The following is a 144,179-nucleotide window of genomic DNA, read 5'->3' on the forward strand; positions in this document are numbered from 1 at the left end:
GCAGAACCAGTGCCAACCTAAATACTTTGGCATCCTTCACAGAGAGAAAACGGGTACACTTTTGACTAAAAAACCCCAAACCACTTCTTGTAATCTTCTTCCTTTTGTTAATTTCCTGTCACCATCATCTTCTTGTGTCTGCTTTTCCAATCTTTTAAATCAAAACTTCATTTAGTTCAGTGCAATTCATTTAACTAAAATTACTAAAATCTGAGGAGTGGACTGGAAGGAAATATACCGCAAAGTTTTATACAGTGGTTGTTGCTATATTGGAACTGCAGGTATTTCTAATTTTCTGTGTGTCCAGAAGATTATTGATGGGAAGGCCGGAAACTGGGGTTCCAGCTCTGGCAGCACCGCTCAGGTCTGTGTGACCTTGGACAAATCAGCCTCTGGTGGGGTTGGGAGGGGGGCTCAGTTTCCTTGTGGAGAAAGTAAAGGAGGCCACCGAGGTGACCCCTGTCTACTTTCAATTGTAACATTCTGTGGTTCTAGCTGGAAAGAAAGTTTAGCTGGATACAACCCTCATGGAGGGCAATTTGACTGTGTGTCTCCAAATTACAAATGCATTTAACTGCCGACCCAGTGATCTCTTTTCTGGAAATTCCTCCTGTGTATATACTTTCACAGATGCAAAATGAGTTATGTAAGGTTATTCATTACTGAATAGCTCCTACAAGCTAAAGATTGGAAACAAGCCAAATGTTCACCAGCACCCTAAGGTTCAGTAAATTGACGCATACAATGGTACTGTAGGCAGCTAGAAACACCTTTTATCATACCTTCAGTTTTTGGGAACTATGTGTCTGGGACATTGGCGCTATAAGTATTCTGTGCCTGTTTCAAGTCAAATTTTTTATTTTTATTTTTAAAATATTATTTATTTTGAGAGTGAGAAAGAAGGAGAGGGGCAGAGAGAGAGAGAGAGAGAGAGAGAGAATGCCAAGCAGGCTCCAGACTAGTTAGCGCAGAGCACGACATGGAACTCCATCCCACGAACCTCGAGATGGTGACCTGAGCTGAAATCAAGAGTCCCACGCTCAACGGATTGAGCCACCCAGGCGCCCCTCAACTCAACTTTTTTTTTTTTAAAAAGACCAAAAAAAAAAAAAACAAAAAAACAAAAAAAAAACAAACCACCACTGTAACATCCAAACGAGGCAGGATAGTCCAGATTTCAAGGACCTGAGGAAAGTCTGTAAGAAAACTGCCTTAACCAAATACTCTCCTCCGACTGAAGCCATGAAAAACCGGAATTGAAAGGAAGGCAAGGCCAAATTTGCAGCTGGTTTCCTTTGCCAAGAATGATGCACTAGGGCACCGCCTATTTGTAGGGTGCGGCCATCCGAATGGGGGCTGCCTCTGCAGAGCTTACTTGAGGCTATCAACAGTTCTGCATTAGCGCCTTCCTTTGAGCTCGTCGTCCGGGTTACTGAGGTCCCCTAGCGGCTGGTAGAGGAAGCCTGAACCATCTAAATTTGATAGTAAATGCAGAGACCACAAGAGGAGGAGGGTGGGAACCACCTCTATCCTTAATCCATCAGGCTCACGACCTTCCTCTTCCCTGCCCCTCTCCCCCATTTATCAGTAGGAAGCTGTGATAAGTGGATTGTGAAGAAACAGGGGCCTGAACTAGGGAGATGATAGCGAGAACGTAAAGAAGAAGTAAATCTAAGTTCTTTCAAACTTTCGTAAATGAGGCCTAATTTTCTTTAGATGCCACTTTTCAATTGAAGAGTTACCTGTAAGAGAAAGGGGATTGTAAAAATAATTGGGAGCTGTCATTTTGGACAAGATATTTAAAACCCTACTGTCAATCTTCCATCCTAAGTGATCCCATCCCTCTGAAAGGAAATGCCTTCCTTATGCCTCCTGAATAGGCAAAACAAAACAAAAAACTGTTTCTTGAAAACTGTTTCTTTTGCTCCCCGAGACACAAGGGCCATTGTCTTCCTGCCTTTGGCCCCAATGATCTCGACAGGACGTCCAGGACCTGGAGCCCAGATGGGGAAAGGTGGGGTGGGGGGGAAGTTGACTGGCACTCGAGGCAATTTAAAGGAACCTGGGGGTGGGCAGGGCTCACCCAGGCTTTGGTTTTACCCCTCTTGCGCTGTTACTTGCAATCTCACTACTTCTATCCTAAATAGCAAAGAAATGACAAGCAAGCCGTTGAACTTAATTAGGGGTACATAATAAAGTGACAAGGTTCTCTCTAAGTGCTCTTCTCTGACCCCTTCCCCGCCGCCCCTGGACCATTAGAGTCTGAGGTTCCCGCGCAGGGGAAGATGATCCCACAGAGGGCACTGAAGTCTAGGATGCTTTTGGGTCTGTGTGTGCGTGTGAAATAGGACTGTCTTCGGCCCGGCTGAGTCCCTTTACCTCATTTCTAGCCTTTTAGGTCAAGTGTGGCGTCAACCCAGCTGGGCTGCCGCTGGGCTGGACGCCTGGCCCCCGACTAGACCGAACCTGCAGAGGCTCAGCTCTAGGGTACGAACAGGTGGGCTCGAGGCGCGGAGGCGGCGGGGACGGCGCCCGCCGCGCGGACTGGACCGCCGGGACCCAGGTGGGGGAGGGGCTTGTGCAGCCCGCGCGGGGGCTGGAGGACTTGACAGATCGCAGGAAAATAAAACAAAAAACAAAAACAAAACCCACCGACTTCCCCACGTTCCTCTGCAAAAAATCGTGGGTGGAGTCGAGAAGGGGGCGATAGAGTAGAATTCCGCAAGGCCGCCTCCGCCCGCCCACCCAGTGCCCGCGAAGCGAGGAGCGTCCCCCTGGGCCCCGCCCCGCCCCACTTCGGGCCCCGAGCGGAGGTCGAGGCGAAGAAGCGAGCGACTTGTTCCACTCGAGCTTCTCGAGTACTCGGCTTTGCTCTTCAGTAGTAAACAAAGTGTCGCCGCCGCCTCCACGCTGGTTTGCCTCCTAGCAATCAAAACACTGAGAGGGCGAGAGACTCACAGAAATACTTGAGAATTACCAGAAAATAATAACAGAGATCCAAAAAAAAAAAAAAAAGAGAGAGAGAGAGAGAGAGAGAAAGAGAGAGAGTGTGTGAAAGAGAAAAACATCCCACTACCCCCCACCAAACCACTGCCGCCTCCCGGGTGGAAAAGCGGCCCCCGCCCAGGCGGGCGACCACTGGCTGCCTGGGCGGCGGCGCCGCGCGCTCATTGGTCGCGTGCGCTGTCAGTCAGGGGCGGGCCAGCGCGCGCGCCGCCGCGGGCGGGGGGCGGCGGCAGATCCCGTAAGTCGGGCGGCAGCGTAGTCGCTGCAGCAGCAGCCGCCGCCGCCACATTCAACAGGCAGCAGCGCCGCGGTCGCGCCGCCGGGAGAGCGAGCGGCCCGCGGCGTCCGTCCTCCTTCGGTCCGCAGGCCCTGTCAGCAGGAGTTCGGCGCCGACTGCTGCCCGACCCGGCGACTCTGGCCTGCAGTCCTGCCGGTGCAGCGAATCTGGAAGAGCCTAGATGTTGATGGACCCGCGAAGTTAAGTTCTGGGCTCGCGCTACTACTCCGCCGCGCCTTCCTCCCGGTTTTCGTCGGCTCGAGGCGCCGACCTCGCCCCCCCAAATCTCGGACCGGCTCTTCGCGCCCTCTCCCCCTTGGCTCCCTGTGCTGCTCCCGACCCTTTGGCTCTCCCGCGGTTGGGGGAGGGGTGGGGGTCACCATGGCCGAAGCGCCCCAGGTGGTGGAGATCGACCCGGACTTCGAGCCGCTGCCCCGGCCGCGCTCGTGCACCTGGCCGCTGCCCAGGCCGGAGTTTAGCCAGTCCAACTCGGCTACCTCCAGCCCGGCGCCGTCGGGAGGCGCGGCAGCGAACCCCGACGCCGCCGCGGGCCTGCCCTCGGCCTCGGCGGCCGCTGTCAACGCCGACTTCATGAGCAACCTGAGCCTGCTGGAGGAGAGCGGGGACTTCCAGCAGGCGCCCGGGTCCGTGGCGGCGGCCGCAGCGGCGGCGGCAGCGGTGGCGGCGGCGGCGGCCGCAGCTGCCGCCACCGGGGGGCTGTGCGGGGACTTCCAGGGCCCGGAGGCGGGCTGCTTGCACCCGGCGCCGCCGCAGCCCCCGCCGCCCGGGCCGCTGTCTCAGCACCCGCCGGTGCCCCCAGCCGCCGCCGGCCCCCTTGCAGGGCAGCCGAGAAAGAGCAGCTCGTCCCGCCGCAACGCGTGGGGCAACCTGTCCTATGCCGACCTCATCACCAAGGCCATCGAGAGCTCAGCCGAGAAGCGGCTCACGCTGTCGCAGATCTACGAGTGGATGGTCAAGAGCGTGCCCTATTTCAAGGATAAGGGTGACAGCAACAGCTCCGCGGGCTGGAAGGTGAGTGGCCTCGGGACGCACAGCCGGACTGGGAGGGGGCGCGGGGACTCTGCCTCCACCTGAGGTCGTGGTGAGGCAGATGAGAGGGCGGCTGTGGAAGTTTGCTTGGGCTGAAAGTGCAGGGCACGCGGGCAGCGCGTGCAGGGAAAGCTCGAGAAGCGGCAGATGTGAGTGGTGGGCTTGCCCAGGACCTGTCGGGGGACAGGAATAAGTGTGTGTGCGCGCGCTCAAGTGAGAGTTGGAGCGGGACGGGGAAAAGGGGCTCATTTGGGAATTAGGGAGTGAAAAAAAGTAACGGCAAGAAGTGGACATAAGAGCGAGCCGAAAAGTTCACCGCCAGTGGAAGGAGGAAGGGGTTTACTGGGAGCTGCTCCCCCACGGCCGGCGAGGACTCTTGTCACCGCTTCTTTTACTCCAGGACCTTTAGGGGGTGAGGGCGGCTCCTCTCCGTCGCCGCGACGCGCGTTCCCCCAGCCTTGGGCTGCGCCGAAGAGCCGTTTCCGCCGCACTGGGCGGAGGAGGGCGCCGGGAGGCTCATCGGGGGCCCCGTCGCCGGGGGACCGATCTGTAGGTGGAAGGGACAGGTCGCGAGTCGGCCCTTGGCAGCGCAGTTTTTGGAGGCCGGTGTGCATTTTGCTTTGTTTTGATTTTACCCGAAGTGGCCTCGAGTGCAGGGGGTCGGGCGCGACGAGCCCGAGGTAGTGCATCCGACACGTGCGAAGAGACGGCCACCGCCTGCGGAGCGCGGGCGCCGGGCCGCGCCGGGCGAGCTAAAGTTCAAGTGTGACCCTCGGCGGGGGCGGAGGCGGGAGCGGGAGCTGCGACGGCGAGGGAGGGGCCGCAGGCGTAGGAAGAGAGCGTCTTTAAAGGGCCAGCGCGCTGGGGCGGTGCGCGGTTCCCGGCCCGGCCGCGGGGCTGCGAGGCCAGTACTTCTCTACGCAGGGAAGTGTCCCCAAACTTGGCCTCGCCCATGGTCTGAGGCTTTTACATAGGCACGGGGAGGCTGCCTTGGGTGACCAGAGCTGGGGATGTGTGTACCTTCTTTCTCACTTTGCCGCCTCATTGTTACCGAGCGTGGAGGTACAGATCCCAGAGGCAGGCAGGGGGCTTTGTGACAAGTGTTTTCGGGGAGTCGGAGTGGAGGTGCGCATCAAAGCAGTTTGTAGGGCCGTCCTGCCACAAGAGAGGACCGTAGATGAGGGGCCTCTGGTCCTTTTTGTCTTTCAGAGAGGGAGACCCGGAGAGACGCAGGATGGGGGCAGGTACTTCCCTACTAGGAGACTGAGAAGACCCCGGGGCTCTCAGGAGGAGAGGCTGTGGGGAGGCCTCCCGGGGGTGCATTCTCCTTTGGCCTTCTGAAGCTGACAGTTTCTCGCTGTCCCAGGTGGAGGGATCGATGTGAAAGTTTAGTGGAGAACTTCCTCACTCCTCGGAACTTCTTCCTCACCCCTAATCCTGACTGTACAGCCTAATAAAGATTGATCTTTGCTGCGCAATTGGTTACTCCACGGTTGTTTTACATACACTGTCATGCCTGTGGTTAATGTGTGTCAAAAAGGTTAAGATACTCCTAACGTATTGAGGTTCCTGGAGAAGGAGCTAGGATATTATTTTTTCCAAAGTGTGTTTTAGAGTAAACGTACCACTTAATAATGTCATTACTAGGCGTTAACATGTTATTTTACCAAGTGTTTCAGAAAGGTACAGTGCTTTCTTTTAAGCTTGATATGTATTCTTTTAAGTCACAAAATCAAGATTGTCTGCCAAATCCAATTTTACTTAACATTTGAATTTAAGACCTGACTTGCTCATCTATCAACCCTACTTGAGCTATTTATTTATAAAGCGTTTGCCATTTAAAAAAAAAAAAAACACAAGTTTTTCAAAGTACGGTGTGTACTTACACCATTCTTTTAGGTCCTTGGAAATGGATACAGTCTACTTCAGCTTGCTGGAGTGCCTTTCTTCAAAGATGGAGAAGGGCGATGTTTGGGATTATTTTTAGTTTTGCCTCTCATATGGCCTTAAATCAGATTATTCTTCTTAAACTAGGAATACAACCCAAACTTTCAAGTTAAAAACAAAACAAAGATTCTAAGGCCAAAGCAAACCCCCAACCATTTTTATTAGGTTTTTGTTCTGATTTTTTTTTGCCAAAATGCAATTATAATTTTATTTTTAAAAATACACTTTTCAGAGCTAGAAGAGCAATTAGAATCGTTGGTATCTGTTCACAATTGGAGGCCCAGTGACTGCTCCCAGTGGCAACCAAGTGGGGCTTTGGGAGGAGCGGGCTGCCGTTCTCAAGTGAGTAAATGTTTCAGGTGTAATGAGAGTCCGTTGGTGGAAGTCAGATTACAGCAAGTGCATTTTCACTTTGAGTAAAGGGATATTTTAAGAAGAAAAGAAACAGCCTTAAGTATTCTAAGTCATAACTAGTCTTTTGGTTCGAGTTTTCATAAAAATGAGTTACTTGTTAAAACCAAGTTTTTCAGATTTGAAAGACTCCCTTGATTTAAAGGTTCGTAAAAGGGAGAAATTTTACTATGACTTTTAGCTTTAAAAATCGAGTCCTAAAATGCGAATCAACCAAAACCTAACTATTTTAAAACTTAGGAGAGGCTGCTTTGGAACTAAATATTTCCTGTGATTTACTGGTGGGAATTAGATTGACCCTTTAATTAAATATAGTTGCTCGTGCTTTACTTTCTGGGGCCTGCCTGAGGATTTGAAAGTGGTTTTCATGGACGGAATAGTTGAGAAGGTGTTAAAGAGTTCATAAACTTGTAGTTCCTTAGACACTGGTTATATTTGTGAGATACGCATTTTGTATTTATAGAGATGGTACCTTACGTGTGCTTTACAGTTGTTTTAATATCGGCTATAATTATCATAAGGTTACACTCAAAGTGGAAGCTAAGACTTTTGGAAAACCCAGGATCTTTTAAACCATGTACACTATTTATAAATAGTGAAACTTCATTTCCATGACCTTTTTTTTTTTTTTTTTTTTTTTCTTCCCCTCCCACATAGAAAGCTTTCTAGAGCTTGGGAACTAGTATTGTGAGCTCTGGTTCTGTCCACCACCCCCCCCCTCTTTTTTTTTTAATGGCAGTTTTAAATTGACTCTTGTTTTTTGTTTTGACACTATTTGGAGCACTTCGGTTAAAAGAATGCTTTGACAAGTGAGATATCTCAGATGTTCCTTATTTTGCAATGACATTTCTTTAATTTGGCTTATGAACTGACAGTACTACTCTTTGTGTTTAAAAACTCGTATTTTGTAATTAGGGTTTGTAATCTGCAGGTGAGTTATTTAAATAGCCACAAAGTCCCTAGCACAGGGATGATAGATGCTTTCTTGCTGCAGTCACATTTGATTTAGAGAATGACCTCTTTAAAGGTGAGGCCAGCTTCTAGATTGTTACTGAAATTACCTTAAAAGAAAACCTTTTTTTTACAGTGGGGTGAAAATGTCAATATCTGTATTTGGGGAAGGGAGCATGTGGTAAGAGAATTAAAAATGAGTAAGGGAATTATGCAGCCAAGTGTGATATCATATTTACTAAAGGCTGAAAAAGGTATGTGGGACTGACGTAACAGGTCTTATGGCTGGCATGTTTGTTTTTTTTTTTCCAGAAATTCCAAAATTGATGTCAAGTGTGAATACCTTAATTGATAATTATAAGAATTTTATTTTTATTTTACCTGTGGATTTGTGGCAGATCCTTGGAAGAGAGTGGTGACTTCTATTTTTGACTTTTTTCAGCTTTTATTTTCTTGGGGTGGCAAACATTTGAATACTGGAAAGAAGGCATTTTTAACTCATGTAAATTTTAAAGAAGGTTAAAGTTCATTGAGACAACCTCCCCCCCCCCCCCCCCCCCATTATTGAGAGTCTGTCACATTGGCAGTGGACACAAATGTGGCTAGGATACCATGCACTGCACAGGGAATCTTTTAAGGGGACATATAAACTGGGGAGGAGGGAAAGAATACTCAGTGGTGAGTTAGAATCCCTGACAGGCTGGACATGTTCTCTCTGTCCTTGTGCCTTTTCATCCAGCCTCCTAAACTACAATTCTGTATGATTTTTCTAAGACAGCAGCTGTCTGTATTTGCCTGGAATTTCTTTGGAGAGCCTGAATTATTTGCATTTTTCTAGAACACTCTGCCCTTGGAAACTACCCAGTACCTTGGCATCATGGGAATTTAATCGGCTGGGTTTTTTTTTTTTTTTTTTTCCCCTGCGTGTGCCGTAACTTTGGGGCTTCCTGGAATCCTCTTGGAGAGGCAGGATAAACCCCATGGTGATTAGAGCAGTTTGTAGTTGTACTGAGCCTTGGAGCATTGAGTGAGCAAAGTGGATTTAGCCCTGCGTCTCCGCAGTTCAGCATTTGCCTCGGCCTTCTTAGTAACAGCTTGCAGAGACTTGCCTTTGCCCCATCCCCTGGGACCTTCCTTGGGTTAGATAACCACCTTTTCTTGGTGTGTACAAAATTCTGAAGTTGGTATGGGCTGCTCCTCAGTTGTCAAACAGGATTGGATGAACTTGAGAAAGTGTTTCTTTTGGTGTCTGAGGGGGTGACGGTTTGTGTCCCAGTGGATATGCTGTATATAAGTGTACCGAAGCCTGGAAGAATTGTCCCTTTTTGCTAATTCTTGATTAAGACTAACAGAACTCAGTGGCACATAAATTCTTTGCAGAAAATTACTGCTTGTTATTTGTGGTCTTCTAAGGAACATATGAAACAAGAAAATGGATTTTTGTACATTAGTGATTTCATATGGTTCAGTTTTTAACATCCACCCTCCTATTGGCATCCCACTCCACTGTCTACCTATGGTTTATAAATTTGTGGGTTAAGCACTGCAAATATTGAGGCTTGGTTTGAATTATTCTTGCCACTTGGAAAGCTTTGGGGCTGCTTTCCCTTTTTTTTTTTTTTTCCTCTTTTTCATTCATCCTCATGTAGCTTTGACATAAGCTGTTAAAAAAAAAAAAAGCAAACTATTTTTGATATTGTGCCAAATAAGATTAGAAAGCTAAATCTGCAATCCCTTTCCAGTTTATTATTTGGTGAATTTTCACCTTGATGCATTATTAATATTAAATAAGGACATACATTCAATATGTGTCCTTTATTTCAGGCCATATTTATTACAAAAAAAAAAAAAAAACGAGATGGGACTGTGTGATGAGCTTCTATACCCCCGATTTTTGGTTTCTCATGATTGCTTGAGCTTGTAGTCTTTACGGTCAGAGTTCACCAAGGCTGGCAGGGGAGTGTCTAAGCCTTCCATTTTCTCAGTTTTCCGTTGACCACCCCCTCTGTAGAAATCCCTTTATTGGAGACTGGGTTACATTGGACTGTCTTCATCCCTCCCCTGCTTTCATACTGCTTTCTCCTCCAGTTGGTTCATTCATTTTTTTCTTCTGTGCTCAATCCTAAAGATAACCTCAGGACTAGTTGTGGACTTTTTCTCTGGCTCTTTCCTAGGTAACTGACTCCATCTATTGTCCTGTGTCTCCAGTTACTTTAAAGGCCATAAGTGTCCCACTTTCACCTCAAATTGAACATGTCTAAACCCAAGCACGCCATATTTCCTCTTACTCTCAGATAAGGTTCCCATCTTGAGTTCCCTGATTCGGTTAATAGTCTGGTTAACCTTTTCCTAGTTTTCAGACTTGGATGCCCTTTTCAGCATATTCTTCTCATGCTTTTTGGTGTCCCCAAGTCTGTCAGCTCTTCTGTCTCAGTCTCTTGAGACATTCTTTTCACGACTTCCACTCATTCCCCTAGGTTAGGCCTCTTATTTCAGGTCCAGACCATCCTGTCCCCAGCACTTGGATCATCTTGTGCCTCTACTGCAAGTTCTGAAAATTTTGCTTAGTCTGCAAAGCTCATGTCCTTTCCACCAACTTCCAGTCTTGGTTCCTGCCTGAAGGCATTTTTGCCTTCTCTTAGTGAATGTCTGGTGATTTCTTAATTCATGTTGCTGTATATTGTAATTTGACTTTAATGTCTGCATGTTATATCATGTCCGTTATATAGTAAATATGTGGTTGGGAAGAAATTTTTTCTTGAACCATGGGTCTTTTATATTTCAGCTTTCTGTGTGTTCAAAATGTGATAATGTTTTTATTAGTATTACTAAAGAACAATTATTATTTTCCACAGATGGTCACGGTATTTTTATTATTTTTTTCTATTTGTTGAATAATTATTGTATACAAGATGTCGTATTAGATGCATCTGAACGATAGAAAAATGATTCGAATGTGATCCTGTAGGCAGGTTAGGTATGGCACATAAATCAGTGTAGTTAGTCCACAGTAGGGAGGGTTAAGTGTCTTTGAGAAAAATGGAGTTCTGTGTTGGCTATTGAGGTGGACCTTGCAAATGGGATGTTAGTCTCCCAAGATTTCATTATAAAATTTTCAAATGTTCAGCAAAGTTGAAAGAATTCTACATTGAACATCTGTATACCTGCCATCTAGTTTCTACTTACTATCATTTTATTATACTTGGTTTTATCAAGTAACTATCCATTGGCATATCCACTTTTCTATATATCAGATAATTCTTTAAATTGATTTTCAAAATGATGAACTGGCATTTATAAAGGCGTGAAAATAAGGGAAGCATCAGTTTCTCTGAGTAATGGCTATATGACACACAGGAAGTTTAAAAAGTATAGGGTAGAATATCGTCAGATGGAAATTGAACTTTATATGTATTAGAACAAATTTTTCTATGAAATTATATGTTTTTATAATATAAGAAGTTATGAAAATAGGGTCACATTTTCAGTTTTAAAAATTCAATTTTGTAGAAATGTTCCTGTGAATATAGAAACCCATGGAATGCAAGTAAAGCCAGTGTACTGCATTGGGTTTATTTTTTTTTTTTTAAATTTTTTTTTCAACGTTTTTTATTTATTTTTGGGACAGAGAGAGACAGAGCATGAACAGGGGAGGGGCAGAGAGAGAGGGAGACACAGAATCGGAAACAGGCTCCAGGCTCCGAGCCATCAGCCCAGAGCCTGACGCGGGGCTCGAACTCACAGACCGCGAGATCGTGACCTGGCTGAAGTCGGACGCTTAACCGACTGCGCCACCCAGGCGCCCCGTGGGTTTAAAATTTACATGCAGAATTTGATAATGGAACATGGCACATATTACATAATTGACTTAACATGCAGAGTAGGTATTTCCAAAATATTTAGCTTTTTGCTTGGTCTGTTCCTTAAAACTAACCTTCAGGGGCGCCAGGATGGGCCGTGGATGGAGCATGCAACTCTTGATCTCTGATCTTTGGGTGGTGAATTTAGTTGAATTTGAGCCTCACCTTGGGGGTAGAGTTTACTTAAAAAGACAAATAAACAACAAAACCTAACCTTCATACTGTCCTGTCCTGGGAGCAGAGTGATTTAAATAAAGAAGGGTCATTGTTGAGCATAATTCTTGTGTTTTTGAAAAAACAGAAATTCCTTTTTTTTTTAGATCATTATTTGAAATATTGTGAAGAACCTTTATACCATTTTCCATAATGGCTGCACCATTTTACATTTGCACCAAAAGTGCATTAGGTTTCCCTGAAAAAAGAGAAATTCTAAAGTTGGAGTCAGCAATCTCAAAATATACTTAGGGCAATCATGAAGAAAATTTATATTGGCTTAAAAAGATGCTTTCAGATTTAAATGTCAGTTCTAATATTGCATTAGCTAAATCCTAGAAATCCTCGATAGCTTTCTCATTGTAGTTTGTCTTTACTCACTAACCTTGTATAGGAATGAATGTTATAATGAGATTGTTCAGTGGATCCAGAGGAAGTTAAATCTGGATAGGCTAAACCCAAAACTGATGTCAGGCCGATATATAACTGAATGCATTCCAAATACTTGTGAGTGAGCCTGGCTAGCTCATGGAGAACCAAAAGATTTATGTAATAGAAACTGTACTGTGGCATAGCAAAAAGGCACAGATACAGATCTTTAAGCTTATTGGCCATGTTAGAAATAACAAGTGTTGGAGAAATGTAGAAAGCTATTTTGCTAGTATGTACATATTTGTGGTAGCAGACAGTATCATTTAGAAGGTGTCTTACTTTGGGGACAGGGAAACAAAAACAGATGAAGAAAGAGCTCACTTGGAGGAATTATTAAATTTGTAAGTTACCTAACACATGGACAAAGTAGCTTTCACAGCACACCAGGATATCATGCTTGTGTGATTGCTAGTGATCAGAAACACTAGGAAACAGTATGTAATTGGCCAGTCTGATTTTTTCCCACTGTTAATGTTTGTGGATCCAGTGAGGTTCAGAATTGCCACTCATCTTTGAGAGATATGTAAAACATCTTCATCCGATAACTTATGTCTTATCTTAGTTCTGATTTTGAAGGGGAGAAGTGTAGGCTTATTCCTAGGCTTCTCTCCTGGGAGGAGAGGCAGAGTCAATTTGTAGATCTGTGGGAGGACCGGTCATTTTTTCTAAGGTAGCCTGTCCCCTGTGGACACTACGTCACATGGGTTCTTCAGTTCTTAGGGCTGGTGGGTGGCACATCTGTCTTAGAAGAGACACCTCTAAAGCCTGTGCTGCATTGGTCTGCACCGCAGCACCTGTGACCTGGGATGTGCTGTTACCACTGACAACCCACGCTCCTCTTACACACTGCTGCTGGGCAAAGACACGAAGTCTCAAGACTGCCACCTTTTTGAGTGTGACCTGGTTCCAACATCTCTAATGTGGATCCTTGAGACCTAACAAAATCTTACTCTGCCTTAACTTTTCGCCTTAGATGATATTGGTCTTAAGTTACAGAAGTGACCCTCATGCTAAATCCTGTGACCTTGAAGGGTGTGGAGCTGCTGCTTAACTCCCCTGAGTAAAGCAGTGCTGTTATGTGAAAGAGGGTGGGAAGAGAGTGTGGCCCGTTTTCTTTTTGTGTGATTAAACACATTTCTTGGATAAATAGATTTTTCTCAATCGCCATTCCTCGCAGATCTGGAAAATGGGTCATGGTTTTGTGAATGTCTTATATTAGAGATTCGATATGCAGCAGAGTTGGAAAAAAATGTTTTTCTCTTTACAACCCTGATCCTGAAGTTGTTCTAGAACTGCTTTCGCGTGGCTGGTGAGAGGCCTCCTGTTACTGGTTTGCTGAGCTAACAGTTTGAAAGGAGCTAAGCAAACCTGACATCAGGAAGGGAGGGGAGGGGACCTCCGTGGCTGCATTTATTTTATAACTGCAGTAGGAAAGTCTCGAAGAGCATGATTAACCCTCTGAGTCTTGTTTGGGTTCTAGCCAAGAGAGAAGGTCTAATGGAGGAAGGAGGAAGATGAGAACCAGCTTGGATTATGTGGGAAGATAAAGATCTTTTCGGTATCTCTCAAATAGTTATTTGAGGCCCAGAGGCATTTAACTTTGCCTCCTCAGTTCCTCCCCAGCCCCCATAGTAGTTTTTCTTTTGCTTTTAGTAGACTCTGTGCCCACCGTGGGGCTTGGACTCCCAAACCCTAGATCACGAGTGACATACTATATTGACTGACTCAGTCAGGTGCCCCCAGCTTTCCTTTTTTAACTTAGAAAATTAGTGCTTTTCCTCTACCAGTTCCATACCCCAGGAGCTTGCCATGCAGGTGTCTTGAGGGAAGACCCATCTTGTCTAGGTGAGAAATCCCTGCATACAGAATGGGAGGGTCTTTATCTTTTCAGTGGTGGTGAGGGTAACTGGGAAAAGAAAAGGGCTTACTCTACATTCCGTATTTGAAAAGAAATGTATTTGGATTTCAAATGTAATTTGGAGAGTGAAATTATAATGAATTACATAATTCCTAGGCTTGTAAATATTACATGTCCTTCAAAGCTTGAAAACAAAATAACCACATAAATATTTGGGAATGGTCTATACAAGTAAATATCAAATACTTCAGATAGTTCGTTTGCTTGGAAGCAAGGTCAAAGGAAATGGTTTGCATATGGTTTAGCTAGAGGCTCTTATTTTGGCAGATTCTTGAGGTAGTGACAGTCAAATGTGGATTTTATTGTACTATTTTGACATAAGAGGAATTTTTTTCCTGTTGTTCTCCTATAACCTTAAGTGTAGGTTGCATCAGGATAAATGCATCAAGATAGTACCTTCAGTCATCCTAATTTTGTATCAGAGATGACGTAGTTTCTTGAGTTTGTGATATGTAATTTGGAGAATCATCAATTTGTCCCACCAGTGAGGGTTCAGCGTCAGTTTCAGCCCACCATACTGTGACTGAATGTAGGAGAACCCTCCTACTTTAAGGCAAGCGTTATATCACCTGTCTGCATCTGGAGACCTCTTTCCCTGTCTCTCACCCTGCAGGGCCAGCTCTGAAGGGGGGAGGGGGAGAGGCTGAGAGGAACTTGCCGAACTTGTAAATATCACTAAGGTTGTTTGTGTACTGGGTACCAAGCTGGTTGCATTTCTCTAAACTTGAATGTAAACCTTTTCTCTCTGGATGGGTAGATATGCATGCCGTCATGAAATTTACATGCAATGAATGTGAAAGCTTCCTGTGGGCCATCCTGCTGAGAGAATTTTATGTAACCTGTGCAACTTGAATTGGTCTCTCCTTCAACCTTTTAGAATTTAACTTTCTATTTTTAGTGTCCCATTATTACATTTGCATACATTGAATGTGAAAGATTCCTATACTTTCTTCTGTTACCTGTGTGCCCCAACTGGTTTCTTGAACCTCTTAGAATTCATGAAATAGAATTAATTATATAGGGTCTAGATTTATATTTATTTTGTATTTGTATTAAGACACGGGCTTTCAGATTATTTTTTTGTTGCTGTTGTTAACACTGATCTTAAACACAGTATTTGATGGGTTTACATTTTAGAAGAGCTCACCAAATGGTTTTTATTGCTTTTTTTGTTCTCTTCTGAAGTACTTAGGACAATTAAAAAATTAATGCTAAGGAAATTTTTTAGGGTTAAAAATTCCTGTAATGAGGTGTGTTTTGATGTGATTTGCATCATCTTTTTTGCCTCTATAATGGATACTTCGCCAGCTGTGATCACTCTGCTTTGTAGTAGCACTGTAATATATCCCTGTATTCCCGGGATGTTTTCTGTAAGGTGCTTTATATTTCTAGAAATGCCATTTTGATATCTTTGCTAGTTACATGGAACATAACTAAAAACCAAACAAAACACCAAGATTTGGGGTTACTGAAATAGAAATTTAGAAGCATGGTTGTCACAGCTTTAAGAATTACCGTGCCCACACTTTGGTGTCTAGATGGTTCCCTGTATTTCAAGGCTAGTCCCCACGCTGTCTGTATCCATCTTTTCAGAGTTTATAGCCTGAGTTTCTCAGTGTGGTGTCTAACTCAGAAGTAAATATTCTTTGTAAAAAAATTTTTTTTAAGTTTATTTATTCTGAAGGAGAGCGTGTGCATGAGGGGCAGAGAGAGAGGGGGAGAGAGAAAATCCCAAGCAGACTCTGCACTGTCAGTGCGAGGAGGCCGATGCGGGGCTCAAACCCGTGAACCCGTGAGATCATGACCTGAGTGAAAACTAAGACCAGGCGCCCCCAGAAGTAAATACTCTTGAGTCATCTTTCCAGGTTATTGAGTCTCAATAACTCAATTGAGTTTCATTTAATAAGTAGTTTGGATATTAAAGTTTGTACCATTTCATTCCTTAGTGTGATTGCTTTATTTTTGCTTTATTTTGAGCTAAAGATGGAGAATATGGGGGAGAGACAGAATAAAATGTAGAGAATATTATATTGATACATGCGTAGCTCACATTTATGCTGATCATTTCTGCTCCACCAACTATGGGAGGTTGCATGTTTGAAAGTCAATTTCAGAATTCATTACCATTCCATTGCATGCCTTATAAATTCTATTTCTAAGAAAAAAAAATTAAAATAATGACTTACACCATGTGATCCTGTCGAACAGCGTAAATGATTTTGGGTTATATCAAGTGCTGAATGTATTCATAGAAAGGCCCTGCTTAATTTCTTTTGTGATGAAATTATGTAGACCTTTTAATCAAAGACAGACTGTTGATGGCCATGGTTCTTAGACTAACCATGACTTCCGCCTGTGTTTATATAAAAGGCAAGAAGAGAAAAAGGAAAACACATTCAATCACGGAAGTCAAGAGCTGAGATCATTCTACTGGGATTGACAGCTCAGGGCTTCCAATTAAGCCTCATTCACACTTTCCACCCCCATTTGTGTTTCAAATAACTTTTAAAGAGGACTGGGAGGAAGAAGTAAAGAAGTCCAAGCATAAAATGAAAACTAAACATCTCAGATTCTAAAGTAATGCATCAGAGGGATTCCTTTCCTGTCTAAATTCTTTGTGATCCTTAACTGTGAATATACCCCTGGGATTTGAAATGGCGAGCCCTCCCTTTAGTCACATGCCCTGTTAAGCATGTTTCTGAGGAGGCTTGCCTAGACTGTTTCAGGGACTCACTTAAAACAAAATGACATTGAATTTTATTAAGCAAACTTTTCAGTCCGGGTCTTGCCTTTTGCACAAAATCTCATCTCTCCTGGTGAGGTCTCCCTGCTCCCTGGGGCTGCTGTTGCGTTACTCTGGCCTGAAACAAGTTGGCGGCCGCTTTGCTGCAGACCCGCACGGGGCCCACAGGTAAGAGTCATAAGAGCGTCGACTTGTTAGACCACACCAGTTTTGCAGATGGACTGAAATGTCATCAGGACAGCCTTCCTGTGTGGGCATAAAAACTTTTGAATTTAATGCCTTTTCCGACTTTCATCAGGTCATAGCTTTTGGATTTATAGTTACTCTTTCTGGCTATAAATATATTAATAGTATTTTTCTTTGGCCAAATATGGGGCATGACCTTTGACATCCTGCCTGGCCATGCCTGGGAATTTGACATCCTTCAATTTGGATAGAATTCCCTTGCTTTGTTTCCTGTGATAGTGTAGGGAGTACACATTTTGGCTCTTTCAACCAGAGGTAGAGGAAGACAGGAAAAAAATAAAATAAAATTGGAACACACAAAGAGGGTATTAATTATCTCTGTTGGGTGTGGTTCAACACTGGCATGCTTCTGTAGGAGCCTGAACCTACAAAATAATTTAGCTAGTGCAGAATATTAAGAAAATACTATAATGATACTTAGTTTTGTTTTCTGTGATCTGGGTCTAATTTTTGAATAGTTTGACATGTTAGGGTCTTTGAACTCTTGCATTTAAGTACACATGGTAGAAAGAAAATGTGACTTTTTGTGATGCTTTTATGTCCTAAGTATGCCACTGACAGCACAGAAAGCTGCGAAAAAGAACATACATGAACTTCTCCTGAGTCAGGGAATGTTTTGCTCTTACTAAGTTTACAAATGTGTGATTGTGTACTGAATCACCAGGAGTCAGAACCACCATCAGAAATGATCCCCAGTGAATTGTCATCAGATTCAAATGTCTTAAAAGTTTGATGAGGTGGAGAGAAATGTGGAAGCCAGAGTTTTGCAGTGTTTACCTTTTGAGAGTGACAAAAGTTAGCTTTTGCCTTAACTGCTTTAAACAGAAAATCACCATCTATTAATGACCACCCCCCTCATTTTAATAGGTTTATTTTTTGTTCATTAATTTTCTCATTTCTCATCTGACGCTGATAGCTGGGGTAGATTAGTTAAAAACGTGGCTTGGAGGGAGTCTCTCTGATCTGTTCTCAGTTATTCCCTAAGTGAAGAATGCCACATAGTCTGCTGAGCTTCTGAGGGTACAGATCTAAATGACTTATGTTAAAAGTGTCTTTTTGATCATCCCCTACTCCCCCTCCATACTTTGTCATTTCTTCGGTTTCTTTCTCATTTTCAGCCCCCTGGTTTATTCAATTTGAATAAATTTCTCCAACCTATTAATGTAAATCAGGTGAAAAGTTTCTTCAGAGGTTATTGCTGGTTACCGGTGCAGTTTTACTTTATCACCACAACCCTATTGTATTAACTACTGCCATTGGCAATGGTCTCTAAATTATTAATAGATACAATCCCATTCACAGGGATTTACAAGTAGATTTAATGTCTCACATTGTGTAGAAGTTACCTTAAACTGTTTGTATTCCCATTTATTTCCTTGTTGTTGAGTTTGGGTTTGGGCCTTCAAGTTTATTAAACTTTGTGTACCAGAAGGCATGATGAATCATGGAGTATCATTTATTTATTTAACTGTATTTTTAAGCATAATCTCAAGATTTAAAACTACCACCTGATATGGAAGCCTCTGCTTGGCCATTGTGAGATACTTGAGAATCTGTTGCTTCCCACATTGCTGTAAAGTTTATTTCTATATTGACCCCGTGTGTTCGCCTGTAATTCCCCCTTCTCCTGCCCCCTGGCTTGCTTCTGGTTCTGGTTTTGGGAGTCACCTGGAATTGGCTCAGTTTGTTTCCTCTTCAGGTATGCGAAGCCAGTTTCTACAGCTAACCAGTATTCTTTTCCCGGCTAACCGGTTTTAACTCTTTAATCAACCTTTCAGAGGACTTAGATTTCTATGTGTTGACAAAACACAGAATCCCAAACCTGGTTTTTCTTTTTTTTTTAACAATTTTTTTTTTTTTTTAACATTTATTCATTTTTGAGAGACAGAGCACAAGTGGGGAGGGGCAGAGAGAGAGGGAGACACAGACTCTGAAGCAGGCTGCAGGCTCTGAGCTGTCAGCACAGAGCCCGACGTGGGCTGGAACTCAGGAACCTCCAGATCGTGACCTGAGCCTAAGTTGGATGCTTAACCGACTGAGCCACCCAGGCGCCCCAAACCAAACCTGGTTTTTCTGTTATGGGTGGGGAGTGACCAGTGGAGTACACAGTGGGGTCGGGTCGGTCGTGCCCTTGTCCAGGGACACTGTGCTTCTTGAAAGGTGGCCTGAGAAAACCTGTCCTAGTTTCTGGATGCTGTGTCACCCTTTGACACAGAAGAGCTGTGAAAGAGCGTAGGGCCATAGGGGCCTGTGCTGATTCTAAGCACTGTCTGGAGGATGGTAGTATTGTGCTTTACGGGAGCAAGTTCCACATTAAGCAACACCCATAGAGAAGAGAGTAACTGAGGGGAGTAAGCTAAATGGAAACAACTTTGTGTATTTTCGTCTTTAAGCTAAAAAAACCTGTGAGTATGTGTTTGTCTTAAAAGATATTTTTACTAACCTTAGTTTGTGCTGGTAAATAGACAAGGGGGGAAGGAAACAGCTTCTCCCTGCATAAGATAGTCTGGATGTATAGACGTAAATTTCCACTGAATCTGCACCATCAGATCCATCCCATTATGTGATGTATAGTTAACCTATATTTGACTTTTGGGAAGAGAGAACCGTACCAAGGGATAAGATGAGGAATTATAGCCATATCAGTGTTAATTCTAGGTGCCTTTTATTTTCAAGTAATCTCTGTAACCCAGTGTGGGGCCTAAACTCCTCACCTCCAGATCAAGACTTGCATGCTCTTTTGACTAAGCCAGCCAGGCGCCCCTCTAGGTGCATGTTGTCATCACTTGTTTTCACTGAACTAAAAGTGTATCTTCATGCTGTTCAGTGGCGAATCTCGAACTCTGTAGGCATAATCAGGCTTAGCAGATTTTGTAGTCTTTCCGCTCCATCTGTGTTAAACGTGGAAATTATTGACTTGGTGATGGGTGGTGTTGGCTGACTTCACATTCTGACATGTCTCTACATTACCATAGTCTCTACGTTAGTAAAAGGAGTTAAAAATCTCCGGATTGCATGGTTTTTGTGCCTTGATGAGGATGATCAGGGATGCCATCCCTGTGTTCTGGGTGAATAATTCCATAGACATTTTATCTGTTGGTTACAGAGATTTGACTCTGTCAGTCCAGGCTTATGGAGCTGGGTTCTCCAGCTCCTGTACACCGCTTGGGAAGCGTCTGAGCCAACCCTGCATGTGTGACCTGGTACATGCTTTGGGACCCACGCACATCTTACATCAACCTCATTGGATTGGGTACTCATCCTCTTTCTGTTTTCTCATTGCCCTCTCTCCCTTCGTCATCATCTCCCCAATACCTCCTACCACTTTTCTTCCTGTTCAGAGCAGTAAAATCCCTGCTCTCCTTGTCAGTCTACATGGAAACTTGGCCTACTTACCTGGCTTCCTTTGGGCTGAGCTAAGATGGGAAAGGAAGACTAGTCCTGTCTTGATCGCAAAATGTTGGGGATGTGTGTTTCAGTTTCCTTCTGCCTCGGTTTTCCCACCTGTAATTTTGGACAGTGATGATTGGCCAGCCAGTGCTAGTGTCTACAAAACTTGTTTGGAGATCTTCGGTTAGATATATTTTCTAACACCCCTGGGAAGATGTTCTTAGATCACCAGCATGTTTGAGAACTGATTCTCATCAGAATTCCCTCTAACATTGGCTTTTTATATTGCCTTCGTGAGCCTCTCCCAGGTTTGTGATTTTGCAGTAAATATTAGGATCCCTGGATTCTGTTTTTAGATTGGTAACCAGATAATTCATATTTAGATAAGTCACATCACTGCTCTATTAACTTCTTGATCTGTAAAGTGGGGTTGGTGATACCAAATGGAGGTGTTCAGAGCAGGAGCTATATAATTATGCGGTATCACACATTTTAGCATTAGCCAAAATTCTTGGCCTTAAAATTCAAAGCAGCTAAGCATCTGGGGCTTTCATATTTTTATTTATGGGCTTGGATTATGTAGAATATTTTGAGATAAAAAGCACAGATCAGAACCAAAGAGAGAGCCAAAATACCTATCTTTCCTAATAATGCTGTAACAGGTTTGATAGGGACATTCTGAAAGACTTGTTTTGTGTTTTGGAAGAGCTTCTGATAGCATGGGAAAATACCCAGCAACATGGGAAAGCAGAATATAAAATTGTATGTAAACTGATCTGACTGTATGATATATCTTTCAGTTTCAGATCATGTGAAATATCTGGAAGGAAATATCTCCAGATGTTAATGGTGGGTCGTATTTGGATTGTATAAATATAAGTAATTTATTTTTAATTTTATTTTTAAAAAATTTTTTAAATATTTATTTTTGAGAGAGAGAGAGAGAGAGAGAGAGAGACAGACAGAGCACGAGTGGGGGAGGAGCAGAGAGAGAGGGAGACACAGAATCTGAAACAGGCTCCTGGCTCCGAGCTGTCAGCACAGAGTCCAACGCGGGGCTCAAACTCACAAACCATGAGGTCGTGACCTGAGCGGAAGCCAGATGCTCAACCAACTGAGCCACCCAGGCGCCCCTATTTTTTCTTTATTTTTGACTGACTTCTCACATTTTCTCAGATATATATTTTTTTTTAATTTTTCTTTTTTTTTTTAACGTTTATTTATTTTTGAGACAGAGAGAGACAGAGCATGAACAGGGGAGGGGCAGAGAGAGGGAGACACAGAATCTGAAACAGGCTCCAGGCTCTGAGCTGTCAGCACAGAGCCCGATGCGGGGCTCGAACTCACGGACCATGAGATCATGACCTGAGCCGAAGTCGGACGCTTAACCGACCAAGCCACCTAGGCGCCCCAGACTTTTCACATTTTAAGCAACAAACACATTAGAAGCATTTAAAGTTTTTGAAATGAAAATGAACTTTGTGGTTTTCCATTCCTATTTGAGAGAGAATATTGGATTAAAGCAAGTGTTGATTAGTTATACTGTTTTTTTTTTTTTAATTTTTTAAATGTTTGTTTATGTTTGAGAGAGAGAGTACGAGCAGGGGAGGGGCAGAGAGAGAGGGATACAGAATCTGAAGCAGGCTCCAGACTCTTGAGCTATCAGCACAGAGCCCGATGTGGGGCTCAAACCCACGCACTGCAAGATCATGACCTGAGCCAAAGTCGGACACTTACCCGACTGAGCTACCCAGGCGCCCCTGATTAGTTACACTATTATAGGGAGGAGAAGAGGACTGGAATTAGACTTTATGTTTATTACTTAATTACATAAACATACCAGGTAGGTATTGTTGCTATCTCCATTTTTTAATTATTATTTTTTAAAGTTTTTATTTATTCATTGAGGCAATCACTATACCTAGCATGGGCTCGAACTCGTAGCCATGATCGAGTTGCATGCTCCTTGGGTTGAGCCAACCAGGTGCTCCTCTATCCCCAGTCCTTAGATTAGGAAGCTGAGGCACAAAGTTAATTTGCCCAATGTCACATAGTAAGTGGTGGAACCAAGAGGTCAGTGGGTTATCATTGCAGATCTCAGGTTCTTAACCACTTCACTGTACTACATCAGAGAGCATGATTACCTTTGGAATCTTGGAGGAAAAAACTAGGACTTCAATTTAAAGTTGGAAATACAAAGGCAGAATAAAATTAATGGATAAATGATAAGTTAATTAACAGAATCTAAACGGTTAATGCACATACTGGCAGTCCCAAGACAAATTCTGTCGGCCCATCCAACTAGTTAACTAGATTCTTAAAGATGACAAAGTACGTTGATATAGAAAACCTTTGGGCTAGTGGATTTTCTGTACCTCTGAGGAGAGGAGGGAGTGCATTTGTAGTGATGATTAATGAGTGGTCGGGAGGGGCTGACCAAGTGACCTAGACATGGCTTACGGTATGGCCAAAAGGAGGTGCCCCGTGTTCTCAGTATGTGGATGAGTGGACTCCATCTAGTCTCTCGTACTATGGGCTCTGTAACTCCCTCCACACACTGCTTAGGAAGAAAAGTACTTCCTTTCACAGGGAGATAGACTTGGCTTGCTGATGCTCTTTGGTTGACAAATAGAACAAATACCCATTTGGACAAAAAAAAAAAAAGACTGCTCTTGGTGTGAGCTTAAGCTTCAGAAAGATTATTGTGTCCTCACTTAAGGGGCAAGGATGAGGTAAAGTTCTTAATTAAGCTGTCATCCAAACTTTGCTAAGTGCTGGTTAGTCTTCTTACCATTTGGCCGTATCTCCATTGCATGGGTAGGAAACTAAGGCCAAGGAAGGCCTTGTGCTTGCTCCAGACCATCCTCCTGGCATTGTAGGAGTTGCAGAATGCCAAACCTGCCCTTCTTGCTAGATCATCAGTTGGCCTGTATAACTCCTGGGATTTCCCTTGTTTAGAGAAAGTCTTTTGGTTTTGTTTTGCAAGATGCATGGAGAGAGTAGCGTGGTTCAGAGGCAGTGATAGTCTGGGCTTCAGAGTCAGGTGCTACTTACTTGTTTTTGGATCCTGCTTTCAAAGAGTGTTCGTTCCTATATAGCCCTTGAGAAATCATGTCAGCCTACAGCGATTCTTTCTTTGAACTGCTTTTGTATGTTCCTTGTATGAAGTGGTGGCATTTTAGATTTTCCTGAACAAATAGTTCATAATAGGTGGACAGGATTTGTGCCAATTTAGCATGAGATTATGTAGAAGATGATTAATATTTTTTTTATTAAAGTGATATGTGTTTAAGTTAAAGGGCTCCTTTGGGTCAATAAGTAATGTTTGGAACCTTGAGTCTTGTCACCAGATTTATTCAATCTTGTTGAACTTAGAACTTTGGACAAGTTAATACCTAGGTATAGGTTTCTTCATCTCTAAAATGAGAAGAATACTTCCTGGGATGGCTGTGAGGGCCAAGAGATTGGGGTTGCTGCATAAGACAGAGGGTGCTGTCTCCCGTGTCCTCCATCCATTTTATTTGCAGAGATTTTTCAGGTAGAAGGCAGAAAGGAAAAAAATTGTAAGTATTTCTACATTCTTATACAAAAGTCTAGGCCAGTGGTTCTCAACTGGGGAGGATTTTGCCCCCCTGCCCCGGGCACATTTGGCAATTGGGGAAACACTTTTGGTTGTCAGAATGGGGTGGGAGGGGGTCACTACTGGCCTACAGAGGAGAAAGGCCAGGGTTGCTGCTGAACATTCAGCAGTGCTAAGGACAGCCCCCAGCAGAATGATCTGGCCTCAAATGCCAGTACTGCTGAGGCTGAGAACAACACCAGGTGACCCATAAGGTAGATGATTTATATACTTAATTGGTTATGGTTCATGAATGTTGTGAGTTAGGTTTAGAGGCTTAGATTTTAGTGAACGGTGCTAAATTCACTATGAATTTGTAGAGGTTTCTTCTATTCTAGAAATTAAGACCAAAGCCACTTTTCTTAGTAATACTAGAATGTACATTTTCTTTGCAGCTTCTTAGGTTTATGTTCAGTTTATTGAATGTCAGACTGCTCATTTATTAATGTCTAAGTGAGATTTGTTATTACCTATGTGACAAGACAATTATACGTGCACATATGTGGTTGTATAAACACGAACTAGTTAAATTGTAGAGTCTTCTCCTGCAGATTACTCCCAACGTGGACCAAGGCTTTGTGATGTCATTGGGAAAACTCTGAGGGGACTTTGTCCTGGGTAGTTTTATTAGAAAAGTGGAGCTTTTCTACATTTTGCTGTCAAATCATATAGCTGGTACATCCAGCCTTGTTATCCTGTCCCATACCTATCTCTCATGTGGGCAAATAGTTTGATGTTGAAGAGCTATTGTCAAATCCTAGATTGTAAAGGAAACTTTTCCTAATTAAGTCTCCAATCTTAATACAGTGAGTGTTTTACTTGGTACAGTACTTTTGCAACTTTATTTTTATGACCCTAGGTGCTTGGCATAATACATACAGTAGGCATTTCCACTGATGTATATATACCCGGGCGATTGTTACCTGATTGTAAGGAGCCTTGTGAATTCTTTCCTTTTCCACTCGAGAGTTACTCTGACTTGATTTTCTTTTAGGTATGGAATGGATGGACATCCACATTCATATTTTTTCATAATAGCTTTATTGAGTTATAATCCACATAGCGTACAGTTAACCCATTTAAAGAGTACAATTCAATGATTTTTATTATATCCACAGAATTGTGTAACCATCACTATAATTAATTTTAGAACATTTTCATCACCCCCCCCCCCCAAAAAAAAAAAAACCAAACTATAACCATTGCCAGTTACTTGCCTCCTACCTTCCAGCCCTAAGCCACTAACTATCTGCTTTGTGTCTTTACGGACTTTGTTATTCTGGACATTTCATATAAATAGAATCATATAATATGCAACCTTTTGTGACTGGCTTTCACTTGACATAACATTTTCAAGGTTCATCCATGTTGTAGCACGTGCTAGTACCTTATTCCTTTTTACGGCCAGATAGGATTCTGTTGTAGGGATATGCTGCTTTTTATTTATCAGTTGATGGACCTTTGGGTTGTTTGCAATTTTTGATGATTATGAATAATGTTCTGTGGTCATGTACAGTTTTTTTTGTGTGTGGACACATATTTTCATTTCTCTTGGCTTGGATATATACCTAGGAGTCAGATTGCAGGGTCATTTGGTAATCCTTTTTTAATCTTTTGAGGCACTGCCAAACTTTTTTTTTTTTTTTGAGAGAGCGAGAGCATGCGTGAGCTGGGGAGAGGGGCAGAGGGAAAGCGAGAATCTTAAGCAGGCTCCACACTCAGGGTGGAGCCTGATGCGGGTTCCATCCCATAACCCCTGGGATCATGACCTGAGCTGAAGTCAGGAGACAGACGCTTGACCAACTGAGCCACCCAAGTACCTCAAGGCACCGCAAAACTTTTCCAAAATGGCTGTACCATTTTACATTCCTACAAAGAGGGTATGAGGATTCTAATTCCTCTATATCCTCGATACTTGTTACTGTGTTTCTAGCCATCCTAGTGGATATGAAGTGGTATCTCATTGTGGTTTTGTTTTCCATTTTTCTGATGGTGAATGTTGTTAAGCATCTTTTCATGTGCTTATTGCCCATTTGTATATCTTGTTTGGAGAAATGTCTATTCAGATCCTTTACCCATTTTTTTTTTTTTTTTTTTTTTTTTTTTAACGTAGGCTCTGTGCTCAACCTCAACATGGGCTTGAACTCGTAATCTCTAGATCAAGAGTCGCGTGCTCTACCAACTGAGTCATCCGGGCACCCCTCCTTTACCCATTTTAAAATTGTGTTATTTGGGGCCCTGGGTGGCTCAGTCAGTGGAGTGTGTGACTCCATCTCAGGGTTGTGGGTTCAAGCCCTATGTTAGGTGTGGAGATTACTTAAAAATAAAATCTTAAATAAATTGTTATTTATGTTTATTTTATTTTATTTTTTTTAGTTTTTTAAGGTTTATTTATTTTTGACTGAGTGAGACACAGAGCATGAGCTGGGGAGGGGCAGAGAGAGAGGGAGACACAGAATCTGAAACAGGCTCCAGGCTCTGAGCTGTCAGCACAGAGCCCGACGTGGGGCTCGAACTCACAGACCGCGAGATCATGACCTGAGCCGAAGTCAGATGCTCAACCGACTGAGCCGCCCAGGCGCCCCTATTTATGTTTTTGTTCTTGAGATTTAAGGTTTTTTATTTAACCTGGATACAAATCCCTTATCATGTATATGATCTGCAAATAATTTCTCCCATTCTGTGGATTGTCTTTTCACTTTCTTAGTGTTTTTTTCTTTTATTTTTTTAAACTGCAGTACACATGGGGCGCCTGGGTGGCTCAGTCGGTTAAGTGGCTGACTTCAGCTCAGGTCACGATCTCGCGGTCCGTGAGTTCGAGCCCCGCGTCGGGCTCTGGGCTGATGGCTCAGAGCCTGGAGCCCGCTTCCGATTCTGTGTCTCCCTCTCTCTCTGCCCCTCCCCCGTTCATGCTCTGTTTCTCTCTGTCTCAAAAATAAATAAAACGTTAAAAAAAATAAAAAAAAAAAAAACAAAAACTGCGGTACACTACATGTAAACTTACTACCTTAACCATTTTTAAGCGTATATAATTCCTTGGCATTCAGTATTGTCACACTGTTGTGTAGCCATCACCACCATCCGTCTCCAGTATTCTTGTCATCTTGCAAAACTGAACATTAAATGTAACCCCCAACCTTCCTACCTCCTAGCCCCTGTCAACTACCATTCTACTTAGTGTCTTGGAATTTGACTGCTCTGTGCCCCTCACTAGGGGAATCGTACGGTTGTCCTTTTGTGACTGGCTTATTTCACTTAACATAATGTCTTCAAGCACATACTGTAGCATGTAATAGAATGTGCTTTTTTAAATGCTGAATAATAATCCCTTGCATGTATATACTCCATTTCCATTCATCTGCCAAGGGACACTTGGGTTGCTCCCAGTTTTTGCTACTGTGAATAATGCTGCCACGAACGGGGATCATAGAGGGGATAGTGGTGTTCTTTGAATTACGAGTTTTAAGAAGTTTTTGATGGGATCCAATTTATGTTTTTTTTTCTTTTGTTGCTTATACGCTTGGTGTTGTGTCTAAGAAACTATCGCCTATTCCAAGGTCGCAAGGATCCCTACTTGTGTTTTCTTCTACGAGTTGAATGGCATTAGTTCTTACATTTACGTGTTTGACCTTTTGAGTGAAGCCATATTCATGTTTTGTGGACTGGTGGCTCTCAGCGTGTCCTCCGGTGGTTCGGTCTGCTTCGGTTACGCTGCGAGGTTGGCGCTTAAAAGCCTGTGGCAGGGAGCCCTTCACCCCGGTGCTGCCTCCCCCGCCTCCTCCGTGGACTCTGAGCCGCCCTCTCTTGGCCCCAGAGGAGTGGGAACTCTGGAGCAAAGACTCGGGCAGTTAATTAATTCGCATCCTCTTCATTTTTCCTTATTCATCATAATGGCTTCATTCTTTCTCACTGATCTATCTCCACAGCGTAATTTATGTCAGGCGGAGAAGTCCCCCTCAGCGAGCCTCTTTGGGAATCGGAAGTCACACCTGTGTGGCGGCATTGTCCCTTTTGTTCTCTTCTGAACCACACTCTAGCTGAATGCTGTGTGCCGGGAGGGGAGCTTAGTGTGGTATCTCAAGGCAGTTTCCCTCCCATTTAAGAAATTTGAAAGATTTAAACACATAAAATGACAGAGTGGTGTTGCCAAAGCATGTAGCCTTCACAGTACCTCAAGGAAAAATAAGATTGTTTTAGGCCCTTTTCTTGTTTACCAGACCAATCATTAGAGGACAGGCCTTTTCCTGGTTTTTCTAGTATTGTCAACTAAGTTTTGCTCTTTAGTAGGAACAAAAACAAAACAGCCCAGACTGTTTTGAAGGATTCCCCTTGCCTTGGGTGTGTATAAACTACATGCAGATTTTCTGTATAATCAGAGAATCTCAGGGTTTCAGTTCCCCTTGCTGTTAAATTAATAGTACTTCAATTCCTAGAACAAAATGCCTAGCATTTTGGGAGGTCTGGGGTTCCCAGTTCACCTAATTATGTTTTAAAACCTCCTTCTCTTAATTTTTGGAGGTAGAAAGGTAGAAGGTATTACCAGTTTTTAAAACAAATTTTTTTTTAATGTTTATTTTCTAGAGAGAGCACAAGCCGGGGAGGGGCAGAGGGCAAAGGGACAGAGGATCCAAAGTGGGCTCCATACTGACAGCAGTGAGTCCGATATGGGGCTCGAACTCATGAACTGTGAGATCACGACCTGAGCCATAGTCCGATGTTCAACCCACTGAGCCACCCAGGAATGTTATCAGTTTAAAAAAAAATTTTTTTATTTTGAGACAGAGAGCACAAGCAGTGCTTAAGAAACAGGAGATCATGACCTGAGTCGAAATCAAGAGTTGGACACTTAACCAACTGAGTCACCCAGGCACCCCTATCACTTTTTTTTTTAATTAAAGTTTATTTATTTTGAGAGAGAGAGAAAGAGTGTGAGCAGGGGAGGGAGAGAGAGAGAGAAAGAGAGAATCCCAAGCAGGCTCTGCACAAGCCCGATGTGGGGCTCAAACTCACAAACATGAGATCATGATCTGAGCCGAAACGGAGAGTCAGAGGCTCAACCAACTGAGGCACTCAGGGGCTCCTTATCAATTTTATTTTTAAGTGGTAAGCACTATTTAGTAAGTTAAACATACTAAACGTGACCTAACTAAAGGCTGTTCTCACACTACATACTGACAGCCTGAGTGCTGAGCATGAGAAAAGCATAAACCCGCTACGTGTTTCTGGAGCCTTCCTGATCACCAGTTCCTATCTGCCTTCTAGGTCCTCTGGTTTCAGAATGATGTATGCTCACTGCACCAGCACTCACTGAATCGCCCTGAATCCTATCGTCTGTAGCTTCCTCTTACAGAACACAGTGCCCCCGGAGAGTCATGTGGAGCCAGTGCCCTGTAGGGAAACTGGGTCTGTGGTCTCTTCCCAGGCTTTAGCTGTGGCCCACAGCCCAATATGTGAAAGGAGGGCCTCTGGTGGGTGGGCCCCACACCCAGCCTGGTCTCTACAGACTGTGAATGAAGTCGTAGGCAGCTTAGAACTATAACCACTCATTGCCACTTACTGGCTGTGCCTCTTAAGTGATTACAGTCTAATAATCACTGTAGTTTGTGTGTTAGTGACCTCAGATATTGAGCTCTTGGAAGCACACAGCCGGCACATAAAGATGAGGTTGATACACTTGTTTGCATAGGTGTATCTCCTTCAGGAGGTGCCTTTGATGAATGTGGTCGACTGTAGGTGGCCTCGCAAAGTATCTGTGACAGTACTGTCTGAATTCAGGGGAGAGGGGAGTCTGTTTCCCAGCAGGTGCCTGGGGGGAAACTTGGGGAAGAAGGTCGAGCCTGCAGGGCTTTAGATGCGTGGAGGTAATGGCACTCAACTCTGTTATTTTGTATTATTTCAGTTTACGCAGCACTGTCATACTTTCCTCCTCAGTTACTTGGACCTCAGTCGCCCTGCCAGTTCCCTTCTGCATCTTGTCAGCAGGTGACTCTAATCTCTGTTTCACAGATGAGGGACTGGGCTTCTCATTGAGCACTTGATACAGCTTAGATTTGAGGTGACCTGATGCAGTTTAGACTTTTTAAATTTTATTTATTTATTTACTTACTGTTGGTGCAGCTTAGATTTGAACTGACTTGATACAGATTTGAGTCTAGCCTGCGTGAGTCCAAATGCTCTTAATCCTTTTCCAGGAAATAGTAGTAGAATGAATAAAGAGAAGAAAGACGAGCTCAGATAATACAGTGAGTTCTTCAGGATTGTGGGAAAGAGGGGTGAAGAGTGCAGGGACAAGAGGGCCACACGGTTACAAGGTGTGTTAAGACAGGTTGTCAGAGAGCCTGTGAACACTGAAACCCTCAGAAGGCTTCCAATGTGTGTGTTGTTAAGAAACCGCTTTCTGAGGTATAACTCACAGGCATAAACTGCATTTAAGTACACAATTTGATAGGTTTTGATACGTACATACACACTTATGAAACATTACCACAATCAAGATAATGAACGTTATCTATCACTGAAAAACTTCCTTATGCACCTTCAAAGGGGTTTAAAAAATGTTTTTTTTTTTTAATTTGGAAATATTTAAAAAATGTAAGCTTAAAAATATAAAGAATTTCTGTGTACACTTTATCCAGATGCATCAATTTTTAACATTTGCTTGCATTCTTATGGATCTGTGCATTTGTATGTGTGTATTTATGTGGACATACATTTTATACATACAAACATTTTCCCCTAACCTGTTCCGGAGTAGCTTATATAAATGGTGTTGGCTTCTTGGCTTCATCCCTTCATGTTGCAGGGTATATTTCCAAAGAACAAGAGTAGTCTCCTACATAACAGTGGTACAGCTAGCACATTTAGGGAACTTACCGTTTTGTCTCCCTGTTTTATTTAAACAATTAAAAGAAAAATGTTTTTAACGTTTATTTACTTTTGAGAGACAGAGCACGAGTTGGGGAGAGGGCCGAGAGAGAGAGGGAGACAAAATCTGAAGCAGGCTCCAGGCTTTGAGCTGTTAGCACAGAGCCCAATGCAAGGCTTGAACTCACAAACTGAGATCATGACCTGAGCTGAAGTCAGACGCTTAACTGGCTGAGCCACCCAGGCGCCCCCCCTCCTTTTAAATTTTTTAATGTTTATTTTACTTATTTTCTTTAGATTTTTTTTTTTTTAAAGTAATCTCTACCCCCAGTGTGGGGCTTGAACTCATGACCCCGAGATCAAGAGTTGCATGCTCTATGGACTGAGCCAGGTGTCTTCCCAAATTTAACATTAACATGGTGCTTTTTATCCCATTTTTAAATTCCATGTTCCTTTTTGTCAGCTTCCCAGTAACACCTTTAATAGCAGTTTTCTTTTTCTCCTGGTACAGGATCCAGTGAAAGGTCCCACAGTGCTTTTAGGTATTACCTTTCTTCAGTCCCCTTTGATTGGAACAGTTCCTCAATTTTCATCTTTCATGCAGTTGACAATCTGAAAGAACACAAAGTGACTAGTTTATTTTTTTTATTTTTATTTTTTTTATTAAAAAAAAATTTTTTTTTAAATGTTTTTTTATTTATTTTTTTGAGACAGAGAGAGACAGAGCATGAATGGGGGAGGGTCAGAGAGAGAGGGAGACACAGAATCGGAAGCAGGCTCCAGGCTCTGAGCCATCAGCCCAGAGCCTGACGCGGGGCTCGAACTCACGAACCGTGAGATCGTGACCTGAGCCGAAGTCGGACGCTCAACCGACTGAGCCACCCAGGCGCCCCACAAAGTGGCTAGTTTAGAGAATGTCAGAGGTTTTTGAGCAGGTCGTTGAAGTGATTCCTCAGGGCTCAGGGAAGATGAACACACAGGGTTCAGGGGTGATAGAGAGACGGTCTGGGGCAGCGGCCTCGTTGCTGTGATTTCAAGAGGTCTAGGTTAGGGTGGAGGAAATGCTAATAGGATTGCTTGGCTGTGGTTGGAACTGGGCAAGAGCAGAGGAGATTGCAGGGTTCTGGAAACACTCATGATCTAGCAAATTGAAATAAAGAGGAGGGAGGAGTAAAGAAAGATTGGGCAAGGGCAGGTTCATGTCCCCAAGTCATATATATGCATTTCTTAATTCTTGACGTCATATGCCTCTGGCAGGTGCTAACTTTGTGTAGAAAGATTTGGTTGTGAAATGTTAGGGGCTTTGAACCTTGTGGCCAGATAGATAGAAGATAGAAGTTTGTTGCACGCAGGGCAGTTGCTAGTGAAATCCCCCTTGGGTGCCTGTTGACAGCTGGTAGCCCTCCATCTTTGGATGGAGGGAAGTTTGCTGCCTGAAAGGAATCAAGGCTAATGTCATCTTGGGTGGCAGAGTCTGGCTACCTAGTTTTAGGGAAGTTCATGTCTGCCATGAAACTAGGCATCTTTCCACAACTCAGAAAACAGACATTTGGAAGGAAGAGAGGTGTAGATGGAGTTTACAACTTTGTTATATAGCCTAGTTTTTATTTCTCTGGGTATTTAATAGTTCACTAAGTACAAGGAGTTAACTTCTGGGTCTTCTGTATAGTTGAATCCAGAAAACTTGGGAATCTAAACTGACATGGGAGGCACTGGGGTGGTTCAGTTGGCAGAACGTATGACTCTTGATATTGGGGTCATGAGTTCGAGCCCCATGTTGGGTGCAGAGATTATTTAAAAGAAAGTATTAAAACTGGCATGGAATTATTTTTATAATCCTTGGGATGCAAAGAACATTGTGGGGTTTGGGGCAGGAAATCTCTCACTGATAGCTTTAGAAACAGCATTACATTTTCAATTTTTTAAAATGTTTATTGCTTTATACTAAGCCATCATAACCACCTAAGTTCAGCAAACTTTGTCAGGAAGTTGGAAATATCTTTTAACGTTTTTACAATCTTTTAAGTAGTGGGATTAGTTAAGAATACATCCTATTACTAGAATGTGTGCTGGTAGGATTTTTCTGTTACTCTGTTTCAGTAGAATACAGATGGCACTTGACATACGATGGTTTGACTTCTGATTTTCCAACACTACAATGGTGCAAAAGCGATACACATTCAGTAGAAACCCGTACTTTGAATTTTGAATTTGGATCTTTTCCCAGCTGGGCAGCAGTGGCTCCCAGTCAGCCACATGATTATGGGGCTAAACAATAGATACACTTATAATCATCTGTACCCATATGACCACTCTGTTTTTCACTTTCAGTACAATATTCAGTAAATTACATGAGATATTCAACACTTTATTTTATTTATTTATCAAAAAAAATTTTAGTGTTTATTTATTTTTGAGAGAGACAGAGCTTGAGCAGGGGAGGGGCAGAGAGAGAGAGAGAGAGACAGACAGACAGACAGACAGAATCCCAAGCAGACTTCAGGCTCTGAACTGTCAGTACAGAGCCTGACACAGGTCTCAAACCCATGAACTGTGAGATCATGACCTGAGCCGAAGTTGGATGCTTAACCAACTGAGCCACCCGGGCGCCCGTCTAGTCTTATCTTTGTAAGTGTTAATGGTGGGAAATTGTGGGCACCTATTGAGCAATAGTCAGAGTTTGCTGGATTTGTTGGAAAAGTAATCTATTAGCACTGGAGACCACAAGCAGTATAAATTGTTGATAATATATTTATTTTATTTAAGTAGGAAGGAGATCCCTTGAGTTAGAGTTTTTAGATGACACGTTGCATATTTAATCATTAGTATGTTTGTGCCCTGCCAAATTGGTTCTAGATCATAATAGTGTAGCAATATGCCACATGTATGGTATTCGTGCTAATGTTTTTATTTTCTTTTTGGTTTTTTTTTTTTGAGTCCAGATTAATAATTTATTATATTTTGTGTTTTCTTTCAATTCAGTGTGGTAATTCTGTTGCATTAAAGCGTTAAGCAGTTTTATCTTTACTAACAAACCGCTTAATCCCAGTAGATGGTACTTTAATGGCGTCTACTGACTTAAATCTATCCAGTCAAAACTTTATATATTACCAGACTTTTGTTACTTGCATATAGCATTCGAAACTTAGCTTTATAATTGGTTGGCAAAGGTCTTTAGGATATACACACAAATGTTTAATGTTGAAACTGCTCTTGTTAAATTTTCAACCTAAGAGATTGCCAGAAATACTGTTACATACATAAAAAACTATACATAACTCTTCAGTGAGCTAGTTATTTCCATTACTGAAACAATCCCATTGAAAGTTGTAATCATATATTTTTTTTAAAGTTTATTTATTTATTTTGAGAGAGAGAGAGAGCGCACTAGCGTGTGCGTTTGTGCCCACTTGGTGTGTGTGAGCGGAGAAGGGATAGTGTGAGAGGAAGAGAGAATTCCTACTGTCAGCAGGGAGCCTGACGTGGGGCTCGAACTCACGAACCTATGAGATCATGACCTGAGCCAAAACCAAGTGCCAGATGCTCAGGTGACTGAGCCACCCAGGTGCCCCTGTAATTCTATATCCTTTCACATGTTTACAAAAAGCTATTAGATGGGGAGCATGGGTAATTCCAACATTATATGTATATATGCTATATAGCATTTTAGTCTGTAGCTCCATCCATGTTGTTTCATGTGGGAGGATTGCATTCTTTTCTGTGGCTGAATAATATTCCATTACACACACACACACACACACACACACCCCACATTTTCAACTACTCATTTATTGATGGACACTTAGGCTGTTTCCATACTTTGGCTATTGTAAATAATGCTGCAATAAACATATGTATCCCTTTGGAGTAGTGTTTTTGTATTTTTTAAGTAAATACCCAGTAGTGTGATTGCTGGGTTATAGGGTAGTTCTATTTTTAATCTTTTGAGGAACCTCCAGACTGTTTTCCAAAGTGACTGTATCAGTTTGCGTTCTACCAACAGTGCATGAGGGTTCCTTTTTCTCTCCATCCTCACCAACACTTGTTGTTTCTTGTGGGTTTTTTTAATTAAAAAAAAAAAAAATTTTTTTTTAAATGTTTTTGAGAGGGTGGGGAGGGGCAGAGAGAGAAGGAGATGCAGCATTCGAAGCAGGCTGCAGGCTCTGGGCTGTCACCACAGAGCCCTATGTGGGGCTTGAACCCACAAACTGTGAGATTACGACCTGAGCTGAAGTCAGACGCTTAACTGACTGAGCCACCCAGGCGCCCATGTTTCTTGTGTTTTTGATTTCATTGCCAGTAGCTTTGATCGCACTACTAACCTGCTTTCTGTGGATGACACTATCGGGCTGCAATGTGGTGACAGTTCCCAGGTGCATGAAATCTTAGACTTGAGATTAGGTTATATCTCCTTTCAGCATCTCCTGTGGAGAGGTGGGACTTCTTTGCAGTATTGGCCTCCATTTCTTTTATGGGATGCACTTTCATTTATCACTGTCCTTCTTAGATCGTGCTAATAAAGAGCTCAGCTATCCTCTAGCTATGACGTGGCCAGTTCTGAGCACAATACGATTTTAATTTTCTGTGATCTCAAAACTATAGTTGGGTTAATGCAGCCTAAGACCCTGACAGCTTGTTGAGTATCTGTATCACTCTGATGGTTCATTTGAAGCCTGCAGTCAGCAAACGTTTCTGTTACCTACCTCTTTGTTTTATAATTCTGTTGAACTTTCAATTTCATCTTGATTTTTAACCCAGCATTCTAACTTGGCAGTGTAATTTAATTCTATTGTTGATTTTCTGGCTGGTCTCATTTTGCTTCTTGTCAAGTTGGCTGCTCTGCCTTCTCTGGGTTATCATGGTATACACACAGATGGAGAAAATGTTTATTAATAAGGGCAACAGTAAAAAAAAAAAAAAACAAAACAAAAAAACAAAAAAACTAATGCTCCACAGTGATCCCCAGGGTCACTTGAAAAAGCCTGTGTTCATGGAGTGGCCTACCAATGGATTAATGTTTTACGGTCATGTTTTTGGTGGTCGGAAAAATGTATTTCAATATGATTGTGTTATTTTTCAGAAGTCGGTTTCCCATTTTCGTTGTTCCTTTTCCCCTTTCCCCTACATTTCATTGTTTTTTTAACTTTCCCATTGGAGGATTCAAGGAAAGGTGAATAAATGCAAATTAGGTTGTTTGTTTTGATTTAGTAGTACTCTTGATAAAAGATATTCTCTCAGTTGAGAATTTGTGTAAATGTGTTAACCATTAGCATACTTAAAGCCAAATAAAATGATTGACATAGGCTTAAACCTCTGAATCTAACCCTGGATGCAGAGAATGCCCTGGGGAGTCTCCCCCTAAGTGGAGATTATTAATGTGCAGAGCATCCTTCCCCCTCCCGCACTTACAGCTCTAATAGTTCTTGGGGAATGGGTAAGATAGGATTAAACTGGGAAATAATTTGCAAAGGGTTGAAGTTTTTCAGTAGTAATAACAAAAAGCTAATTTTTTGTTTTGTTTTTTTAATCGCTTTGTATGTTTGGCAAAGAACTATGAGCTTTATGTGTATTATTTTCTTTAATCATTATATAATCCTGAAGTAACTACCTGCTATTAACCCTGTTTTGTAGTTGAGGAAACGGGTTTAGGGAATAGTGGATTTAGGCAGAATTGGCAGAAGGTATGGTGATTTTGTTTAGGTATCTTTGATTTGGGAAAGGCAGATTTAGATTTGCCTTTTGCCAGAAAAGAAACTTCATGGGTGAGCTGGTATTCAGGAGTTCTGTATCTCAAGGGTGTCATGGTGAGACTTAGCCATTTCAGAGTTGTTGGTTTTGTTTTGTTTTGTGTTTTAATAAACACCCTCTTTGTAAGTGTACCATTTTCCCACAGTTGTGAAATTTGAGATTTTAATTTTAGAATGAAAGAAAAGTCTTTAATGGAATATGGGCTGTTCTATAAAGAGACAAATGTCATGCTCATTAATTAGGATACAAATCTTTTATAATACCATATACAAATAATTATGTAATGCTATTCAATAATATTGAACAACTGCCAGTCTCACAGAGTGCTTCAGGGTTTTAAGGATTTGGAAGAACCCTGTTTTTTTCTACTGCTTTCTACTGCTGGAATGCCAATAGAAGTAAAAATTGAGCTTAAGTATAGACGAGCTAATGAGATGGCTGCTTTTTAGTGCTTATTTTGTACTAGATGGTAAGGGCATATCTAATTCTAACTCTTAGTCAAGCCATATAAAGTAGATGATGTCAGTATTGCCCTTCCTTAAAGTGGAAATCAAGGCTTAGGTATTTCAGGCAATAATGTGGCTAATAAAAAGGACAAGCTGGAATCACATCCAGGCCAGTCTCCAAAGCTCTTAGTTTCAAGTGTTATACCATCTTCAGTTTTGTAACTCTGGTCTTCAGTAAAATGACAAGTTCTATCCTCTCTGCCTTCATCATCCAGTTGAGCAAAATCACCCACCAAAACATAATCCTGCAACATGGAACACAGCTCTTGGGAGCTTAGAAGAATGAAGAGCTTTTATTTTGTTATGAAGTGGTGTTTATACTTGTACGTTTAACGTTCTTAATTCTTGAACTTGTCTGGAAGAAATACCTGGAAATGTGGACGTTGTCATTTGGACAGGTGTTCAACACATTGGTCTCTTTTTTTCCGTGAAAGAATGAGGCTGAAGTGGTGTTATTTGTTCAGTGGCCCAAAGTGTGTGAGAGGTCTAGACCTCTTCATTTCTCGTTCATGGTAATTTTAGGCTTATACTCTAGAGCTCTCATTCTCTCCAGATCATTTCAAATATGTCATTTGTTGTGCCGTATATGGCATAGAATACCCATGCTTTCATCGCTTAGGAAACTCTGAAATTAAAAATTAATTTCTTAGTCAGCATTATTACTGGACTCTTCTATTTTCAGATCATGGTTTCTTTTCCTCCTAACCACTCATTTGATATTTTTTCTCTTGTTCCTTCATCCAAATATAAGTGAGGACAGCAGAGATGCTGGCCTATTGAGGCTTGAGTACTGTGGCTCCGTTGTCTGTACTGACTGGGGCTATATTTCCCATCTGGCCCTTGGATACCAGGAACATGTTATTTGATCTTCTTTTCTGTCCAAAGAGTCTGAGGTCTGCATGATGTCCCCTTTCCTTTTAGTGGTACCCTTAGGGTACTCTTAGTACCCTTTCACCTTTCTATTCCCTTATTCATTAGGGATAGACTGTTCCCTAAAATACAGTTTCTCTTCCTGTTATCCCATTTGGATTCCATGTAGAGATTTTAATTCAAGTGTCCAATGCAAAGATGAGTACTTTTGTATATATAATATTTTAAAAGTCTGTTTAGGTTTTTTATTATTTATTATATTTTAAAAGTTTATTTTTGAGAGAGAGAGTGCATGAGTGAGTGGGGGTGGGGCAGGGAGTGGGACAGAGGATCCGAGGCAGGCTCTGTGCTGACAGCAGACAGCCTGGGAGACTGGAACTCACAAACCACTAGATCATGATCTGAGCCAAAGTTGGACACTTAACCAGCTGAGCCATCCATGCGCCCCTGCCTAATTTTTAAGAAAAATTTTTTTAATGTTTATTGGTTTTTGAGACAATGCGAGAGACAGAGTGCAAGCAGTGGAGGGGCAGACCGAGGGAGACACAGAATCTGAAGCGGGCTCCAGGCTCTGGGCTGTCAGCCCAGAGCCCGACGTGGGGCTCGAACTCACAAACCGTGAGATCATGACCTGAGCTGAAGTCGGATGCTTAACCAACTGAGCCACTCAGGCACCCCTGAAGTTTTTTTAATATTTAAAGTGATTTGGATTCGGCAAGGTAGGTAGGGAATGTCTGTGTATGTGTTTGCGTGTTAGGGCAGGCACTCTAGAACAGAAGGGATATAACTTGAAAAAAGAACAACTGAAAAACTCGGAATTTGTCCTGTGTTTCCTGTAACAGTTGAGCAACCAGTACCGGTGAATTGCAGTTGGAACTGGAGGTTAGTTGCTGCTTTTCCCACATATTTCCTCTGCCTCCAGACCCCACCCGGACTACCAAGTAATGCCAGTTTATTATTTTCATTCCTTGGGTCTCTTTTAGGTCTTCATTTTACTGTGTTTTTTTATCCTTGTGCCCACCCTGACTCACTGATCTGCTCTGTCCTTAGCACAGAGGCAAAGCTTCATTCATCTCTCCCCTCTGTACTGCAGGCTCCTATGTGGTAGCTTCTAACGTTTACCTCTTACAATAAATAATATTCCCTGTCATACCCTTTTTGTACCATCCAGTGTCTCTCCATTACGAAATGTCCTTTCTGCTACTCCTACCTATGATTTTACTGATAGACTTCTTGTCCTAACCCATGTGTATTTGCTTTCTTCATCTGAATTTTTTTTTCCCTTACTCTTCATTAGACCTACATTCTTTCATCCTCAAGACTCATTTCCTTCACAAGAACTTTCTAGAGGTACCTGTTTTGATTCTTGTCTTTTTATCAATATTTCCATCTCTCTCCTTCATACTTCTTCAAACATTAGAGTCTTTGTAGAGCTCTCTGAGAGAATTCAGCATGGTCTGCTAAAGATATTTGTGTTCCATTCAAGTAAATATTCCAACTAATACTTTTGAATTCAGAAAGAAGACCTTTTTCCTTTCCCTCTCCACCCCACGTGCAATTTTATTAGCCAATTCTGCCCTCTCTACCTTCAAAATATGTTCAGATTTCCTTCCACTTTTCCTCCTCTACTGCTGGCCCCTGGTCCAAGCGGTATGATTTCTCACCAGTTGCTTGTTGTGTCTCCTAACTGGGTTCCCGCTTCTGCCTTTGCTTCCCATCAGCCTGGCTGCCTCAGTTGGTAGAGCACGCAACTCTTGATGTAGGGGTTGTAAGTTTGAGCCCCATGTTGGGTGTAGAGATTAATCAAATCTTTAAAAAAAAAAGCTGAGATTCCTCCAGTGACGTATGGGGCTCCGATGGCCTGACCCCCCAGTCATTTCTCTGACCTCATATCCCTCCCCTTGGTATCCTTCTGATCACGCTGACCTCCTTACAGGCCAAGCATCCTTCTGCCCCAGAGCTTTGGCACTGTCCTTTGCCTCTGTAACTCTCTTCTCCAGGTGTCTGAAGGGCCGACTTCTTTACCTCACCTTTGTTACTCAGATGTCCTCCTTTCTGTGTGACTTTCCCTGACCACTTTGTTGATAATTGTAACCTCCCCCATCCCCAGTACATTCCCCACCATTTTCCTCTCTCCTTTATTTTTCATTGTGACATTTATTGCCACCTGACCTACTGCGTGTATTCTGCTTGTCTGTCTCCCCTCTAGAGCTTGGGCTCCATGAAGACAAGCATTTTCTGTTACATTCATTCCTTTGAACCCAGGACATAGTTGCTGCCCAGCAACTGTTTATTGCATGAGTATACTTTTCCTGTACCTCTGAATTCACTATGTGCCTTCTACCTTACTGGGGTGATTGGGGTGGTCGTTGGGAACATCCACCTTTTCTGTGTCATAAGGCTTTTGAAACCCCTCTTTTCAGCTGTGTACCTATTGGTCTCCTAGCTCCTGAAAACTGGTCTTCGAGCTAGGAAGGAATGCGGTTCTCAGGAGAACCTGTATAAACAGGGTATACAGGTTGAATAACTGACCTTATTTTGTACAGAGTTTAAATCTAGCAAGCTCCCCATGAGGGCCTGAGAGGGTCTCTGTGTCTGTAGATTAGTTTTCGACTTGCGTCATTTTCTTTCTGCCCTGACTTTCTGGTTTAATGTTGTCCAGATAGTCTGTTTTCTGCAGGAAGGCCGGCCGGCAGAAAAGAGGGTATTGCCACCATACTTGGCAGTGTTTCTCAGCCAAGGGGCCTGGGGCCTGGGGCTTCTGCTGAGTGCACAGCGCCGAAATCCCTCTAGCATCAGTCTCAGTGTCAACATCCTCTCCATGAAGATTTGTTCTAAAGAGCCCTCTGTTCCTTACTTGGCCTATTTGGAAAGTGAGGGGGCCTGACTGTATTTTTAAGTCTTTTAAGTTACCAGGGACCTTGAGTCAGGGAGCTGCTCTCTGGGTAGTGTTTTCAGATGAATGAAATGCAGTGCCACCGACTGTAGGATGTGCTTTGAAATGGTGGTCACATTCCCATCAGTGCCCTCGTCTTTCTAAAGTGGACTTAGCTCATGGTCAGCACGTACTCTGATGATTAAATGTATCTAGCCTCAACATTTTCTGCCACTGAAGGACATGGGGATAGTAGGGACCAAGCATACAGCAAACACTTTGGTATTTAGAAGCACCTGCGTGGCCGGCTGAACTTGCACATAACCATTGGTGCTGAGTTAGTTCCCGGGGACTTTTCCAATATTCGTCTTCGTATTGAATTTTGCTCTTATTCCTGAAACAGAGTGGCCACTGAAATCAGGAACTAGACTGCTGGAAAATACCTTTGGAAACCACTGTGTTGCATGGTAGAGGAAAGGTAACTGCCAGTCGTTCAAATGCTGGGTTTGATGCTAGTTTTTTTTTTTTTTTTTCCTTTCTTCTGTTTTTTTTTTTTTTTTTTTTTTTTTTCTCTTTAAAGAGGGGGTTTGATTTACTTTCTCTTCTGTCTGTTAAAGCTCTTCACAGCTGCTTAGAAAAAAACAACAAAAACGAGCCATTTAATGGTGCCAGCCATTAGGGTGCAACTTGAAATCTTGGGAGCGCCATCCTGTCGGTCCTGGTCACTGGATTCTGTTGAAGACTGTACAACTGCAGAGACGGGTCTGCCAGGCGGTCAGTCAGATGGTTCTGGTGTGGCCCACACTCCTGTTTGTTCAAGTGACCTGAATGTGCTTCCTCTTTGGGGACCTGTTTTAAATGCAGATGCTAACGCCCCATAATCACCCACTAAACTCACCCAAGTGAGAGCCAGGAAATTCAAATTCATAGTGCCTGGGACTTGGCCGCATTGCCCACACACATATCAAGGTCTTAAATCAGAGAGACTGTCATATACAGTAACACTCAAATTGCAGATGGGCGCAGAGTTGCTGTTGCTGTGGGAACTGCAACTTTGAAGTTCCAGACTTTGATGTGATTAAAGTCTCAGACTTAAAGTCCCTCTGTGTGTGGTAACTTTTTTTTCTTTTTTTTAACACCAAACTGAAAATAAAAATTGATTTAGATTGGGGATGGGCTGGAGAAGCAGCTTGTAAAGGGAGGAGGCCTCTTGGAAACCACATGTAACTATGTCACATTCTTATGTGCCTGAGAAAGAGAGAGATGACAGGCCATTGGCCTGTTCACTGTCTCTTTCTACTTCTAGCTGTTTGTTCATCACACAAACCCTGCCCCCAACACACATGCCACCAACCCCCAAAAGAGGACACTTTTAACTCTGTTGTGTGTCACGACCTATAGCGATCATCCTAATGGAGAAATGAGAGTTTATATGCATGAGGTGTTCTTTTTCTTTTTTCTTGTTCTCTCTCTCTTTTTTAAAAGTTTGTTTATTATGAGGTGGGGGAGGGCAGAAAGAGAGAGAGAGAGAGAATATCTCAAGCAGGCTCTGCCCTGCCAGCGCTGAGCCTGACACGGGGCTCGAACCCAATAACCATGAGTTCCTGACCTGAGCTGAAATCAAGAGTCAGATGCTCAACTGGCTGAGCCACCCAGGCGCACCGCACCCCCCCCTCCTTTTTTTAGAGATAGAAAGAGAGGGGGAGAGGGAAAGAGAGAGAATCCCAAACAGGCTGCGTGCTGTGCATGGACACGGGGCTCAATCCCATGACCCTGGGATCACGACCTGAGCCAAAATCAAGACACTCAACTCACTGAGCCACCCAGGTGCCTCTAGGTGTTCTTTTAATGAGGATCCCAGGGTTCAGATCCTTGGGATCATCTGGCTGATTTCTTAAAATTGTGGCTGGTGAAAGTTTACTTCTTGGCCTTCAGTGTTGCTAGTGAAAGGAGTATGGGAAAGCAGAATTGGTGGGTCATTCCTCTTTAAAACGTTGCCATTAAAATTCTAGATTACTTGATATCAGTGATGGAATGGACTTTGAAAAAAACAAGCAACCCTTGTGCCTAGGACTTTAAAATATTTTGGCCACAGAAATTGTAGGGTCAACTTGTCTTTTACAAGATACCTCCTTAGGTATGCTTGCACTTGTGTGTGTGTTTGCGTGTGCTCGTATGTGTAACACACATGCATATATAAAGAATCCCTTCTGTATTTTTCCTTTAAGTGTGAAATCCTGAGGTGTCATCCTGGTACTTAATTTTATAGATTCATGGAGACTATAATATTTTTCTCCCCCATTAATGGCATATTCTCTTAATATTTAGTGTCTGTGATGTGCCATGTGCCTGCCCTGCTCTATGCCATTTGAGCTTTGTAGAACCCCATGGGAGAGGTGGTGAAGCCCCAGGTTTTGTGGATGAGACTCGAGGTGTCCACGGAGTGACTGCTAAAAAATGCAAAGATGGAGGGTGGGAACGCCCAAGTGTATTTCACTCCCAGGCCTCTGAGAGTCTACTGGCTCTGCCCTTGGTAATTCCTGCAGAAGGCAGGGCAAAATTTAGCCCCCTAGTTCTTAGGAGGTTTTTGGTATTGATAATTCTATAGCTGTGATGGGGAGGAGTGAGATAACAAGGCTCATGAGAGAGCACAGAGTTTGTGCCATAAAAGTCTTGGAAATGAGAACAACACACCAAAATATGCCTTCTGTTTGCCGTTCCGCATCTTCCTATTCATGTTTAGGGGCATAAGGAGAGTCAGGTGAGAAGGGAACAGGCATGTGAGTCCGTGGGAACACCTGGTGGGGTTTTCTACCTCTGAGCATCCTTTCAAGAGGAGATGGAAGGTGGCTTAACTCCCTTAATGTAAACAGTCAGTGGAGCTATGTGTTCTACACTGAGTCTTCCAGAATTCTAAATTTATTGGTCATATCTTGCCATACACACTGAATGTACCTAATAGTGGCTACGGTGATGATGTCTTGTAGAGTTTTGTGGGCTTTGTTTTGTTTTGTTTTGTTTGTACTGAACCCACTCTAGCACAGTTCTGGCTAACAAACAAGATCACGTTCTGAAGTGGTGTCATCACTGGTCTCTAGAACCCATAAGGTCACATAGAATGAGTTTAAATAGCAGGACAGAACAAACTCATTGTTCCTAGAATATACTGCTCCCTCATTCCGGTTATTTTATCTGCAGACATAATGGGCTTTATGGTTTATATGCCGTATACGTGTCATTGAATATACATTCATTTTTGGTGAAGGTGTCCCTTTCTCCCTAACTTTTAGTTTGAGAAATTGCAGCAGCCAAGACTCTGGGTTCTGGAATGTATGTGTATATTTGTGTATAAATAAATGCAGTTTTATCAAACCTGGCAGCCTTAACAAATGGTGGTGAAAGATTTTGGCTGTCTTTTAATAGTATTATGATGTGGTTGACAGTTTAAATAAGCGGCACTTTATCTTGATGAAGTGAAGGCATTTAATTGGTTATCTTGGCCCACCAGGGTGTTTGTTGGTCAAAAATTTAATTTTCTTTCTGGGTGTTTATATTATTTTTCCTTCTAGTTGCTTGCGAGGTATTGTTTTTATAGCGTATGTGGAAAACATGCCTTTTTTTTCTTTTTAAAGTGGATTGTAGTATAGAGCTTTGTTAATAAAAAAAAAATTAAAATAAAAATGGTAAGGCAGAATGACTTAGTTATTTTTATATTTTCCTGTAAAAACAGCCTCAGTTAAGTGAGCCACAATGAGCCATGATGTATTTCCTCCATCAGGATGGAAAATAAGCCATTTATTATTTCAGGTCTGACTCACAGTGAACCTGCTGACACTGGGATGTTTTAAAATCATAATCACAAGGAACAGGTTAGGGCAGAAACTTGGACGCTGGGCCTAGGATTACCTGCTTATTACAATGTTTTACAACTTGGATGCTTTAGGTTTTCTGGCACAATGTCCTAAACCTCACACACTAAACACCCCCTTGTTGTACAATTACTGCTTGCTGGTTTTAGATGGTGCCAAATAGACAGATGTCTCATCATAATTACCATTTTTTAATTTCACTGTTACACACACACACACACACACACACACACACACACACACACACAGGTTATCTCCTTTCCCTTCCCCCAGTGTACTGTCTCCCTCCCCATTTGGGATGTCTTCTGTTAAGGAGGACTGGAGAGAGAGAGGGATGTGGCACATGGGTGCAACACATTACAAAGAGCCGGTTATAGCCGGTAGAGTTATTGTATGGGAATAGATATGCTTCTTCTGGCTGTTTGTTTTTTAATGTTTATTTATTTTCTTGAGAGACAGAGACAGTGTGAGCGGGAGAAGGGACAGAGAGAGGGAGACACAAAATCTGAAGCAGGCTCCAGGCTCTGAGCTGTCAGCACAGAGCCCAATGTAGGGCTTGAACCCACGAACGGTGAGATCATGACCTGAGCCAAAGTCGAACGCTTAACTGACTGAGCCACCCAGGCTCTAGTTGTGCTTCTTTATCAATGTATTAAAATAACAGGCTCTTCTGGTGAGTCACTGTAATTTTGAGGTACTCACTGGAAATAAATATTTTGAATTTTTGATAGCAACTCTGATGTGAAGATCTCAAATTTCCAGTCGTGTCAAAGTCACAGGTACTTGCTAATACTGTGTTCCATTGCCTATTTTCATAATTGCAAGAAATGCTAGATTTCAATGAGAGGTTAGTAAAAATAAAAATGCATGTTATTTGTTGCCCACCACTTTACTAAATCCCTTGAATTCTGCTCCATGCTAAGAACTTTGGCTTTGAGGGATTTTTTTTTTTCCGCTGAAGAATATCTTTCGATGTCAGTTTGAATATATGCAAATACAGTCTTCCTTGAAGACAATGCTATTCTACTGGTCTTGGTTCAAAAACGAGGAGTAATGTTTCACTTTGTTTTCCTGGCCAAATTCTAATGAGCTGTGTGTAGTCCGAAATGGACAAATGAGTAGCCTTCATTTTTTAAAGGAGATTACCACCTCGTTTGACAGAAAAAAATAGATGCCTTCAAACCTGTGTATTTCGCGCTGTTGCGGAAACGGACTCACAGGTACACGAATTCTGTAATTCTATACACACTCCAGGCGTATGATACTGTATATACTGCTACATGAACTTGGAAGTTACATCCTTTCGAGAGGAAGTATGTCACTTTGTAGACAGGAGAATAAAGAAAGGAAACACGTTGACTTTGTCGTGACAAGCAGAAGGAGATCTGTGGTAGGTTCCTGCTTTGGTATTCCATCCTCCAGATGACTCTGCTGCATAGTGTGTTCTGTTGGTCCAGACGTGATTTTATTTCAAGTCTACTCAGCTTCCAAAGTTACAAATGAGGACTATAATTAATTAAGCTGTAGCGGTTTTAACAACATTGAGCTATGTGCTGGAATAAGAGATGGCTAACTTGAAGGATGTTTACATTGGGTCTTATTGTTTAATGTTATCCTGATTTGGAGGCCCTTTAAAAATACCAGAAATTGGTTTATTTTAACTTTAATTCTAGTTAAGGATTTTAAAGCAGCGTTTTAAAAGTCTTTGGTACCTGCACTGAAAGATAGATGCACTCCTTCCCACCTATCTTTAGGATCCATCATAGGAGCTGAGAATTATTTTCAATAAATTAGCTGTGATCGTGACAAATCTCACTGCTTTGAAGGGGGAAGAAGGCTTTTTGTGAGGTGATACTGACAGGATACGGTTTTCTCCCACTTATATAATACCTACCTTAAGAATCAGTAAAACATTTGGAGATGACACTGTAATTTGGAGACCTTTTCTTTTCTGAAGGTAATTCAAATAAAAGATGGCCCTGAAGAAATAGTAAAATGGAAATAAAAAAAGAATAAAGTAATTGCTACTTTAACAGCAAGCTGATACTCTAAGGGGATACAGCAGTGACAGGTAACCAGAAGTATGGGTTTTGACTTGAAGGATAAGATAGTGTACATCAGTCATCTCTTGCTGCATAACAAACAACAAAATAACAAAACATCCCGGTGGCTCACACTGGCTCACACCTTGCAAGCATTTATTTCTTGCCCGTTGCCTGGGGCAGCTCACTCCGTTTCTCACTTTGAGGCCCAGACTGGAAGGTCAGTGACTCTCTGGGCTAAGTTCTCCTCATGATGCTGTCAGATGCTCAGGAGGGGGGAGCCTTACTACGCAAGCTCGTTTCAAGCCTCTGCCAGTGCCAGAGTCCCTAGCATACCATTGACCAAAAACAAATCATATGACTAAGCCTGAAATCAGGGAGGAGGAAAGTGCACTTCATCCAGCAAGAGGCCATAGAAATAACCGCATGGGAACAATTGGGACCGACAATTCTATTTACCACAAATGCTAAAAACGTTAGCAGCTGAAGGAAGCATTTGGTTATGAGATTATATGGTGCTACCTTGTTGTCTTTGGCTTTTGTCATTTCCCATGCTCCAAGAAATACCAGTTCGGGTTTGCGTGTGACTGTGGACTGAATTTAACACGTCACGGAGGGCATGTTCCTATCAGGTAAGGGGTGAGCAGAGATTTAGGAGATTTGGATTCTAAATCTGGTTTAGCTCTTTCCTTGTTGAAGGACCCTAGGCAGTTCATATAATTTGTCTCTGCCTTGGGCCCTTGTTCTGTAAAATGAAAATATTGGGCTATTCTGTCTCTGTAGTTCCTTCTACTAGGATTTAGATTTCATTCCCTGTCTATATGTGCAGGTTTCATTTATTGACACCTTCAGTCCACTTTCTGTGGCCATGTATTGGAAGGGTGTAAGACTTTAGGAAATGCTCAGGAGCAACAGAAATGACTGTAGACGCCAAAGGAGGTTAAGTAGTGGACAGGTTACACTGAATGTATGGGGACTGATTATTTGTGTGTCCTCGGCTAAGTAGAATGGAGTAGTGACTGCTGAGTGCTGTGTTTGTAGTTCCAGAATCTTCCAGCAGGATCTAAGTTCCCTGAGAGCAGAGACCGTGCTTTACTTTATCCTTCATTCATAGTGCCAAGTACAGTGCCTGACATGCAGCGGAGCCCATTTGGAATGAATGCAAGCTGTAAAAAGCTTCAAATGGGAAATTCATGCAAGTATTGCTTGAAAGTCTGCGAGAAAAATGTGGGTCTTCTGGAGCTCCTCTTCAGCGCCTAGTTGTTGCCTCTGGGGATCTGGAATGTTACAGTAGTCCGAGGGTTGCAGCACTGATGTAGACGCCATCCACTCTTTGACTCCCTGCTGTGTCTGCAGCACTCCGTTAGGTACTCAGGGTGTAGGAGAAGGAAACAACCGCTGTGCTGCAGTTTTCCAGTTGTTGCAGAGTTTCGCAAACGTGTGCCTCTTTCTGTAACAGAAAGACAAGACCCGTGGGAGAGACATGGTGGGAGGCAACAGTGACCTCTGGTCAGGAGCAGATTTGAGGGGTTTATGGAGAGCCTCTGGGAAGCGTGAAATGACCCAATATGTTTTGGTAGCCCACGTACAAAGTCAGAAGGGTGAGACAAAGCTGTAGAGAGGCAGGCAGGGTCAGGTTTGAGAGCCTGGCCTGAACTTGATCTTTACCTGGTGGCATCTATATGTTGATCTTTACTTTTCCATCCTGGAAAAAGGAAGCCAAAAAGGGGTTTTCCGCAGGGTCGAGGATGTGATCAGAGGTGCTTTTTTGAAAAGTGGGGAACAGGAATGGCAGCAGGGAAGCTGGATGGTGGGGATGAAGGGCTCCCAGATGAGAGTATGGCTTGGGAAGAATGGAGGGACAGGGGGACACCTGGCGAGTAGTCTAGCATGAACATCCACTTCTGTAGCCTTCCTCAGCCTCTCCCTGTTGGTGCCTTGCCCTTCCAAAAAAACCCAGAAAGCATCATGTGTAGCCACCTAAAACCCCTTTTTCATAAGCTGACAGAAGCTGGTGCACTGCTTCTGAAATATTGCTAGTCTTTGAAGCAGTTTGTTTTAGGTTAGAGAGCTTCAGGTGACAGGATGGGTGTGGTGTAGTCTCGGTGTTGAAGGATGTTATAACCTCACTTGGGTAAATCGTCAACTTGGTGTGTTGGAAACCACCTTGGTCACTAAAATAATGGATGTTCTTTTGATCTTCAGTTTTTACGTTTGCTTTATCTTGCCATCAGACATTTAGAAAAATGGCTTTTGCACTATTTTGATTAAGTAGAACATGCCTTTCAGTGAATTCCGCTGTATTACTGTGTCAGAATATCTTTTCTATTATTCCGGATTTGTTGGTATTTTCACAATTCGCTCATGCACGTCTTCTAGCTTATTAGGTTCATACTTAATTAGCTTTAAACCTGTCAACTGATGTTAAGAGGCATCTCCTCGTGGTTGGTGTTGGCAGTATAACTGGTACAATTTGGGGTATCCTGTTACACATCAGTTGCTTGTATTTGCTAGCCCTGCACCTTCACTAGTCACCAGTGGTGGTGTTCTTTCCCTTTGTGCAGTCAGTGATGACACAGCCTCTTCTTGAAGTGGCTAACAACTGGTCAGGGCTTCTAGAGCTACTGATCCGTAAGTATGGTGGGCACGTGACTGGAGAGAACTGTGAAAGGGAATGTCATGGGGTTTCAGGGACTGGAAAGGTCATGCTGGGTCAGAAGCACCAGGAAGAATACTGCCCGCGCTCTTAAATGGGTGCTAAAGTGTTGGTAGAATTTCAACAGGCTAGGGCAGTTGTTGGGCTGGGCAGGGAGGAAATTCAGGGTGGTGGGAGCACCTGTGACTGGAGGGTGCTTGTGGGAGAGGGTGGGCTGGTAAGGGGATCGAGAAGGACAGTGTAGTGGGAGTTCGGTTACTAGAGGTAATGCTGGAAAAGGGGGGGGGGGCATGTCCTCATCCATCATTTGGATTTAAGAGTAGGGTGCTGTTGGGCAGGGGAGTTTTCATATGTGTATCGGTGACAATAATACTGTTAAAGTTTTAAGCACCAACTGTGACGCTTTGGACTTAAAATTGTAATGGAGCATCTGTAAACACATTGGAATTATCCTCAAAATATCCTGGAAATCATCCACTTATTCCATGATCAGGGAATAAAATAGGATTAAACAGTGGATTTTAAGAGTTTTATTGTTGCTGTACTTCTGCAGACATGTACTAGTAACTGACTCTTAGTATTTTTTTTTCTACAGTGTGTGGTTTTGCAGGCTAAAAGTGGGGACTGGATTACAGTTGATCAAAGTGTGTATGTGTGTATTAATCATTTTGGAAAATTTAAGTTACTGATTTTGTCAATCTGAAAGCATGCTTAAAAGGACTTTAACATAACAGCATAGTTAGTTTTCTTAGGATTGCCTTTGCTTTTGCTGTTACAAACTTCAAGGTTAAAAAAAATGTTAAATCACATATATATATATATATATCAGATATATGTATATCAGATATGTGTATCTGTATATAGATATATATATGTAAATGATAAAGAATATTACTACCCAGTATTATTTATTTGATTTTCAGTAAATCACAAAATAGTGTACCAGTTTGTAAATTCTGGAAACAAATAATTCAGGTTTCTATGGCATTTAACAAATATGATTATTCATAGCAAAATTTGCATTCCTGTAGCAGTTTAAGAGGAAAGCAGTTCTGTCAAAGAGGAACCAGTTGGATTTTAGAAAGGAATTAACATATAGCTGTTTAACTCTCCATAATATTAAATAAGTATACTTTTGGTTTCTGTCTGGGGGGGGAAATAATATTTTAACCTAGTGGTTTGTGGTTTTTTCTTCCACATAGAACTGCATTTAGGGATGACAGTAATATTTACAAATATGTGAGCAAATGCAGAGCTGTCTGGTTTAGAACTGTATTGCCTGTTAATGACATTTTCAAAGAGAGCTTCCCGCAGGGAAAGGCTCGTGATGATTAAATAGCATCACCTTTCAGTCATCTGCAGTATAGGTTACATGTCTGCCCTTTTGGTGATGCTGGTGGCTTGGTGTCCTTGACTAGGACCAGTCTGACACTAGGCTGAAAATGTCCAAATCAATTCTAATGTAGGAGTGTAGATCACATAGGAAGATAAACATGCTAAGAGAACCACATACAGAAAATACTGTGTATTCCAAAGCTTAGGAGAATTAAAAAAAAATTATCTGGCATCAGGTAATTATGAGATAATTGGGAGTTACATGCAGTCATATGTGCACATTAACTAGCATGTACATACAGGCACATATATATATATATATATATAATACCACCATTCAGATTTTCCAGAAGATGGACTTGTAGGAACAAGTAATGACATTCAATTCTTACACATTTAAAGTGTTAATGTAAGTGCTTCTTGGGTGGCAAGTTGTGTGTGTGTGTGTGTGTGTGTGTGTGTGTGTGTGTGTGTGTTTTAATCGAAGTTGAAACAATTCAGCCTAATTCTGTCATATTAAACATAAACATTAAAAAAAAAAAAATCTTTACCCTTGCCTAGCACAAAAGCCTCAGGGGACGTCCTTGTGGCAACACCAGCATCAACACCAGCATGGAGACTGTTGCAGCTCCCCAGTTGACCTTCAGTTTCCCAACACACATTAACCACACTCTCCTAAAGCCCCTTACTGGTTGTCTGCCTCTGGTGCCTGGAGTTAGTTGTCTTTTTCTTGGAACTTGGTTTGCAGTTGTACTTGTTTTCCCAATTAATTAACTAACAAATGAACCCATTAAATATGGACGAAATACTTGTTTTTAGGAAAATGAAGTTGAACATTTTGGGAATACTTAGATTGCTGATAAATTAGGTGCGCTCAGACCCTATAAAAGATTAGGAGGAGACCATGGAGAATTCTGTAGTTGGATTGCTGTGCTATGGGAAGATTCCTTCTTCACTGTAAAGAAATGGCAAATGTAAATACTTGGTGACAATGCAATGTAGATTTATAAGAACGACTGGAAATCCAGCCAGAGGAGGACATCTCACAGGTTTTTCTTTTATCTCAAGCACATTTACATTTATATTTTTAAGGTAAACATTTAAATCCTATATATCATTTTAAAGAAATTCGGTACTTTATCTTGCTTTTTTCTTTTTTAATGTTTGTTTATTTTGAGATAGAGAGAGAGTGGGGAAAGGGCAGAGAGAGAGGTGAGAGAGAATCCCAGTCAGGCTCCATGAAGTCAGTGCAGAGCCTGGGACGGGGGCTCCATCTCACAAACCCTTAGATCATGACCTGAGCCGAAACCAAGAGTCGGACGTTTGGCTGACTGAGCTACCCAGCACCCCTCACTTGCCATTTTTCTTTTTCCTTTCCTTTCCTTTCCTTTCCTTTCCTTTCCTTTCCTTTCCTTTCCTTTCCTTTCTTTTTTTTTCTCTTTTCTTTTCTTTTCTTTTCTTTTCTTTTCTTTTCCCCTTTCCTTCCTTCTTTCTTTCTTTGTTTCTTTCTTTGTTTCTTTCCCTTTCTTTCTTTCTTTCTTTCTTTCTTTCTTTCTTTCTTTCTTTCTTCTAAATTGACCAACTAGGGTTTTGATCTGGTTTGGATTCAACTGGATAACAAACATGTTTTGACCTTACAGTCAGTGTTATTAAGAACATCAGCTACCACAAAAAGCCACATCTAACCTACTTGATTTGTGATACATCTTGTTTCTCCTGATCACCTTGTATTGAAATGGTAGGTAGAAGTAAAATGGGAATAAAAAGCATAGGTATAGTAAGAAGTTGAAAGAGGCTTGGAAGATTGTTGCCAGGGCCTTCCATTAAAATGGCTGAGGAAATGGCCCTAACAGTGGTGTAGCTGTTGAGTGACTTAGACAGTGAGAGGCTGACTTCAGTGTGTGTTGTGGGTGTTGTGTTCACATCTATCCCTTATTCATCTCACACAAATTTGCCTCTAGATTGGGACCTTGAACTCTGTACTGATTTTATGGTAGTGTGAGTTTCATGCAGAAAATTGTGCTTATCAAGTCAGTGAGCTTCATAGTATGTTTTTGTTTTGTTTTGTATTTAGGACCATCTTTTAGATGCATCAGCTAAAATGGATATATTGTCAATCTCTGGCAACAAACCCTGGAAATGCCTTAAAATGTTTGGCAGTTAGTGGTCAAACATGGTTGTTAGGGGACTTTGTAAATCATGCCTGCTAGATAGAATGCATTGTATTGGGATGAAATTAAAAGACCAGTTTTTTTTTTTTTTTAATTCTAAATGATTTACTTTTATTTATTTATTTATTTATTATTTTTTTTTAAATTTTTTTTAACGTTTATTTATTTTTGAGACAGAGAGAGACAGAGCATGAACGGGGGAGGGTCAGAGAGAGGGAGACACAGAATCCGAAATAGGCTCCAGGCTCTGAGCTGTCAGCACAGAGCCCGACGCGGGGCTCGAACTCACGGACCGCAAGATCATGACCTGAGCCGAAGTCGGCCCCTTAACCGACTGAGCCACCCAGGCGCCCCTACTTTTATTTATTTTTTAAAGTAAGCTCTAGGCCCAGTGTAGGGCTTGAACTCACACCCCCAAGATCAAGAGTCTCATGCTCTACCACTGAGCCAGCCAGGCGCCCCTCTAAGTGTTTTTGTGTAGAAAAAATCATGAGCATTAAAAAACTGTATTAACCATTAAAGATAAATTATCTCCCCAATGGCGTTTGAAATAATCTTTTATATTGCTTACGTGAATCTCATTCTCTTTTACATTAAACATGTACATTGATTATGTATCTTCCCGTGTTCTTCTCATTCAATCCTAAAGGATCTGTATTAATGAGTTTTAGGCTTTGAACTTAAAAAAATTTTTTCTTGTTCTCAAAAGTGAGACTGGGGAGAAAAAGGGTTTTTCGTATTTCCTTTGAGAGCTTTTATTTATCTCCTATACGTATCTCTGTCATTTGAAAATTTCTCAAGTGTATAGCAGGCCTGATTTTTTACAGATGACGAGTTTAAATGCCAGAGAATATGATTTCACTATTCCTTGGTTCACTTCCTGGTTCCGTCACTCACATTCACCTTCAGAAAGTTAGGGAGGGGAAGCATAAGCAACAGCTAAGGTGTAGGTAGGTTATTAAATCTATAGCTAGTTTACCAAAAAAAAAAAGGTCAAAAATTTAATTTGTTCCTATGGTGATGGAACTGAAAATAAATTAAAAAGAAAACCAGAATGCTTGTCTTTTACTAAAGTTTACATGAATTTTTCTGTGTGTGATTTCAACCAATGCCTCTTGGCTTTGGAGGTTATGTATATATAATTTCATGATTAACAACGTATGTACTTCCATAGAGTTCCAGTTACCTTTTTTTTAATTTTTCTTTTTTGAAGATTTTATTTTGGGATTCCTGGGTGGCTCAACCTGTTGAGCGTCTGACTCTTGATTTCGGCTCAGGTCATAATTTCACAGTTCTTGAGCCTGCATTGCAGAGCCTGCTTGGGACTTTTCTCTCTATTCCTCTTCTCTGTGCCCCTCCCTCACTGTCACATGCATATTCATTCATTCATTCTCTCTCTCTCTCTCTCTCTCTCTCTCTCTCTCTCTCTCTCCCCCTCTCCCCCCCAATAAATAAATAAATAAGTAAGTAAGTAAGTAAATAAATAAATAAACAAACAAACTTAAAAACTATTTTAAGTAATTTCTGTACCCCCTGTGAATCTCTAACTCATGATCCCTAAATAAGGAGTTGTATGCTCCATCAGTTGAACCAGCAAGGAGGGCCACCTTATTTTTCAACCATAATTCTTTTTTATTTTAGTTTTAATGTGTATTTATTTTTGAGAGAAAGAGCAGGAGAGGAGCAGAGAGAGAGGGAGACACAGAATCCGAAGCAGGCTCCAGGCTCTGAGCTGTCACCACAGAGCCCAATGCAGGGCTTGAACTCATGAGCCGCGAGATCATGACCTGAGCTGAAGTCGGATGCTCAACCGACTGAGTCACCCAGGTGCCCCTAACCACAATTCTTACGATTCTTTTTCTTTATTACACATAATAGGTCTGAACTGAGGATCTTTGGTGATATATCTATTTCAAAGTATTTATCAAATCAAGATGTTAATGATAAAAACGTGCTTGTACAAAGACATGCTTTTAGTTATTGCTGTATCTTTTTCAAAAGAACAGCAAAGCATGAATGACATCTTGTAAAACATGTGCCAAAAAGTGCCAGTCTGACAAAAAAGGCATTTAACCATTGAGAATTTTAATACGAATTTCGAAATGATGTTATAGGGAAGTGTTCGTGTTTAATGTGTTAGGCAGTTCAGAAGATTTTGTTCATGTTTCTTGGAGACTTGAGAACAAATTTGGCTTTAAATTTGTATTTATAATTTAAAAAAATATGGTTAAAATTTGAAAAATAGGGCAGTGGGCTATATAACTTTAGTGAAACATACAAGTGTTTTAGTAGTGCTTCCATTTTTTTTAATATGCATTATCTTTTAAAGATCACTGCTTAATATTATGTATAACACTTGCCAACTTGCTTTTGATTAATAGAGTAAGTTCATTCAGAGAATAATATAAAATATCATTGGCAGCATAACTGGAAGTGTCTTGAGCAGATAAAAATTAGCTTCAAGTTGGGACACCTGGAGGGCTCAGTCGGTTGAGTGTCCAACTTCAGGTCACTATCTTGCGGTTTATGAGTTCGAGCCCCGCGTCGGGCTCTGTGCTGACAGCTCAGAGCCTGGAGCCTGCTGCGGATTCTGTGTCCCCCTCTTTCTCCACCCACCCCTACTCGTGCTCTGTCTCTCTGTCTTTCAAAAATGAATAAACATAAAAAAAATTTGTTTTTAATTAGCTTCAAGTCAAAAGCTAAATTCCTCTTTTCATATTATATCTCCTGTCATCATTTAGAGAAAAGAAGCATGCCTCATCTTAGGGGTTCTTATTTAATATCTCCCACAGGCGGGGCTTTAGCAAACCAGTTTATCATTTGTCATTTGGTAGAAGTTGTAGTCTGGTAAAGGGGGAGGGAGACAAATGCAGCGAAGGCAAACAGGAGGCGGATTGAGTTATAATCTGTGCCTGTGGGATAATTTTAGGCACAGACTGGACGTGGCTCGGGCTCATGTTTTCAGACCTCGTTCCTGTGCAGGCATTGATCTAGGATTTTCTCTCTTTTCAGCTTTTATTTGTAGTGGATTTCTTTAGGCAGGACCACTGTTGATTGGTTGCTAATCATCTATAATCTGTGATGATTAGGAAGTCTAAATTAAGTATTGGATCTGTTAGATCTGATTTGGACAGAAATTTGAATGCCCGGTTTCTTGGATTGCCTTTTAATCATCATTGGTGATATGCAAATTGAGTTAGAGTCTTGAATAAGAAAAGTACCTCAGGAGTAAATGAGACAGTTCGGCAGCTCCATTAACTCTTTCTGAATACTAGGTTGGTATTTAGTCTACCCAAACAATAATTTACTAAGTTTAGCATACCCAGACAGTAATTTGCAAAGTAATACCTTGAAGATGCTAGAAAGAGTTAATGAAGCTTCTGAAGTACCTTGTGTTTTCTTGGAGAACCTGTGTCAGCATTTCTAGTGGTTGTACTGGAGAAAAAGTGTCCTTAAATCGAATGCTGATTGCAGGAATTGTTGCTAAATTTATGCTCCCATTTTTCGGTTTTTATCCCACTCCTGTCCTATCCCTGGCCCTTTTTTTTGCAAGACTCCTTTTTCTTATTCTGAGTGAGTGTTCCCCAGGGTTCATTTACTCCTGTACCTCAGGCTGTTTTGTGATGGTCTCTCTTCTCACCGGATTTAGCCCGGTGCCTTGACAACACGTGGTTTCTGGAGACCACTTGGTTCTTGCTGTCTTGTTCTTCACCTCCCATAATCTCCTGTATCTACCTCTCCACATCTTTCTCCCCAACTTTTAGTCTAATTTGCAACCAGCTGGTGACCAGACCAACTCATCTTCCTCCCTAAAACCAGCTCCCCCCACTGCTTCATTATGTTTTGAATAGCACTTTCTGCCACTCTTTCAAGAGTGTGATTTTGGAGCCATGGAAACTCCTCCCATCAACTCCAGCCTCCTTGGTGGAGCATCTGGATGAAACTCCCTTGGGGTCTCACCTCTCTCCCCTGTGGTGCCTACTGTCTCATCTCTGGGCCTCTACACTGGGCTTGCTGCGTCCAGTGTCCTTCTTCCTCACTCTGCTCTGGACAGGCTACTATGTCAGATCCCTTGACATGTTACTCGAATTAGAGCATTTATCTCAAACACCTTCAGACGGTCTGTACTGGCATTCCAGGCCATTCACCATCTGAAAGGCCCATCTTTCTAGCTTCCTTTCCTGCGGACTCCTGTACCAGCGCGCCTTCCGTGCTGTAAGATACTCTCCTCCCCCCTGGAGTTGTTTTACTGTTCTCCACACCCAGCAGGGCATGCCTTTTTCTCTGTGCACGCTGATCCTTCTGGGACTATTCAGTGGAAGAAGCCAGGCTCGAAAAGGTACGTTCTGCACAATTCCCTTTGTATGAGTTCCAGTAAACAAGCAAAAGTAGTGTATGAGCTAGAAGTCATAATAGTGCTTACCTGTGGGGAAGGGGCGGCCGACTAGGTGGGGCGTGAGCGGGCCACCCACTACTAGGGTGCTGGAAATGATTTGGGTGGTTGTGGCATGGGGATACACAAATGTAAAAATTCATAGAGCTGTACACCGCAGATTCCAGTGCTTGGCTCTATGTAAATCAAGCATCAGTAAAACATAGACTAAAACAGTGTGCACCGTCTAAGGCTGTGATAGGTTTAAATTCGATAATGAGTTTAAAATGCTGCGCTTAGAGACTGCTGTGTGGGGAAAAATCCCCATGCCGCAGTAGGACAGAGTTCTTTTTCTCCTGAATTGTGTAGCAGATATTCCTCAACAAGACTAATTTTGCAAATAATTTGACCTTGAAGACCATTTTTTGTATTACATTCTTCACTTGAATCTTTATTGCCACATTTATTGCTCGGTTGATATTGTTGGTTTAATGTGGATACCTGTTTCTATTTTTGTTTAGTGTACATTTTTGATCATCAGTAGTAATAGTGGCAGGTGTGGTGTTTTGTGGAACGCTTGTAATAGTTTTAATGTTTCCCCTCACCCAAAATGTTGCATACATCAAAAGAAGGATTTTGAGTTTATTTTAAAAGTATTTTACACAAGCTTAAGTTTGGAGTTATTCCCCTGGTTACCAGGGAAGCATCCATAAATGGGACTTAGGGGAAGTCTGGCCTGTTCTGGGGAAGACTTTCTTGGCAGGGCTGTTAAAATGGGCTTAAATGATTTTTAAATAATAAATGTTTTGCAAGATGGTGGTTAGCAAACTTTAATGTGTGCATGAATCACCTCTGTACAAATGTGGGTTCTGACTCATTAGGTCTGGGGGGAAGCCTGAGGTCCCTGCATTTGTAACCAGCTCTCAGGTGCTGCTGCTGGTCCCTGACACGCTTTGAGTAGCCCAGAATTAGTGACATTACAAAGGGCAAAGCAAGAATAACTTAGCTTATAAAAACCACCCCACCAATTTGGGTGGATAGTGACCCTGTGAGCCATGTTTGTGTGAATATAACTGAAAGAACCCATTCAAGAAAGTACTAAGTCTTCTTTTAAAGTTTTAGTATTACGTGATTTTTTTCTCCCCATGTTAGTGGGCCAGACTGGTTGATTTCATTAATTTGTTTTTGTTCCCTCTTGAAAATAACATTGTATCAGTTGAAATGGTCATGAATCCAATCAGAATTTTTAGGGAAAGAAATTTAAAAATAACTTGGAATCATTTGTGACTGCCCCTCCTAAAAAATAAAGAAAACAGAAAAACTAAACTAAATACCACTGGCCAGGCACAGCCCTTCCCCATTTGTCACCATGTTCCGTGAACAATACTTGACAGAATAACCACCGCTGTGCCGAATGCCATGTGAAGAGCCAATTTCACTGCTTCATGTTCTCCCGCTTGCTGTGGGTAGATTTCCATTCCCCTTCTCTGAACTGGGACCTCTTTTATTCCGTTGTTCCCTCTTGCTTGTCATATTCTTGACTCGGCAGAGGATGATTTTATACTCTGTCAGACTTTAACATCTGTCAGGCTATGATTTGAAACTGAGGAAAATCCAAGTTACAAATTGAAGAGGAGATCCAGCCCTTTGATGTTGGGAAAGCAGTGCTGTCTGGGGACTTGTCCCCAGAGCAGTGCCCGCCAGCCCGCCACTAGCCTGCCTGCTGTTACAGGGTGACAGGAAGAATGTGGCTCTGCCTGCTGGCTTCTGGGCACATTCCTTTCTGTTTGGGACCAGAGTAAGTACCAGATATACACATTATTGAATCACTTAATGAAGATTTTGTAGCACATCTCTAATTCTGTTGAAAAGGCCGTTTCAGCCCCAGAAGGGTGTATGGGGGCAGGGAGGGAGGAGAGGAAGAGAGAGGAGCTTTTACATTCGTGAACGGGGTCCTCTGTGACCCTCAGGATGCATGGGAGTACTCCAAGGCCGGCTGTTTCTTTTCAGCCCTGAATTGGCAAGGGGACCGATGCAAGCTCAAGGGAAGGTTCTTAATAGGGCAGGACCATTTACCAAGGGGAGAATGCAGCGGTTCGGCTTCAACCTTGACTCAGTGTTGCCATTCAGACACAGGAGATCTTGTTTAAGCTATGATTGAGGGCCTTCAGATTGTGGGCTGTGGTTTACAGACCCTGCTATCTTAGAGGGGCGCAGCTCACACTGGTAAGAATGGGCTCCAGTGGTCTCTGTCAGAATCGTGTGTAATTGAATTATGTAGATGGTTCCAATAACAAAAATACCTTCACCTCCCTATCACCTTCTTATTGGGGAGATCTCTGCCTTCGAAAATCAGAGAACATACAGAAAGGTTGGGTGGCCAGGAACATGTCTTTTCTCTCAAACTCTGAGACTTTATCTGTATTGATAATAAGAATAGTGGTCCTAAATACTAAACACAGTTATTGTTGGATTGATTGAGATAATATATATGGAAAGACTATGGACTCAAAAGTATTAATCACATACTTATTTGTAAAATAATGGTCCTCCAGGGTTTTGCTTTGAGTAAATGGTCCTCCCCATGTGTTCAGGACTAAGCAGAAAAAGGGCAGTCCGTTCCTGCTTACACTGTACTGGGGGAGATATGGAGTGCTTTGGGATGCTGTGCTATTTTTTTTTTTTTTTTAACAGAATGAGGGTGACCAGAAAGACAGGGAAGGATTGATGGTGCGATGGCACTGGGGACAGTGAAAAGAATGGTTGTGCGTCTTGTAGACTTTCTTTCCTGAATACCATAATGCTTAGATGATTACAAAGAAATCAAGAATTATCAGCAATGTTTAAAAAGTGGGTGTGACTTCTATGTGTTGCTGGCTTGGAATGTAAGCTGGCTGAGAACAGAGCCTACCCAGTGATGTGTGTATTTAGTACAGGGCAAACTGGGATTGGTTGGGTCAGTTGGAGAAGGTGGTCCTGATGGTAACAGTGATAACCCTACCCTTGAATCTCACTGGGCCAGCCACTGAGCTGCTCCACGCTCAAAGTACGTGACCTTACTGGAACCTTGGGTAACTATTGTCCTCATTTTATGGCGGAGGAAACAGAAAGCTTAAGTAATTTGCCTAAGGTCGTATAACGAGTAACTGGCAGAGATTTGAGTCGAGATCTCCAAAGAAGGCCACATTGCTTCATAAGGCTAGTTTTTAAAATTTTTTTCCTCAGGGCGCCTGGGTGGCTCAGTCGGTTGAGCATCTGACTTTGGCTCAGGTCATGATCTCATGGTTCGTGGGTTCGAGCCCCGCGTCGGGCTTTGTGTTGACAGCTTTGAGCCTGGAGCCTGCTTCTGATTCTGTGTCTCCCTCTCTCTCTGCCCCTGCCCTGCTCACGCTCTGTCTCTCTGTGTCTCTTGAAAAGAAATAAATGTAAAATTTTATTCCTCATATGAGGAATAGCCCACAAAGACTTTAAGATAGTCTTCCAAAGGCTTACATTTTCACTGAGGCTCACCAGACTATGGAAAGAAATTACCACTAATGGCATACCTGGATTAGAGAGCAACCCTGCTCCTTGTCTTGGCCTGGGCTTTCTGGTGAGGTGTCAGAACAAAAGCCTCAGGACTCCTGGAAAACAGTATAGTGACCATTTGAGAGCAAATGGGGGTTAATTTCCTTTCCATGTAAGGAAAGATGAGCTTTCATGCAAATGAACACTTGGTCCATTTGGCCACTCGAGAGGACTTAAATCAGGTTCCATAACTATCAACTTTACTGTCCCTTTGTTGCAGGACAAAACACACAGACGGTGTTATTCCCCCGAGCCCAGAGCAAATTATGTTGTGTTAAATAATCACAATGCTTTTATACTTAATTGGACTTAAACTCCCTCCCCCGCCCACCTCCAAACTATGTAGACATTTCATGGAGTCTGTCAATCACCAGAAGGAAAAAGACTCAACGTGTCACTGTTGTGTGGCTAGCAGACCAAGTTGTGAAATAAACATACCTTGAAATGTGACTTTCATACCTCATGTTTTTTATGGCCTTGCTCCTTAAAGTATGGTCCATGGATTGGGCTGAAGGCATCAGCCTCACCAGGGAGCCTGTTAGAATCTCAGTCTTGATGCCAGGTATACTGATTCAGAACCTGCATTTGGACAAGATGCCAGGTGATTCCTGTGCGCGTTCAAGTATCAAGTATTTATGGTACTCGACCCCCTCCAAGTTAATGATTAGGCTTCTTTCTTCTCTACAAAGTCCATTTCAGGGATCCAATCTATTTTAGACCTGGGCCCTAAAGAACAGCTGTCTCAGGTTTAGCTGTTTAGCATCAAGGGGCATTTTGCCATTTGTAGCCAAGTCTGACTTACTTATTAAACCTCTTCATCTGTCTCAATTTTTCTCTGTACTATGTATACCATTTGTGATGCAAAGCTAGTATGGTGTTCTTTTATTTGGGGAGAGGAGTTAATCTTGGCCTTTTGAGTGTAGAAATCTCAACCAGATTACAAACATGACGATCTCCTGTAGGTCCCATTGAAGATAGAAGCCCATTAAGCAGTTGTATTATCCACGTATCTTCCTCCAGTTGCACAACTACTTCTTCCTCCAGCTTGTGCTCTTTCTTAGAGGGGAGGGTGAGGCATGCAAAAAGTTGCTATGTGAGCACGTGTACAGAGGTGCTCTACCTCTTTGGTTATTGTCTATGCCTCCTGCCCTCTCAGCAGGCAACCGGGGCCTGATTCTTGTCACTTACTGGCTTTGTTATCACGGCCTCCGTTTTCTTCACCCCAAAATGAAGGTGTTGGATTCGTACAGTCTGGAGAAACTCACCAACCCATTTTTACCCTCTGCAGCCAGCTCAGCTCCTTATGACCCGTGGTCATTTCTGCCCGTGTTTCTGACACCTCTCCTTTCTACCCTTTTCTTCCTTCTCCACCCTTGCTGCCCTGGCCTTCCCCTGGGCTCCTCCTGCCCTCACTCACCTCCTTAAACTCCAGAATAGCATAGAGCATAGAAGTGATCAGTGTGTGGTTTTTGTGCACTGTCAAGGAGGGAGATTCCATGTTCAAGGACTCAGAGTTGAACTTGGGAATTTATGTGAATTTATAGTATCTCCGCTTGATTACACAGTTCTCTTGGGAGTGCTTCAAGCAGAAGTAGCCCTTCATGAATTTTGTTTTGTTTTGTTTTGTTTTAGGGAGGAGGGCTCTCCTGTTTTTAGGGAGGCGGGCCCACTAAGTCCTTTTCAAATTCAGAGAAAGTAGGGTATCTTGGATCATTTTAGTATTAACTGTGGGTTTTTGTCAGGCCAGCCCTGTCTAAGGGGACCTCATTAGGCAGCGCTCTATAATGATGACAGAGCAGCTTAAAATGTCTAACTAAATGTAAACGATCTCAGAGCCAGTAGTTGAGTTTCACTTGAAAGCCAATGAAACATCTAATTAAGGAGCAAAGGAGGATGTCAGAAGGATCCAAAGTCCTGAATTTTTGTTATATTGCGGTGGATTTTACTGGAGGATTCTTTATAAACAATAAAAAAAACTTGGTTTTCCCCTTTTCTTTACCTGTGGAATAAATAGAACCAGCTCATAGGTTGGAATGTCCGGTAGATTGTATTACGTATTACCAGGGTTCAAATTTGAACTTGAAATATTTTTAAGCAAACTATACAATGGTAAAAGCTTTTCTCCACTACATGTATAATTATCTTGCTAAGCTTTTTTAAGCCCTACGTAAGGAGAAAACAGAAACATCGTGGAATGATTGTAAACTAGTGCCTATGACCCTGGAAGTGAACTGTTTTCTAATTACTGTATTACATGTGTCACTTAAGGTTCTATACTCCTCCTCCTTGGAATCTTAGATTTTAAATAGTACTATTCAAAATGCTGCCTTCTGTTCTTGAGGCATAGTTGATACTTTAGCAGCGTTCAGTTTTGTATACATAATTGTTGTATAGGCTGTGAAATTATTACTTATTAAATTAGTAATATCACAAGCTATGTACCTTTTAATTGTGTTTAATAATGTGAGACCCAGAAATGCTCCCTCTGTTCTCCTTTAATATTTCGTGGCAGGACAGTAGGGATGCACCATCATTGTTAAGCAGTAGGTAATAAAAGGGACTGGAAAACGGGGATTGGGGTTATTGAAAGTGTAAAACAAGAGAGAATAGCTTGTAGATTCTTTCTGGTGATTAAAAGTTTGGTTTTCCTGGCTGTGCTAAGTACTGCAGAAAGATGAACCAGGGTGAGAGTGTCAGTCCTTCAGTAGCTCACATCCAAGGCAGGGCTCACCTGATGTTAGAGTTCTAGTCGCTGAATTGGAGCTCTTCAGAAAATGTTCCTGAGGCATGTAGAAATCAGGGCATCCTTCTGTCAGCCTTTCTTCTGCCTTGCTTTCAGTGCCATTCAAAAAGAGAGCGTTCTTTGTTCTGGATCTTTGAAATATGGATTGATCTGTTGCTTTTCAAAATTTAAGGTAACTGCCTCCAAGGTACTGTAGGCCTGATTCACAAAGCAGATTGCAGGCAGGAAGGAACGTTCGCTGTATCCTGAGTTTTGATAAGTTTTTTGTTTTTTTTTTTTTAATGGAGGACCAGGTACACAGGTTCTCAAATTAATTTGTCTGGAGTTTAGTCCTCTGAGAGCTGTTGGAGGAGGAGGTGAGAATAGCATGAGGTTTAAATGAGACAGGCATTGCACATTATGGTGCCTCCAGCTTCGAAGAGTAAGACATACATAGTGTTGTTGGATGAAGATGTCCATTTGTGAACATTCAGCAAGCCTAATGATTTATTTCATTTAATATACTTGGAAAGCTTTAACTTCTTTGTTGACCTGTAGCCACCAACAATTTGGAATCGTCTTCGCTATAGAGTTACATGTTTTCCCTGGGAAATAATACATAGCCAGCAGCTAGTGGGGACGGTATGAGAAATAAGAGAGAGATTGATTAACTCCATTTCACCCTCATATGCACAGCCTCATGGCTATGTGTGTGCACATGTGCGTGTGTGTGTTAGCCCTGTTTTTTTTTTTTTAACTATATGACCATTTATGTGCAGCCTGTTTTTTGTTTATAACTGTATGACCATTTATGTGCAGTTCCAGAATAGTGGAAATAAGTTATGGCGAATAAAAATCATAGTAGAGGCTGCCATTGTTGGGGGAAGGAGGGGTTGGCAGAATGCTAGATCAATCGGAAAAGAACACAGGGAAATTTCAGGGGTGATGGAAATGTCCTCTTCTGGATCGGACTGGTGGTTCCATGAGTGTATGCAACAGCCAGACTCAACTGTCTCTTAAGATCTGTGCATTTAATTTACTATAAATTGTACCCCCCCTCCAAAACGTGAAATGCTTCATAAATTTGTCATCTTTGCACAGGGATCATGTTAATCTCTGTATCAGTCCAATATTAGTATATGAAGCACATTACAGCTTCTCTTGTTAGTTACAATTTTTAAAGTTCTTTTTTCCCCATAGAAGACTTATAAGACTTGGTTAAACAATACAGTGATTGGAAAGATGATGTGGTCACACTTTGAAATATCTAATGTTTTGACTTCAGGTAAAACATGCATTGGAACCTCTTAGCACGTAGTATTTCATAAAAGTCACTGAACAAAAAAGCCTTCATTATTAGAGGCTTCCTTCCTTCCTTCCTTCCTTCCTTCCTTCCTTCCTTCCTCCCTCCCTCCCTCCCTCCCTTCCTTCGAGAGAGAGAGAGAATGAGAATCCCAAGCAGGCTCCACACTGTCAGCACAGAGCCTGACGCAGGGTTCGATCCCATGAACCCGTGAGATCACTACCTGAGCTGAAATCAGGAGTTGGATGCTTAGCTGACTGAGCCACCCAGGTGTCCCCATTAGATGATTTCACACTGAGATGTTCCAGGGCAAGATTCAGTGTTTGTGTAGAAAAGTCCTGTTTCTTTTGGAACTCTCAAAGAGATAAATAGTAACAAATCCAGGATGAAAAGTTACTTTAATTCTAGTATCCTATATGAATTCCCACAACAGTGGCCATCTCAGGAATATGCAAAGACTTTTCTTACCATATCTCCTTCTTACTCATTGAGTCACTGTATACTAAATATCAAGTCCATGCCTGGCATAGTCCCAGGGGCTAGAGGCCCAGCAGTAAACAACACTCACAGAATTCATACCCATGTAGAGTTTACAGTCCCAGTAGGAGAGAAGGATAAAAAGTGCTTTGGAAAAAGTTAAGCAAGGAAAGTGGGGGGACCCTGGATTTGAGGGTAGCCTTATTGGGGTACATTTATGCAGACACCTAATATGATGAGGTCTTCTTTTGGATCTTTTGAATTTTGCACCACGTACATACAGTTCCTCATCACAAATAAATATTAAGAAAGAATATACAGTATCAACTCTTGACCACGTTATGTCCTTCTGTTAGGATACTGGGCCCTAATGAAGTCTTTGATCCCAAAGATAAGAAAAGTAGCTGCTACTGAGTTGGATAGTTTTATACATAAATTGCTTAAATTTTTATATTGAAGGCTTTAATGAAATGGAATATTTTGCTATCAATTGCTGGATAATGTATTCTGAAACTTAGCAGTTTATTTTTTTATTTTTAATGTTTACTTATTTATTTTGAGAGAGTGAGTGAGCACGAGAGAGAGCAGGAGTGGGGGAACGGTAGAGAGAGGGAGAGAGAATCACAGACGGGCTCCTGACCTGAGCCTAAACCAAGAGTTGGACACTCAACTCACTGAGCCACCCAGGTGCCCCTGAAGCTTAGCATGTAAAATAACACACAGTCATTATCTCACAGTTTCTGTGGGTCAGGAATCTGGGGCCCAGCTTACCTGGGTGCCTGCAGGGGAGGAGACGTCACAGGGCCCGAGTATCAGGAGGAGATCCTTGGGGCTTCTTAGAGGCGGGCCGCTGTGTGGTGTCTCTCAGTAGCTGCATTTCATCCTGCCCTTTAAGGAGGAAAAAGAAACTATTTCCCGGACTTTTTCATCCCGTTTTTCAATCAAATATAGCACACATCACAGGGAAGTGACAGTTGGCAAAAATAACAAAACAGTAGTGAAATTACAGAGTGAATGGCCTTTTATGGTTTTACGTTTTCTGTGATCATAGGCCCCATCGGCTGTTTGTTTCTTGTGTCAGCCTCCACTCTGCTCTCTGCCCTTCCCAGAACCTGGTTGGCCTGCTGGGTCAGGACAGCACTAGGATTCCTGTTCGGGGCCGGTCCACCTCGGGCTGCCCAGCACGCTACCCTGCTGGTCACCGCCTCCACCCCTGGCGGTCTCTGCGGCTTCGGTTCCTCACAGTTGCTCAGTTTGGCTGAGGGTGATTGCCAGTAATGGTTTCTTCCTTTTGTGAGGCTTGCTTTCTCCATGAGCCGCTGCCTGTCTGGACCGTGCCTGGACCCAGTTGCAGCGCTGCGTGTCTGGAAGGTGGGGGCCGTGAGGAAACTCTCCTACAACACTGCCATCCTTCAGCAGCAAGCTGCCGGCTTGCCCTCTTCCGAAGCGAGTGTTCCGTCTCGGGTTTCTCAGGGCTCCCCCTTCCCCCTTAACTGGTTGGCAGAAGGGCCAGGGCCTCTTTGTTTCTCACTTGATTTGCAGAGCAGAAGTAATAGACTTCGGTAAACTTCTTGAGTGGTCCTCCCTTTCTGCTGGGACTGCTAGTCTTCGTGGCCTGACTCATCCTGTGTCTTCATCAGTCACGCTCCATACCTCCAGAGGTCTTGCTGAGCCTTTGCGTTGTAGTTTTTGTAATACCTACCACCTTAGAAACCAGAAAGGAATAAAAGGAAGAAGACCGTGGACATTAGGTAGAAGAGGATTTTGCTGGCCAGTACATGAAGCAGAATGTTAAGTGAAAATTATCGTGTGTCGGGTGAAATGTTTAGTTAAATTAAGCCCACCTCCTTCCCCAAACAATTTGATTTTCTTGCAAAAAGCTGCACAGGAGGTATTTAGTACAGTTCTTGGTATGTTATTTAAACTGGAACGGAATTTCAGCCTATCACCACTTCCTCATCATGCTTCCCAGCTAGTCTGAGCCCTCGCAGCAAGTTCTAGACTTTCAGACTGCCGGGTAACCTGTGCTGCGGAGATCGGAAGGTAAGCTTTATCTGTTGCATTTTCTGGGTTTGTGCTGTGTCTGGTTCATCTTTAGCTTTCGCTCATTCTGCGTTTGAGTTGACACAGTTCAGTTCTTGCTGGGCTGCCGCTGTTAGTTGGTATCTGTCCTGCAGAGCGTGGTCAGGTCCCTAACGGTATTCCCTCAGACTGGGTGGGATTACTAACGTGGGGTCCTGTTATTTGGGGCTCACAGACCCTTACAGGATTCGAAGGGTCTTTGGAGGCCAGCCGTTTACTCCAGGGGAACTCTTGGGTGAGTAGCAGGTTAAGGCTGTGCCTGAGGTCACCTGGCTGGTTAGTGACACCAGACAGAGCAGGGTTTCTTGGCTCCCAGCTCAGTATCCTCTCCCACACACGGTGCTTCTTCCCAGCCGCGTCACCTTGCAGGCAAGCTGAAGGCAGTCTCCTGTCTCCGTTCTACACCCTTGACAGATGAACGCTTCTCTAAAACTTGAGTCAGTTTAGCTCTGGAAGGAGTGGGCCTTTGGATAATGGTCATTTTGGAAAGAAAGCTATTTTAGGGACGATAGCTGCCAGGAGTCATTATGTAAGAAAGGACCCAAGAGTCTCAGCAAGGAGAGGATTTCCCTGTTGGTGCCATTTAAGTCATGGTATAAATTTCTCTCATGGTGTTTTGTTTGCATCATTTGGCTTAGATGTTGTTAGATGTTACTAGCTTCATCCAATTCCTTGTTTTGTGAAAATAGGTTTTTTGTTGATCTAAGTGGGCTTCTCTTCGTCAGTGTGCCGGAATAGTCGTTCTTGGACCGAAACGATGGCTTTTGAATCTCTCTGCTATGTTTTCAGGCATGCCGTAGGGGTTGTAAGATAATACTGTCGTTACCAGGAGGAGTTGGGTAAGGGCCATGAACACTGGGGAGAGAGCGGAGAGAGGCTGCCATAGGACCGAATCGGGGAGAGAGCGGAGAGAGGCTGCCATAGGACCGAATTGCAGGCTTCTGCTAAAGCTTCTTGACTGCAGATTGTGGCAAAGGAGTAGGACTTGCGGCTCTTTAGATTCCTTGTATCTCCGTCTTCACATTGTTGTTTCCAAGCACCCCTCAACCATCTGCTGCTTCGGGCCTGGTCCAGTCGTGCTCTGGTGACCAGCCCCAGAAGCCTGACAGCTCTTCCTGTCTCGACTCCTGCCAGTTCCGACCAGCCGAGCTCCCAGCACACGGGAACAATGGGGCTCCTTGAAGACTCGCCTACTGTTGACACACAGAAGCACATTTCCTCTTTCTGAACTTCCAGACAGAGTTACCGTGGTGGCTTTGAAATTTGCTCTGAGACGAATACACTCAAAGGATTCCGTTAATCTATTCTGATTTACTTAGGAGGCGGCCGCGCTCATTATTTGACTTATGTTAGTGGTTAATTAACCAAACTAGAACATGTTTCCTTTTTACAAATTGAATGCTGAGAGAGTAACAAAGACCAAATATTTTACAACACACAGATCCTTGAGTTTGACTCTGAAATAGTATATTTTATTTTGTAGCAACTTCCGGTTTTAGTGACAATTAAATGCTGTTTCTATTATTAGCAAGTTTTGAATTTTAAGTAAATTGAAATGGAAATGAAAGTTGTTTCTAAAAATAATGCTAACTGTGTTTATGTGAGTTTTTCTGTTGTCTTTGTTTTGGTTTTAAATTCTGTCATTTGTGGGGAGGGCCTTGATTGGGGAGAACATGTGAATTTCATGCCAGTCTCTTTTTGTTTAGAATTGATGAGAATCGGATCGAACTGTTTATGAGAGTAGATGGGAATAGATGAGATTTCTTTTAGTGTTGAACACTCTTGCTGTCATTGCTTGTTGATCTTCCTTGACTGTCCTCTGGGCAGTGTGCATCAGTGGACTTCTGAGTCACCGTCATCTATTTGACGGTGAGGGGCCTGCCCTTTATTTTACCAAGGAAACCTCCATACATAGCTGCTTACTCTGAATTTTCTAAAGACGTCCGACTGCTCTGATCAGGCTGTTACCTTCTACCAGTGTGGGCTGAGGAGATTAGATGGACAAAGGGGAAATAATCATACTATTCCCCAGTCCTTTTTCAGTGGGGGTCTTCTTAGAGTGACTTTTTGGCTTGGAGCAAATCTGTTCCCCACTCCTTCAAACAGAAGGAGGAAGATGTATTTCAAAGCTTATTATTATAATTTTTTTTGGTCTGGACTTTGGGATTCTGTGAGCATTTGTTTGGCAAATTGTGGAGGGTTTAATACCCTTATTTTCACCAGCTAACTCAGTGGAAGATGAAAAGGTTGGCAGAGAATTCAGTTTCACTTGTGACATCACTTGGCTTATTCAGATTCTGGTGAATCAGGGTGTTGTAATGAAAGTGGAGCTCTGTTCTCCAGCATACCTGACCTTGCTGAGAAGTATACTTAAGGGAATTCTAGCCAGGGCCTGTCTTAGGAACACAGTAAACCATTGGAGAGGAAAGGTGCGAGGTTCGCCTACCTTAATCCTCCTTTCTTAGTTTCTTTAGGGTTAAATTAACATTCATTCATTCATTCATTCATTCTTTTTTTTTTTTTTTTTTTTTAAGAGAGAGAGAGAATGAGTAGGGGAGGGGCAGAGAGAGAGAGGAAGAGAGAGAATCCTAAGCAGGTTCCACACTCCATCTCATGATTGGGAGATCATGACCTGAGACCAAACTAAGAGGTGGACACGTAACTGACCGAACCACCCAGGTGCTCCTAAATTAACATTTATTTAAATGTGGGATTGGGTTTGCCTGAACCCCTAACCTTCTGTTAGTTGAATTTACTCTGTGAAATTTTAGGCTTTCTGTATACCATAGGAGATGTGAGGCTATGGAGCATAATAAACACAGTATTCTGTACTCCGCATTATGTAATTTGAAAAGCACTGTTGTTGAGATTGCTTGTTTGTTTATTTATTTATTATTTATTTATTTGCATGGGGCCTGAACTCATGACCCGAGCTGAGGTCAAGAGTCAGACATTTAACCGACTAAGCCACCCAGGCACCCCCCGGGAAGCACCGTTCTATCCTGAAAAAGTTTGTGCATTCGTTCTCTTTTGTATGGAAGACCCCATGGTCTGCACAGAGGCAGAGAGACTCATTTCCATTTTTACCAAACCCCTAGCCATTTTCAAAGGTAGGGATGTATGCCTAAGACAACACTTTAAATTGGATGAGTTTCATAATTAATGCCTCCTTAAGTGAAGGCTTCTGTTTAATTTGCCTTTCTAGACCATTTGGTAGAAATTGCAAAGGAACAGGGTAAGAACAGCACATCTCAGTTGGCAGTCAGTAAGAGCAGACTATGGAAGTGCCAACTCCTTTGTTTGAAGGTGGCTATTTTCTTCAAGCACTTGAAGGAGATTCGAATTGTCGTTTAGTGAGCTGTGCTGTAGGTGTCGACTGACAGCCTTCGGGAACATCCCTAGTAATTATTATGGTTGGTACCAGTTCCTCCCTCCATTTTTGAGTGTTTCTTTGAACAAAAATGACTTTTTGTTTGACCAAAGTACCCAACCATGGAAAGAAGATGGAACTTGGATAAATCTTTATTTTTATTCTTTGTATTTGAAGGGGAAGATTAAAACTATTCATGTAAATAACTGGCTTATCTGGATTTTGCCATCATTTTTGGGTCCTGCCTCTGCGGATCATTGACCATCCAGCACTGTTGATGCCTGGGGAACTTCTCCCGCTGGTCTGCTCATTTTCTTCTTTGTTTTGAGCCTTTTCCCAGGCAGAGGAGGTCAGGCAGGTACACGTGCCTTTGGGAAGGAGGTGGTGGGAAAATATGGAATAATGAGCCCTTCTGACTTTGGATTCAGCAGTTTAGCATTGGTGCAGTAGGTGGAGTTATTCTTGGAGCCCCAGTTTGAAGATTGCTGTGCAGAAACCCATCTGCGCCACTGGTTGCCAACATTTCTGGTACAAATATTGTCATTTGCTCTTGAGGCAATCTGCTATTTCAGTCCTAGATGCAGTTTTGTAATATGCTGGGCAAAATAGTAGAGAAAAAATATCTTAAGTGGTGGTATAATCTTCAGTTTAAAAACACTTTAGCAATGTTTCCAGTAGAGGATTGTTCAACGCGTCTCCTTTCCTCCTTTCCTTGGCTGTAAACATAATCCAAATTTCATTTTTTTCTCACTTGTCTGTGCCATGGTTTCCTTGAGCTGCACCCACCCAAAGGAAAGATGGAAGGATAGATGGAAGGCTTAAAGAATTGTACTTTAAAATCAGACTGTGAAGGTTTAACATGTCATGTTCATTCTGTTGATAAGGTAAGTTGTGCTCAGAAGTTGCTTGGTTAAAAATTCTCCAACATGTTACTGTGCAGCCCTTTGTACATCCTTCCTTGTTCCAGGCTGTAAGAATCACTTCTGCCAAGTGGGCCACTGAGAAGGCGGCCCCTCTGTTGCATGTGCAGAGTGGGAGCTCCCTGAAGGTTATGGGACATTTCCAGAAACCCCGGGGTAGCTGTACTACCATTTGATTGGGCTTTGTCAGCAAGCCTTTCCTAGAGCGGGAAAGCGTGTCCTCTAGGAAGTAGTACATTTTTTTCTGTTACTGTGGCTTTCTCCACATTTTTTCCCCAGTCTGAGCAACAGTAAGAAATCCATTTTACAGTATGACTCGGTGTACCTGTGCACACACATGCCAGAGTTTTACAAGGTAGTACTGTCCTTGCCCTTTTGCGTGAGATTTGTTCTATTTTATTAATATTTGAAAATGCTGGCCTCAGTGCTGCAAATTGATGTCACTACTTTATGGATTATGCTCCAGAGTTTTTAGCTTGAGGGCTTTCCCACATTTATTCTTTTAAGGCCTTCATGTCATGGCAGCGGCAGTGGCGTTAGGGGAGAAGAAGTGGATGCATCCATTTGGAAGACCGGCCCACAAGCATGAAGCAAGGAGGAGGGAGGGGGTTCACAATTCACGTGGATGCACACTGAAGGATTTGGGCTGAATTAAGAAAGTCGTGCCTCTTTGAATTGGTCTCAGACATGGAACTAGTTAAGATCATGTACTAAATGAAACGCTCCCAGAAGGCGTCTGATGCGATTTGAGCTGTGGCGTGACAAACTAGCCAGGATAGTTTTGTACTTACCTGGACATCCTTGTCATTTAGATTTTACCTTCAACCCTTGAAAAACTGGTGGCTAGTTGGATCCACTTTGCTGGGTGGGGTTTCACACTCCTGTTTCTCTGCATTAACCTCGGGTTCACCTGACCTGTGCTCAACTGTCTGCAGAATCTTGGATCCCATGAAAATACATTCCCCTGTTCATTTCCTTAGAGCAAATGTGCAGTCCACCTTCACCCCGGAATCGGATGTGTGGTCATCAGTGTAAAGGAATTTTAGGTGCTGTCAGTGTTTGATAAGAAATCATTACCCTTTCTCTGCATAGCAGGAGCTGTTGAAGCAGAGGTGATCAGTCTACAGTAGTGTTTCTCCCGCTGAAACCCTGACTGGCCTATTGGTATCTGGAGCAATGATCTTGTAAAGAGTCCATTGTGAAGTTGGCTGTGTGTATGTCCAAGGGAAATATTAAAGGGGAAAGCGGGGGAGGAAAATTCCAGGAAGGTGAAAGGTGAAGTTGACACGTCCTCATTCACCAACGATGCTTCTGTTTTTCTTTCTGAAAAACAATGATGATTTAAATATTGATCTCAGAATGAACTGGCTTTTATCCATAGCCGTATAATTATATTTTTAAACATGCTTTCTTAATCATGTGTTAAATAACATCATACTAATAATAAATAGCCTTCTATTATTTGGTGTTAATGACCCAAAGTACCATTAACAAAGCATTTCTCAATCTTGCCTATCATGTGAGATACTTGTTAAGAATATTCTGGGATTTCATCCTTTTCCTGTTGAATCAGAATCTCTATGAAATGACACAGTAGGTTATTTTCTTAGAATATCAAAATTGAAAGGAATGTCAGTCATCAAGCTAGTTCGATTGTTCCCAAACCTGGTGACCCTCAATATCGTGAGTGTTTTAATACAGATCCCTGGCCCCGCTCCATTCATACTTGAATCCCAGCCTCCGAGCTAAGGGCTTTATTAGTGTTTCTGTTTTCAGCAAGCTTTCTGGAAGAGTCTGATCATCAGTTTGGAGTGATAGCCACTCATCTGTTCAGATGCCTTCAGGAAAGGAAAATTGACTTGATGTGCTTGGTTATTGGGCTAGATCATAGCAGAACAAAGAATCCTCTTCTGCTTATCTATTGATTTGATCAAATAATGTTTACAAATCAGGTATTGACCAGTAGGTGAGTGTGGGCAGTTTCGAGATGAGTGAGCAGGGTCCCTGCCCTTGAGAGTGGATTGTTATTCAGCCTTTCTCAAGGGATGAATTTGGGGGTGGCATGAGAATCATCTGGGGAGCCTTTTCAAGCCCCAGCAAATCAGATGGGCGTGTGCCTGTGTGGTGGGGCCAGAGGAGTACAGGGCCCGACTCTCCTTCTTCGCCTGCTGGCTACTGGCCATCCTCCATTTGTCTTTCTCTTACAACTTCTCAAATATTTTAAACATCTAGGAAAGCATGGAGGCTAACATAGCATCCACATGACACCGCCAGGTTTTAACAGATGTCACTTATCTTGCTCTAAGCCTTCTTGTGTTGGACGGTTTCTTCAAGAAGTCTGCCTCCTGGCTGGGCTGATATACGTGGGTCCATTAAACCTCTGTAGGAACCCGCCAACCTTAAATATAATCAGTGTTGTCAGTTAACATTGCAGAATGTCATAGGTATCGTTCTGCAAATTGATTTTTTTTTAAGTTAGCATTATGTTTTTGTGAGATTTATCCATTGTTGTTACATGACCCGACATGACCGCATACTTAACAGTAAAATCAGGAAATTGAAGCCAGACAGCTTGAAAACCTTCTTAATGGAAAAAATTCAAGATGATGTGGGTGGGAGAGAATTTCTGTTGAATTTTTAGTATAGAACATTGTTATTTGTGGGAAAATAGTTGATTTGAATTACGCACTATTTTGAATAGCTCAGTATCAGCTCAGTCAGTGAGAATGAATTGCATGTTGTATGAAAAGTTAATTGTTTTTATTTACTGTGGGTGTATAGTTATTGCAGTTTGGTCCAAACAGGTGAAAGTTAAGATTTGTGGCCTAAAACAGGAAGCAGATGGGGGCTAATTAAAGTTCTGTTGTTGGTAAAAGGATGACTGATCAAGGAGCAGCTGGCTTCCCGATTTAAACGCAATTTGTACTGTTGTTTGAGGGCAGCCCTCTGCAAGTTTTCATGAGTATCTTTCTAAAGTGAAGGAATGTGTTACAGCAACAAGTGGGAAGGCTGTTGTTGCACTCTATTTTTGTTCACCTTTTTGCCTGCAAGCGGTACCTCTTCAGAGTTTGTCAAGGACCACAAAACCCGGCCACAGTTTTCAGTGGTGCTCCATCCACTCTGGACACCTATTCTACCTTGGGAAAGCCTGAATCCTCTCCGGTATCCTCCAGGAAAGTGCCCTAGTGTTTGATTTAATGTTGCGTTTCGTATTTCTCCCCAAACCCTCTCCTGATGGATTTAAAAATGTTGGTGCCCAGGCTATAAGCCAGGAAGGCCCATGTCTATCTAACGGAAGCGCTAAGAGGTGCAGTGGAGACTGTCTTGGACCCAAGTGTCTTTGAGCTTCTGGCTGACCTTACTTTGCTTGATTGTGCCCTGGATGACTTTCACCTTGAAATGACAGCATCTTCTGTTGCTACTGCTAATAAAGGTTGGATAAACATTGAGACCAAGTGCCCTGGATGTGTTTTGCCTGAAGAACAAATCAGCACTGGGTTCTTTCTGAATTTGTGCAGGGAGGTGACATGAGGTCAGATGAGGTTAGCCTTGCCTGTAGTCAGAGGCTAGACATTTGCTTGACATTTTGTAAGTGCTTTGCATGGTTATCATTTTAATCCTCATAAAAACCTGGTGTAGTGGCTATCATTCCCACTTTGCAGATGCGGCAGTTGAAGCTTGGCGAGGTTAAGTGACTCAGCCAAGGTCACACTTTTGCTAAATCTCAGGAGTGGGTTAAGATCCAGGTTTGTCTGATAACAAGCCCCTGTTCCTCAACCACTGTACCCTACTAGTTTTGTGTAATACTATTGTTTTTTTTTCCACTTCTGCTTTAGGAAAGAGCTATTGTTTCCTGGAAAATCAAAAATCTTAGGATATGGTTTATGAACTTCATCTTCTTTGATTATGTAAATATTTATGTGTGTATGTGTATGTATCACATGATACAGGTCCTGGCACTTGATAGGAAATCAGTTTTACTTTGTTTTTGTTTTTAGAATGAAAGCCTGAAAGAACAGGCATGGGTTTTTTGTTTGTCCTCTGCCCCCACCAAAGGAAGTAGCTTTATTCAGATAATAAAAGCTATACTATATGTGCTCTTTTTTTTTTTTTTTTACATGCTCTTTCTTTTAAAAACAACAGCAAAAAAGACAACATGCAAAGGTAAACTAGAAAGTAAAAATCCTCATTACCGTCACCATCCAGAGAGAGCATCATCATATTCATTAAAATGTCTGTAAAAGAAATAACTGACCATATAGATCTCATGTCACTGGTAATAAAGAGCACCATTTATATTAGCTACAAACCCCTCCCGCCCCCCCCCACCCAAAAAAAAGTGTGCTCTAGAGGTTGCAGAGATGTCATAATTGACATTCATTGTCAAATGTTGTATGTAGACTTTCCAATCCTAGTCGCTATTTTTGCCCAGGCTGGTCCTACACCAGTTCTGCTACTGATTATGCTAACGGGGAGAGACTGCGTGTGGGTACTGTTTTCATGACCCTAGAAACTGACCCTCTGCTCACATCACAGTTCTCACAGTATGAGGAATGGCGTCACAGTCAAAGCTTGACCCAGGAGAAGTCTCAGGAGTCTTTGTTATTTTTCTATTTCACTTGTCTTCTAAGCCAATCAGCCTACTACACTCCTCCTGTTTCCTCTTCCCCTTCTCTTCTACTTCCTGTACCTTATGTGCCTCTTCCTTTTCACAAAACACTTAGGAAGGTGGGAGGGATTTGGAGATGAAATTAAGGGTGGGTCCGTTCTTCTCCCCAGAGGTAGCCAGCTCTGCCTTGTGCATTTTGTTGACTGTTACTCTGTCATGTTTGGGGGAGGGGCCTATGCCAGACCTCCTTCCTACAGAGTGATTTGGCCTGGTTGGACATTCTGTGTCTCCTTTGTTCTTCAAAGGGTAAGAAGTATGTTTCCCAGAGCACCTGGGCTTTCCAAGGTAACTGGGACAGGTGGTTGTTTGGTTGGGAGCTCGGGCAGCTCTGCCCCTTCTACCTGGGGCACAATCCTAAAACCTCACAAATGCGTAGAACTTTTTTAATGCTTTTTGAAGCAGTTGTCTCCATTACTACTACCCTGGGAGGCAGGTAGGACAGGCATTATTTTTTCCACTTTGTAGACAAGAAAGCTAAGATACACAGGACATTAAGTTTGTCCAAAGTTACATGTACAAAGACAGAGCCAGACTTAGGTCTTCCACTTGACCACCATCTTGCCATTAGGGCAGCATTTTCCAAAGTGTGTGCCACTGAAATTTGGCTTCACAGCAGAGTCTGTCAAGAAGTATCAGGGAAATTGTGTGTGTGTGTGTGTGTGTGTGTGTGTGTGTGTGTGTGTGTGTAGAGGGGTACACGTGATCACACCTACGAAACAAAAAAGTCTAATGGAGAGTATTTTTTGTTTTTTGTGTATGAACATGCACATAGGATTTACTTTGGAGGTGTTCCAGGAGACCTCAGTGGTTGGAGGGAAATCTAATCTTTGGGGACCTGGAGGGAAAGTCCAGGGGATGCTGTTACATGGGCATGGTTGGGGGTAATGCTTTGGGAATAAAGACTACCCTGCGGGTGGAGTGGGAGGCTGGCCATGGGGAATCCTTGTCATCATGTCATTGTCAGTTCAGTAGGAGCTTTATGGAGTAGGGCTTAAACCAGAGCACAGGACAGTTCTTCAGCAGCAGGACTAGCATTCTAGGACCAGTTGTCAGCGTTGTCAGGTAAAGATCCGTAACTGTAACCTGAATGACAGCTGCACTGTTTTTGGCAAAGATAGACCGAAGAAATTTGGACCCAGAACAGCATGCTGCTGCATCTTGGCACACGTTTGACAAGGCACACTTCCTGTGTGAAGCCATCTGCCTCAACATGCCTACCCCCAGCATTTCTTTAATATTTAATATTCAACTTTGCACTCGTTACTCTTACTAGATTGGCTAATGATGGGGGGGGGCATGACGATAAAGGTGCAAATGGCAGATTCTGCATCCATCTCATTACTGAGCTCTCCTCCTTCCTTTTAGCAGAGGCAGAACTTGACAAAACTCTTGTATTTTGAAGTAAATTGTTCAGGCAGAAATGATGGGTTATTTTCCACTGAAGTCTCAAACCAAGGAAACAAGTCTAGCTTCTTAGAACTGATCTTGGACATCACACTTGATGTCTTTTCTTTTCTTTTCTTTTCTTTTCTTTTCTTTTCTTTTCTTTTCTTTTCTTTTTTCTTTTCTTTTCTTTTCTTTTCTTTTCTTTTCTTTTCTTTTCTTTTCTTTTCTCTTTTCTTTCCTTTTCCTTTTCCTTTTCCTTTTCCTTTTCCTTTTCCTTTTCCCTTTCCCTTTCCTTTTCCTTTTCCCTTTCCCTTTCCTTTCCTTTCCTTTCCTTTCCCTTTTCTTTTCTTTTCTTTTTTTTTCTTTTCTTTTCTTTTTTTCCCTCCTCTCCTCTCCCCTCCCCTCCCCTCCCCTCCCCTCCCCTCCCCTCCTTCCTAAGAACAGAGGATCTATCTGCTTTCATCCTAAGCTGTTCCAGGAATTGAGTATAGATCAAAAGTTTACAATACAGTATTTTTAACAATGAAGGTAGAAACTCTGAATTACTGGGAAGTGTTTGGTTTGATATTGTTGTGGTGGGGAGAATGACCTCAGTAGGAGGAATGGCTGGGAGAAAGTGCTGTGAAATGGATGGGGAAGCCAACAACCTAAAGAGAACCTAATCCTCGCAGCAAGGGTTTCTCAGCTGTCCTCCAGAAAGTGATCAGAGAAAGCATGAGACTGTGTGACTTAAGCTTTACAAAATGTTTGAACTACCTGCTATTGTTTCTTTGTTTGCTAGTGACTTTGTGAGTTTTAAACTTGGCTGTAAGTTGCACGGCACTAACTTATTTTGGGCAAGAAAGGAAAGGAGACGGGATGCAGATGGAGGCCAGGGTATCTATGCCACAGAAGAACGGCAGTGGGATTGGCCGTAGGTGGTGGGGTTTATGCCCACAGTTGTGTGCTTTTACAGTCAAATTCTGATGGGATAATCAACCATTAAAAATTAAGTTCCCAAGGTTTAGACCTCTGTGTGTGTGTGTGGGGGGGGGGGGGGTTGCCTTTCACGAGAATGGGGGAGGTGTGGTGGGGTGGGAGTGTTGTGTGTGTGATAAGCCCTGAGCCAGATGCCATCTCAGGCCACCCTCACATCACTGCAGTCCAGCTGTGGTGGGCCATTCTTGGCCCTGGATTCCATGTGCCCCCACCAGGGCACTGACTTAACTAGTGAATAATGTGTTGTAGCTGTATTCATGCTTATGTCAAACGGTCTATGGTTACATTGTAGGGCATTATTTCCTTTAATTTCCCTTTAGCTGTTCAAAACAACCTGAAAGATGTTATGGTCAAGCCCAGACAATGACCTAAGAAACAAAAATAAACCTTTCAAAAAGCGAGAACTGAATTTGTATGCTGAATGTCGTGAACGAGGGATAAAAGTATGAAAACACACCAGGCTTCACGAAGGGAGAATTTAAAAATTCGTTTTCAAAACAAATGGTCCCTGCCCCAGGATCCTGCCCTCCTGTGACTATGAGAAAATCTGAGATTATGCCATGAGTTCCAAAACAACCAAGTAGCATTCAAGTCATGAGACAGAAGCTAAACAGCTGCTTCGGTGATCATGTTCAGAGACATCAATCCGGTCCTGAAGATGACACTTGTGAGAGGCTGTTCCCGCACACCAGGCTCCGCACAAGCTGCAGCAGAGCCCTGTTAGAGGGCAGAACCGCAGGCACCTCTCAGGGTGGGGAAGAACCGTGCCAAACAGCACCTCCTGGAGATGCTTTTGTTCATCAACAAAAATTTATGTGCACGGTAAAATACACCCACACCCACTTAAATTTTTGGGTAGGTGAAAAAATCTCTGCTTTTCAAGCAGGACACAGACTCTCCTTCTCTTCCACCATCTTGTGGGAAGATGGGTTGGCACTTTCCTCCAGGTTCCACATAGTCCTTTTTTCTGATCTTCTTTGCTCTCCTGTATGTTGCATGTAGGATGCAATGCAGGCTCCTTGGTGACTAAAAGGTGACTCAGCACCTTCTATTCCAGCCCCCATTCACCCTGTGGTCCTTTTGCAACAGTCACGTGTGTGTATGTATGTAGGTATGTATGTATGCGTAAATAAATCAATAAATAACCCAGCGTAGAAAACTGAAAAAAGAAAATGTTTTGTTCTAAAATTGTATGCTACTCTAGCTTAATTTATAGCTACTTTAAGGACTAAAATGGTTATCCAATATATTGGTGTCTGTCTTCATGAATTGTTTAATAGAAATATATTGTGGCTTTAGAAATGGTTGAAATGCAAAACTTAACCTTCTGGGGGTAGGATTGCACTAAAGAATGATTGTTTTAAACTTTGTTCAACCAGTAACAATTCTAAGCTATTATAGTCTTAACTAGGTTGTCAGAATATGACTACATTACTTTTCTCAGTAATAAAAAATAAATTAATACCAAGGAGACTGCCATTGGAAATGGCCTTGGAGAAATGCTGAAGTGGTCTGTTAGGCTGACGTCCCTGCATGTAGTTAAGTATCTGTGATAGCAGGGATGATAATTTCTAGAGAAACTGATTACCTTTGTTGTAGAATATCAAGAATTTACAGAAAAATTCTCTAATATGCTTCAAACTGGTAGCATCTTTTACAGTTTGGGTACTCTGTGTGGTTTCCAAACATGTTCCCGTTTGGTCTGCATCGTGCCCCTTTGCGTTATATGGTGGTGAGGCACCAGGACATCATCTGACTTGTCTGATTGACCTGTGGGAGTAAGTGACCTAAATTGAACCTGAATACAGGACCTGCCCTCTGGGAAGACCCTTAATTCTGAACTCTGTTGGCAAATGCATACTTTTTAAAGAAGGTGGAGAAAAGGGCATCCCTGAATATACTAAATACATACATCATGGTGGAATTCCTAGCTGTGGTTCAAAGTATCCTTGAATGCAGTAGCTTGGAAGAGATACAAAACATTTGTACTGTGTGCAAGATTTCAGTCACAATAGTTGTTATTCACAGTCCCCTTTTGGAGGAAATTCAAAGTGTGATAACACTGAGAACAATGAACATTGAAGTTCCAAAGAGGAGGTTAAGGTACCACCAACTTTGGGTTCAGATGAGAAGTTCTCAGGTTTGAATCATCCTAAGAAATGCTTCATTTATTCATTTTTTTTCTTCACTGGTCTCCCTCTAAGTATTTAAGATAGAGCTAACTGTACAGAATTCTCCCTTTGCTTTCTCAGCCCCAAACAAGAAATGGATATTATGTGTAATAAGTGCATTTTCAAAGATAATGCCTTCGTAGAAATGATATTTATAACTACTAAAAGTAGCGGTGAGGTTTTTGTCTTTGGGGATTTATAAACACAGTCTTGTACTTTTAATTCTTGGCTGCAGTGTTGTTCATGTTTCCAAAGAGGACATGAGTTCAAGCTGCAGCATTAGAGTAAAAAGTTCAATGCAAGGAGAACTTTCCAGATGGTAAGGTTTGCTAATTGCTCAAGTGAGGATCCCCAGGTGGTTGGGGCACCCTTCTTTTTTGTCTTGCCTGACTTTGTCTCTTCTCTCTGGAATAAGAACCTGCCTAGCCCTGTGGCTGAGCTCAAAAACTGTGAAACACAAAGGATACTTAGCAGGCTGTCCTCAGGTCGTCTAAATCTGCTTCCAGGACAGACTCTAGTTGGAGCCTTCCAGCATCCCCTGAGCCCAGGAATAGTCTTGGCGAAGCACTTTCCCCCGGGGCTGGCCTTCATCTCCACCTGAGGCCTGACTGAGGTTGCAAATCCTGTGGGTATCACATACTAAGTGTGCTTACTTCTGGTGGAGTGTCCGTGACTGTGCAGGGGTGAGCAGGGGTGAGACTTTGCAGGGGCTGTTGCTCACAGCGTGGGCGCTTACACAGGGGAGGAAAGCGGTTTTTACAACTAAGCACAGCGCCATATTGTCTGGAGAGCCCTGTGTGCAGATGCTGTTTGAGATGTCAGGTGTAGCCTCGTGTTAGGACACAGGATCTGTGCTGGTGGGCAGGTGTGGTTTTAGGGTGGACACGTTGTGGAAGGCTTTGAAGGCTATGATGTTTGTAGGCCTTTAGGTAACCACAAAAGCTGCATTTCTGAAACATGCGTTTGGGGTTCTTTTGGAGACCCTGCGCTGTTGATGTGGGCACCTGATGGTGCTGAAGGAGCCTCAGTTGTTTGGAAGGAAGGTGCAGAGAGTAGGGCCATTATCCAGCGGACACACCTACTGTCTCTGTGGTCTGCTTGCTGAATTGGATCCCGATGTCTGCAGGATGCTTGGAAACAGCCCTGGCTTGGCCCCTGCCTCCCATGGCTGGGGGGGTTTTGCTTTACCATGGAGCAAATGGGCCCAAATGATTTTGCTAGTATTAGGTCGACCAGTGATTTTTTAGTAGCTGTTTGATTTGGGACAAGAATTTTTGTGAGCTGGCCCCTAAACAAAAAAGAACACATGCTCAGCAGTCACAAATCGTTGCTGATTAGCCAGAGTATTCGGCAAGCAAGCTAGTTTCAGGATTCTATATAACTAAGAAAACTTTACATTGCACGTGATATATAATTCAGAATATCATATTTTTGCAGTTTCTTTCCATTCTTCTCATAATCTGGATTTGTTACATTTGAGTTCCAAAAAACAAAACAAAACAAAACAAAAAAACCCCAACCCTCTTTGACTTCATACTTCTTAATTCTGTTTACTAAGGGTAGCATTTCTTGGTAAATAGATTATGCATTCAGTAGATTCATTTTCCCCTAGATTTTCAGATAGTGAACATATTTAGGGCAAAAACCAATTCTGTATAGTACATTCTATGGATGGGATATTATCCCAGAGATTTTAATCTCTCAAAGTTTCAGGTGTGCTTGCCTTTGAATTTATGTTCAATTCATAGAGTTTTTCATTGGCTCTTGTAAACAGTTGGGGTACATGCCCTGTTTTTGTTTTTTTGTTGTTTTGTTGGTTTTTAAAGCTGATTTATTTTGAGAGAAAGAGAGAGTGTGAGTCCCAGGCAGGCTCTGTACTGTCAGCACAGAGCCCATTGCGGGTCTTGAACTCACGAACCGTGAGATCATGACCTGAGGTGAAACTGAGAGTCGGCTGCTTAACCAAGTGAGCCACCCCAGCTCATACCTTGAATAAACATTCACCTAATATGAGTGGGTTAAAGGGCTCATCACAAAATACTTCAAAATTTACTCTAGTCCTTTAATAACTTTAGAAAACTTGAACATCGATCAAATTGTTACACGCTGTGTTTCATTTTGATGCCTAATTTGAGTTATTCATTAGAAGAAGATAAATCCTCAAGTGTTCTTTCGTTTTTGGTTTCTACTTTGTTTTGCCATACTCTGGTAGCCCAGTTCACCAGTAGTTATTCTTCTGGTAGCCAGATACAGAGCTAGTTAATTAATTGGTTGTAAAGCAGTGCATTTGTAGAGCCGCTGAAGATGAGAAAAATGGCCTATAAAATAGACACAGATTTTCATTAGGAAACAGCAGGAGCACTTTGGCAACAAATGGGTTTCCTCTTAATACTATGCTGTGGTGTGGCCTTCTGTGTCTGAGACAGTCCATATTCTGAGCAGTTAATGAAATAGAAGTTTCAGAAAGGATGGGCTCTTTCAGGCCACCAGATGGTCAGGATGGGGTGTTGAAGTTCTCTGCCTGGGACTTGGCCGTGTGCGGTCTTTATGCCTCCCGGGGTTGGGGGGGGGGGGGTGTGGGTTAAAGGATCGATAGGGATGCCCGCATGCTGCACGGAAACTAAATTAATCCCAGGAGACACAAACTCCACTTTGAAATCCTTAGCTAGCCTTAAAAAACAAAACAAAAACAAAAACCCCCACACATTTAAGAGAGATCTAGCTAAATGAAATTTAGTCTGTCTATATCCACCACTGGGACCTAATTAGCCAGAGTTGATGACACTCATTTGAGAGTTGGCATTATTGGCTTTTGTGGCAATGTACTCAGGCCAAAGTGTATGACAGCAGGAGGTAGTTTCTGTTTTCCAGACTTGACTTAAACGGGGGTCTACATTAGCACCTTTTTTTTTTTTTTTAAAGTAAGCTGGGCACGGAGTAGCCCAACACAGGACCCTGAATCACGACCGTGAGATCAAGACCTGAACTGAGATCAAGAGTTGGAAGCTTAACTGGCTGAGCCACACAGGCACCCTGTGTTAGCAACTTTTATGGAAGTTAGAGAGAGAGAGTGATTAAGATCAATACCCCATGATTTGGAACACAGGGAAAGATGCTTGTACCTAAGGTTTCAACCTCACCTGGAATTTTTGGAGTTTTGTCTTTGGGCTTCCTAGTTTCTGATAGTGTGAAAAGCATGGGGCATTAAATGCTGTTGGAAAGACTTTCCTTTTCACGTTCTGAAAATTGAGGGGCTTTGCCTTTTCTTTCATAAAACAGCTTTCTTCGATAATGAGGTTTTCCTGTAGGACACAGCAAGGGGAAGCACTGTGTTGTTTTGATTAGCACCTTCTGAGAAATAAAAGCATGGGATAGTTCTGATATAATCAAAGTAAATTTTCTGCTCTATCCGTGGAGATTTTTTCTTACACCCCAGTGAGGTTGTTGGCTGACCTGTTACTCTGAAATACTTAGTTAGGCTTTTGGCTAATGTGAGAGCTTATCAAAGATCAGGCAGGCGTCGTCCCGCATTCTCACCAGGGTCATCATCTCAATGGGGTCATTTTCCGCACTGCAGGGCTTCCTCCCTGCCCCTCCTCTCAGGCTGGGGGTGCTTCCCTCTTCCCTCTTGGTTTCCTAAGACCATAGTCCCATTCACTTGGAGCTCACCTTTTCACCAAGTGTTTTGTCCTGCAATATATTCTTGAAATCCCTCACCTCGTCAGGCCCCTTTTAGGGTTTGTTCTCTGCAAAGTAAACAGTGGGGAGTGAGCGGTGTGTGAGAAGAGATGTAGAAGGGGCGTTGCTGTAACTGTCCTTCCTCCTGCATGTAGTCTGTCATCCGTCAGCTGGTCTGTCTCCTTGAACAACCTCAGGGACCCACATATGTTCTGACATGGGTCGTCCAGAAAGCTGACAGAGCACACTAGTTAATCACATTTTTACATTTAAAATCCTCGCAAGGGGAGAAAACGATTTTTCTGTAAAAGAAGGATTGCAGGCTCAGTTGTGAGGACCTGGAAACCAGCTTGAGGAAGACTGTTAAACAGGAAGTTTGTGATGAATGGTTTTTAATCAAGTTGTAACCATTCACGATCGCTTTCAAATTCCTGTTTATATATCCCTTTGCTTCCTATCAGAAAGAGGCCAGCCTTGATTTCCTCGTCTTTGTGTCCAGGGGTGTGCTAAGCACTTCCCATATATGTTAATGCTGTTCAGTTCCTAACCATCCTATGTAACAGTCCTGTGTAGTTACTGCTTCACAGATGGCAAGACTGAGGCCTAGTGAGATCAAGGTGCTCCCTCAAGGTGGCCCTGCAGTCAGCCAGACCTTGGCTTCTGCCTGTCCGTGTGCTTAAACTTTTCATGGTGCTCATGAATTCTTACAGTTATCTTTTTGGTACTGTCTTACATGAGAGCATAATCTCCCATATGCTTTTTTTGTTGTTGGAGGTTCTTTAACGTAGTCATATTTTCCTTCTTTGGAAAGATTTGAGTCAGAGAGAAAGCTGTTTAGAGCTAAGAGTGTATTGATAGCCATTTGTGAATCTATAGCTAAGAATTGGTTTGATTAGGGAAGGAACCCTGCATGCTCTTGATACTTGTTCTATATTTCTTCTAGGAATAGAGCCCCAGGTGCTTGTGCTTTTTGTAAATGAGGTCTTGTATAAGTTTCGTATAAGTTTCTCATCTGGATTTTAATCTTCCTGAATTCTGTTTTCTGTAATAGGAAATGGGAGTGTTGGGCCAGATGACCTTCCCAGTGCCTTCTAGTTTGCACATTTCATGAGGCTGCGAGTCTTTTCTTCCCAGCCCTGGGATCACTGGAGAAGCCCGAGTCCTCATTGCAAACTGGGGGGTGAGAGTGTGCTGTGGGGTCGTTGATGTTCAGGCAAGAAGGACAGGCTTCTGGAAAATGAGATCAGCCTGAGGAAGAAGAGCTGAACACTGCTGGGGCCTATTGTGTAAGCATGTAAGCTAGTCATTCACCATACATCTTCTATTACAACACTTTGAAAAGTTGAATCTATATAGCGTCTGTTGACATCACTTGTAAAAAGAACAATTGGCAAACGGTCACATATTTTCCTTCCGTTTGCAAGCAGAATGGATTATTTTGCAAAGTTGTTTTATTAGCAACCAATGGGAACTCTGTTGAATAGAGATTATTTCTACTTTCTCCTTAGTTTGTTTTCACTCGTAGAAGTGCAGGAAGAGATGGTGTAAAAGAGAGGAAGCAGGAGGAGGGAGTAAAGTCCATGTTGGGAGTCTACAAAACAATTGCATGCATTGACAGAGAGTTCACAGAAATGAGATAAAATGCTTTTGGAAAAATCTAGTTTGTCTAGCATTTTGAAAGAATTTCTAGAATTTCTAGAACAACAAATTCATTTACTCATGTGTTCCAGTGTCTTAAGTTTGAAGTTCTTTTTGTTTGACTTGGTGACTACTGCTCACCCCCACCATGTGGCAAGGTGACGGGCAGGTCTAGGCTGCAGGGGCCCCTGGGGCCTTTCCATTTTCCTTGTGGGTCCCCACAGCCTCCTTACACATGCTTTCCCCAGGGCGATGTTCATACCTGAAATTCACACTTCAGCTGTTATGGTTTCCTGCCATAAAGAGTCACCATTAGAATTAAAGGCAAATCATATTTTGTCAGTCTGTTTTACCCAGTGAGGCAGAAAATTCGTTTTGTAAACTAGTATTTGTAAACAATTATTTCTGCTCCCTCAAGATGCGTTCATGTAACCTTAGTCTTGAGTGTGTTCCTTCGATTCTTCACAGTGGCGGAGCCAAGGAGGTGGTTTTTTAGCTGGCAGCAGTGTTGCATTCAGACTCCTGAAACCTTGGTCTGAGCCCTAGTTGGACAATTAATTTTCTGAGCCTCAGTTTTCCCATGTCTAGAACAAGGCCAGTAATCCCTGCCTTGTAGGCATCTTTCAAGTGTGGAATGCGATGATGGATTAAACGCAGTTTGTATATGAAGTAAAATGCAGACATAAAGTATGAAGGCCCGGGGTTCGTGAGCAGGATGTACTCAGCCTAAGTTGATGGTTTTCTTTTATTTTTGGTTATAAAGACAAAGACCAGAGTAGTCTTAGAACTGCCGAGCAGAAAGAAAAATGGAGTGATGGCAAGACCCGTGGCCGGAAGGTGGTGATCTCCACACACACCAGTGGACAGGCTAGATGGAACCAAGCTGGCAGCTCAGGTCAGAAGGCAGGATTCAGAGTGATGAGTGTCCAGGGTACAGAAAAATGGACAGGAAGGAGCCCGGGGCGGGGTAGGGGAGGAGAGGTGCAAACCCAGGGCCAGATCAGAGCATTTCTTCAGCCCAGGTCTGGTAGGCCAAAGAGCTTGCTAGTCTTGACCCTAGGACTAGTTCAACAACCTTGGTTTTCTTTGTTCAGGCTTCTAGTAGACTAGAAGTCTACTGTAATAGAGTAGGGGTCTCCAAATGTTTTTTTGTAAAAATCGCATATCCTTTCTGATGTCACATTTATTCATTTGTACTACAGCCATAGATTGTGTGTGTTATATAACACATTTTGCCAATATAGATTTAAAAATGAGATAAAAAACTTAAAGCAAATGAAAGGTGTGAAGATTTCTTCTTGTGCGTCAGCGACGCTCCGATTATTGCTTTAAACAGCGGGGCTGGGAGCCTCTTGGGGAGGGGCAGTTCCTGTCCTGTGTCCTCAGGGTTTCTAGGGGCCAGCCCCAGAGCCTAGCTTCTGCCAGCCAGAGAGGCAGGGGACCAGCAGGGCTCATTTGTAACCACCCCCCCAAGGAGACACAGGACTGTGGTCTCTTGACTGTGGCCCGGGTAATACCTGCCACTCCTTCCCTTGTCGCACACTGGCTGAGTCCAGACAGCTGAGAGGCCACAGCTGTGTGTGGTGCCCACGCGCGAGGCTCCGTGGCAGCACCTTGAGAAGACTTCAGGATTCTGATACGCTTACTGGCAAGGGCAGTAACAGGCCAGCTTTGGTATCTGAGTTCCTTTATTATTAACGTCTCTTCACAGCATCTGAGGTACTGTCTGGGGCAGAGAGAAAACATCTTAAGTCTTACCTCAACGCTGGTCTACTTTTCCAGTACCTAACATGTAACACCTTATTAGTGGCAACAGTGCAAGGTATGATAGTAAATTAGACTGATGGTTATCGTACAGATAAGTGTCTAAAACACAAACATTTTATAGATGCCATTATCCTAATAATAACAGCAGTAACATCAGCTAATATTGATTAAGCACTTTACATGTGTTCTCTCATTTAATCTCCACAACAGCCCTGTCAATGTAGAACCTGTTAATCCATTTAACAGATACTTGAGTGCCTCTTGGTGACGGAGCTGTGAGGATACATTGTACAAGAAGACAGACCAGGTCCTGAGCTCATGCAGCTTACAGTGTAGTGGGGAGCCACACATGTCCCCAGGGGACCACACATAGCAGAATCATAATTGTGGTGAGTAACCAAGGTCCTGTGTTAGCAGTAGGATGGGATGGTTCCAGAAGGAAGGGACGTTTGAGCTCAGAGAGAAGTTGGAGGAGGTGGGGATGGCAACCTTTGATAGGAAAATGTCAGTGCTCCTGGACAGTGGTTTGTGCATCATTTTCTGTCCCATGTCGCTGTTTAGGTGGACTTGTTCTTGGCCCAGGTCAATCATAAAACACCTAGAGGGCAGACTCTGCCTAATTCCTTCTGTTGTCTTTTCATTGCACCTAGCACAAACTAGGTCCCAATAAATGTGGTTTGGCATGAATTGGTATGTGAACAGACGGCCAAAAGATGTGTAAGACATTACACCTTCCCTGTAGTGTGTTTGGGATGTCAGTCAACAAACATTCCTTGGCTTTTTCTTGTGTGCACATCATCTTTGTGTGTGTGTGCGTGTGTGTGCATGCGTGTACACAGAACTCTTCTAGGGGCTTCAAGATTAGGAAATAAAACCGGACTTCCGCCCTTGCTCTTTAAGGAGCTTGGAATCCATAGAACTCCTGAAATAGAGCACCTGGGACTTAGAGGCAGGCTGAACAAGCAAGCACATACCTTGTGCAGCTCCTTCTGCCCCCGACGCGACCCGCCCAAATGTCCTGGGTCAGGTCAGGCTTCCCAAGAAGAACGTGCCGCCCTGCTTGGGGGGGCAGGTTGTGGGGAGGGTATGTGAGAGGAAATCCAGCTCAGCATTAGTAAAGAGCCCAGGCTGCAGAGAAATACAGCTGCTGGAGAGGAAATTTGCTCATGTGTCCTTGGTTGGGGGGGGGGGGGGGGGGTGGGCGGAGTCTAATGGCATAGCAGCTTGCGATTTGGCTAAGTAGCTTGCAGTGTATGAGTTTTCTGTCTTCACAACCTGCCTTACTTCTCAGGTAATATTCTGTTTGTAGTCAAAAAACTGAGTATCTCCAAGCACTGACAGTCGAAGAGTTTGCGGGAGAACCACAGTTTCCTCCGGCCGTGGCTGTGTCCCGCAGGGGTCTGCAGACATAATACCCTTAATAGCAACACATATTTTTGCAGGATTTACCTATTCACCCCGCCCCCGCTCCCTATCATAGCCCTGCTGGCTGTATGAAAAACAGGAATTTTTGTAACAAGCCCTGCACAGCAAACCTTTTCCTGTTTGGAAAAAAAATTTTTTTTAATTGTTGGCAAAGTTAGAAGACAGCTCTGTTACTCAAAGAGTGACCTGAAATGTCCTCTTAGAAAAATATGGAGCATGATGTTTTGATAAGTAGGGTATTGCTGTGGACCCTCCCCCCACCACCCTCTTGAAGAGCGGGGGTAAGTCTAAGTGGTGAGTTAGTGTATGTCCCACCTGGCTTAGTGAACGCTTCTTGAACTTTTTAAAGATTTCATCATTACATATTCTGCAGTCTCATTAAAAATGTCCCCTAATTGCAGTTACAAATGACCTGATCTAATTATGAGTGTGACAGAGCTGCACCACCCTCTCCACCAGCCAGTGCAGACAACCAGGAAGCCATTATCTAGGAGGATCTTCCCCCCTTTATCATTAACTAAATGTGACAGGGACAGGAGTCAAGCTTCCTTTCCTCTAGAGATTTCATCGTGGCTTATCTATGTGTCTATTGTGTTCCAAGAACAAGATAGTCAAGATGGAATATTGTGCAAACGCCCAGACTTTCAGCCTATAGAACATGTCGCAGGGTCAGAGCGCTCAGCCCCTTTCCAGGTCCTCCCCAGGGACAGGCCTGCCTCTTTAAGGACAGATTTAGAACCTCCTTTGCTGGTGTTGGTGGGCCCAGGAGATGAGGCTGTGGTTCTTGGAGCATACATAGGTGTGTGTTTAAGACCTTTCCGTGGGGTTTGGAGAATCTTGTGGAAATGAAATAGGCCATTAGAAAAATGTAGTACTTGGCCTCTTTTAGGGATTCTTGTGTGTACTTAAAGTCCTCCTCAAAGCTTGTCTTGAGTTGGGGATAGATCAATAGATGGGAAGGAAGAGGAAAGTCTAGGGAACAAAAGAAACCTTCATGCCATCCACTTGGACACCTGCACAGTACCTAGCCTGGAAGGCCCATTCAGAGCCGAATCTGACCCGCCCGCGCTGTGTGCCCTGGCAGAAGGGTTTGTCACGTTGCTCCTCTGTTGCAATCCTTGGGTGGAATGTAGTACAGAGGGTCAGAGGGCATTTTGAAATACGGATTTCTCAGCCCTGGCTATCCGGCCTGACTCAACTCGGACTATCGCATCTCCTTTTAGACAGTGAGATTTTCCCCCCGCATGTTTGTGATCTCTTTTTTAATAAGAAAGAACCTGAATTCATGGTTTGTGTTGAAGCCCGGGCCTTGTCTGTGCAAAGGCTTTTTCTGGCGCACCGATTGGCACTCGAGCATCTGCATCCCACGTTGATGGCATGAGGATGTGGGCACTGTGGCTGCATCCCTGGGTGACCACAAATCCAGCCAGGGCCTTTTTGTGGTCAGGGTGAGGGGCCCCAGAGGTCCAGGGGGCTCAGTCTGCTAAGCCTTGTCCCCAGTTGGCAGAGGAAGCCAGGGGAAGCTTGGGAGACATGCACAGGGGCCTGTTCCCAGGGGTCTAGGACATCCAGAATCCTGCTCCTGGACTTGGCCTCAGGGCCCTGATGACAGAGGCTGCTGAATGAGCAGGTAGTGGGAGTCTGCTGTGTGCCTTGTTCTAGATGGGGAACAAAAAGCTACAAGACAAGGGCCCTCCTTTGGAGCCCATTTTTGCTTTTCCATATGTCTCCAGAGGCTCTCCAGATGCTGGTGATCCCACATGTGTCCATTAGGGGAGTTGGATTGGGGCTTCCTTATTTGCAGCCTGGCTTTGCTGCTTCTGCTGGAGCTTGAGACTCTCTTTGGCCTCCTTCACTGTATATTGGGAGTTGTGGGTTTGTGTTTGCAATCCCTCTGAGCTCCTGCCCACACCCCAGTGAATAGGAGGTAGGAGGAGGGGAGCAGGGCTCAAAATGGCAATATCCTCGTGCCCTCAAAGTTGGGATCTAGGCCCTACTTCTTGGTAACTGCTTGCCATGTGCCAGGCACCACTGAACATTTTATAAACTCTGTCTCCCTCTAATAGCCCTAAATGGGTCTATTATTTATCTCTGTTTTATAGATAAGGAAACTTAAGGCACCTAGGGGCCAAGCAGTTTCCCAAAGTTAAGTTGATTTTCTTTACTAATTGTGTTAGAAATACACATGGCACAATTTAGTTGTGGAACAACTGTACTGAGCGACTGAAGCCTGGAGCTCTTTGTATTACCACCCCTCTCCCCGTGTCTTTTTGGATAGAGCAGGACCTCCCTCCGATGCAGTGACCTGGAGTTAGTTGGCACATACTGCTGGTTATTTGTGGGAGGAGGGGTTGGTGAACAGCACTTGGATCTAAATTTTCTCTTTTTTGGCAGTTCAACTTTCTAAAATAAGAAATATGACCCTGTTTGCCATATATTCACCTATATTAGCCTAATGGACTTGAAAGGTAGAAAGGAATCTAGGTCTTACTGGTTTTCAGGCTTTTAATTCTTGACTAAGAATATATCCTGCTTCACTTCTTTCTTTTCCATAATCACGTGGGCCCAGTAATCTAAAACTTCTCACTTGTGTAAATGGCATATGTTCAATCTGAAGAGAATTGGCAGTAGTTTTAGGGGTGATAGAATGGAAACGGTTTTTGCTATTTACGTAGCATTGTAGCTAAGCAAAAATTTAAGTGGTTTTAAAGTGAGTTCCTGTGATTTCCTGTAAAATACAGCTATATAAAAGAAGGTGTCTATAATAATGCTTATTTAATTTTGTCCCCTCATTACATTAAGATACAGACACTGGGTTTGTTTTGGTTTGTTTTGAGAGCGTGAGCGGGGGAGGGGCAGAAGGAGAGAGAAGAATCTGAAGCAGGCTCCATGCCCAGTTCGGAGCCCAGCATGGAGCTGGACGTGGGTCCTAACGTGGGGCTTGATCTCCTGAACCGTGAGATGGTGACCTGAGCCTGAATCAAGAGTCGGATGCTCATCCGATTGAGCCACTCAGGCACTCCTACAGATGCCTGTTTTTAAGAGAAGATACTATTTCTCTTGTACTGGTTTGGAGCTCTTTTATAGTGGAGTTCAGAACCCTTCTGATGGTATAGGTTGAAATCTGTACACAAACTTTAAAAGATGTTTACTTGTCTTCCATTAACATATATCTATACTGAACAGTAAGTACTCCCAACGGGAGAAGTACTTATTTCTAACATGATGTTTTGCTTTACAGAATTCAATTCGCCATAATCTGTCCCTACACAGCAAGTTCATTCGTGTGCAGAATGAAGGAACTGGAAAAAGTTCTTGGTGGATGCTCAATCCAGAGGGAGGCAAGAGTGGCAAATCCCCTCGGAGAAGAGCTGCGTCCATGGACAACAACAGTAAATTTGCTAAGAGCCGGGGCCGAGCTGCTAAGAAAAAAGCATCCCTGCAGTCTGGCCAGGAGGGTGCCGGGGACAGCCCAGGATCTCAGTTTTCTAAATGGCCTGCGAGCCCTGGCTCTCACAGCAATGATGACTTTGATAACTGGAGTACATTTCGCCCTCGAACTAGCTCAAATGCTAGTACTATTAGTGGGAGACTTTCTCCCATTATGACCGAACAGGACGATCTTGGAGATGGGGATGTGCATTCTCTGGTGTACCCACCATCTGCTGCAAAGATGGCTTCTACGCTACCCAGTCTGTCTGAGATAAGCAATCCTGAAAATATGGAAAATCTTTTGGATAATCTCAACCTTCTGTCATCACCAACGCCATTAACTGTTTCAACCCAGTCTTCACCTGGCACCATGATGCAGCAGACACCGTGCTACTCATTTGCACCTCCAAACACCAGTCTGAATTCGCCCAGCCCAAACTACCAAAAATACACATATGGCCAGTCCAGCATGAGCCCTTTGCCCCAGATGCCTATGCAAACACTTCAGGACAACAAATCGAGCTATGGAGGTATGAATCAGTATAACTGTGCACCAGGACTCTTGAAGGAGTTGCTTACTTCTGACTCTCCTCCCCACAATGACATTATGACAGCAGTTGATCCTGGGATCGCCCAACCCAACAGCCGGGTCCTCGGTCAGAATGTGTTGATGGGCCCTAATTCGGTCATGTCAACCTATGGCAGCCAGGCATCTCATAACAAAATGATGAACCCCAGCTCCCACACCCACCCTGGACATACCCAGCCAACATCCGCAGTTAACGGGCGTGCCTTGCCCCATGCGGTCAACACCATGCCCCACACCTCGGGTATGAACCGCTTGGCCCCCGTGAAGACAGCTTTACAAGTGCCTCTGTCCCACACCATGCAGATGAACGCGCTGGGGGCCTACTCCTCGGTGAGCAGCTGCAATGGCTATGGCAGGATGGGCCTTCTCCACCAGGAGAAGCTCCCAAGTGACTTGGATGGCATGTTGATTGAGCGCTTGGACTGCGACATGGAGTCCATCATTCGGAACGACCTTATGGATGGAGATACGTTGGATTTTAACTTTGACAATGTGTTGCCCAACCAAAGCTTCCCGCACAGCGTCAAGACGACGACACATAGCTGGGTGTCAGGCTAAGAGTGAGTTAGTGAACAGGTAAGATCACCCCCGTGTCAAAAGACCTTCTGAAGCCAGGACTTAAAAGAGAGGAACACGGTAACTTGCCACATATCTTCCATGGTTGGGACTTTTCCTGATGTCAGCTGGCTGTTCCTTGCAGAGAGGCATCTTTTATCATTCTTTCTTTGCCCTTTTTGCAGCTTATAATTTTTTTTTCTTTGAGCTTAAGCATAAGGAATTTTCCTCTGACTGCTTTAAAGATTTCTTTTGACAGTTAGATGGCTGCATCTTTTTAGTAACTCTTCAATAAATGAATACGTTTGATACAAATCAAATGCTGCAGGTTTTTTTTATAAGTGGAATTTTTCCCATTGAAAGATTTCAGAGCTGTTTGAGAAAGCTCTGGCTCCCCCCCGCCCCCCCCCAAGTATGTCTGTCACTCTAATACGTTAAATCGAATTGATTTTAATTCGGCTGTATTTTCATTGTGTGTTTTTTCTAGGCTACACTTAAAAGTACTTCAGACTGTCTGACAGCAGGAACTGAGAGAAGCAGTCCAAAGATGTCCTTCACCCCTCCTTTTCGTTTTCTTGATTAAAAAAAAAAAAAACAAACAAAAAACGAATTTCTTTTTTCCTTTCGTCAGACTTGGCAGCGAAGACACTTTTCCTGTACAGGATGTTTGCCCGATGTTTGCAGGTTATGTGCCGCTGTAGATAAGGACTGTGCCATTGGAAATTTCATTACAATGAAGTGCCAAACTCACTACACCATATAATTGCAGAAAAGACATTCAGATCCTGGTGTGCTTTCAAGTTTTGTACATAAGCAGTAGCGACAGAACTGTATTTGTGTGTGTTTTTGTTGTTGTTGTTGTTGTTGTTGTTGTTTTTTAAAAAATATCCATTTGGTCCAAGGAAAGTTTATACTCTTTTTGTAATACTGTGATGGTCTCATGTCTTTGATAAGTTAAACTTTTGTTTGTACCACCCGTGTTCTGCTGAACAGACGAACCACAGAGAACCAAGCTCTCCATCCTGCGCCTCCAAGGGACAGCTTTGGGCCTGTTCACATGGCCACTTCACATGAGAACCAATAGCCTGTTATCAATCTGCTGAATTAATGGACTTGTCAGACACCTTCGGGGGAAAAAATAGATTAAATGCCAGCCTTGTACAGGTCTTTTCTATTTTTTTGTTTGTTTATTTTGTTATTTGCAAATTTGTACAAACATTTAAATGGTTCTAATTTCCAGATAAATGATTTTTGATGTTATCGTTGGGACATTTTTGGAATAGATATTGAACTGTAATGTTTTCTTAAAACTAGAGTCTACTTTGTTACATAGTCTGCTTGTAAATTTGTGGAATCCCAGATATTTGAGGCAGCATCCATAATTTTCATTTTGTATTTCTAACTGGATTAGTACTAATTTTATACGTGTTTAACTGGTTTGTACACTTGGGGATGCTACTTGGTGTTGTTTCTGACTAATCTGAAAATCATTGTAATTAGTACTTGCATACTCCACGTTTCTGGCTCTGTTCTGGCAGGAGAGTGATGGTTAGTTATGGACATTTTGCGTTTCATGTTTAGGAGAACTTAGTAAGCTTTTATGTATGTGTTTTAAAGAAATTCCATCTGCTCCTGTTATCCCGTGAACTAAGTGCACGGTGTTTCAGGGACTCCTGAGGGGCCTCGTGATGTTTGTAGATCAGAAAGGGAGACCCGAGTCTAAAACCATGCTCCTCTCTCAAACTGGGAGTTTGGATCAACTTAACCTTTTGGAGTTGAGCTTCAGCAAATGTTTTCCCTCCTATTTCTGTGCTCTTATTTTGGTCTAGGTGGAGGTTGGTTTGATAGCTCTGCCTTGAAGGATTATGTTAAGACTCACACTTCATTCCTCTCTCCCTTCTGTCCTGCAGATTACTTAGCACACTGTGGAAATTTAGGTGGAAGGAGGAAAATTTAAAATAGGACTTCAGTGATTTGCAGAATGCTTTGTGTCCCTGAGTGCAGATGGCTACCAAATGGACTAGAGCTTGTTTAAAAATTGGGGCAATTAATTTGAAAGCCGACAAACCAGCTATAGGTTGTATATTTGAATTTATTGTAAAACCTCTTATTGTAAGTTAGAATTGGAGAATTTCCTTAGCCTTTAGCAACCTAAACTACAATGCTGCATCATTATGTTTTAATATTTTGCAATTACCTGTAACTGACAGACTAGGTTAATTGGCTTTGCATCCGTCAGTATTTTCAAGTCTTGTGGAATGCCCTAAGTCAGCACAATAGAAGGAGCAGGTGCACAAAAATGTTCCTCTTGCCTTCTTGAGAAGGCTCTGATTTCTTTCTGTGTACTTAGCCCAGATCACACTTGCTTTGTCTTGCATGTGGATTGCCGATCTGTTGGCTTGGTCTTTCCTACATGTTTAACGAGAACACAAGTGTTCCTGAAAGATTTCCTATAGGAGGCCAGCTCTGTTGTAAGCTTCCCACTGTGACTTCTACTGTCTTGAAAGTTCATTAAACAGCCACCTGGCCAACCATCCTTACTGCTAGCCACTCCAAAATATGTCTGGTTTTGGAAACCCTAGTTCCTCTAAGCAGTGCCTTCTGCATATGTAATAGAACTTGTTGGTGCCAGAGTACTTGGGTTCTCTACTGTGTCCAGCTTCTTTCCTCCTCCTATGCCATCACATGGTGAGCCTCAGAGCCCCTGTTTGTTCATTAAAGAGGCAACTCCAGCAGAAATCACTCTTAAAATCTTATTACATCCTAGAGTAACTTTTAAAAAGATGTTTCTTCCTCCTGAGTCTGTGTAAATACCTCTTTTTTTTTTCTGCAGATTTTTGTGTTGAAATTCTCATGAATCTTGAGTATCTCTCTGGGGTACAGTGAAGTCCAGTGAAAGGCACCTTGTCTATTTTGAAAACAAACATTATGTGACCTCTGGTAATACTTTTTCTGTACGAATACTGACTTTCTTGAGTAATTAGTATATCAGTTATTGTACATGATTGCTTTGTGAAATGTGCAAATGATATCACCTATGCAGCCTTGTTTGATTTATTTCCTCTGGTTTGTACTGTTATTAAAAGCATATTGTATTATAGAGCTATTCTGATATTTTAAATATAAAGTATTGTTTCCGTAATATAGATGTATGGAATATATTTAGGTAATTAGATGTATTACTTGCAAAGTTCCGCTTCGACAAACTGACAAAGTCTAAATTAATTAGCAAATGTTGTATCCCAGTGGGCAGTAAATCAATGGAGCATACTGAGAAGAGGAGAAGGACACTTGAAATGGAAAAAAAAAAAAAAAGTTTTCCAAAGGTATACAATTTGGACATGTTCAACTGCTGGGTATATGTTACCAACACCTCCCTCCCTCCCCCCAGACTTACTTGAAACTCTCACACTCAGCTCTTACGAGTTCTTAATTTATAACTGACTTTTAAATGAGAAGTTTCTCTTGTGGTTTTGGTCTGGGAGTTAATTGTTCATTAAAAAAAAGGCAGTGTGGTTTATGCAAACAAAACAGCCTTGCATTACTCTTGGCCTCCTCCTTGAGGGTGGTGTGCACGGCCTGGCAGTGTGGCCAGGTGTGGCCACCGGAGTCCTGTCGGGATGCGGTCACATCCCCCCCCGCATTTCACTACTCGAGTTCAGTAACAGCACAGATTCCACGTTCCTGTTCCGATACTCTCTGAGAAGTGCCTGATGATGCTGATGTACTTACAGACACAAGAACAATCTTTGCTATTATTGTATAAAGCCATAAATGTACATAAATTCTGTTTAAATGGTTTGGCGTCTTTCTTTCCTAATTGTGCAGAATAAGCTCTTTATTAGTGTTTTGTTGTTGTTTTTTAATGTGTACCTTAAGTGAAGCCTTGTCAGCCACAGTGCCATGGTTTCTTCAAATCTGGTATTTCCTTTGGGGGGCAGGGGTGGGTTGGGGAGGAAACAGTCCATCTGAGAGTGAAGTCCCGAGAGTTGAAGAACAAGTAAAATCCCTGATAAGGAACAACTCGGGAGCCGCATCTTCGGAATGTCTGCGACGACATCCTGTGCGGTAATTCCTAGGCATATTAAATCTCATGTCAGACGGACCATGCTAAAGGGAAAAACACTTGAAGGGCAAGTTAGGAGGGCACTGAGCACTAGCGGGTGTGCGGGGAGCAGTGGCTTTCCAGGGCCGTGTGTGTCCCTACCTCACACACCTTGCCGAAGGGGGAGGAGGGACTGTGTCCTCCTTTAAGTGGCCACAGTTTGGAGGTTTATATGTTTTACTTTTCTTTTTTTCAGAAAGTGCCTGAGGAATGAGCTAGGATTAGACTAACATGGTTAAAATGCACTAAAAAAATTTTTTTTTAGCATGTATTTATCTTTTGAGAGACAGCATGAGCAGAAGAAAGGCAGAGAGAGAGGGAGTCACAGATTCCGAAGCAGGCATCCAGGCTCTGAGCTGTCAGCCGAGTCTGACACAGGGCTGGAACTCACAAAGCACGAGATCATGACCTGAGCCGAAGTTGGATGCTCAGCCAACTGAGCCACCCAGGCGCCCCCAAAACACATTTTCAAACCAGGAAAAGCCTGGTCTCCTTGCTTCTGACTCAGTTACAAGGCAAGTGAATGAATGGGTTAGAGTAGTAACAAGGAAATAGGTTATTCTAATGTTTATCTGTTTAGACACCAGAAGGTCAGTCTAGCTGTTCAGGGTTTGTTTGTTTCCCCTTCCTTCCATCAAATAGAACCCTTTCTTTAAAACACATGATAGCCCAGAGCATAGAGCAGATAAAGAAAGGCATCTTCTCCCAGACCCTGGGGCTCATGCACAGATCACTTTGAAATCTGACCTAGCCCACGTGCGGAAAAATGCCGATTGTACCACCAGGGCTCAAGCCGGCAGGCTCCTTTCATAGCCCTCCATACACATACACAGAATCGTATATCTGATGTCACGTATCGGGACCAGTTCCCAAGGTTTAACATCACTTGATAGGAGGAAGCAACTCAGCAGGAAGATTTCGCAGACAGAATCCTGGGCTGGAGCTCAGTGCTTAACGTCAAGGGAGAAACTTCTTTGGTGGCATACAGGTCCTCGCTGTGACCAGGCCGCCGACACTAGAATCGGGATGTGTACCTAGGATTGTTTCTTGGCCACCGAGCCTGCCACACTGAGGGACTCTGCCCCGGCTCCCGTTTCTTCATGTTTGAGCAGACCCCTAACAGGTGCTGGTTAAACGCACACTGGTTGGTGTGGTTAGGTGGGTGGAGTACTGCTCTCAGAGATGTATCTGCACTAAGTGGCAGTCTCTGAGTTAGACGCCATCGCATACACGTTGAACTTTTTATCATCTGTTAGCGCTCATTACAGGCCCGTGAACCTGCAGCTGGGTTGGGCCATGACCTCTAAAAGGGGGTGTAGTCCTAGGTGTCCGCAGGCCGATTTTGCTATTTCATTATTGGTGTAAAAATGACACTGGTGATAACTTCTGTACACAGACTCGAGGATGTTCTCCGGTTACTTAAACTGGAAAACGAGTGACATTTCTGTGGAATGGAAAGGGGGGGAGGTATGTAAGCTGGTGGGAGTGTAAGAAGGCCAAGGAGTCTCCTTGGTAGCAGGTGATGGATCAGGAAACCAGATGTGAAATGGGGACAGCTGAGGTGTGAGCCGAAGGTGTCTGGATGCTTTGACTAGAGGAACCTACAGAGTGGCACGGACATCCAGAAGTTCAAGAGAACTTTCGTTACTGCAGGTGGCTGGGGGAGGAGGCTTTCTTATGCGGACGCCTGGCTTTAGCAGTATGGCTGTGAGAGGGGGAAGCGCCACGCTGAGAGCATGTGGCTGTTACAGGAAGAAGGAAGGAAAGGAGATCAGGGCCAACTTTTCTCAGCTTGACTGGTGGCAGGAAAGTATCCGCTCCCCTACCCCTGCCTCCCAGTCTCCCATGGACTCAAAAGGCTAAATGCAATTTCTTGGCATCAGTACCTTTACCGCGTTGGTGTCTTCGAAAAGTGCAAGAAGTTTGCACTGGAAACCACTGGTGGAAAGCAGGGATTTACCTCCAGGAAGAGAGAGGGCAGCTTTGTGAGGGCTAAGTCACTCATTCTTTCTGTCTCATTCCCTCCGTGAACAACTTTTCAGAATTGCCATGAAACTTCAAAGTGGCAGATGGTAGCCTGGGAGCCGTGTTGGGTTTTTGTACTGCTAGAGTTTCTGCAAACATTCTTGGGACTGTAACCGTAGGGAAATGGCTGCCCCACAGGGATGACCTCAGTTGAGATCGCTGCTTAGAATCGAGCTCACGGTGGCTCATTTTAAACCCAAGTTTTCTTTCCCTCTGATGTATTGGGATAGACAGGAGGTCCATTCTGCCTTTCAGTGCCTGGTTGCAGAACATGAGCAGAAGTGCCCGTTGCTTGGTTTGTGCTGGTTTCAGGACACTTACGCCTGCAGAATGCGACCTGCTCTGATGTGTGGGCAGCGATTGGCCTGTAGATAAGGAAAGTTGAGGATACCTTCTGCCACCTGCCTTCCAGGTTTGATGCGAGGATTAGAGGATGAGGTAATGTCTGCAGATGGCTTCCTGTGTCCGGGAGAAAGACCTTGTACATGTGAGTTGGTGTCAGTGTAGGTAATAGTAGGCTTTGGGGATTTGTTTCCTTAATGGGGCTTCTGGACAGTCAGCATTTCCTGCAGGATGAGTGGGAGAGCCACTGGGTTCATTTCCATCCTCTCTCTGCATTTTTATTTGCACTCTTCTATCTCTTCAGCAGGGGAGTGTGGACAGTTGGCCAGACCCGTACTTTTTCTTTTCTTGGTAACTCCAGAAGTGCTTAGTAGGTTGTAAACCTATAATGTGGCCAGTACAAACTACCTGTGATCATGGTTTCCCACGAAGTTCTCCATGGACCCATACTGAGAAAATTTAAAGACATTTTAGGCTTCTTGACCTCACCCTGGTCGTGTGCTCCTAGTAGACTGTGGAGGCCCCCAACGCCATGTGCCCCTTTTAGGCCATGCTTTTGTGTGCTAGGGAGAAGGGCAGACAGGAGAAGCCTGATGTTGAGGAGGCCACAGTGATGTGCAGGAGTCTGATCTGGTTCATGAGAATTGATGGTTAAATTTGCCAGAAGTTTGAGAGCCGATTTTAAATACCACCATTGTTCACAATCAGATTAGATAAACTTACTATTGATTCATATTGAGAAAAAGGTAGTAAATGCTCAGAACTCACCACTAACGACTTTTGTCCTAATGTACGACAGTGTACTCTCATCTGCCCTTGAGGTATTTATGTTACCTGTCTCTGTCTGGTGGGATTATTGTTTAGTGGCCTGCTACTGCTCTGCTGAAGCTGAACACAGTTTCAGTTTAATGAATATAATTTGAATGAGGGCGAGAAAAGGTTTCACGGTAAGTCATATCAGTGAAATTTGCTGAGAAAATAAACTTATTGAGAAAGGAGTCGACCGGGATGGAAGTCCATTCATCGAATCCCGGCCGAGTCGCCACGATATGTTGGCTCCAAGTAAAAGAGTTTGGCAACAGCCAATGAAAGCATTTTGCGAGAATCGGCCTGATAGAACTTACAGTAGAGAGGATGGTATATTTTATTATGTGTAAATTGAATGCTACACATCCTTCATGGTGGTAAATTCATCATAAACTTACGTCTATCCAGGCATATATTAACTTCTCCAAAGAGCGGGTTAAATATTGACCAGCACACCACTGACAGTGTCATAAAGGCACCAGAGGACCGGAGGTTCGGGTGACCTAGAACAAACGGGTAGAATGGGAATAGGGGAGACGGAGAACAGGAAGTTGTGGTGAGGCCCAGGGTGTGGTCAGCACAGTGGGTGACTGAGTGGCAGTGAGGTACCGGCCCCAGCAGTGGAAGAGGTCAGGGGAGATAAGGCCTGGTGGTCGTGTGGGGCGTGCACATTAGACTCCGAGCCAACGAGAGGGGCAGCAGCAGGACCTGGGTGCAGTGGCAGTCTCCAATTCAAGGGCCAAAGCATGTAACTTTGGGGAGAAAACGGGAGGCAGGTAACAGCTGGATCAGTGGCTGGGAAGGTACACGATAGAGTGGCTAGATGCCCCAAGCATCAAAAGAGGGTTTTTAAACTTGGAAGAAAAAGATTCTGGAGCTGGAAGTGGAAGGCAGAAGCATTCCCGTTCTGGTTTGAGACCCCTCAAGGGTTGTCACCCAGGGGTCTACTTACTGGAATGAGTGGGGGAAATTCAACGGCCCGAGTGAAGACCCCATCACCACGCCTGGCACACAGAGCTCGCGAAATTGGGGTGACCAAACATTCTGGTTTGCCCAAGACAGGCTTGGGCAACTTGTGCCCAGAGTAATTGTTAGTGCTGCTCTTACCACTCCGAAGGGTTCAGGTTTGGGCAGTTGATTGTATGTTCACTCCACCAGTGAATAACCGCTGCTTGGTTTTTACTTCCTGGAGCTCTCACTTCACAATGGATGTGCCAAGAGACCCCTGTGGGTGAGAGCCCTCAGGGGCCCTGCCCCCGGGAGAGGCTTCCTTGGGCCAGAAGGTCATAGTTTAATCTCAAGCATGTAAGGTCCTTCCCAGCCTTTCTTTCCTTCTCCTGCCTTTCTCCACCAGCCTTTTCACCTGCTGGAAGGTTTGTTTATCGGGAATGTCTTTTTCCTTTCCTTATTAACCAAGGTACAGCTCAAAGCCTTCCCTTCCCTACCCTTCAAGCCCTCCCCACCCTCTCCTCTCAGAGGAGTGACTTGAACAGGTGGGCTAGCTGAGTTTCAGGGCTCCTTTCCCCAATACACACATGTGGCTGTGTTGAGCTCTAGCTGAGTAATAATAATCCTCAGTAGTCCTCCTGAGGCAGGCCTGTAGCCATGCTACCGACAAGTTCAGCGCCAGGCCTGACTGACTTGGGCCATCACCAAGCTCCCAGTGAGCCTAAAGCAACTGGCCTGCGCACTTGACCACTGGACACAGCCAAAGGCGTTCTTTCATGAGCCAGTCTGCGTCTGCCAACATTCCAACAAATTAAAAGCAGACCCAGAAGTCCAAGGTATTTTGACAAGTCTGGAGGTGCTATTTGCTTTCTTCAACCAAGGGAAGCTCAAAGGCGAGAGACGGGCTATGACCGATGACGAAATGCCTGTAAGAGATGATTGGTTTTCCTCACGGCTAGCAGTCCCTGCAGCTGCAAGACCTTGCCTTTCCATATAGCTTTTCTCTGGGCTCAGGAGACAGATCCAGTTCCGTTTACCACCCACCTCCAAAATTGCCATTGAGAACGTGATGCCAGTTCAAAGAATATCATGTTGAAATTAATTGGACCTCTTCAGATATTTTTCAAACAAAATATTTTGAAAGGAAGGTACTTTTCTCCCTTACAAGACAAAAAGTTTCTCCCACTTCAGTTCACCACACCGAAACAATGACTTGGTAAAAGGGAGACATTTCCTGAAGTCAGGCAATTTTGTTTAGAAATCCTGGTGAAGTTGGGCTAAAACATACCCTGAATAGAAAATGTCATTTTTCCCTGTAAATGTATCTTAGGAGATCTCAAAATGCTTCAAGCCCTATGTGCTATACTTTTAATTAGTGTTCTCTTTAAGGTTCCATTTCCCTTCTGACTTCTTTTTTTTCTGTCTTAAATAATTGATATTCCATTAAAAGCATGAATAATTTTCAAAACCCTGAATAGGACAGGCTGGAAGCATTTAACAGCTGTATGGAATCTCATGTAACCATCATGTGCCTTTTTTTTTTTGGAAACAACAATTGTCCTTGTCTCTTGTGAGAAAATCACATGATTAAAAAAATAGATGACGAGCAATAATTCTGCTGTCACTTGGTCACTGGCAAGAGTAGGGCTAGGGAGGAAGACATAAGAAAAATGCATTCTTGGATCTTGCAGCCACACCAATCTGCAAACCTTCCTGGAGTAAATAATTTCCTTTGTCATTTCTGGGTAACTAAAAAAAGGCTTCGGAATGTTTCCAGGACTGGGCATTCTGTTGTGTAATACTTTTGGAGTCTGAGTTACCTTCCTTTGCTGAAAGAGTTGGCTCAACACCCAGCCATCTTCCCCCTCCTGGATCTGAGTGTCGGAGAAACGGATCTGAATTGAGTGAATGAAAATTCGGTCTTTATTATGGACAATAATACTCCCTCCAGGGTTAGAATTTCTTAATATAGTTGACAGCAGAAAGAAGTTTGGATCAGCTATGGGTCCCAAAGATGCTGGTTGACCTAAACGTCTTGAAATGAAGCATGCCTTTGTCTTAATTGTCCCTGCTTGGGAAGGGAGCTGCCGGTGTGCCACTGGAGGGTGAGCTTGCCAACGTGAGTGACAGGGGGAGGTCTTCTGTCATCTTTGAGATTCCAGAGAAAAGAAGTCCCAAATATGAAATGTTTGAACGTAGCAGTGCTAGTCATTGACTGGCACAAAGAAAGCGTTGGAATTGAGTATTTCTCTGCGAACTGAGCCAATGTGTGTGTGTGTGTGTGTGTGTGTGTGTGTGTGTGTTTGTGTGTGTGTTTCCAGGACATTTCTAAGACTTGTGGAAGAAAAACTATAATTAAGAAAAGTGGATGGGTTATTAGGAAAGGCTTGTTTTCAGAAGGTTTTGTGAGCTTAGTAGCACTTAGCATTTGTAGTACCTTCCATCCGAGGATCCCCAGCATCTGCCAATGTAGGTTCCTTTGCTTCCCTTTGAATTAAAAAGAGCAGAGGGGCACCTGGCTGGCTCAGTCAGTGGAGTATGCTATTCTTGATCTCGGGGTTGTGAGTCTGAGCCCCACATGGGGAGTAGAGATTACAAATAAAAATAAAAATGGGGTACCTGGGCAGCTCAGTCGGTTAAGCCTCCGACTTCAGCTCAGGTCATGATCTGACAGTTCGTGGGTTCGAGCCCCACCTTGGGACCTGTACTGACGGTGCAGAGCCTGCTTGGGATCCTCTCTCTCTCTCTCTCTCTCTCTCTCTCTCAAAATAAATAAATAAACTTAAAAATAAATAGAAACAATAAAAATAATCTAAAAAAATTTTTTAAAACCAGAGCAAACCCACTGTATATGGAGCCTGGACTAGGGGAAAATGTCCCCCTGGTAGGGGAGTTTTGTTAGTGGAGACCCTGAGGAAACCTGCCGATGTGAGACACAGCATTACTGAGAGGGGGAGCTACTGACTGTGGGCAGCAGGATTATTTGGAAAGATTTGGAGAAGTGCCACTTCTGGGGCTCTTTCCCAGAACCGTGGGCTCAGAATCTGTAGTGGGGGTGTGATGGCCGAGAAATCTGCATTTTAACTATTCCAGGTGATGTTTATGAACAGTGATGTTTGGGAACCACCACCAGTCTATGAAGTTGCTGTAATATTCATTGGTATTATTGGTATTCATTCATTTTCCATCCGATAAAATTAGTTATATCCCATGTCTCAGGCCCTCTGTAGAGTGCTAGGGAAGCCCTGTGTGGTGAACGGGACAGGGACAGACCCGTCAGCCACCCTCATGAGGCTCAAAGTCTCCTACTGTCTTCAGCTGCGGAATCAGGTTGACTTTACCAGAAAGACGTCAGGAAGTATTCTTTAAAATAGGCTACTTGGATCAGAAAAATACTGAGCTGATAACAGACCCTGAAACTAAAATGTCCATCATCCATCAAAGGTTTTATTATCTGCCTAACCTGTGGTGAGTGCTGGGTAAATGGGTTGACCAGACTGGCCCCTGTCCTCTAGTGTTTACGAGTCAAGGCCTGGTTCGGCTTCTCACCAGCATGAGGCTCTATCCCTGAGTAACGCTGTAGAGCGGCTTGATTCAAGCAGCTTGAACCAAGAGACAGACCTGGAGACACAGCCGATTTGATCCAGAGTGACTGCATGTTGAGCTAAATGCTTCCAGGTCTGAGGAAAATAACCTAGTCCGTGAAGGATCTGTTTTCCATTGAAAATGAGGCTTTCAGGTCACGATCTCGCGGTCCGTGAGTTCGAGCCCCGTGTCAGGCTCTGGGCTGATGGCTCGGAGCCTCGAGCCTGTTTCCGATTCTGTGTCTCCCTCTCTCTCTGCCCCTCCCCCGTTCATGCTCTGTCTCTTTCTCTGTCCCAAAAATAAATAAAAAACGTTGAAAAAAAAATTAAAAAAAAAAAAAGAAAATGAGGCTTTAAAAAAATTAAAAAAAAAATATATATATATATAGCTGTAGGAGAGAAACAGCTCATCTTGCAAAATCTCTGAAGGAACGTAAGCTGGACCCAGTTGGTGTGGCTAAGATGAGCTTACCGTACAGACCACTGTGGCCCAGGCTGGGCCAGCAGCTCCTTGTTCCTGGGCTGGGTCTGCTGCAGCTCCAGGGTAGGGAGCCTCTCTTCCAAAGCCCTGGTGAGGAGCAAGGGCCACAGTGTGAGCAGCCCTGGGGCAGGGTCAGACACCCCATCATGATGATGCACTGACAACTTCATTTGGGTGGTGTCCTCAGGCTGAGCTCTGTTCCATACAAGGGAACATTCCGGATCACTGGAAGCTGCCGCCCCTATGGCTGCCTGGACTTTTTCTAGTTTGTTTGAAGAGTGTCCCCAAAAGTAGGACATAAATCTCCTGTTGCAAAAAGAACCTATCCAGTTCCATTTGACCTTTTCTGATGAGGCAGGGTCATCACAAGCAATACGTGTGATTGAGCCAAGTTGGTGTTCAGAGATGTCCTCAGGACTGTTGACACAGATCTTGGTGTTGGACCCTCCCTCCCTTCACCTCTCTTTCCCTCTGTCCCTCACTCCCCCCCCCCCCCGCTTTGTCATGGAAAATTTCCAACGTAAACAAAAGCAGAGAGAATAAAAAGTACAATGGTCCTCCGCGTATGCATCACCTGGGTTGAACAATGATCAACTCATGGCCAGACTTGTTTTCTATATACCCACCCTTAATAACACTGGGTTATTTTGAAGAAAACTCCATAGAGCACATAATTTCACCTGTTTAAAATGTATATCTATCTAATTATATAGGGAAGGATTCTTTTAAGTTTTAAAGTATTTTTATTGACCTGTAACTTACATACATTCAGATCGTTCAAACCATTCGGTTTGACCACTTCAGGTCAAGGTACATCACGTTTTTATCTTCCCATCCCTTCGTGCCCCTTCTCAGTCATTTCCCTGCGTTGAGAAGCAATCATTGATCTGATTTTTATTGCTACTGGTAATTTTTGCCTATTTGAGAATTTCATATAAGTGAGATCATAATTCTGTACTTTGTAGCTCCTGGCTTAGTTCACTTAGTGTATTATTTTTGAGATTCATCCATGTCATTGCTTGTATCAGTAGTTTGGTCCCTTGTATTCTTGATAGTATTTCATTGTATAGATATGCTAATCGGTCGATCCATTCTTCTGTTGTTCTGGGCTGTTTTCAGTTTTTGACTAGTGTGAGTAAAGCTGTGTCTCTAGACATATATTTTTATTTCACTTGAGTAAATACCTAGGACTGGGATTGCAGAGTCATAGGTATGTTTACCTATTTAAGAAAATGCCAATGGTTTTCCGTAGTGGTTGTCCCATGTTACACTTCCTCCAGCAATGTCTGAGAGTTCTGATTGTTCCCCATCCTCTCCAAAATTTAGTATTTTTCACCTTTTTCATTTTTTCTTAAAAATTTTTAAATTTATTTTTGAGAGAGAGAGCGCCAGTGTGGGAGGGGCAGAGAGAGAGGGAGACAGAGAATCCCAAGCAGACTCTGTGCTGACAGCACTGAGCCCAATGTGGGGCTCGAACTCACAGACTGCCAGATCATGACCTGAGCCGAAGTTGGACGCTTAGCCAACTGAGCCACCCAAGCGCTCCTCATCTTTTTTATTTTAACCATTCTGTTGCTTATATATCTCATCATAATTTGAATTTGCATTTCTCTGATGATTAATGATGGTGAACCCTTTTCCTGTGCTTACAGGCCTTTTGTACATCTTTTGTGAAGTGTCTATTCAAGTATTACTCATTTTTTTTTTTTGATTGGGTTGTTTGTCTTCTTGTTATTGAGTTGTAGGAAGTCTTTATATATGATATATAATATGTGACATATTATATATTGTGGATACAAGATATAGGTATTTTTCTACTTGTCTATCATCTACTTTTCTATGTTTCCAGATATAGGTGTAGCACATATTTTCTCTCAACCTGCTACTTATTTTCTTGATAGTGTCTTTTGATAAATAGTACTTTTAAGTCCAGCTTATTAAGTTTTTCCCTTTATGGTTTGTGCCTTCTGTGTCTTCACCGAGAAATTTTTACCCACCCCTGTATTTTCTTATGTTTTCATCTAATAATAATTTTATTTTTTATCTATAGGACCAAGAGCTAAAATAACCACAACAAAATCATAATGGCAATACCATCATCACACATAAAGAATAAAACAATCATAATATTAAGGACCCAGTCAGCACAATATTAAAATTTTCTCAAGTATTTTCTAACTTCTTATAGTTTTTTAAAATTCGAATGAGAACCCAGATAACATTCACATATTGATATTTTGATATGTCTCTAAGAGTCTCTCTTAATTTATGTATCTTGCCTTTTTTTTTTTTTTTTTTCACTCTGTTGAAGAAACTGGGTCATTTGTCTTGTAAAGTATCCCATGGTTTGGATTTTGCAGATTGTATCTTCATGGGATCTTTTAATATATTTCTCATCCCCTGGGTATCCTGAAATTTAGTAGTTAGATCTAGAGTTGTGATCATATTCGGGTTCATTTTTTGTAAAGAGGGCATCATAGTATTCTGTGAATATATAGGGTGGGAAGTACATGATGTTTGTTGTATCTCTTCTCTATGGTGTTAGCAGCCACTGATCATTATTGTTATCATGCTTATTTCATTAGGGTTATAAAAATGGTGAAATTGTATCATCTCCTTTAAATACATTAGTTGAAAATAATGAAGAGACCAACTATGAAGGGAAACAATTATGTGGGTGCCCAATGGACTTTACCTGGAACAATCCCAGGGATGTTGATGGTTTTAGCAGGCCACTAACCTACTTTGTATCACCCGTTTTCAGTTTTCCCCATAGCATTAGAGTGAAGCTGTTCCTTATTAATATTTACAGCAATAGCAGTAATAATCACTCTCTGCTGAGCACTTTTGGGGGCAGGTTCTAACTTAAGTACTCAATGTGCATCGCTCATCAGATACTCCAAGGTAGAAATGATTACTCAGATCCTCCTAGCTTCTACCATAAAATAATAGATTTATCTAATGACCTCTGATCTTCCATGCGGGTTTCTTGTAGGCCATTGCTTTCACTATGGATATGTGGAAGGCTTTCCTCCTCCTTTAACTTTTTAGGTTTGAAAAGATTGGTACCATGAGATGCCTTTCCCAGTGTGAAAAAAATAAGAATTCAGGATAAACACTCCTATAATAGGATGTTGACTATTCCCATTAAAGGTGAAAGAGAAGGACTGCGGCTCCTGCATGAGTAATCCCGACTCTGGCTGCGTACTGACTCCAGCCCGAAATTTAACTAAATCATCTGACCCTTACAAAGGCTCCATTTCCTCCTTGGTAGAATGGGAAAAATAATACCGGATTATGACTTGTTGCCAAAGAGGTGTTTCCCACTATAGACCAAATGGAGACAGCTTGGGTGGATGGTGGGGTTTGTAACTGCTTCCAAATAAACATAGAAGAGCACTATCCCAGAGAACACACCCTCCCTGGTGAGAGTCCCCATTTTTCCTTCTTCATAGCTTTGTGTCTTTCAAAAGGAAATGACCTAAGGGACTAGATGTCTGAAGGAAATTATTAAACAAAATACTTAAAATTGGCTTTGACTTGAAAGAAGAAAGTGTTTAAGATTTGAAAGACTAATGAGCCATGCTGCATAGCAGTCCCTTTTGGAGGGACACACACCATTCAGCTGGTTCATAGGCAGGGGTTTGCGCTCTTTCTTGACCGGAGGAGGGGGTTGGTCTTCGTGTAGGGCTGCCTGTGCCTCCTTCTGTTTCCTGGCCCTTGATGCCCTTCCATAAACATACCCAGAGGTTCCTGTCCCTTTGCACATTAACTCAGTTATAAAACAATCTGCTTTTCCTCAAAACCTCACCAAGGATTGCTGTGGGCTTTCCTGAAGACACACACATATTTTTTTTTTATTTTATTTATTTTTTAAAATTTACATCCAAATTAGTTAGCATATAGTGCAACAATGATTTCGGGAGTAGATTCCTTAGTGCCCCGTACCCATTTAGCCCATCCCCCCTCCCACAACCCCTCTAGTAACCCTCAGTTTGTTCTCCATATTTATGAGTCTCTTCTGTTTTGTCCCCCTCCCTGTTTTTATATTCTTTTTGTTTCCCTTCCCTTATGTTCATCTCTTTGAAGACACACACATACTTAATAAAAGCTTACCAGTCCCCATCGTTTTAAGCTAGGGATTCTGTTTCCCATAGAATGGTTGTGCATCCTGGTTTTCTCAGGACAGCCTCAACATACACTTGTCGCCCTATGGTAGTTACTAACAGGATCCTCTTTGACTTTCAAACGTGTGCTGGTTTGGACGTGTCATGTGGTCGCCCTACTGATACACGATAACTCACCCATTACTTTTCTTCAGGCTCAGGTATGAAGCAGTGGACGTGAGCAAAAGTCCTCTTGGCTCCTCCTGGATAAAAGAATCAGGAGGATTCCTGATTCTTTCGTGATTTCCTGATTCTGATTTTGTGACTGTTCCCCCTGATACAGTCAATAAGATGGAGAGAGCCACCCCCACCCCACCATTCTTTCCCAGCCTTGCTACTTTTGATAACTGTTTTTCATCTGAAGCCACTCCAAGTTTACTAATGGGCAGCTCATTCCAAGACAGCTTCCCAAGTACATGGCAACCAACATGTTTCATGTTAGCCTGCCCACACGGATCTGAGCTGCAGTCTTGCCGAGTGAGGCCCGGTGCTCATGACTGGGTATCACGCTCCAGAAGTTTTGGTCTGGTGACGGAGAGTGATATTAAGAGTGTGTGAGAAAAATATTAAGAGGAGGCTGTTCACTTCAGACAGCTATCTCAGTGTATGATAATAGACCAGCACCGTCCAGGCCAGAGGAGAGACAAGGGAAATTCAGCTTGATCTGAAACACAAACACACAAATCGAAACATAATTAGCCTGTGTCAGAAGTGGTGACGGGACATAGCTTAAATGACCAAGCATTTTGCCTAATAGTGGCTGTAGACTCACGTAAGGAAAAGCAGATTAAAGTTGAGTTCCTAGGGGCGCCTGGGTGGCTCAGTCGGTCAAGCCTCCAACTTCAGCTCACATCATGATCTCCTGGCTCGTGATTCGAGCCCCGCATTGGGCTCTGTGCTGACACCTCGGAGCCTGGAGCCTGCTTTGGATTCTGTGTCTCCCTCTCTCTCTGCTCCTCTCCCGCTCGTGCTCTGTCTCTCTCACTTTCTTTCTCTCTCTCAAGAATAAATAAACATTAAAAAAGTTAAAAAAAATTAAAGTTGAGTTCCTTAGTGAGTTCAACTTAGCTACCTCTTTGGGATATACACAGAAATCATGAATTACATGCTGGTCATTATTCATGCATACATTCTTCTAACAATAATAGATCTGAAAGCATTTTAAAAACAAATGTGTAAAAATATTGTCGAGAATCTACTATATTTGTGACATTGTGTTGAGGGCTGTGGGAACAAAAAACCAGTAAGACATGATTCTTCAAAAGCTTATAATTTAGCAAAGCAAATCATCGCAACGAAAATGCCTGTTCTAGCCAAAGCTAGAACAATTTGAGCAACAAAATAATGGTAGTATTTATATTTACTATAATTTGTATAATTTAATATAATTTCTGTATAATACATTATACATAATTTATAATGATAGAAGACTATAATTATATATTCTGTGATGTAAAACATAATATAATTATTTCAGTATTAATTTTATTTATTTTTAAACAATTTTTTTAGCGTTTATTTATTTTTTTTGAGAGACAGAGAGAGACAGAGCATGAGCGGGGGAGGGGCAGAGAGAGAGGGAGACACAGAATCCGAAGCAGGCTCCAGGCTCCGAGCCATCAGCCCAGAGCCCGACGCGAGGCTCAAACTCACGAGCTGCGAGATCATGACCTGAGCTGAAGTCGGACGCTCAACTGACTGAGCCACCCAGGTGCCCCAAATTTTATTTATTTTTAAATGTTTATTTACTTTGTGCATGAGAGAGAGAGAGAGAGAGAGAGCAAGCAGGAGAGGGGCAGAGAGAGAGGGAGAGAGAGAATTCCAAGCAGGTTCCATGCTGTCAGCACAGAGCCCGATGTGGGGCTCGAACTCATGAGCTGTGAGATCATGACCTGAGCTGAAATCAAGAGTCAGATGCTTAACCTGCTGAGCTACCCAGCCACCCCTAATATGAATTTTTAAATAAAATAAATATTCTGAGAAGTGTAAATGACTGAAATAAATGAATATGTGAGAAGGAGAGACAAGTTTTCTTTACAGAAAAGTTCTAGTGAATAAATATAGAAGAAATGAGGGAAGTAAAGGAACATCATAGTGATAATTGTTGCAGGAAGATCCACTGATGAATGGTAAATTAGAGGGCACAAGTTTAAGGAAAAACAGAATGTCTGCAGAGCCTCAAAGTATCTGCCCCAAGTATTTTCTAACTATGGAGGGGGAACATAACGAGATTATAGTGGAGAATCCTGGTGGATGCCACCTTAGCCAAGCGATCAAGGTTAACATCAACAGTAATAAGACCCGTGGACATCAGCGTTTGCTGACATGATATCCTGAGAAGGGCACATCCTGTCTGTGGTGTTCTTGCTGAGAACGAGCGACCTCAGTCTTGTGGCGAGAAGACATCAGACCGACCCAGGTTAAGAGACGTTTTATAAAATACTTGACCAGTACGACTCCCAAAGCGTCAACTCACATCACAGATCGGAGGACAGTAAGGAGACTTTGATGAGTAAATGCAGTAGAGGACCCTGGATTGGGTCTCGTCATAGAGAAAAAGGACATTGGTGGAAAGAGGCACCAAAATTAAAGCCTGTGGGTTAGGTAATAGGACTGTACCAGTGTTAACTTCCTGGTTTTGATTATTGTACTGTAGCTACATAAGGTGTTAACGTTGGGGGAAGTCGGATAAAGTGTGTACAAAAACTCTTTGTGTTACCAGCACAGCTCTTCTGTATGTCTACAATTATCTCAAAAAAGAAAGATTTCGAAAGTATATGCGTGTAATAGCTGAGGGTCAAAAGTAAATGCCATGAGTTTGGAAGTAAAGTTGGTTCCCAGTGTATCCCCCCTGGGGCGCCAGGATGGAATGAACTACCCCTGGGGTGTGAGGTGTGCCCCTGGACTGGAGGGTGAGGACGGGGAATTAGGGGGGCCTTCTCAGGCAGGGGAGCGTTCGGCTGGGCCGCAAAGCCTGGGGGGAGAATTGTGATATGCAGGTTTGGACAGGGTGGGTGAGGCTTTTAAGGTGGATGGTCTTTTATAGGTCTGGACCAAAGAAAGCACAGTGGCGCGAAGGGGCAGGAAAAGAGTGAGCGTCGGAAGGTTGGCTTGGACCTCAGCAGCTTCAAAGAAGGATGGCAGTGGCCAGGCCCCTCAGTGCGGCAGGAGTGTGGGGAGCTGGAAGCCAGACTGACGTCACCGAGAACACGGCTTAGCTGTGCACCGGGGCGGCTCACCCCCTGACGGAATCCGGGACACCGGCTGCACCTACCCCATTGCCTCAAGAGCGGCTCAAGGCGTGTGAGAACAAATGGCGCGTTTTAGTTTTCTGAAGGTGATTCAATTTGAGAGAGAGCCAGAGCGAGAGAGGGAGGCAGAGAGAGGGGGAGAGAATCTCAAGCTGGCTCCGCGCTGTTGGCACGGCTTCCGGTGCTGGGCCCGATATCCGGAACCGCGAGGTCATGACCTGAGCTGAACTCGAGAGTCGGGGCTCAACCGACTGGGCCACTCAGGCGCCCCAACACCTGGTGTCTTTTAAAGGCGTCTGTGGAGGTCGAGGCCTCAGTAAGGGAACGGATGACTGGGAGGCCAGCGTGTGCAGAGACACGGGGGAGGGTTCCCATCCCGCAGGGGCGTTCATTCTGTGAACACTGTGGTCACAGGGCTGTCATGTGGACTGTGCGTCCTGCAGTGCAAGGAGAGTCCTGCTGTGATGTGAAACCTCACCTGCTCAGAATGAAAACCAGCGCCTCGTCAGACTCTCCCACCTTCTGGGATCCAGCTCACTGGCGTCACGGGATCACTGGGCCCCGGGTGCCAGGGAAGCTTCTGTGGGTTCGCTGGACGTCTGGAGTGCCCTGCAGGGTTGTGTGGTGCTTGGCCCAACTCCTGTCCCTCCCGGTGGAAATGCTGGCTCTGGAGCTTCCCCCAGGTGTGTGTAAAGGCATGAATGCTCCTCCTCAGAAATGTGCTGGGTTCTTATGTCATGGCTAGACAGCCCCCGCTGGGCCTATTTGCTGTCCCTCTTTCCCCTTGCCCCCAAGTGGCATCAGGACATCTGGGGAACTTCTGACTCATGTTAGCAAGTGACTGTGGCCTTTCTGCCGAGAGGCTCTGTCCCAAGGGAAGAGGCAAGGGCAGCCCGGGAAGGTGCCTGCAGTCACATGGCTCCCTGGGATGACAGGCCCAAATGGGACTTTATGGCCAGGCGTGATGGAAACCGTAGCCCGTGATTTGGGGGAGCAGGGCAGTGCTGGCTGGGGGGATATTTGGCTCTGCTGATGTTTGAAAAGTCTGACGGCAGCTATAAAGTGTGGCGGCTGTGATGTATATCAGGTACTGCAGGACTTTTGGACCCGGAGTCTTGAGACTACGGCGGCTTTAAGGAATTCAAGCAATGACACGCTGCTCTCACCGGTCTGCATATGCGGTTCTGGAAACTCTGCTAAGAGAGAGCAGCCCTTCCATTAATTAATTTTCTGAAGAAACGGACTTGAAATGTATTGCCGTATTTTTTCTCCCAGGAGTTGATCCCTAGATGCCAAATGAATTTCCCCTGGATCTTCGGGGGGCGAGGGACCGGTGTTTTCACTTGCTCGCCTCGTGCGCAGTGCAGCTAGGTCCTGTGTGGAGAGCTGGTAGCAAAACTAGAGGGGTGGGGCGGGGGGGGTGGTGAGCCAGGCCCTGCTACCCCTTCCTCTGTGTAACCGTGATAGGCATTCATGAGGTCAGAGGGGTTAGTGGACCCTTGAGACGTCGTGTCCCACAGGCAGGCAGTCTCTGGGCCTCTCTGCGTCCAGGGTGGGGCGCCGAGTGAGACGGGAGAGAGGAACGGTTCGATGATGTTCTCAGTGTTGTGTCAACTCCTGGCTCTTTCGCCGAACTTACGCAACCTCGGGCAGGCGCCTTCGCCGAGCTGAGCCCTTCTTTCCTCCCTGACGAAATAGGATAATAATGAATGCCTTCTTTTGGGGGTTGTCACCAGGCTTAAAAACCACAGTGCCTGTAAGCTCCCTGCCCCGTGCTGGGCACGGAGGACAGCCACCTTCTCATTGAGGGGGGTGCTCCTTTGCAGAGGAGGAGGCCAAGGAGGCAGAGAAGGGCCGTGTGACTCCCCGGCCAGCGCACCCTCTCCATCGCCAGGCCTGCTCTGAAGCCTGATGGTTAGCACTGTGGACTCTGAAGGCCGAAGGGGCGGGCGGTATGTGCTCCGACAGACCGCGGCTGGCTTTTGAAGCCCTTTTAAACAGCTTTGCCACTGCAGAATCATCCCTGGAAAAATCTGTTCATCAGACATGTGCCCTGCCAGGTCATCCAGCAGCCCAAGTGCTTTATTTTCAAGTTTTCTTTTTTTTTTTTTTTTTTTTTTTTTTGCCAGTGAGACAGGCTGCAAGGCCTATCTCCAGTTCAATCCCTGCAAGTCTCTGTGTCAGGAACAATCATGGTGACTGGTTTTGGTTAAAATGTCTTCTGTGCCAGGCACAGTGCTAAAAGCGTTACCTGCATTATCTCATTTAACCCCTGCATCAATCCTGAGAGGAAGGTGTTTTTTGTTTCTATTTCCCTGACGAGGGGTCTGAGGATTAGGAAAGGTTAAGAATCGACTCCAGCTTGTTGAACAGAGCCGGTTTAACTACGAAGGCCGTGTTCTTTAACCACCGTACCGTGTTGCCTAACTCAAATGAATCCCCAGGAAACGTTAGAGGTTTTCCTAAGCCTAGTGTCAAGGGCAAGTGACTGGGTGCTCACGTTCAGATACGGAAAAGCACATTATGCACCTGACAGGTGTAACCCAACCCAGGCCATGGTTCACGCAGCTCCTGGCCGGTGCAGATGACTTAACATACTAACAGTGTTATACATAGAACGGCGTCGCCTGATGTTTTTCCTGGACTGATGATTCTGGAACAGAGAATCCAGGATTCAGGGGGAAAAGGGCATTGGAACAGAACTAACCATAAACCAATAAGCAGCCATTATGCAGAGGTATGGTGAGAGCTTTGGACTTGGCGGGGCTAGTTGACCAAATTTTGCAGGGAAAGCGCACCTCTACTCAGAATCTTCCTGCTGTAACGTTATTCACGGATGTGTATGTATGCTCTGACTTTCCCGAAACAATGTAAAATATTAACTCTAAGAAGAAGTCATTTAATGGGACTGAGGATCTCACTTCACCAGTTAGACTACAGTAAACGATAGGACATCTGTGCACCGGGAGGCACATAACCCACGACTAAAACATGATCACATCATTGCTCAGAAGTTCAGCTCTCATCATGGGGTCAAACCCATCTATTGGTGGTTGCTTTCCATTTTTGTTGTGACATCCCTGGGGTGGGAGGCAGCCGCCCCACACTTTATACAGTTTGGAAGATATGGGACCTGAGTTATAGTATTATTATTCATATGCCAGCACTTGCCACAAGGCATTTGCATTAATATCAAAGGTGGAGAGATAAGAAGGAAATAATTAAGGGATACAGAACGGATTCATTAAAATCCTCTCTTTCTCACTGTTTGGTTTTGTTTGTCAAATCATCCATGTATATCTCACTCTTTTTATCATAGAACATTTCTACCAGGCACAAATGTAGACTAGTATAATGGCCCCATGTGCATATGGCCTAGCCGTGACACCGACAGCCCTCATTCACACCACACCAGGGTATTCTGAAGCACATGTTTCCAATTGTCTGTAAATACTTAAGTATTAACCTCTAAAACATTAGGACTCTTTTTTAAAAAAACTGCAATCTGATTATCATGCCTTAAAAAATCAACAACGATTGTTTATTATCCATTAGTGTTCTTATTTCTCTGACCATCTGACACACTGTTTTTTCAGTTTTGTTGGGGTGTGATTTACAAACTATAAACTTCTCCTATGGTAAAGATACAATTTGATTGTTAGTAAATTTAGACAGTTGTGCAAACATCCACACAGTCCAGTCTTAAAACACTTACACATTTTTGATGGTTTGTTTGAACCAGAATTTTATTAGGGCTCATATGTTGTGATTGGTTGATGTGTTTCAAAAAAAATTTTTTTTAATGTTTATTTATTTTTGACAGAGAGAGAGACAGAGCATGAGCGGGGGAGGGGCAGAGAGAGGGAAACACAGAATCCAAAGCAGGCTCCAGGCTCTGAGCTGTCACAGAGCCCGACATGGGGTTCGAACTCAGGAACCATTGAGATCATGACCTGAGAGAAGTTGGATGCTTAACCGACTGAGCCACCCAGGTGTCCCTATTCATTTATTTAATGCTATTTATTTATTTATTTATTTATCTTCTTAATTTTATTATTTTTTAAAATTTACATCCAAATTAGTTAGCATATAGTGCAACAATGATTTCGGGAGTAGATTCCTTAGTGCCCCTTACCCATTTTGCCCATCCCCCCTCCCACAACCCCTCCAGTAACCCTCTGTTTGTTCTCCATATTTATGAGTCTTTTCTGTTTTGTCCCCCTCCCTGTTTTTATATTATTTTTGGTTTACCTTCCCTTATGTTCATCTCTTTTGTCTCTTAAAGTCCTCATATGAGTGAAGTCATATGATTTTTGTCTTTCTCTGACTGACTAATTTCCCTTAGCATAATACCCTCCAGTTCCATCCACGTAGTTGCAAATGGCAAGATTTCATTCTTTTTGATTGCCGAGTAATACTCCATTGTATATATACCACATCTTCTTTATCCATTCATCCATTGATGGACATTTGGGCTCTTTCCATACTTTGGCTATTGTTGACAGTGCTGCTATAAGCATGGGGGTGCATATGTCCCTTCGAAACAGCACACCTGTATCCCTTGGATAAATGCCTAGCAGTGCAATTGCTGAGTCGTAGGGTAGTTCTATTTTTAGTTTTTTTGAGGAACCTCCATACTGTTTTCCAGAGTGGCTGCACCAGCTTGCATTCCCATCAGCAACACAAAAGAGATCCTCTTTCTCCGCATCCTCGCCAACATCTGTTGTTGCCTGAGTTATTAATGTTAGCCATTCTGACAAGTATGAGGTGATATCTCATTGTGATTTTGATTTGTATTTCCCTGATAATGAGTGATGTTGAGCATTTTTTCATGTGTCAGTTGGCCATCTGGATGTCTTCTTTGGAGAAGCGTCTATTCATGTCTTTTGCCCAGTTCTTCACTGGATTATTTGTTGAGTTTGATAAGTTCTTTGTAGATTTTGGATCCTAACCCTTTATCTGCTATATCATTTGCAAATATCTTCTCCCATTCTGTTGGTTGCCTTTTAGTTTTGCTGATTGTTTTCTCTGCTGGGCAAAAGCTTTTTATTTTGATGAGGTCCCAGTCGGTCATTTTTGCTCTTGTTTCCCTTGCCTCCGGAGACATGTTGAGTAAGAAGTTGCTGCGGCCAAGATCAAAGAGGTTTTTGCCTGCTTTCTCCTGAAGGATTTTGATGGCTTCCTGTCTTACATTGAGGTCTTTCATCCACTTTGAGTTTATTTTTGTGTATGGTGTAACAAAGTGGTCCAGGTTTATTCTTCTGCATGTCGCTGTCCAGTTTTCCCAACACTACGTGCTGAAGAGACTGTCTTTATTCCATTGGATATTCTTTCCTGCTTTGTCAAAGATTAGTTGGCCATACATTTGTGGGTCCATTTCTGGGTTCTCTATTCTGTTCCATTGATCTGAGTGTCTGTTCTTGTGCCAGTACCATACTGTCTTGATGATTACAACTTTGTCGTATAGCTTGAAGTCTGGGATTGTGATGGCCTCCTGTTTTGGTTTTCTTTTTCAAGATTGCTTTGGCTATTCAGAGTCTTTTCTGGTTCCATACAAATTTTAGGATTGTTTGTTCTAGCTCTGTGAAGAATGCTGGTGTTACTTTGATAGGGATTGCATTGAATATGTAGATTGCTTTAGGTAGTATCGACATTTTAACAATATTTGCTCTTCCTATCCAGGAGCATGGAATCTTTTTCCATTTTTTTGTGTCTTCTTCAATTTCTTTCATAAGCTTTCTATAGTTTTCAGTGTATAGATTTTTCACCTCTGGTTAGATTTATTCTTAGGTATTTTATGAGTTTTTGTGCAACTGTAAATGGGATCGATTCCTTGATTTCTCTTTCTGTCGCTTCATTGTTGATGTACAGGAATGCAACCAATTTCTGTGCGTTGATTTTATAGCCTGCAACTTTGCTGAATTCATGAATCAATTGTAGCAGTTTTTTGGTGGAATCTCTTGTGTTTTCCATATAGAGTATCATGTCATCTGCGAAGAGTGAGAGTTTGACCTCCTCCTGGCCGATTTGGATGCCTTTTATTTCTTTGTGTTGTCTGATTGCTGAGGCTAAGACTTCCAATACTATGTTGAATAACAGTGGTGAGAGTGGACATCCCTGTCTTTTTCCTGACCTTAGGGGGAAAGTTCTCAGTTTTTCCCCATTGATGATGATATTAGCATTGGGTCGTTCATATATGGCTTTTATGATCTCGAGGTATGCTCCTTCTATCCCTAATTTCTTGAGGGTTTTTATCAAGAAAGGATGCTGTATTTTGTCAAATGCTTTCTCCTCATGTATTGAAAAGATCATGTGGTTCTTTTCCTTTCTTTTATTGATGTGATGTATCACATCGATTGTTTTGCAGATATTGAACCAGCCCTGCATCCCAGGTATAAATCCCACTTGGTTGTGGCGAATAATTTTTTTAATGTATTGTTGGATCCAGTTGGCTATCTTTTTGAGGATTTTTGCATCCATGTTCATCAGGGAAATTGGTCTATAGTTCTTCTTTTTAGTGGGGTCTCTGTCTGGTTTTGGAATCAAGGTCATGCTGGCTTCATAGAAAGAGTTTGGAAGTTTTCCTTCCATTTCTATTTTTTGAACAGCTTCAAGAGAATAGGTGTTAACTCTTCCTTGAATGTTTGGTAGAATTCCCCTGGAAAGCCATCTCACTCTGGACTCTTGTTTTTTGGCAGATTTTTGATTACTAATTTGATTTCCTTAGTGGTTATGGGTCTGTTCAAATTTTTTATTTCTTCCTGTTACAGTTTTGGTAGTATATATCTTTGTAGGAATTTGTCCATTTCTTCCAGATTGCCCATTTTATTGGCATATAATTGCTCATAATATTCTTTTATTATTGTTTCTATTTCTGCAGTGTTGGTTGTGATCTCTCCTCTTTCATTGTTGATTTTATTTATTTGGGTCCTTTCCTTTTTCTTTTTGATCAGACTGGCTAGTGGTTTATCAATTTTGTTAATTTCAAAGAACCAGCTTCTGGTTTCATTGATCTGTTCTACTGTTTTTTTTGGTTTCGATATCATTAATTTCTGCTCTAATCTTTATTATTTCCTGTCTTCTGCTGGTTTTGGGTTTTATTTGCTGTTCTTTTTCCAGTTCCTTAAGACGTAAGGTTAGGTTGTGTATCTGAGATCTTTCTTCCTTCTTTAGGAAGGCTTGGATTGCTATATACTTTCCTCTTATGACCTCCTTTGCTACGTCCCAGAGGTTTTGGGTTGTGGTGTTATCATTTTCATTGACTTCCATATACTTTTTAATTTCCTCTTTAACTGCTTGGTTAGCCCATTCATTCTTTAGTAGGATGTTCTTCAGTCTCCAAGTATTTGTTACCTTTCTGATTTTTTTCTTGTGGCTGATTTCGAGTTTCATAGCATTCTGAAAATATTAATGCGTTTTATTTATTTTTGAGAGAGACAGTAAAAGTGGAGGAGAGGCAGAGAGAGTAGGACAGGAGATCTGAAGCAGGGTCCTTGCCAACAGCAGAGAGCTCAATGTGGGGCTCAAACTCACAAACCTGGAGATCATGACCTGAGCCAAATTTGGACACTCGACGGACTGAGCCCCCCAGGTGCCCCAGATTCCAATTCTTTTTTAGCAAAGTTATATTATAGATGGTGTACTGTACTTCCAATGGGATGCCATGGTGTGTGATTATCTTTTTTCTTGACTTTAGCAACCCTTGATAATTATCGCCTAATTCCATTATTTCATTATTACTGCAAAATGGTGGTTTTCTAATTTCCTTTTCCTTCTTTCTTTATTGCCTGGAATGCTTCTGTAAGAGAAACTTGTCCTCTTAAACCATTTGGTATCCTAAGTTTGAATTTGAACGTGAAAGCAGCATAAATGCTTAATTCCTTTGCTTTATTTACCATTTTTCAAAGTAAGGGGTTGATTCACCAGCATCCTCCAGAGCAAGCATTGGGTTTTGTTTTGCTTCTTAGTGTCATTATAAAGTCAGATTCAGAAGTACTCGAAGTGTTTCAGTTTATGGTGGATATGGTCTTCTTGGATATTTGGTTATTCCATTTGGCCAGTTGAAATTTAATCAACTTGGCACTTTTATCCTTTTGGACACAAAAGGATAGTAGTTTTTGGTAGCTTCTTTTTTTGTGGTATGACAAAAATTTGGGGGGCTTAGCTGGTACATTTTGTGCCACAGATCTGGAATCAGTCATTCCTTTAAGGAGTACGTATTCTTTAAAGTAGAAAATGTTTTTATATTCAGAGATCATAGTCTGGGCTCTAGGAGGCTCGTTACTACAGGATAGATTATTTTTCACTAGGATTTTTAATGGACAAAGCTAGAAAAAAAATGAGATCATTCATTCATACTGTTAATTCCAATTCAAACTCAGGACCACAGCGTTTTTAATTTAATATAATTGATTGTACATTTGTATCTCCTTCCTCCACACTGAAAATTCCCATTTTCAAAATATAGTTGGCCCCCAAAAAACACAGGTTTGAGCTACATATGCACATTTATACGTAGCCTTTTTTGGATATAGTATGGTATTGAAAATGTATTTTCTTTTCTTATGCTTTTCTTAATAACATTTTCTTTTCTCTAGATCTTTATTGTAGGAATACAGCAGATAATATATATAAATATACAAAATATGTGATAATGTTCATGTTATTGGTAACGCTTGCAGTCAACAGTAGGCTATTAGTGTTAAATTTGGGGGGAGTCAGAGTTTGGGGGGATTTTTGATTCTTTATACACTCAGAACCCCTACCCCTATCCCCAGCATTGTTACAGGGTCAACTATACCCAAATATAATCACTTATCAGCCCAAATTACAGTCTTAGAACTATACCAACACTATGCTTACTAAAAAGTTTAAGCTTTTTTTTTTTTTAAACTTACCTACTTATTTAAGTAATCTTTACACTCACCATGGGGCTTGAACTCACGACCATGAGATCAAGAGTTTCATACTCTTCTGATAAGCCAGCCAGGTGCTCCAAGAATTTAAGCTTTTTAAAATTATTTGTTTGTTTTCCTTTTCAGTGACATGCTACTAAGGAATAAAGAGTAATTATCACTAAAGTTTTAATTTTTTAAATGTTTATTTATTATATTTGAGAGAGAGAGAGAGAGAGACAGAGCACAAGTGGAGAAGGGGCAGAGAGAGAGGAAGACACAGAATCCGAAGCAGGTTCCAGGCTCTGAGCTGTCAACACACAGTTCCACGAAGGGCTCAAACCCATGAGCTGCGAGATCATGACCCGAGCCGAAGTCGGACGCTCAACTGAGTGAGCCACCCAGGTGCCCCAAATAATATCACTGAGTTTTCAAGTCATTTGGAAGTAATCTCTTTGTGTGAGTACTCCACTAAAGCATACAAATTTGGGTTTATTTGCTTTTATTAAAATTCCATTTTTAGGAAGTATTTTTTTAACAGCTTTACTGAGGTATAATTTACATAGCATAAGTCCATTCATGTTAAATGTACAATTACGTGATGTTTAGTAAATATATAGAATTGCACAACCATCACCAAGATACAATTTTGAAATTTTTTACCACTTTCAGAAGATTCTTTTATTAGTTTGCATTCAATCCCCAGACCCAAACAAACATGATTTTGCTTTCTGCCTTATTTATAGATTGCCCTTACCTGGACATTTTATATGAATGGAGTCATCAGTAGGTAGTTTTCTGCATCTTGCTCCTTTCACGTAGCATAATGTTTTTGAGGTTTATCCCTGTCGCGGCACCTCCCAGCAGTCTGTTTCTTTTTACTGCTGAATAGTGTTGCATTACGCGGATATAACATAATTTTGTGTATCTTTTGCCAGCTTATCGACATTTGGGTTATTTTCAAATTTTGGCCATTATGAATAATGCTGCTATGAATATTCTCATACACATATTTCTATGAACATATGTTTTAATTTCTCTTGGGCAGACACCTAGGTATGAATTGGCTAGGTCACCTGATAAGTTAATATTCAACATTTGAAGCAACCGTTTTATGAAGTTGTCCAGGGGCGCCTGGGCGGCTCAGTCGGTTAAGCATCCGACTTTGGCCCAGGTCATGATTTCACAGTTCATGGGTTTGAGCCCCACATCAGGCTCTGTGCTGATGGCTCAGAGCCTGCAGCCTGCTTCGGATTCTGTGTCTCCCGCTTTCTCTGTCCCTCCCCCACTCATGCTCACATGTACTCTCTCTCTCCTTCAAAAATAAACGTTAAAAAAAAAAAAATGAAAGCTGTCCAACTGTTTTTCAAAATGATTGTATCATTTCATACTCCGACTAACCACGTATCTGGGTTCCAGTTTCTCCACACACTTGCCAACATTTACTTTGCCTTGTTCCGATCTGACTCTTTGATTATAGCCATTGTAGTGGGCGTCAGGTGTTTTCTCATTTTGGCTTTAATTTGCATTGCTCTAGTGTTGAACATCTTTTCAAGTGCTTAGGGGCCATTTGCATATTTTCTTTGGCAAAATGTCTATTTAAATCTTTTGTCTCATTTTAGATATTGGGTTTTCATCTTCTTGTGATTGAGTTCTGTAAGTTCTTTATATGTTCTAGATACAAATCCTTTATCAGATATATGACTTACAAATATTTTCTCCCATACTGGGGCTTATCTTCTCTTTTCCTTAATGGTGTCTTTTGAAGTGCAAAAGGTTTTAATTTTGGTGAAGTCTAATCTAATAGTTCTTTTATGGATCGTATTTTTGGGGTGATTTACCAATTTTTCCCTACCCCAGTGTCATGTAGATTTTCTTTTATGCTTCCTTCCAGAAGTTTTAAAATTTTAGCTTTCATATTTAGGTCTTGGATCCATTTTTACTTAATTTTTGTGTATGGTGCGAAGTAAGGGTTTTTTTTTTTTTAAGCATTATTTTATTTTTCCTCTTTTTTAAAGTTAAATTTTAGTTAGTTAACATACAGTGCAACATTGGTTTCAGGAGTAGAATTCAGTGATTCATCGCTTACATACAACACTCATTGTTCATCATAAGTGCCCTCCTTAGTACCCATCATCCACCTAGACTATCTCCCACCCACCTCCCTCTATCAACCCATAGTTTGTTCTTTATCATTAAGAGTTTTTTTGTGGTTTGTTTCCCTCTATTCTCTCACCCCCTTCCCATATGTTCATCTGTTTTGTTTCTTAAATTTCACACGAGTGAAATCATATGGTATTTGTCTTTCTCTGATTGACTTATTTCACTTAGCATAATAGATTCTAGCTCCATCCACATCACTGCAAATGGCAAGGTTTCATTCTTTTGGATGGATGGATAATATTCCATTGTATATGTATGCCAAATCTTCTTTACCCATTCGTCAGTTGATGGACATTTGGGCTATCTCCATAGTTTGGCTATTGTTATAAACATTGGGGTGCATGCACCCCTTTGAATCTGTATTTTTGCATCCTTTGGGTAAATACCTAATAGCGCAATTGCTGGATCATAGGGTAGTTCTATTTTTAGTTTCTTGAGGAAACCGTTCTCAAGTTCTCCTATACTGTTCTCCAGAGTGGCTGTAACAGTTTGCATTCCCACCAACCGTGCATGGGTGTTCCCCTTTCTCTGCATCCTTGCCAACATGTTTCCTGAGTTGTTAATTTTAGCCATTGTGACAGGTGTGAGTTGGTATCTCATTGTGGTTTTGATTTGTATTTCCCTGATGATGAGTGACGTTGAGCATCTTTTCATGTGTCTGTTGGCCATCTGGATGTCTTCTCTGGAAAAGTATCTATTCATGTCTTCTGCCCATTTCTTCACTGGGTTATTTGTTTTTTGGGTGTTGAGTTTGATAAGTTCTTTATAGATTTTGAATACTAACTCCTTATCAGATACGCCTTTTGCAAATATATTCTCCCACTTTGTAGGCTAACTGAGGTAAGGGTTTTTATTGAGGTATAATTGACATATAACATTCTATTAGTTTCACGTGTACAACATAATGATTTGGTATTCGTACATATTGCAAAATAATCACCACAATAAGTCTAGTTAGTTTCTGTCACCATAGTTACAAAATTTTTTTCTTATGGTTACAATGTAATGTTATTCAAACTTAAAAAAAAAAAAAACAAGGAACACTGCTATTAGTGACAACAGGAGTAAACCTGGAGGGCGTGAGCTAAGTGAAATAAGCCAGAGAGAGAAAGAAAAACACTGCATGGTGTCATGCAGTGGAATTTGAAATGTGGAATTTGAAAAACCGATTAAAGCCGAACTCACAAATGGCGAGTAGAAAAGTGGTCACCAGGGGATGGGGGTGGAGGCAATAGGAAGAGGCTGGTAAAAGATGACAAACTTCCAGTTATCAGATGAATGTGGCCTAAGGAGCTAATGTATAACATGGTGACTGTAACTGATAGCCCTGTGTCGTACAGTTGAGATTTGCTAAGTGAACAGAAAAATGTTCTCACCAAAAAACCAACAACAACAAAAAACCCCAAAGTATGTGAGGATGTGTTAATTAGCTCAATGAGAGGGTATTCGTCTCACAATGTATGCATACACCCTGTCATCACATGGTACACTTCAAATATTTTATGATTTATTTGTCAGTTTGACCTTTAAAAAAATGAAGCCAAGATCTGGGTACTGGGTGTACTTGTTGCCTCTGTGTGTCATTACTCATCTAAGGTGACAGAGCAGGAAATATATGTGTGTATACTAAGCCGTGCACATAAACGTACCAATAACAATTCTCTGTACAACCATATGCATCCATATGAGGCCAAACACGAGTTTCTGTTGGTATCTCCGACTCTAGTCCATTACCTCATGGATCACTCCCCTTGCTTGTGTATAACAGTAATCTGGCTCCCATCATCCACCATTCATTTTTTTTAAGTGTATCTATTTATTTTGAGAGAGAGAGAGTGCGAGTAGAGGAGGGGCAGAGAGAGGGAGAGAGAGGATCCCAAGCTTGCTCTGCACTGACAGTTCAGAGCCTGACGTGGGGCTTGAATCCATGACCTGTGAGATTATGACCTAAGCTGATACCAAGAGTCAGACGCTTAACAGACTGACCCACCCAGGCACCTCTATCATCCACCATTCATTTACTTAATTGTTTAATTCTGGTATAGATATATAGAAATATCAAAATTGTTATCCTGTACTCATGTGGGAAGCAGCTTTAACCACTAATGTACCGTGCTTAGCAATTTCTTTTGCCTTTAGTCTTATAGATTCCACTCTTTTCCAAAGTTATTAGGACAACATCTTCCCACACCCCTTTAAGTGAGGTCATTTTATACATTCATGATACAGTTAGATTGTTTTATCACATTCTTAATTCCATCCTGGTGTCCCCCAACCTCCTAACTGATTTTTTTAAAGTTTATTTTATTTATTTTGAGAGAGGGAGAGGGGTTAGAGAGCTCAGTCCCATGAACCCATGAGATCATGACCTGAGCTAAAATTCAGAGCTGGATGCTCAACCGAGACACCCAGTCACCCCATCTTTCAATATTCTAAACAGTGTATTTCACAGTTTTTAACTTTAATAAAGCCCAGTTTATCATTTGTTTTCTCACTTGAATCATGCTTTGGTGTTACATCTAAAAACTCATTGCCAAATCCCAGATCACTTAGATTTTCACCTATATTTTCTTCTAGCAGTTTTGCACATTTGTTTGCATTTACATTTAGGTCTGTATTCTATTTTGAGTTAATTTTTGTCAAAGGTAAAAAGTCTATATCTAGGTCTGTGTTTTCGTATATGAATGTTCCGTTCTTTCAGCACCATTTGTTGACAAGACTGTCCTTTCTCCACTGGATTACCTATGCTCCTTTGTCAAAGATCCACTGATTATATTTGTATTGGTCTATTTCTTTTAAAAATTTTTTTTAAAGTTTATTTATTATTGACAGAGAGAGACAGAGCATGAGCAGGGGAGGGGGAGACACAGAATCCAAAGCAGGCTCCAGGCTCTGAGCTGTCAGCACAGAGCCCGACGCGGGGCTCAAACTCACGAACCGCGAGATCATGACCTGAGCCAAAGTCAGAGACTTAACCGACTGAGCCACCCAGGCGCCCCAGTATTGGTCTATTTCTGAGCTGTGTATTCTGTTCTGTTGGTGTATGTATCTTTTCTTTTGCCCATACCGTGTTGTCTTCGTTACTGTAGCTTTGTTGTAAGACTTGAAATCAGACAGTGCTAGTCTTCTAAATTTGTTCTTTTTCTTTAATATTGTGGTGGCTGTTTTGTCTTTGCCTTTCCGTATAAACTTTAGAGGCATTTTGTCAATATCTACAAAGAAGCTTGCTGGAATATTATTTGGGGTTGCATTGAATCTATAGATCAGTTTAGGAGGAATTGACATCTTGACAATACAGAGTCTTTCAATTCATGAAAGATCTTGATCTTTGATGTCTTTCATCAGAGTTTTATAGTTTTCTGCATATAGACAAGGAATATAATTTGTTAAATTTATACCTAATGTTTCATTTCTTTTTGGTGCTTTTGTAGATGACTTTTTTTTTAAACTTCAAATTCCAGTTGCTAATTGCTGGAATAGGAAAACAAATGCCTTTTCTTTTCTTTTTTTTAATGCTTGTTTATTTATTTATTTATTTAGAGCGGGAGAGGGGCAGAGAGAGGGAGTGAGAGAGAATCCTAAGTAGGGTCCATGCTGTCAGCATAGAGCCTGATGCAGGACTCGATCCCATGAACCTTGAAATCATGACCTGAGCTGAAACCAAGAATCAGACACTTAACTGACTGAGCCACCAAGGCACCCACCCCGACAATTGACTTTTCTATATTAAGCTTATGTCCTGCAAACTTGCTATATTCAATTATTAGTTCTAAGAGATTTTTCGCAATTCTTTGGGATTTTTCTACATAGACAATCATGTCATCTGCAGACAAAGTTCTATTTCTTCCTTCACAATCTGCATGCTTTTTATTTCCTTTTTCCTATATTATTGCGTTATTTAAGACTTCCAGTATGATGCCGATTATGGATGGTGAAAGGGAACATTCTCACCTTGTTCCTAATCTTAGGGAGAAAGCATCTAGTTTCTCACCATTAAATAAAATAGCTGCGAGATTTTTGTAGATGCTTTTTATCAAGTTGAGGAAATTTCTCTCTATTCCTCGTTTGCTGAGAGTTGAGTGTTGGATTTTGTCAAATGCTTTTTCTCCATCAATTGATAAAATCATGTATTTGTTCTTTAGTCTTTTGATGTGGTAGGTTACATTGATTTTTGAATGCTGAAACAGACTTACGTATGTAGAAGAAACCCTTCTTGGTTATGCTGTATAATTCCTTTTATACACTGTTGTATTTGATTTGCTAATATTTTGTGCTGATGTTTATGAGAGGTATTGGTCTGTATTTTTCTTTTCTTATATTTATCTGGTTTTAGCATTAGGGTAATCTTGGCCTCATAGAATCAATTAGGAAGTATTCCCTCTGCTTCTGTTTTCTGGAGGACATTGTAGAGAATTGATATAATTTCTTTCTTAAATATTAGGTAGAATTTACCAGTGAAACATTTGGGCCTAGTGATGATTGATTATTTATTCAGTTTCTGAAATAGATTGAGATTATTTATTTTTGTTTGTGTGAGTTTTGTTAGCTTGTGTGTTCCAAACAATTGGTCCTTTTCATCTAAGTTATCAATTTGTGGGCATAGATTATTATATAATATTCCTTTATTCCTTTTAATGTCCATGGAATTAGTTGTGTTGATTCTCACCAATTTAAATGGATTTCTAAATATTATCATTAGTAGTTATAAAGAATATAACTTTCTGCATGTTGGGGAAAGTACTACTTTTGTTGAAAAATTAATTATATCACTTTAAAAATATATCTATTGAAATCTAAATACCATACTAATTTGATGTAGTTGTATTTGATTTGCTAATATTTTGTGCTTATGTTTATGAGAGGTATTGGTCTGTATTTTTCTTTTCTTATATTTATCCATTTTAAAACTACATAAACAAGCTCATTTTTAACTATTGGAATATTTATCATTTCTTTTTCTCTTTGAACTTATATTTCCATCTCAGAATTCTATCTTAATATAACATATTTTTATGCTTAAACATCTTTATACTTTCTTATAAATATAAAGCAAAATTTTTTTGTAAATTTATCTTGTAATAAGACTCTGTTCCTCTTTTAAAATCACAATTAGTTCAAATACCCATGGCTGAATATGACTTATTGCCTGAATGATACAAGAGTCACCATCAATTCTGTTACTATTTTTTATTTTTATAGATGTAATTGCTAAGAAATCTTGTCTGCATACATAAGTAGATCGGAGTGAAAGGGTTCTGTTAGAGCAATGTCACTCAATTCTCTGATCTCCTGAGTTAAATGCCAAAAATCACTTGGTGATCTTTCATCAAAAATTATTTTTAGATATCTAGAGTGAATAACTCTATCGGGAACTCCTTCCCTTTTGTTGAAATCAATGATTTAGAAACTACTTGAATTGCAAGCATCATGCACTTTCCCAAACACAAACTCAACATTTCAAGTAGATCTTCACCAGGCAAGCTGGAGGTTCTGCATGGACAATGCATCATTATTAGATTTGGGATGAGGGAGAAGTAAATATTTCTTTCGTAAAGTGGCAGGAAGATTTATTATGAAGGAGGAGGTGAGTAGAGGGAATTTGTAAGATACTCGATCCTGGTCAAACTCCAGTCGAACAGTTTAAGAAAAGATGCGGGTAGAACTGGAGGCTCTGAAAAGCATTTCCTTAAAACTGTGTAAGTGCCTAGGTAATCCTTGGAAAGATTTTGTGTTTCTGGAGGTGTGTGACCTATTTTGAAGAACCTTCTATGGAAGAGGCAGGAAGGCAGGAAGAGGGATTTCGTGGGAGACCTGAAGGAAGTGAGAGTGGAGCTATCTGGGGGAAGAGCACTCAGGCAGAAGGAACCGCAAAGGCAAAAAGCCTCGAGGCAGGAGTGGGCTTGGAATGTCCAGGCAGTAGCAAGAGGCCAGGGTTAGTTTTTGCGGAGTGAGTAAGGGAGAGGTTTGTAGGTTATGAGGTCAAGAGGCATTCAGCCTATTAGGTCTTAGAATCCAAGGTAGGAATTTGGGATTATATTTAGAGTGAGATAGGAAGCATGGCTTCCCTTTGGAGGGTTTTGGGCATAGGGGGTGACGTGACCTGACTTGGGTTTTACAGGCTCACCCTGACTGTTGTGTTGATTATTATGTGCAAATATTGTCAGCTTTATCATTTTCCAGTAGTTTTGATAATCACTCTTTCTGGGTTCAAAACTGTGGATGACAGTTTTAATTGCACAGGATGGTGAAAATAATCTGACCCTTGAGGAATTTGGGTTGCTAACTTGGTCTGAGTGTGTTTTCCTCAGCTTTCGTGGCCTCAGAACTTTTATATTCAAAAGGGAGCCACCTACTTCCTGACTGTTATCAGTTGCACTTCAGCCATCGATGTTGGGGTTAAGGAGTCAGGTAAGTGCACCAGGGCCCCAGCTGATGACCCGTACGTCACGGAATCACAGATACTACTGTAGGTCAGTTTCCAGGAAACGGACTCTGAAGCTGTGTTTTATTGGGTTTATTGGGGAGCACTCCTTTGGACATTACCTGTTAGGGTTAAGGGGCGGGGGTGGGACTGGACAGAAGGAGATGCTGGACTGTGATGCAGTGGCAACAGAACTCATGGCAATCCTAAAAGAGGATGCTCTTTAGGGTTTTCTCTGTTGAGGGGTGTGGCCAGGGCCTTAATACTTTCCTCATCATCTAGTCACGGTTGTTGGCGACCCCTAGAAAAGAGATACGAATTTGAGCCAAGAGTAGATTCCGGGGAGGGACTCGGCTGTGAATCAGCAGCAGTCAAGGCTCCAGGCCACCTGGGGAAGGAGTGTCCCAGTCTTGGAGGGGGTATGTAGTGGCACAGCTCAGTACCCACCACCGATGGTTAACAGGAGGAGCTTTTTATGGGTCATCACTCCCATCTTCAACACCACCATTTTGAAGCTAAAGAAACTGAGGCCCAGAGGGAGTGCAAATATTGTTTATCTGTTACTCATTTTCTCTTGTGTTAATTACAAAACACAAAATGACTTCACCATACTTCTTGTTTTCTAAAAGAAGGAGAGGATCAAACTTATTCTTTATAAAGTATTTGCATATTTCAGCTGAGAGTTTGCAGTTATTGTCAGTGCTGCATAAATTTATTCATTTATTTATTTTTAAGAAACACTTCTTTTACTTCAGAGCAACCACATGGACTCTTGAGGTGGTCACAGAGTTCACTTCTCACCCGTTCCACGCACATTCTGTTTCCCTCATCCGTCCACGCATTGTTCATTACAATGAAAATCCACCCTGTGCCTGCAGTGGAGATGGGAATCAATTCATAACACTGGAATGATTTCAACCCACATGAAGTACACTGCTTGGATAATGCCTGAGTTCTCGCTGCCTGAGTTCATCATGGAAGGAACGTCTTTGACCACCCACCTATAGTGTTCCCTTACTTATGACATTTTTTTTTTCCCAAAAAAGAAATTGTATAGGACTGACACGACCAGATTTCTGTAAAATGGGGACTGAATTCAGTAACTTAACTGAAAGAGACATTTTAGAGACAATTGGGGAAAATCGAGTACGTTAAGAAACAATATTAAGGAATTATTATTGCTTTTCTTTTTAAAAAAAATTTTTTAACATTTATTTATTTTTGAGAGACGGAGTGAGACAGAGCACGAGTTGGGGACTGGCAGACATGGGACGGTGTGGTGGGGGGGTACAAAATCCAAAGCAGGCTCCAGGCTCTGAGCGGCCTGGACACAGGGCTTGAACTCACGGACCATGAGATCATGACCTGAGCCGAAGTCGGCCACTTAACCGACTGAGCCACCCAGGCGCCCCAATTATTGCTTTTCTTAAGAGTGGCAATGGATCTGTTGTCATGTTAAGTTTAAGTCTTTATATATTAGGATCAATACTGAAATACTTACGGATAGGATAATATAAGGTCTGGGAATGGCTTAAAATACTCCAGAAAGTGAGAGGACTCAATAACACAATGATAGCAAAATGTCGATAGTAGACGGATCTGGGTCATGGTACAGGGGACTTAAATTATACCACTTTCTTGACTTTTGGGAGTGTTTGAACTTTTTCCATAATAAAAAGTTAAAATACTTTTTTTTTTTCATGTCTGGTTTTTTCAGTTTTCATCTTACTGGGTAGAAGCTTAAATAAGGGGTTGTCTAGTTCAGTATCGGACCTCTGGCAGTGTTAAGTGTTCTAGTTTAGAGAAGAGGCATAGCCCAGCCTGCAAAAATGCCGGGCTGGACCCCATCTTATTATGCTCATCCTCCCAGGTGTGCTGGGTTTCACTGTAAGAGACTGTGGCTGAAGGAAGGGTGAGCCTATAGAGCAAGCAGGCCTTGGTTCAAACCCTGGGCCACCTTTCTTAAGGAGAATGATCTTATATATCATCTGTGTCCATTCAATCTCTTTTATAAACTGGGTTAGAAATAACGCAGTTATAGGGTTAGAAACTAATAGTGCATCGTTGATGTCTGGTAAAATGACGATCATTTCTAATTAAAAGCTGCTCGTTTTCCTGTCTTGGGAAAGAATCCTTTGTCTTGTATCGCAGCAGTCAGTCACTCAACCAGAGGGCAGGAGCTGTGTTGTGGGAGAAGTTTGTCCTGGGAGTTTATCTGTGTCTGGAAGGAATGAGTTCTTGTCATTAGATATCTTTCATGGGGTCCCACCTCACCCTGAACTTCTATCCTTTAGTCCTTTTATGCAGATTTATTTACCAGTCTGTGTTTAGGACCTGGGTTGAGAACTTGAAATGTGTGTTTATTTTAAAGAGGAGGATATGGGAGGAAGCTTAAGACATCTTTTTATCATTGGGTTGGCCTCTTACATTTGTTTGCTCCTTTGGATCTGCTGGCCACAGGCATCACCCAAAGATCTGATTCCTTGGCTGGGGGTCTAGTTTCTAAAATTAGGGCATCTGTTCCTTGGTGCAAAGTGGAGGCAAATAATAATAATAATAATAATAATAATAATAATAATAATAATGCCATGCATGAAGATTTTTCAGTAGTATTTTTATTATAATCTTTTTTGCTTATAAAACTACCACACTATGAAAACCCACTCTATTATTTTATAATTTTTCATTTGTCTACTTTGTAAGTACTTTTTTAGTTTTTCAAAGTGTGTGTTTATCATTTTATTTATTTTAACAGTATTCCTATGAGCTAGACAGGTAGGAAATAGTATCATGTGGAAACCGAGAGAGCCAAGGCGAAGGACTTCATTCCAAACACAAGATCTCACTTCCACCCCAGCGTCCTATCCATTAATTAGACCCAGGCTTTTCCACAGGCAGAGTATAATCTCCCCATTGATCTTGAGGTCACACCTGGTTAATTTCCCAGCTGACAACTGCCACCCGCTCCCCTCCCCATGGGAATTTCCCAAGGGGAACCTGGCCAGCACTGACTCAGCCAACCCATACCTCACCCAGCCTTCAACAGCTACCACTTCACCCACCTTGATCATACTTGAAGGAGATCAAAAGTAACACCTTTCTGGGCAAGGACTAGGCTTCTAGCCACAGATCATGTTGCCTCCCACTCAGCAGTTGGTGTCTTGTTCATTCAGACTCGCAGATCGTGTTGAGTTTCAAAAGCTGCTGTGTGGACCCCAACTAGGGGAAGAATCTCATTTCCTGGTAGACTGTAGGAGGGGTAGACTCTGAATCTCTGAAGCCCCCACTTCTTTGCTTAGGGATGGCAACAGAGGACACAACATTTGTTCCTCTTCCACTTATTTTCTCAATACATTTCTGAGGTCGAAGCTTTTGGCAGATAACCTTTCGTGGACTAGCTATTTTTCCCTGTTTTTATCAGTTTGAGTTGGCTGTTAATAGGAGCCATTATTTATTAAGCCTATACCATGCACCAGGCACCGTGCTGAGCAAAATTGCAATCCTGTCAACAATGATAGAGCCCCTGGGACTACAGTTGTGAATAGAGCTCTCCCAAAGCTTATAAACCCTTGGGGGGGGGGGGGGGGCGGTGGACAGCCACTGAACAACTGCTTATTTAAATGATTACAAGGGAGAGAAGCCTTATGAAGGGGCGGTCCGGGGCATTTTGGAGCCTGTAACTGACATTACACTGCTTCATTTCATTCTCACGGTAGCTCTGGGAGGTGGATGTTACTATCCCTCATTTTCCAGACGAGACACCTGCTGCTGAGAGATTTTAGGGAATTTCCTAGTCAAGGGGAGTGCTGGCATTTGACTCAAGGTCTATCTGATGCCAAGGATTTGGTGCTCATACCCTGCATTGAACACGTGTATACAGACACCAAACTACTCACCATCGTTGGAAGTGCGTATCTTCTGTAAGTTTAACTTTAGCCACATCATTCCTGTATTAGATGATCAAAGGCTCTTACCCTAGGGAATCTGTGAAACTTCTGAAAGTTTTTGCAAATGTTGGTGGGTACATGCATGTATTTCTTAGGAGAGGGTCCTTAGATCGTACCATGTTCCCAAAGGGATCGATGACCCCAAAATTTGATAGCCACTGCATTAATTCATGTATTCACAGCCCTGCTCCTGACTTTGGTCTCAGCTGCCCCCCCACCCCCGCCCCCACCAGCAGGCAGCCGAACACACCCGGTGCAGAAAGAAGTGGGCGTCACAGCTCTTCACGTTTTTGCAAGGTGTCAGTAGTGATGACCACAAGTTCACCCGCATCTCAGTCTTGCTCCTTATTTTCCCCTGCCATGCCCCACGGTTGGGACAGGTAGGCTAGGTGGTGTCGGTCTCTCCTGGGGCCCTGAAATCTTCTCCCAGGATTAAGTGGTGAATCGGTGCCCGAGAATCCAGCGTTTCAGATGTTGTTTTCATTTCCCGGGTTAGCAAAGGACCTGCGCGCCTGTGTGGCTCAACACAGCAGAGATGCCCTCCCGCAGAGTTCTGGAGGCTGGAAGTCTGAAATCAACATGCTGGCAGGGCTACAATCCCTCTGAAGGCTCTAGGGGAGAATCCTTCCTTGCCCTTTGCTGGTTTCTGGTGGCCTTTGGCACTCTGTGGTATTCCTTGGCTTGTAGCTGCCTCCCTGCCCTGTGTGCCTCACCTGGCTGTCTTCCCTCTGTCTCTGTATCTCTCATGGACTTCTAATCAGGACACCAGTTATGGGATTTAGGACCCAACCCAGTCCAGTATTACCTCATCTTAACAGTTACAGCTGCAAAGACCCTATGTCCAGACAAGGTCACAATTTGAGGTTCTGAGGGGCCATGACTTTTGGGGAGACACCATTCAACCCAGAGCGGATACGTTCTTTGATTTTATCTTCTGTTAACGAAAGAAGTGCTTCTCAGGAAAAGAGTTTATACAGTAGTGTGTATGAATTTATCAGGTCTTTTTCCAAAACTACGTTCTGTTTGGACAAGTAGGTGTGAAGGTACTGGGTAACTATGTGGGGAGGCATAGCTCCTAGAGGGGAGGACCGCTGAGTAGGCAGGCTGGAGACACCCAAGACAAGTTTGCTCCAATCTATAATTTTGCCTAGGAGACATCTTAGTGTGGAGCTTATTCGTTTTGCAATATAGACATTCTAAAAATGTTGAACGTTTGACATGTGTAAGGAGTTGTGAGGACGCACGCACACACGAAATGAATCAGATACGGTCTCCACCTGAAAGAAACCCATGGTCTCGCAGGGGAAGTGAACAGACCCAACATACTCATTCTGCAAGGCAAAAAGTGATGGCCGTCCCATTTGGTAATACCTAGAGCCCTAGCAGAGCCGAGATACACCAACAGCCGTGTCTACGTCTGTCCCAGATATGGGTCAGGAAAGGCCTCATGATGGTGGAGATGTCGGAACTAGATTTTTAAGGACGGAAATGTGGAGACATAGGAAAGAGGCAAGGAGAACCACGAGACAAAGACACCAAGATGGGAGATCTGAGGCACGAATGGGAAACAGCAGGTTTGGCTGGAGCCTACCGAGCACTGAGCAAATGGACTCTGGGGGCTAAGACAGTCAGGCTCTGGGTTTTAGTAAAAGAGCCAGGAGGAGTCCCTGAAGGGAACTGAGCCGTGAAAAACAGGATTAGAGTTATGCTTTAAGAAGGCCCACTGGACAAACTGGGTAGGGTGAGGGGAAGAAATGGACAGGGGACCAATTAGGAAGCTGCAGCAGGGGTGCTGGGGGCAGGGTGCAGGTCTGGAAACTGGACGGAGCCCATGTAGATGGGGCAAGAAGGCTCATAAATAATCATGAGACATAACATGTGGTGAGGGGAGGACTGGGCAGCTCACTGGATGACGCCAAGTGTTTTGTTTTTTTTAAAATTGGAAACATTTAGGGACACTTGGGTGGCTCAGTTGGTTGAGCATCATACTCTTGATTTCTGCTCACAGTTGTGAGATCAAGCCCCAAGTTGGGCTCTGTGCTGAGTGTGGAGGCTGCTTGGCATTTTCTCTCTGTCTCTCTCTCTGCCCCTCTCCCCTCTCGCTCGAGCTCTCTCTCTCTCTCAAAATAAAATTTAAAAGATTACAAAAGTAAAATGGGAAACATTTATTAACTGAACATCCATTTTATAATCATGTTCTTTTGTTATGCAGTATTTTACACACATGCACGCACACACACACAGGAACATAGGTAATGTATATGTAAGTTACGAAACATCATAGTCAAATAAACACCCTTGAACCTACCACTTACCACTTACTCACTTACAATCACACCCATGCGCCTGATCTCATCCCTGCATTTTTTCGCGTTCACTATTTTCTTGCCTTTTTCTCAGAATTTTAACCTAGCTGTTAATATCCATAAAATGTTATTTTGTTTTGTTGGTTTTGAGCTGTATAAAGATGGTATCATACTGTATGTATTCTTTCTCCTTATATGTATTTTTAATTCAGCAGTATGTTTCGAAAATTCATCCACTGTGGTTGGTTTTGCCTTTATAGAAAAGGCCGTGAATACGATCTGGCCCTTTCCATATTGTGGGCAGAAGGCACCTTTGGCTGGAGACATCTAGGAGGAAGATGTCTAGTCCTTTGGATGCCACCTTGGATGCATTTCAGAGGAGCCAACTTAACCTTCTCTCTGATCTATCGAAGCCCTGGGGGACAGCTTCTGCCTAAGGGTAACAGAGGGGGGAGGCACCATAGTAACACATTCTGTGCCAGGAGGCTCCATAAAGAAAACTTGCCTGCTTAAAAAACAAGAACATTTGTTTTGCTCACAAATCTTCAGTCTGCACAAGGATAGCTCCTTTCTGTTTCACTTTGTGTTGAATGGGGTGGTTTGAAGGTTGGAGGCTGGCATCATTTGAAGGCTCACTCATTCATGTTGTAGAGCCTACGCTGTCATTGTCTCTCCATCATAGCAGCTTTGGAGGGTCAGATTTCTTATATATGGTGGCTCATGCATACCAATGCATTAGTCCCAGGAGAAAGAGAGCCAGATGAAAGTGACATTGCCTTTTGTGACCTAGCCTCAGAAGTCACATAGCCATACTCTACTGGTAGAATTGTTACAAAGGTCCACTTAGGCTCAAGGGGATGGAACATAGACCCCATCTCTTATTGGGAAGTGTCAACATCACATTATAAGGATAGAACATATAAGGATAGATGGTGTGGCCATCTTTGGAAAAATATGGTCTGCTACAGACTCAGACCTAGAAGAATGAAATGCCTTCATGTGTTTTCATAGAAGAACCCTGAGAAAGAATAGAAGTATGAATATGAAGAATATTGGTCTGGAAAACCACCAGCCAGATATCTGGGCCGGGGGTCTGGGATACATCTCTCCTGCTTCAAAAACCAAGGAGACAGCATAAACCCATAGAGGTTGGCCTCAACCTGTCTGCCTAGCAATCACTGTGCAGCAGCATTTAACTCCAATAACCAGGATTATCTTTGAGCTCGTTTCTTGTGAGGTGTCGTGGAAGGTACCAGCATAAAGATAGAGTAAAGCGCATGTTCTGACATGCTCACCAGCTTCTTATTGAAAATTCTGGTGACCAAAGAAGGGAGAGCAAAGGAATGGGAGGGAAGAAGAGGGAAAAAGGGCAAAGGAAGAAAGGAGAAGAAATAAGACTAAATCAAGGAAAAATAAAAAAGAAGGGAGGAGGTAGATGGGCGGCTCAGTAGGTTGAGCGTCTGACTTCAGCTCATGGCATGATCTCATGGCTCTGAGTTCGAGCCTCACATCAGGCTCACTGTTGTCAGGGAAGAGCCAGCTTCAGATCCTCTGTCCCCTTCTTTCTCTGCCCCTCCCTTGCTCACGCTCTTTCTCTCAAAAATAAATAAACATTAAAAAGAAAAGAATGGAAAGATTTAAAAAAAATTTCCATTTCTGTATGAATCTGTATTTTTCTGCTGCAGTATAACTTGCAAGGTCTTTCCCCACATTTCTCACACACCAAAAAATTTAACTAACCACTAGGGCTTAGGAGGAATTTGTGATAATACTGTGTGAAAACAGTGTGTTTTATTTAAAAAACTTAAAGCTTCAGGACTTCTTTTTGAAGCAGATCTTCAATTTTTATGTTTATTTTTTTATTTTTGAGAGCGAGAGAAGGGGGGGAGGGGCAGAGAGAGAGAGGGAGACACAGGATCCGAAGCAGGCTCCAGGATCTGAGCTGTCAGCACAGAGCCCGATGCAGGGCTTGAACTCATGGACTGCGAGATCATGACCTGAGCCAAAGTCGGCACTCAACCGACTGAGCCACCCAGGTGACCCTTGAGGCAAATCTTCAAATACCACACCGGAATCTTCCCAATTTGCACACTGTTGATCAGTGAGCTCATTCTCTGGCTTCCTCGATCCCAACTCCTTGGGACACCATTCTCCAAAACACAGTCTACCTTGTGGCCTTTTTTGAGGGTTCTTCTACGTAGACGGGACTCGTGATTGGGTGTGAGCAAGGAAAACGAACTCCTCATTTGTGGCGTGACCCAGTTCTGTTTTGTTGGGGGGAAGACGGACATTGCTCTGCTTGTCTGCATCTGTACAGAATCTCCAGCTGTGAAACTGAAGAAAGGAAGGGGTATAGGGAATTCACATGCATTCAGCAACTGGCCCCGGAGTCTCTTTCAGCTGCTCTCTATCCCTGGGGCTATCTAGACAGTTCCACTATGGGCCTCTACTGTTCTGTTGGAACATGAGTCTGGGGCCATCTGAATTTCTACAGAATTAATCTTATACGCTGAGGAGGCTTGTGAAATTTTCATTATTATTTTTCATAACAACTTTATTGAGATACCATTTACACACCATGTAGTTTCCCTATTTAAAGTGTAAAATTCAGTTTTTAGTATACTCAAAATTTGGTTTTTAGTATATTCAGTTGTGTAGCCATCACCACAATCAATTCTGGAACATTTCACCATCCAAAAATGTTCTTCCTGGTAGACAGGACTACCTATTAGCATTAATGGGTACTCCCCATTTCTCCCTAACCACTTTCCTCCACACCTCCACCCCTAGGAAACCACTGTTCACTTTTCTATTGCTAATGGACCCATCACCATTCTGGACTTTTCTTATATATGGAATCCACATATACAACCAGTGGTCTTCTGTGACTGGCTTCTTTCAAGGTGTTCAACTTTGTTCCAGTAGAATTTATCAGTACTTCATTTCTTTTTAGAGTCAAACACTGTTTTATTATATGGATATGACACATTTTATTTCACCATTCATCCATTGATGGACATTCATTTCCACTTTTTGGCAATTATGAATAATGTTGCTGTGATCATTAGCATACAAGTTTTAGTTTTTATTTCTTTCAGGTATATACCTAGGAGTAGAATTACTGGGACATATGGTAACTCTATGTTTAACCCTTTGAGAAACTGCCAGATGTTTTTCAAAAGTGGCTGTGGCATATTATATTCCCACTAGTGGTATAGATGACATCTCTGATTTCTCTACATCCTCACCAACACTTGTTATTTCTACCTTTTTAATTATATTATTGATCCTAGTGGGTGTAAAATGATGTCTCATTGTGGTTTTGATTTGCATTTCCCTGATGGCTAGGGATGTTGAGCATCTTGTCATGTGTTCATTGACCTTTTGCATATTTCCTCTGGGGAAATGTTTCTTCAGGTGCTTGGCTCATTTATTAATGGGGTTATTTGCCTTTTTATTATTGAATTATAGAAGTTCTTTATGTACTTTGGATACAATTTCCTTATCAGATATATGAGTCGCAAGTATTTTCTTCCATCTGTGGGTTGTATTTTCACCTTCTTGATGGTGTCAGCTCAAGGGCACAAGTTGTTGATTTTGATGATATCCTATTTATCTATTTTTTATTGTTATTGCTTGTGCTTTTGGTGTCATAGCTAAGAAACCATTGCCTAATCCAAGGCCACAAAGATTTATACCTATGTTTTTTTTTCCAAGAGTTTAATAATATTCTCTTATATTTAGGTCTTTAATCCATTTTAAGTTAATTTCTGTATATGGTGTGAGCAAGGGGTCCACCTTCTTCTTCTTCTTCTTCTTCTTCTTCTTCTTCTTCTTCTTCTTTTTACATGTAGATATTCAGTTTTCTCACCAGCTATTTGTTGAGATTTTTTCCTCATTGAATTGTCTGAGCATACTATAGTTCTGCCTTATCTATTGGGGATATGTTCAAAGACACACAGTGGATGCCCTAAATGGTGGATAGGACCAGACCCTATATATACTATGTTTTCTCCTATATGTACATAGCTATGATGAAGTTTCATTTATCAATTAGGCACAGTAAGAGGTTAACAGCACTAACTACTAATTAAATAGAACAATTATAACAATATAATGTAATAAGAGCTGTGTGAATATGTGGTCTCTTTCAAAAAATCTTATTGTACTCTATTCATCCTTCTTCTTGTGATAATGTGAGATGATAAAATGCCTCTGTGATGAGATGATCACACACTGAGATGATCAGTGTAGGCATTGTGACATAGATTCAGGTCACTACTCTTTGACCGCAGTTGACTGTGGGGATCTGCAAGTGCAGAAACTGAAACCACAGATAAGAGGGGACTGCTGTACGTCGTTATTTTTCATGACGTGGAAAAAACAACAATGAGAAGCTAAAGAAAGCGCAGAGAAATTTCTTGGTGAATCCTGGGCTGTAGGGATTCATGGTCGAATGCAGCTACGTTGTGCTGTGCCTGTCACAAGCATCATGTCACCGAATCCTCACGAAAGCTCCAAGAAATGGGTTATGATCATTCCCATTTTGTAGATGAAGCAGTTGACGCTTAGAGAGGTTAAGGAGCTTACCCAAAGGACCATGTCTGACGACCAGTGGTGTGGGGCTTTAAGTCCAGGCCCATCTGACTCTAGCCCTCCTATGAACAGTTCACTGGCTCGTGCCAGAAATAACAAAGGCGGCTAACTACGTGTCAGCCACAAATGTCAGCCGCATTTGTCATGTTACAAATGACATCGGTAACTCATTTGATTCCTGCAATAACCATAAGAGAGGTGTGTATTACCTTTATGCCTACGTATGGATGGATAAACTGAGACGTGGAGAGTTTAAATAGCAGCCGAACCGTAAGTAACAGGGCTAGAATTTGAACCCAGAGTCTTTGCTTCTTAACTGCCGTGTTATACTCTTCAAAGCTTTGTTGCTGCAGCTTACAGTTTTCAGCCGCAGCTTCTCTTTATGACTAGCTTTATCATCTATTCACTTATGATATCCACAGACAAGTTGCTTTAATTTTTGCCAGAGCACCTTGACTCCGGGGTTTCTCACTATAATAGTCTTCAAGAAATTTCTAGGAGGTATTTTTGTCTTAATGAGATGAGCAGACTTCGTAAGCTGAACATCCGCCTTCCTAAATTAAGGAAGTTTCTTATAATAATAAGGGTATCAATAGCCTATAGGAAACCAACAAATCCCCACTGTGGATTTTATTTAAAGTTAAGATGGATGATTTTCACTCTGTAAGTCTGTGTATCACTGTTCACGGCCTACACAAGTATAATAAATGCTGCAGTTCTAAAAGGTGACAGGTACTTTGCTCTCCATTTTTACTGTTTCTTTCGAATCGCAAAATGTCAGAGTCTATTAATTCCCCTCGTTCTTTTTGCAGATGAAAAAAGAAAAACTGAGTCCTCCAAAGGTTCTAAGTCTTGCTTGGGACTTTTTTTTTTCCTGGTCCCCAGACTGCCTCTTGGTGATGTCAATATATTTGTTTTTGTTTTCTTGGGAGTGAACTGTCCCAAAGTGTCTGCTGCTAATGTATTAATGGTGGAATGCAGAATGATATAATACTTGTCAGCCATTTCAATGTGAATTTACTCCAGATAGTTTTTGTTTAATCAGAACAATATTTCCTAGGTTGCCAGGCAACATGGCAATGGCATTTCAGGATTTACTGTCAGCTAATGAAATAGAAAAGGCTCTGTCTTTTGCTTCCAGAATGAACTGCTCTTTCTCTCTCACTCTTTCTAGATTTGTGTTCACTTTGTGTTGAGGTCAAAGAATCAAATAGGCATCAAGAAAAAAAGTGGAAAGAGCTAATTTAAGAGGAAATGAGGATCCTTCTTTCTGGTTCTTGTACCTGAATAAGTGTTTAGTGTGGACATTCAATTTGTGTGTGACACTGTGTTAGCTGGCACCTTGGAGAGTTACATAAAAACTCAACGTAGTCCTGGGGAGCCTGGGTGGCTCAGTCGGTTAAGCGGCAGACTTTGGCTCAGGTCATGATCCTGCTGTTCTTGAGTTCGAGCCCCACATCGGGCTCTCTGCTGTCATCACTGAGCCCACTTTGGATCCTCTGTCCCCTTCTCTCTCTTCCCCTCCCCTGCTTGAGTTCTCTCACTCTCTCTTTCTCTCTCTCAAAAGTAAAAAAACAAAAAACAAAAAACTCTCAATAAAGTCCTAGTCAATTAGGGAAGGGAATGCAGTTAATTAAGATGAAATCAAAAGGTTATAACCCCAGAGTATTCCCTTAGGTAAAATATGCACCCATCTAAGGAAGGACTATTGTGACCTTTGGAGTAGAAGGGCAGGAAAAGATCAGATGCAACTACAGATTCAAAATGGAGTCAATTAGGTTATATCTTCCCTCACTGATCACCAGCATGGTTCAATAATTTTGTCCAGTTTAGGAAACCTCAAGGGAAATGGGAGGATGGCAATCCTGGAGAACCCTGAAGAAAATAATGAATGATTTGTGATTAGAGGAAAGTGTAAAAGAAAGTGTGTCGCGTTAATTAAATGGCTGAGCCAGAATGCCTCTCGTGACCTGTCAGTGCCTTGTCAAGCATCCCAGTTCTGTCATTGCCATCTGTAAGTGCTATGTGTTGCTTTCTCTCCCA

General features: G+C 42.6%; 1 protein-coding gene, 1 non-coding gene and 1 pseudogene across 2 annotated transcripts; 2 read left to right on the forward strand and 1 right to left on the reverse strand.

The window, feature by feature from the left end:
- The first annotated feature begins 3,227 nt into the window (after positions 1 to 3,227).
- Positions 3,228 to 97,890, forward strand: FOXO1 (forkhead box O1). The gene is made up of 3 exons (XM_060637283.3): positions 3,228 to 4,315; positions 92,766 to 94,121; positions 94,588 to 97,890. Exons 1-2 carry the CDS (start codon positions 3,665 to 3,667, stop codon positions 94,101 to 94,103), a joined length of 1,989 nt encoding a protein of 662 aa, XP_060493266.1. The 5' UTR covers positions 3,228 to 3,664; the 3' UTR covers positions 94,104 to 94,121; positions 94,588 to 97,890.
- Positions 60,600 to 60,684, forward strand: TRNAQ-UUG (transfer RNA glutamine (anticodon UUG)). Its single transcript has one exon. It is a non-coding gene; the product is annotated as a tRNA-Gln (tRNA).
- Positions 64,721 to 64,819, reverse strand: LOC132682566 (U6 spliceosomal RNA; annotated as a pseudogene).
- Positions 97,891 to 144,179: the final 46,289 nt, after the last annotated feature.

Source organism: Panthera onca, chromosome A1 (assembly GCF_046562875.1).
Source record: "Panthera onca isolate mPanOnc1 chromosome A1, mPanOnc1 haplotype 2, whole genome shotgun sequence".
Taxonomy (NCBI): domain Eukaryota; kingdom Metazoa; phylum Chordata; class Mammalia; order Carnivora; family Felidae; genus Panthera; species Panthera onca.

Coding starts and splice junctions, on each gene's coding strand:
- FOXO1 (XM_060637283.3), top strand. CDS start 3,665: ATGGCCGAAGCGCCCCAGGTGGTGGAGATCGACCCGGACTTCGAGCCG. Junction 4,316..92,765: donor ACAGCTCCGCGGGCTGGAAG/GTGAGTGGCCTC, acceptor TTTGCTTTACAG/AATTCAATTCGCCATAATCT.